The sequence below is a fragment of the Mytilus edulis genome, chromosome 4, assembly GCF_963676685.1.
Source record: "Mytilus edulis chromosome 4, xbMytEdul2.2, whole genome shotgun sequence".
Classification (NCBI taxonomy): Eukaryota; Metazoa; Mollusca; class Bivalvia; order Mytilida; family Mytilidae; genus Mytilus; species Mytilus edulis.
Window position 1 is genome coordinate 22165768 of NC_092347.1, and position 107024 is coordinate 22272791.

Sequence of the window (107024 nt, forward strand, 5' to 3'; positions counted from 1 at the left end):
TTTACGATATTCATAAATAAAGGGGTCAAGTAGGGTTCATCCGATTTATATTATTTTAAAAGAGGACAATATTGAAGTATAACCATAAAGTATTTTACAAGTCTTTGTTTTTACTTACTAGTATCATAAACTTTATAATCACCACAAGTGAAGAAAATGATCGAAGTTATCGTATAAAAAGCAGAATGATCATGAATCAAACATAACTTCCCGATCATGTCATCTTCACAAACATATAGCCTGCCTCCAGTCTCTGAAAAGGTGAGGATATCTAGATAGCATGGGTTCTTAGAACCTATATTACAGTCTCTTATAAATGACCAATAAGTAATTTATTTCAAATTAATACTATTTGTGTTCACTCTGTTTTTTCTTCTTTATTGCAAAATGTTTGATGATTGCTCAGTTGTTAAATTTTACAAGTCATCTTGATTGTTTGTTTATTTTGAATAAGAACTGTACTTTCTGATTAACTTATTCATATCAACTAATATTGATATAATTTTGATATAAGCTAATTGATTATGGTTGTTTCAGAATGTGATAAAAAATGGTACAAAATTCATACAATTTGATACTTTAACGAAAGCATTGGAAATCGAGATTCCTGTAACAGACGATATACCAACTAAGGATGATATTTCAAAGGCCGAGGATGATGATCCTTACAAACTACCAGATCTACCTGATAATAGCGTAAAATGGGAAGGTATTTATTTCTTGTATTTAGTGCTATTTGTATTTATTCGTATTTATTCATTTACATTCATATCATAAATAAAGCCAATAAAATATATTATGATATATAATAGTGTTAAAGTAGAATACCTCCAAAGTTTCATCTTTTTTGTTTCTTTCTTTTTACAAATAAAATATGTTTAAACTAAAATCACTTAATTCTGGTTGCTTATGAAATTATGATTTGTTTTGTGATATTTTAAAAATGACAGTTTTTATTAAAATATTTTAAAATTAAAGGGGCACTAGCTGTCAAATTCATGTTCACAAATTTGACTCAAATTCTCATATTTTATATATAACAATGTAAAACATTTTCCCAAACTATCAAAAGTATAAAATAAACAATTTACAGGTCATGGTCTCAATAAGATTTAGCTTCGTTTCGTGTGAATTTTAGCAATGACGCCATCTAATCAAATTTCGAGTTAACCTTCTATGACCATATAAGCGATGTAAAAACAAACATAGATATAATTAGATTAAGTAACTCGTGCAGTTGGATTTTTATAGGTCTACTAAATTTTGTATTATAGATTAAAAGTTTATGTTTATCGTTGTTTTTTCCTAAATAAGAATGATTTTTTGTGGATCGAATCAGTCAATTAAATATTTACGTTTGTTTCACTTTCATTGTTGACATTCTTCTCCTAAAAATACCGTACACGGACTATGCATGCGTTATTCTATCTCTTTCTACGGGGTTAAATTGGAGTTCAAATGAATACAGGTTTAATGAGGTCGAGTTATTTATTCACTTGCAAGTGAATAATTCATTATCAATTATTATTAGCTTAATTTGACAAAATTGAACCATTTTAGCTGCTAAAAGTGAATTATTATTTCACTATTTCACTTTCATTAATGATTGAACGAAAAAAAAATCATACTTTAGATTTTTTATATATCTCGTAGCTAGTGCCCCTTTAAAACTGCGTGTTTAGCAGACATTAATTTGTTTAATAATAATAATGTTCCATCACCGAAGGTGGACAAGTGATGTAATGATTTTCCATAGAGTTGTTTATGCATCTGGTGATAAAGGGTTTGAAATTATATTATTTTTTTATTTTAGACTGGCTTCTTATTTGAAATATTTGCAACTGGACGTTAAACATCTAACAATCAAAGAATCAATCTTTTTATTTAAAATTCCAGTTTCTGTATATATGCTTTGCATGTCTTTTTTTTTTTTTTTAGATATGTCAAACAAAGAAAGGATTAAATGGTTTATCACATCATTTGGGAAAGCAATTGGATTACTGGCTCTGCTTTATACCTTTGTGTGTACCCTGGATTTTCTAAGTTCTGCTTTCCGTCTCCTAGGAGGTAAATATTTAAATCGTGTAGCTATATTTGTCATAAACGTCATTTCCTCAATTTCCATTTTCGTTCTACAGCAAACAATTCTTTTATAATTTTGGATACATTTATATATACCATTGAACATTCTATTCAGGTAAAAATATATTTACTCTGCCACACAAGAACTTTTATTTTCATTTTTGTAAAACTTCTTCATACCAATCATAAATGTTTATTTCAATAACTGTCAATAAATAAGTACTTGTTTTATAGGTAAAGCAGTAGGAGAAGCCCTTAGCAGCAGTGTTTTAGCTTCTAATCCAATAGCAGGATTAATGATCGGAGTTCTGTCAACAGTCCTTGTTCAGAGCTCATCTACCTCCACTACAGTCGTGGTGTCTATGATCTCAGCAGATAGTAAGTACTAGGTCTTGATCCACTTACTTAAAAGCTATAACTTGCACATCAACTTTTTAATGTGATTTAAAAGTCAATTGAAATACACTATTTTGTAAAGAGGAACACAAATGGAACGCCACTTTTATTCAAGTTCTTCGTCTTGATGTTACATAAAGGTCGTTTGAGAAGAACAAATTAATATCTCGCAAAATGATCAGAACTTTACTGTTATATCAGCTATTTCATTAGTTCAGTAATTTTAGATAACATAAAGTAAAAAAGACGACATATAAACCTAACCATAGTTTGAGGAAATTTTTCTCAAATTTATTTAATAATGACGCATGTTTAAACATTGAATAGATTGTCAGAAAAAATACCCGTCACTTTTCTTCTTATCCAATGTCATTGTCATTGTATTTACATATATCAATATATCCACAGTTATAACGGTCAAGTTAGCCATCCCAATTATTATGGGAGCGAACATTGGAACAACTGTCACTAACTATATCGTTGCTATGGGACAAACTGGTGACCGGAACCACTTCAGAAGATCGTATGCTGCAGCAACTGTTCACGATATGTTTAATTGGTTGAATGTGTTACTACTGCTTCCGATAGAAGTGGCAACTGGGTACTTATACCGCCTTTCAAAAGCCATAATAGACAGTCTACCTCAAAGTAATGGAACTGTTAGTGAACCAGAGTTTTTGAAGGCGATCACAAAACCTTTTACGTCTTTTATTGTATCAGTAAGTACTATAATTTTTAGGCCCTTTATGATCTTTTATTACATTAATGACATTTAAAACCATAAAAAAGTTTGATTGTCTATCTTATTAAAGAAATACAATTACAGAGCAATTTCATTGTTGTTAATTGTCTCTATCTTGCAGTGAGTTATTTAACGATGATTCCACTTATATACACAGATAATAGCGGATATGCTCCCTATGTCGTTACTACAATCACGTTCCCTTTTCACGAATTTGACGTACCGAATTAGATTTAATACTGGGTTTGTACTAATACGAGCAACACACACGACGTTTGCCACATGTCGAGCAGGATCTGCCTACCCTTCCGGAGCACCTATGATAACCCCTTTTTTATGTGGAGTTCGTGCTGCTCAGTCTTCATTTTTCTATGTTGTGTCTTGTGTATTATTGATTTTTAAAATTAGCCATGGCTTTATTTTTTAATTTGTGAGTTTGAATGTCCCTCTGGTATCTTTTGCCCCTCTTTTATTTCATATCTTCAGTACGGACTCGATGTGCCTCTGCTTGGAAATGTTGAAATGGAATAATTCATTATATCCCTTTTTACCCTTATATCGGTTTTTTTAATGTCATAATAACATATGATAATGTCAACTGTGAAAGTGAAAATGGTAATAGATATACTAAAAGATGTTTTTATTGGATAACCTCTATCTAAGACACTCAAATTATAAAATTAAAACACACAGATGTATTTATACTTGAGGGGCATTATAACCAGAAGTAACGTAAAAAGTTAAGCAAAACCCACACAAGGTCAACATTGCAAGAGGTAGTTAAAGTCTTAGTTTCTAATAATTTATCAACGGGGAATATAAAAAAGCAGAGTACAATCATGTATGAATATTAATGGCTGCGTAGCTGATGATGACGATATTTGATTGCAGCCTTCCTAAAATAGGATGCACAAAAATGACAATTTGTCATTTGGTCTCTGGCGGATGTTTTTCTTATCTTTTTGATAATCATACCGCATCTCCTTATTTTTATATTAACTAAATGAAATTGACAAATGCAAGCCAATGTTAACACCTCAAGCTTACATGAGACTCCGACCGATATTTTATCTATTAAAAAGTCAACTCTTTTGTTTCTTTTTAGAAACCTACTTTTTTTCTTTACAGATAGACTCAGGAGTAATAGCTAAAATAGCACAGGGTAAAGATGAAAACGTAACAACTATGATGAAAGGAGGTATGTTTTGTTTTTCTTAGGAAAGAAAATAAGAAAACTTTATGCTAATTTGTCATCAATGTTATACAGTAAAGGCATACCAGTTTACTAAGTAAGGTCTACAGTAGAATCCTAAGATGAACCCCTTGTCTGACAACATGGACGTTATCCACAAAAGAACGAATCGTTTGGTCATATAGCTCAACTGTAGATCTGGTATATCTTTGGTTTTTAAATATACGATCTTGATGAAGGAAAATCCCTTACAGAGCAGGGCTTTGGACGAATGACATAAGAATTTTCTTTTATTTAAAATCGCATTAAATTGACAATTTACAAACTTTTGACAAAAAAACAAAACAGTAATACCTTAATTAAAAGGTGGATGTAAATATGAAAAATACCAGATTGTCGCACAGATATTATACGTCATAATATACGTATTAGATATATGCTAAATGCCTTGATTTTTATATTTCAGGAGTGATGAAAGATATAGGATGGAATGACACAAACACTGGAATACTGTTACTGGTATTGTCTTTAATTATTCTGTGTATTTGTTTAGTCCTCATTGTTAAACTCTTACACTCTGTTTTGAGTGGTAAAATTGCGAAGATTATCAGAAGAATCGTCAATGCCAACTCTACAGGATGTTTAGGGTTTCTGACAGGACTTCTGGCAATACTGATTGGAGCAGGGTTAACCTTCTTGGTGCAAAGCAGTTCTATTTTTACATCTGCATGTACCCCGTTAGTTGGACTAGGGATAATACACATAGACAGAATGTATCCTATGACCCTTGGTGCTAATATTGGAACAACCGGAACTAGTTTATTAGCAGCATTTGCTTCCGCCGGAAGTGGTAATTTTGACAATACTTTACAGATTGCTTTGTGTCATTTGTTTTTTAATTTAACCGGGGTCTTTGCTTTTTACATTATATATCCAATGCGAAAACTTCCGATCGGTGCAGCTAAGTTTATGGGTAATGTTACTGCAAATTACCGATGGTTTGCCCTTGTTTATCTTATTTCCATGTATTTCCTGTTTCCTGGTATAGTTTTTGGGTTGTCATTAGCTGGGTGGAAAGTTTTGCTTGGTATTGGAGTGCCCGTAATAATTTTAATACTCTTTATCGTTATCATAAACATTATCCAGTGGAAGGCACCTGGAATTCTACCGAGAAGATTACGAACATGGGATTTTCTACCAATTGCTCTCCGTTCACTTGAACCATACGATGCATTTTTTGTTTCAATCAATGACAAATTGCCATGCAAAAAGAAAAATATTGACTCTTATAACGAAGAAGATGACAAACCTCCTGTTTATGTTAAGACAATTTCTTGAAACGGTTAATTAGGTTTCAGCTATTCAAGTCTAAGACGCATTTATCTTAAATAGAAGGTAACTGACGCATTTATCGTAAATATAAAGTAAATATAACATAAAAACCAAAATGAATTAAATGATAATCGATTTAAAAAAAGAATAATTAAAAAAGAGAAAAGAATATTTTTACAAAAAAATCAATAAAAATAATATAAGAATATGAAAAAATATGCCCCAAAAAAAAATATATTTAGTATAATGTACAAAATAGATACGTTTTAGAAAAAAGACAATAATCGACCAATTATATACATTAATAATGTTTAAAAAAAAGTTTGACTGTAGCAGTGGCAACCACGACATATTTCGAAACTAAATTTGAAAGGTTATAAAAGAAAATAATTGTTGTTTGTGGAAAAAAAAATACCCTGACAGAAATCAGACTTAAGATTATTATATGGTTTAGGGAAAATGCAATATAATACCTCTATCAGATCTTATGCTGTCCACTACAAAGAAAACAGTGGTAAGACTAAACGATTACTTTTCAGTATGATATTTTTACAGGGTATATAAAATTCATGTTTTTATACAAAACAGAAACAGTTTTAAATATACGGGTCCGTTTTCATGGCTCTATCAAATCTATTTTCAGTGAAAATTTGCCATTTCTGAATTACTGTATTTTTAATGTTCGACTATGTATGCACAGGGATATTCGTTGACTGTGTTAAACAATACAGGTTTACAACAATACGGTACTCTATGATTTTTGCATTAATATTTGTGAATAATTTTTGTTTGTATTGCACGCACCTGCGAGTGCAATTTTTCATTAACGTGGGATGATATTGACACAAACAAAATAAACAATAATCTTTTGTTTGTATAGCAAAACATGAACAAATTAAAAAAAAATATTATTTGTTCCTGATGCAGTAGCTTATTTGAAGCTATATTTACACTAATGTGAATAGTGCACTTTACATTTTCGTTAAATTTTGTTGGAACCATTATGTGGCTATACAAAAAGGATACGTTTGTTGTTATTGCAATAATAAAGACAAAATAATAATGATCAGGCTATTGTTTTTTTGTGTGTTAATAGAAAACAGCAAACACGTCATAACTAGTATTCAATACCTGACTACATGTACAACATCAAAAACAGGCGTACACGACTTTTGGAAGAAATAATTAATTGTGAAACAAGATAAGTCGTATTAAGTTTAAATATATTTATTGATAGTGGATTGGGAAACACGTTATTACAACTTATATTAATCCCATTCCACTTTGCTGGTGCGAGTGTTGCCTTGTAGCGGCATTAGCCTGTTCTTTTTCGAAATCTACAATATTTCTTATTTGTTTGATGCTCTTCATCATGATCATTTTCTTTAAAGTCACAATGTAACTTTGATCTTTGAACTCCTGCTTGATAAGCTCTATGTAAGGGTGATTCAATGGCTTGGTTCTTTTTCTTTTACGGAATTTGTTTATATCTTTTTTGTTAAATCTCTGAGCTACTTAAGGCAACAGTACCATACCGGTGTTCAAAAGTCATAAATCGATTGAGAAAAAAAAACAAATCCGGGTAACAAACTAAAACCGAGGGAAACACATCAGAGTAAATCGTGTTTATTTATCATTTGCATGGTTTGTTAGTATATTGGAAATAATGATAATAATTCCCTTGAAATCACATGTAGAATGAGGCACACGATATATGATACTTATTAGTACCCCTATTCATACTATGAGTTATTACTCTCGAATAAAATGTCCATTATGGACTCAAAACAACATCTTCATACGTACACGCGTTATTCACATTTCAAGGGAGGATTTGATTCGCTGCTACCAATTATCAGCAGTTTGTATCATAAACTAGCATATGATGATTTATTTGTATACAAAGTAAAATCATAAATATACTGAGCTCCGAGGAAAATTCAATACGGAAAATCCCAAATTAAAAGGCAAAATCAAATGATAAAACACATCACACTAATGGACAACAACTGTCATATTTCTGACTTTGTACAGGCATTTTCAAATGTCCATTATGGACAAAGCCGTAATATCTGTGGCTCCACATTTTTAGAAGAATTAATTTATCGTAGCGGAGAACTCATGCAGCGTCTTTACACTAAATCCATTGTATGTTGGATGTGTACGGATTGATAGTTTAGTCTTAGTTGCATGATTTTTTTATTAGTTGTTAGTGGCTTTGAACTAGCTGTCAGATAACTTCGAGTACTCTCAGATCTGTTCATTGTGTCTTTTTGTGTCGGGATGTATATAAATACCGGGCCACGTCCACTTGTATGTTTGTCCATCTGATGAGTTAAGCCTTTTTCAACTGATTTTTATAGTTCGTTGTTATGTTGTACTGTTATACCACTGTCCCAGGTTAGGGGGAGGATTGGGATCCCACTAATATGTTTAACCCCGCCACATTATTTATGTATGTACCTGTCCCAATTAAGGAGCCTGTAATTCAGTGGTTGTCGTTTGTTTATGTGTTACACATTTGCTTTTCGTTCGTTCGTTCGTTCGTTCGTTCGTTCGTTCGTTCTTTCTTCTTTTTTTTTTTACATTAATAAGGCCGTTAGTTTTCTCGTTTGAATTGTTTTACATTGTCTTATTGGGGCCTTTTATAGCTGACTATGCGGTATGGGCTTTGCTTATTGTTGAAGGCCGTACGGTGACCTATAGTTGTTAATTTCTGTGTAATTTTGGTCTTTTGTGGATAGTTGTCTCATTAGCAATCGTACCACATCTTCTTTTTTATATTACCTGCCACCACTGTCGGCCCTCAATTTCCAGTGACACCCCAAACTAAGTTATGTTTTTCTCTGACTGTTTATGACATCTTTACACTAAATCCATTGTATGTTGGATGTGTACGGATTGATAGTTTAGTCTTAATTGCATGATTTTTTTTATTATTTGTTAGTGGCTTTGAACTAGCTGTCAGATAACTGCGAGTACTCTCAGATCTGTTCATTGTGTCTTTTTGTGTCGGGATGTATATAAATACCGGGCCACGTCCACTTGTATGTTTGTCCATCTGATGAGTTAAGCCTTTTTCAACTCATTTTTATAGGTCGTTGTTATGTTGTACTGTTATACCACTGTCCCAGGTTAGGGGAGGATTGGGATCCCACTAACATGTTTAACCCCGCCACATTATTTATGTATGTACCTGTCCCAAGTCAGGAGCCTGTAATTCAGTGGTTGTCGTTTGTTTATGTATTAAACATTTGTTTTTCGTTCGTTCTTTTTTTTTTTTACATTAATAAGGCAGTTAGTTTTCTCGTTTGAATTGTTTTACATTGTCTTATCGGGGCCTTTTATAGCTGACTATGCGGTATGGGCTTTGCTCATTGTTGAAGGCCGTACGGTGACCTATAGTTATTAATTTCTGTGTAATTTTGGTCTTTTGTGGATAGTTGTCTCATTGGCAATCGTACCACATCTTCTTTTTTTATATAAAATGTCACCACTGTCGGTGGATACATTTTCCAATACTTTCCTAAGGAGTTTCGTTCCGACAAGGCGTGAAATTTGTCAATTAGCATTTAAACATTTTGTAAAAAAATAAACTATGGGGAAAGCGTATCTTTCGCCCCTTTTTTTTTTTTTTTATCTAACTACATGAAGTAAATGTGAAAATCTTGAAATGAAATTGCCGTAAAGGGAACAACTGCAAACCTAGAAATACTCTTTTATAAAACATCAGAAAGTAAATTCATAAAGATGAACTTATTTATGTGTAATAATGAAGACGGACTGTCCGAGCGATTAAATTGATGGTACCTTTGATAACCATCAATACACTCAATTGATAATTTGTTTTAACGTTTTATTGTATTTACGCAAAAAGATTATATCAATTTCACATTTTTAAGATCTTTGATACAGCTTCTTACCAATTGAAAAAGAGTAATTGAAGCATTACTCTCCAATACATTGCTATTTCTAATATTACAAATTTAATTCATCCCTTTATTGTTGTAGAGTTATTCATTTGTGACAATAAAATCACTTAATTATTTTTCCCGAGTGCAATCGAGTTTCTGACATTTTTCATTTTTATTTCGGTAAGGTCTTTTTTATTCATTTTAAAGTTTATTCTAAAATCATAAAAGATAGAAAAAAGAAACAGTCACCGGTAGACTGAGTGTACTTGTTTGAGAGAGACCGAGATAGAGAGATTCTAAAGTAATTTTCATAAAAACAATCTTATGAGAAACAAACTTGAAACTTTGATCAACTTAGCTCTATACGACTTGTTATCAGATGATTTGTAAATGAAGGCGGAGCTATCATATCAATAGAGGTACACAACATTTTTTTAACAATTATATAACATTTTAAAACAGGTATGTTACACTGTCTATGGGTTGTTTTGTCACTCATGCATGCATAGTGGTAAACGTATATGACTGTTTAAAAAACCTCTATAACCGTAATCAATCTTTAAGTTCATATATTTTATCGAACACCCTTATCAAAATATACGATTGATATCAATTCTACTTGAATCTTTGTGAGAGTACTTCATATTTATATGAGCATTAAAGTGGTGCTTAACGTATTTTTAAAAAGATATTGTTTCATTTCAGCCTATTGGCTATCAACAGAAAAAGGAGTAGGGTGGATCAAGATTACATCCATGGACCACGGGGGGCTATAACAGGCGTGCAGTTTAATTGGTCTGATTTTTCCGAATTTGTATTTTTAGTACTTATAATTTATAATCTTTAAATGTACAAAAGTTTTACCAGTATTCGTCTATAGAATATGATTCACCCATCGTTGAAAGCTGTACGGGGACCTATAATGGTTTACCTCTATATCATGTTTATTGTTATAAATCCTGGAACGTGTTGTTGATAACACTAATAGACATATATTTTGTAGATTATCTCCTTTCACGTCTAGTGGAAGAGATTAGCAAGCAAAATCGAGGGAATTGTGCAAATGATGATACAAGCATTAAAATTAGCACAAAGAATCATTATTATAAACTATTTAAGAAAAAACTGCTGGCCATTAGAAAATAAGAATTCAAGATAGTCACGGCCTTTTTCTGAAACGGCTGGTTTTTTTTTCAGTTTGGGAATACTGATTTTTCATGAAAACCTTTCTTTGATCTTCTTTTTGTAAAAAACCGGTTTGGTGGCTACCTTCCTTACATGTGCCGTATTTACTAAAAATGAATATTAAAAATATCAAGGGTTGGCGCATTTGTGAAATGTAACAAAATTCATTCAAAAACATTTGAACTATTTACTATATATTTAGTGTTTTTAGAATTCTAATGATATTACGAATTGGTTTGAAAACATTTCTTATGGTTATAATACAAATGCATTAAACAATTTTGCGCAAGCGCAAACTATTTTTAGACATAAAAAGCGATTTGCATGCACTGCTCTGACACACTGGCATAAATCGTAGTTAATATCATTATAAAAAATCCTCGTGTCAGGAATTTTTGAAATGCGGATGCCAAAATATAACTATGTTGGTAACTGTAAATGCTACCGTTCTGACCTTCCTTGTACGGGTTTTGGTATTGAGAGTTGTCAGATAATAATAAGATAAGCAACTTGATAATAATAAGATAATAATAATAATATTGATAATACGATAATAATAATAAGATAATAATAATGATAATGATAATAAGATAATAATAAGATAAGCAACCTGTCTTTCTTACCAAGCTAGGCATTTAAACTTAACAAAGAAAGTGTTATCATTTGTTAAGTGGATGGAAATTATAAAAAACAACAACATTTTCAACGTTTTTGTCGCCATTTAGGAACTGGAAGTCACTATTTTTTCTTTATTTATGTGTTGTTTTGTCGTTCTTTAGGAATTGTTACATATGTTTTATCAAAACTTACACTGGATTTTACCTATAACACAGCTTTCAATGATGTCTCTTGTTAAGTTGATGGAAATTAAAAAAAAATACATTTTCAACTTTTTTGCCGCCGTTTTGGAACCGGAAGTCACTCTTTTTCTTCATTTATGTGTTGTTTTGTGGTACTTTAGGAACTGTTTTATCAAAACTAATATTGGATTATACTTAGAAAACAGCTTTCAATGATTTACGAAATGCAGCCAATTGAATATGACGCCGTTTTCAAAATGAGCGGTGGCAATCTTGAAAAAAATGGATTTTTTTTATGGCCAGCTGCTAATTTTTTTTATTATCATTTAGTCAACCTTTATACCAAATTTTATGCTTGTAACACGATTTGCACAATTATGTTCATAATATCTCCTATCCTTTATGTCTGATTTAAAATTTTATTTATCATTAGAATATAATTATAAAGTGGTTATTTAGGTAGTCATCCAATTTGTTCAAAAAAGTAGTTTAGAGATATTCAAATCTCGTAAATCGATTAAAAAAGGACATTTCAAGGTTATAAACGAAACCTGTAAGAATCCCATAAATTCCTAAAGAAGAGTGACCAGGGGACTGAAGCTGTGCAAGGATCTGTCCTAAGTAGATATAATAAGATGTGGTATGAGTGCAAATAAGAAAACTCTTTATCCAAGTCACAAGTTGAAATAGTAAACCATTGAAACCTATTTAAGGGAGCTGGCCTCTCAGTTTCAAAGTAATTAACTTTTCAAAACACTAGCATATATTGATAGGGGATTAATAAAGGAATCAAAAGAGCAAAAAAAATATATAGGTCACTGTGCTTGTAAACGAGATATTAGCCATTGAAATTTTGGCGGGAAAATGTTTTCTCTTGACTTTTCATAGCTTTATCATAGACAAGTTTAAGTCTTCAAAAACTATTAAAAGGTAATTAAAATTTTAGAAGACTTTAACAGACAGCTTATCATTATACATGTTAAAGAATTATAAAAAGAAAAATGGGGGTCACCGGGCAAATTTTATTAAGGCATTCAAATGGATAAAACCAGAGGATTCCGAAAATCTGACCAAAATTCCAAAACATGACAAGCAAGCTTCCTTAAGGAATTATATTAGGTAATGTTAGGATCAACTTACGCAATGTCTAAATTAGCATGCACTTACAAGCTATCTTGCCACTATCTGAGCCAGGACGCCCTTACCGCTGTCCTGAGTGTATGTGTGAAGTAAAATAGGATATTCAAAGGTTAAGATATACAAAAATGCCTCAAATTTCACATGTATTGAACAAATAGATTAAAATTTAGACTTTTCTTCAGTAGTATTATAAAGATCATAAATAATTGTACATCAAACATTCCGAAACAAGAACACATACATTAAAAATGTAAATACAGTGAACTCCTATTTCTGAATCTTTTTTGCTAATGTTTCAATTTTTTCTTAAAATAGATAAAACATTTATAACAGATATAGGAATATGTGGTGTGAGTGCCAATGCGACAACTCTCCATCCAAATCACAATTTATAAAAGTAAACCATTATAGGTCAATGTACGGCCTGCAACACGGAGCCTTGGCTCACACCGAACAAAAAGCTATAAAGGCCCCCAAAATTATTTGTGTAAAACCATTCAAACGGGAAAACCAACGGTCTAAGAAGCATTATTTTTGATATTTTAGCGATTTGTGCCGAAAAAAAAATAGCATCGAAAAATTTCTGAAATGTATGTTGCCAAATATCAAAGCTATATTTGTCATGACAAAACTATTAAACATAAATAATTTTATGTTATACAACTTAAACGTTTTAATCTAAAAAAAAAAAAGAAGTGATAAATGAATGCTATATAAATAGATATAGAAGTGAAACATTTTCATTTGTTAGTTCTGTAAGTACTACACCACATGTTACATGGCATTGACAAATCAATTAGGTTTCGGAGGGACAACAATGTTTAAACGATATTACTGTAGGCAATCGAACGTGGCATGTGTTTATCGAAGCTGTCCTGGGATCTGTTTTAGGAATAAATTTAAAAAATGTTATGACCGAATAACGAAATGTCTCAGCATGTATATCGAAGCTATCTAAGTACTATCTCATCAAGGATGTCCGAACCGGTGTCCCAAGTGTTAGAACACAGAAAAGAGGATTCAAAAAAGGAGATGTCTTAGAAAGCATCGTATTTCATCAGAAGTAAATTAATATGAGGCAGGTATTACCTGTGAAAGGGGACGAAGTCTCTGATTTTTTTTATTAATTCAAACATATATTAATTTCAAAACGGAAATACCGTAACGTTTCCGATTTTGGTTCTGTTATTAGGGATTTTAGTTGTGACGTTATTTAAGTTATGACGTCATATGCAATATATACAAAGAAACGCTATCATTAGGTAACGTTTTTTCATATCAAGGACTTATTAAAAATTAAATTGATATTGCGTTCCTTCCTATTTTATACTAGACTGATAAATATATAGTTTACTCAAAATTTCATGCAAACGAGACCGGAAAAAGGAAGTACATTTTAGATTTCTGCGCAGATGCGGGAATTCAAAACATGATATAAAAAAAAATGAACGATTTTGAGTTCATTAGTACAATGAAAATATCGGGAAAATTTTCCCGATTTTTTTTTTTTTTTTTTTATTGAACTTTCTACTGTTATTGGAGACTTCGTCCCCATACTATAAGATTCAAAATGTGAAATATTTTAGTTAACTAAGATATTATTATAAACATAAAATATATGTATCTTATAATAATGCATTCAAACTTTATGAACAAAAGCAAAAACAAAAACGATCAAATGTAACAACGTTTTATATAGAATATGATAATAATTGAACAAATTATTTGAAAATAGTGAAAACTATTGAAAAATTTTGTCAATAACAATGATCACACATATACTTCTGTTTTCGTAATATCTTTTGGATTAGAGCGAGTTCTTAAATAGAAATAGATTAAAATATGAAAGAATGTTGCTTTTATAGTTAAAACCAAAATATACAAAACAAAAAGCAAACAAATATAAAAAGAAAGGGGTATATATATATATATTGCCAAACCATCTGTGTTACGGTCGTAATAATCTATACCGGGTTTAATAATAATTATGTCACCAAAATGTTGAATGGAGTATAATTGTCCCTATTGTTATTTAGAATAATGCCCCCTTAAAAGTAAAATCACAAAAATACTGAACTCCGAGGAAAACTCAAAAAAGGAAAGTCCCCAATCAAATGGCAAAATCAAAAGTTCAAACACATCAAACGAATGGAGAACAACTGTCATATTCCTGACTTGGTACAGGCATTTTCTTACGTAGAAAATGGTGGATTGAACCTGGTTTTATAGCTAGCTTAACCTCTCACGTACTTGTATGACAGTCGCATCAAATTTCATTATATTGTCAACGATGCGTGAACAAAACAAACAGACACAATAGGTAAAAATGTCAAAAATAGAGGTACAGCCGTCAACATTGTGTTATCATCTTAATCACTATAAAACAACAAAAGAAACACAAAAAGGCATACATCAAATTTAACATCCTCATTTTGCTTATATTATGCGATTTTATTTATCTATGTAAAATCCAACTATAAAGGATAGAAGGTTTTAAGTACTCGTGTAAAATTGCGCGTTTGAAATTCGCGCAGGTAGACAAAGAATAATTTTGTCGTTCAAAGTATGACAGGATACATAAATACAGAGTCATGTAAAATAGATATCACAAAAAACAGACTTAACAGTAAAAGTAATATTAATAAATAAAATAATTTTGTCATTCAAAGTATTCTAAATAAACATATATAGATGGTGGTCATGACATATATAATCCTAATGCTACAACCAGTGTCTCGGTCTTAAGAGCGATTCGATAAATATGCTCCTTGCTTGTTGGTTATTGTTAATATTTCAAATATAGTTTTTAATTAGATACAATGATTTTTCTATAACACCCCCTCCCACGGAAATAAGAAATTATAACAGTACTGTCCTAATAATTTAAGTTCATGTATTTCATACCTGAATATTTTTTGTTATTGTAGCGGTCTATAGATACAATCGAGCGTTTGGTTCTGCCAGGTAAGCAGATTTTGTTTTAATTTATTTTGGAATGCGCGATAATTTTGTTTTACACTTTTTTATTGACTCAAATTACTCCTGATATATGATATCGATGACTTAATATAGATATAAGATATCAAGACATAAAAAACGTGGATTGTATTGTGAATATTGAAGGAAGTTACATATTTCGAATAAATATGATTTAAATGATACTATGAACTTAAGTTGCTCCTCTATCTATATGTGAAAAACTATAAAACTGCTCTGTTAAAACATGATTCCTTAGTGGACCATTTGATATTTAGTGGGAGAAGGATTTTTGGCTAATAGAAGATCAATTTGGATGATGAATCCTGATGACATATTTCTTAGCAATTTAGTCCATGGGATTATGATTTGAAAAATCATTACTTTTTTTTCTTAAAAACATTCAATGCATATTATTTTTTCCCCGTCATTTCTATTATCAAATCACCAAATGATGAAAACTTTTTTTGACCATTACTAACGTTTTGTCCATGAATAATTATATTATTAGATTTTAATCATTTATTTTAAAGTCGCACTTGTATTATGCTTTAAGGGTTTATGTCAATGTGATGTATATCGCTATGGCCAACATGTTGTACAGTAATTATAGATTGCTTCAGGAAAAATCAGATATACTAGTATAGAGCGGTTAAAACATCATTGACAATCAGAAGTATCAAAAATGTTTGGAAGCATTACATCGTACGTGTCGTACGTGCTGTTTTGTATGATAGGTTTGACTTTTGCATGGCCCCCTGCCTTCAGAGTGCCAGTTGGTAAATATAATTTTTCATAACTTACATTCTAATTTTATTTGAATTAATCAACAGATTGTTTCATTAGTAAGGTTGAAACAATTTTATTAAACAATAGAAAAAATATGAATACGTATTATTATTTGCATCTGCAACCATTCATCATTTGTTCATATAGCAATCATATTCAGAGCGAGAACTGTACGTGTAGTCGTGTATCGTTATGGATCTTTCGATGGCACCGAATTTCAAAAAAAGAACTGAAAATAAACTCATCATAGATACCAGGACTAAATTTTGTATATACGCCAGACGCGCGTTTCGTCTACAAAAGACTAATCAGTGACGCTCGAATCCAAAAAAGTTAAAAAGGTCAAATAAAGTACGAAGTTGAAGAGCATTGAGGACCAAAATTCCTAAAAGTTTTGCCAAATCCAGTTAAGGTAATCCATGCCTGAGGTAGAAAAGCCTTAGTATTTCAAAAATCAAAATTTTGTAAACAGTTAATTAATAAATATAATCCTATCAATGATAATTCATGTCAGCACAAAAAGTGCTGACTACTGGGCTGGTGGTACCCTCGGGTAAATAAATCTCCACCAGCAGTGGCATAAAAGACCCAAAGCAAAAACGTTATGACTGCGTTTATTCACATTCATGTGAAAATTATGCCTTCAAAGTTTAAGTATAAATTAAGGCTCACATATCAATACAAATTCATGATTAACGCAACCGCCGGTTTCTGTATAATTCTTTACCATATATTTATATTGCCACATGAGTGTATATAAGTTACAAAGTTGACGGGTCGAGTAAAATAAACAACAAACTATATATTACGGACAAAGAAATCTGATCTCACTGTAAAATACAGGATTAAATGCAGAGACAGTCACATCAAGATAATCATTAGATTAGTGGCTGAAAAAGAGAACAAAAGGCAAATACTATGAATTGACTGCATATAAAGTATTTTGATAAAAATAAAAACACAAATGTAAATTCAACACCTTTATTCAAATACAAATACGCTGTAACCATTCAAATATGAAAACGCACGCCTCAAGTACTCGCGAAAACTCTCAACGAAATCACCTCAGCACAAAAGAAAAACTCTCTCATTGTTATGTATAAGAATGTATATAATGTATAACGTGACAAAAATCTCTACACAAATCGCACTAAATGTACACATACTTGATTAAATTATTTCACATATATTTCTAAATCTGAAGTTATATTGCTTGTCTTCATCTTAGAGCAACAATAAGTCCACATTGTAATACGAGACGGTTCCATACTCAGATTGATGATGCCATGCCTTCATTATGAAATCGATTGATATATTAAATTGAGTGAATAATTGGACAACACTCTGAACATATCTAAGCTTTATTAAAATTCAGGGGACTACAGTAAAACTGTTTATAGAAATAAATGTACTTTTCTCTTTTCAGATCCACGTAAGTATTGAATCTATAATAGGTAAGGACTACAAAAAAAGGGAAAAATGTTCACAACATTGTGAACTAAGGTAGGTAACTCTTCTATATTTAGATTTGAAAGACATTGTCAAATTGTTCCATTATATTCCTTTCAAAGAAATTTTTAAGGGTTTAAGTTTCTTATTTGTTTCAACTTTTTAATATAAATTTTATGTATTGAATCAGTAATTTGTATTTTATAAATTTATTCATAATGGTCTTTCTTTGTTTTTTAATCACTCCTAACCATTCTCTTGTTATTTTGAAATGATAAATTGTAGTGGCTTTTTAATATATAGTTTCATTATAAACCAACATAGTATGCGTTATTACCTGTGAAATTGTAACTGAGAGAGATGTGAGAACATATTATTTCATGCTTAGCTTCAAGTTAAGATTAATGAATGTGAAGGTTAGAAAATTTAATTGAAAAACACTGTGTTCAAATAAATATGATACCCTATATGAAATTGTAAAGCAAAAAAACCTTCTTGACGATACAGCAGTTTAGAAAATAGATGTTTGTTAAAAATGTTCTATTCTACAATTATTATAATTATCCTGTTTACGTCTATTGTTAAAAAAATCCAATATCCCAATTATGAGATTAAGCTAGTATATTGATGCTCCATCTAAAATGTATTCTGTTTTCTACATATAGAGCTTGGTAAATCAAACAACAAGTGATGACAATATATTTTGCCGTATTTGCGAAAATTGAAAATTTAACAATTAACGTCGTACATCAGTCATTTTTCATTGTGTTTTCAAAAGTAAAATAACGCAAATACGGAACTCCGTGGAAAATTCTACACAGAAAGCCCCTACGCAAATGGCAAAACAAAACGCTCAAACATATCAAACGAATGGATAACAACTCTCATATTCCTGACTTGGTACAGGCATAGCACAAAACTATTCTTAGCCAAGTTATAGAAAAACCTGTGATTTTCAATAATAGTACACCATAGCAATAATGTGAAGAGTGTCAATCTGGTGTAACTTGTATTATCTGCTTCGAATTTTACCTTAACGCTTGTAAAACTCGTTTTATTTGTGTCGATCGGAGTTCATGTTATTATTTTCACTTGAATTTATAATTTTTAAACTTTTATACTTGAGTACTACATGATATATTATTTAATAATAAATGGTCTGAAGGACTACAGTAGTGGTTGGATTGGTAAAAATAGAATTCACGGAAAATTCAAAACGAAAGTTCCTAATCGAATGTCAGCATCAAAAGCCCAAACACATCAAACGATGTATAATCAACTGTCTTATTCCTGACTCGGTACATACATTTTCTATGTAGCTCAATCTCTCACTTGTATGACTTTCGGTAATAAAATTTCATTATATTGACAACAATATGTGAACATAACAAAAAGACATAAGAGGGTAACATGTCAAAATACGTAATACGTTAATAACAGTCAGCATGGTATTATAATCTTTAACACTAAAAACAAACAAATATGTAAAAAAGAAACAAAAAAGCATATACATAGGTTGTCTAATTTTTAATGAAAACAGACGACAATTTAAGGCGTTTAAGTGTTTTGCTTTATCAGAAAAAAGTTAATAGCAAAACATCCAAACAATCCAAGTACCGTATATCAGGTTATTTTTGGCAGGTGTAAAACTTCACAATTTTTCTTGAATAACGTATACGAAATATTTTGGCGGTTATTATTTTGACAAATCAAAACTTTTATCAATACCTTTGCATGGACACTTTTAAATTGGCGGAATTTATTATGGCGATTTTGTTCAATCCATGAAAATAAGCGAAAATTTACACCCCGCGAAAATAACCCGCTGAACGATATATGATTAATACATTTTGCAGTCAAGTTTGTTTAGAACCTTCAGAAATACTGACGACTAGCTATTTCCAAGGAGAGTTATTACAAAGTAATGCATATGATATGTGATATTTATATTTCAGTTTGTTTAGAACCCCCAGAGATACTGACGAATAGCTGTTTCGAGGGAGAGTTATTACACAGTTATACATTTGATCGTTTCTCCATGTCATGTAAGAGATTTTTCCATCATGGTGGATGTAAAACTACTCCTAATCTGTTTAAATCATTGGCGGCATGCGAAGATGCTTGTAAAACTTTGTAACAAAATATTATTCTATATGCTATATGCTATAAAATGTTTCCTATTCCGTATTACTCCATAGAGTTTTGAAGTGTCTGATATCATTAAAACTTTTTACAAGTAGAAAACTTTTTAATAGTATTTGTATTTGAGTTCACAGACATAAGTAACACATATTATGAACATATACATCGAGACAGTAAACTTTAATGATACTACAGCTACAACAATACTCCTCACCCAAAAAAAGGCAACAGTAGTATACCGCTGCTCGAAATTTATAAATCGATTGAGAAAAAAAAAAACAAATCCGGATAACAAACTAAAACTGAGGGAAACACATCAAACATAAGAGGAGAACTACGACACAACAGAAACACAACACTAAAAACCAACACACACAGAAACGAACTATAATAAAACAATGGCTATTTTCCTGACTTGGTACAGGACATTAAAGAAAATAAATGGCTGGTTGAACCTAGTTTTGTGGCTAGTCTAACCTCGCACTTTTATGGCAATGTTAAATATAACACTAGAATGACACAATTAAATGGTAGGAATACAGAATAAATGAATGCAGCAACAAAAATACATACGAAATAACTTTATTTTAACCAAAAATCCTCCATCATTGGATACATACACAAAAAACTATAGAACTATAACCAATAACTTTAACCAACAAAAGTTAAAACAAATCTTATTATCCTCAACCAAAATCATCAACAAAGACACTCTAAAATTATAAATAATTACTTCAACCAACAAATATTAGAAAAAAAATCTTTTATTATCAACAAAAGGCAAAAACAAAGATTCCATATAACTATGAAAAACAACTTCATAAAATACAGTAAAAACCACTAAACATAATAAATACAGTACTAACTTTCTTACTGTCATGAATGTGAAAATGATAAGATGTGGTACAATTACCAATGAGACAACAGAGACCAAGTGACTATTAAAATAATAATTGAACGAAATACAATGTGATATAAAGCAAAAACGACAACCACTAAGCTACAGGATCATGACTTAGGACAAGCACACAAAGAATGCGGCAGGATTACAAATTGTTTGCCGGCGCCACAACCTCTAACCTGGGACAGTGCTGTGACAGTACTTAACATGAAGAAACTAAAAAACAGTTAAAATGATTTACTCAGAAGATCGATAGAAAGCAGAAAAACAAGTACCAAACACACAAAATTAACGTGACAAGGTTTTGATGCACCCATACAACAAAAAGGATACCAAGTACCGATCTAAGAGTACTCTCATTTACTGTCAGCTAGTTCAAAGCCAATAAAAGTAAAACAAGAATCGCGTATATAAAACCAAGGTATCAAATCAAAGTATAAATTATGAATAGTGTTGCAACTTGCAGATCATATTATAAAAACAATCTTTAGATCATATAAGAGCAATAATAGTTGTGACCGACGTAATTGCTATGACGAAAGTTCCTAGACTGGAGTTATTATTTTTTTACTTCCCAGGCCTTGCACTCCATGGATATTTGAATTAAAAGTAGAAAATCGTATCAATACCAAATATCAGCTTGGAGTCTTTTCTGAACATTTTAGGGTCCATGCCATAAGCAGCATAGTTAAAACATAGATAAAAGATACCAAAGAAACAATAAAAAATCTTACGTTTACATAACAGTCTACAAAACATTACATGGAAAACTTAAGAATTAACAACACTCTTGTCCAACAAAAACATGAGGTAATTTGAAGTGACCTGGAAGATTAAGTTGATCCTGTTCCACTATTGGTACCCGTAATGTCGCTCATGACTGGTAAATTATAGGTGAAAGTTTGCATACGGTGAGGTTGTATTCGAAAAACTTTGAAATCAAAATGAGGTTGTGACTACGAAACCCGTTTAAAAAGAGAGGCGAAAGATAACATATGGATATTCAATCTCATAAATTGAAAACAAATTGACAATCCAATGACAAAAAACATTGGAAAAAACGAGGAAAAGGCAAACAACAGTACACAAATATTAACAAAAAATTTAACAGTTCGACAACTTACATGTAAAGCTTCCGGTAAGGGTTTATTTCGGCCAAAAATTCGAAGTACATCTGATGACAGATTTTTGACTTTTTAAACACTTTACTTCTCCGATTCAATTGGTTATTATAAAAGCTTTTGACTGACTTGCTCATTAAAAAACTGCTCAAATTCAAGCTTAAATATGAAAAATCTATCAAATATACCATTAAACGTCTCTTTTCAGGTGATTTTTATCTAAACGGAAGTGGCCGCATTCGTGTTCACTTACAATATTTATAATGAGTTATCATTGAATACAACACATATTTAAATATCGAGAATGAATATAAGTGCAGCCATTTTCTTTTTAGACATTAACCGTCTTAAAATTTCCACAAATGTTTAAAGTGTAAAGATATCAGTATATTTGCATGAAATAATGATGATAATGCCTGATACATGTCCATTGTTTTTCTTAATCCAAAACAACCCACATTTATGTAACATAAGCATCTTTCTTTCCAATAAATAAGGAAAAGTTAACAATTTAACAAATTTGTCAAAACCCTATATCTTTTGGCCAAAAATGTGTCTTATCGGGCATACTCCTGTGTGAAATATCATAAAGGAAAGTCAGAGAGATGGTCATCGTTAACTTACTAAGTTAATATTAAATACGAGGAAAACTGTTAGTTATTTACTACTCCCTTGCTGCTTATCTTTAAACAGAAGAGAAAAGTAAAAGAAAAACATCGATGATTTAGTTCAATAGTCAGAAAGAAGTCAGATTGAGGAGGGTGAAGATCGAACAAGGTATTGTCTTTTTAAAACCACTCTAGATCTCCACATGTAGATCAATTAAGTATCGAGTATCGAGAATTTTTAAAAATACACATAGAGAACTCATCAAAATATAAAGACACAAAATGTCATGAAGATGGAAGTGAAAGTGGTAGAATCATCTATAATTCACATCAGTGCCATATTCGAAATGCCTTCATATCGTAACAAAAAGTAAAATCACAAAAGTACTAAACAATTCTGAAAGTCCATAATCACATGGCAAAATCATATAACAATACGCATCAAAAACGAACGGACAAGAACTGTCATATTCCTGACTTGGTACAGGCATTTTCAAATGTAGAAAATGGTGGATTAAACCTGGTTTTATAGCGCTAACCCTCTAACTTTGATGACAGTCTCATCAAATTCTGTTACATTTACATTGATGCGTTAACTAAACAGACACTATAAATAAAATAGTCAAAATATGGGTACATCAGTCATCATCGTATAACAAATTTAAAAGGAACAATTTAACAGAATACAAAAACATCTATTTAAACACATTCATTGATTTGTGTGTCTGACGTCAGAAATGTTATGCGTCACATAGATTTGTCGTTCAATGTGCATACACACAATTTAAAATTTACACAGGCAATGTTAGTATACAGGGTTAAGAAGATCAAAAGTATGTAAGAATAAATTTCAAAAATAGACGGAGATCCAAAATAGTCCAAAATTTATATATCCCTTTGTCAGATATGATAAGAGTATGTAAGAATAAATTTCAGAAATAGACCGAGATCCAAAATAGTTCAAAAGTTATATATCCCTATATTAGATATGATAAGAGTACTTACCAACATGACTTAAATGAGTAAAGTGCTACTAGTATATTTATTTATATCAACAAATAGACAATTTTGATATAAAACATCACAAGGAAAATATGATCACTCATTGTACGTCAAACTGTGTTTGATTTTACTTTGGTCGGCCGCCGTGTATCTTGAGGTATCTATTTAATCAAACAACACTTTACAAAGTACTTTGTACTTTTAATTACACAGGTGATGATGTTCGGCTACTTTGGCACTTATATAATTACTTTTTTTATAAGTTGATTCAGCGCTTCAAACGAAGGACAAGGTTATCCTAATATTGAACCTTTTATTTGGCTTTTTTATGTTAATATTCCGTTATCATAATTATTATTAAATGATCGAAACGTGGGACCAATGGGATGTCAAATTATTTAGGTGCCGGAAGATTGCGATATGGGACTATCATAGTTTCATTTTCACTTGTGATCCTATCATTCTTATCGGTCAACATATTCATACAAAGACCACTTCCTTGGTATGGGCATATGTCAGTACAGCAGAGGTTTTGCTCAAAGCGGACACAATTAAGATCTACTACAGATTGATTTTAAAATTGAGAATGGCCCCTTAACAAAAATGTAAACTAGTTTGAAGTGATAATGTACGTCATACTAAACTCCGAAATATACACAAGAAATTAAAATAAAAAAACATACAAGACTAACAAAGGCTCTTGACTTGGGACAGGCGCAAAAATGCGGCGGGGTTAAACATGTTTTTTGAGATCTCAACCTTCCCCCTATACCTATACCTTTGCATGAACAGATCAAATGAACCGATGTTGCCTTTGAGCCAACCAAAATCATACGGAGAAATTTTATTGTTTCTGTAGTAAGGACGACGTTGTCTTGGATAAGGTTTGACCCCCAGAAGAAGAAATAATACCATGTAGAATGTATACCCCATCTTCAGTTTGTTTTAATCTCATGATCTGCCAAACTTGTTAATAGTTATCAAAGGTGTGTCCATATTTACGGTGCATTTGTAATGATAAACCTAAATGAAAATGAGTTAAAAAATGTCTTTTTATAGACAATATGCATTCTGCTTAAGCCATACATCTAATTACTTTGTCAATAGGTAGGTATATCGTACTTAACTGCCGCATATACACCATCATCCAAAAGATAATACAGAAATGTTTTTAAAGCAGGTGGCATAATTTAAATTGAATGATCCAGTGAAATGTTAGAAAAGCTGTTTCATGTTCTGCATTAAATAGCTCCTTACTTTCTGATTTCAAATTGTGAAGTAAATATTTAGTGATGCAAGCTCGATAGTATAAAGCTTTACAAGTAAAATTCTCATGAGTCTAATCCTCAGAGGATACCTTATGAAGAACTTGCTTATACGCTTTATACATTTGCAAAATATACAAACAGACAAATCAGAATGAGTTGTAGATCTACTGCCTCGTTGATATATGAGAAGAGACTGGCTCGGTAAAATTGGTAATTGTAGTACAAAGTCTTTGTACAGACAAAACAGAAGATTATAAGTTGTGCTTACTTGTGAAATATTTATAGCAACTCTTACGATATTTTGTACTTTCAAATGGGATGTTTTCTTTTTAGTTTGTTCATACTTCTGTAAACTTCGTCTTGCCATTTTTCCACTGCGGCAATACAACTGTATCTTCATTTAAGTGTTAAACTACATAGTTTCTATGTAGTGAATACCTGACAGACTATGCATCTGTGCCAACCAATTGATAGTTTTTGCATTTTACGAAGGAAGGATTTTATATTAACTGAACTTTAAAAATTCAACACGACTCGGAAGATTTTCTACAATTTTCCGATACGACTCCTTAATTAGAAAGGGCTGAATTCGACAGAACTAAAAAACTATGTTTTATTTGATTTGATCTTAATTTCGGACGATTTTATATCTATTTAAGCTACACTGAAGTTGAAGATAGAAATAAAACCGTTTACATATGATTTATCGTACTCTACTAGCACTATAAGAACACGGAAATCGACTTACATATTCAATCAAAAACCGATAACGACGTATATAAGGAATTCTGGAAACTATAGTATTCTTACCCAACATTAAAAAAAATAACAGAAATTTGTGATTTTAAAAAATGTTGAGATAAAGTCTTAGTCTTGAATGAAAAAACGATAACTGACGAGTAATTTTGTGTGTTCTTAAACTAGTAGAGTCCAAAAACATTTCATAAAAATTAAATTGTAGATCCGAAAAGGTCAGGATTATGAAAATTTTCTTATAAAATGACAAATATTTAGAAGGAATGCAAATGTATGCGGACTTACAATTGAAAATATTGTTTTTCAATATTTTAAGAATCTAATTCTAATTATGCCTAAAATAGATACGTCTAATTTTTTTTTTTGCTTGAAAAACATGCCGTAATTCTATAATTTTCAAGTGATTTCTGAAATAAACGTCAATTTTATAAAAACTACACGGTACGATTTTGTGACGACCGGGCAAAAATCAAAGTTAAATCATTATTCTTTCATTTAAAAAAGAAATTAACCGTATGTTAGGTGGTAGTATTAAAGTCTTTAACTAGACGTCTTTTTCAAATATTACACTCGCTTATGTCGTTCAGTGGAAATGTACAGGTACATAACAAAGGAAATTAAACTTGACCGTGAAATACTAACAGCCAATCAAATACAACAACACAAATAAATTCCTTTTGCCTTTTTGTGCTTCTTTGGTACATGATTGTTTGTTTATATAGTGATTAAGATTATAACACAATGGTGACTGCTGTATCCCTATTTTTTGACATTTTTACCTATCATGTCTGTTTGGTTTGTTCATACATAGTTATTAATATAATGGAATTTTATATAGTCATACAAGTGAGAGGTTTAGCTAGCTTAAAACCAGGTTTAATCTAGCATTTTATACATAAGATAATGCCTGTATCATGTCAGGAATATGACAATTGTTATCCATTCGTTTGATGTGTTTGAGCTTTTGATTTTGCAATTTAATTAGGGACTTGCCGTTTTGACTTTTCTAAGGAATTCATATTTTTGTGATTCTTACATTTTCTTATGTTTTGTTATCAGCAAGCTTTTTATATCAGTTCTTGTCTTATATATCAAACGATCAAATGGTCAATTTTTAGACCATTTCTTTGTTTGTTGGCGTTTGTTTTTGTTGCAGTTTAGTGTTTCTTTGGTTTTATAATTGATGTGTTTCCCTCAGTTATGGTTAATGACTAGGTTTATAGATTTATGACTATTCAACAGCGGTATACCACTTTTCCCTTAAATTTCGAATTCAGCATTTTTTGGTATTCTTTTAACCTTTATTTGTTACATTGAAAGCTTCATTTTGCTGTGTTAACTTAACATAGTTAATGCAATAAATCCAATTAAATACTTTTATTTAAAGAGTTGATTTCTTGATAAAATAGTTATCCAATGTAATCTACCATGATACACATAAAATGTCACGAAATAACATTATATTTCCATCATATAAAACAACAACTAAGATAAAAAAATATCTATAAACGTGAAATGTCATTTGTGAAATAATCATGACTTATTCAATTCAAGTACATTATTATTTGTTTTATTTAAAACGATTAAATCCGATCATATCTTTTCTGAAATTTTCCAAAATAACTGATTCGTCTAGCTGTTCTGAACATATATGTACATTTCCCGTATAATGTCCTATGCCTATGACATGTTTGAAGATGACTGATTTTGCAACGAACAAAAATAGAACAGCACATTAGACATAAAAAATTGTTATACTACTTTCGATTAATTTATAGTTTGTGTTAAATGACACTGTAAGCACTGTTCGCTATTTCGCATTGGCAAGCTTTTTTTTAGTGGAGAAAGCCGGAAAAAACCAACTATCATAAGCTTAAAAACTGGCATTCCAAGTTATTTCAAATCGAGGTCGAATAAATCCGCCACGTACGGGGTTTGTACTCACAACCTCAATATATATAAACCAGTTAGACCATTCGGCCATTGATGCTCCTTACTACATGTTTAAATAGTGAGTCAATTCTACGTGCACTGCTAATAGAATTTCGTATACCCTGCATTTCCTTATTAGTTCATGACATGTGATAGTAAGAATTTAGGAGGTGTTGGTGCTTTGGTGTGCTCCAGAATTTATAATAAATATTTCAGTACAAAATCGAATAAAAGTTTTAAAAAACTTCAATTTCGACGATTTTACTTTAATCAAATATTCAAACTGTGAAAGGTAAGATTTTTAGCGTGCACAATTCAAGTGATTTTTATGAAAATTGAATTTGACTCAACGTTTTGCACACCACATACATACATAATATAATTCATACATAATATAATTAGTAAATACCATCCACAGTTGTCATTTTGTTACTTTAGGCGAACAATCGGTTTTGCGACCTTATTTTATACATCTGATGACAACATGGGTCTACAACTTATATCAACCTTTTGTTTTTGGTAATACACATTGTTTGGTTATGTCCCTAGGAATTGTCATTTTTTTTTAAAATACGAAACAGCTTTATCTTACTGGCCTTAAGGTTTTTTTTATTTACTTTTTTTCTATATATATCACACATAATGTATACGATTACGGCGCTTATATATTAAAAAGGATTTTAGGTTTTAGGCAATCCCCTCCGTACCGAAAAAACATCAAACTCACCACTGTGAGTTTTCTCAATTGAGAGTTTAAAAATAGTTTGTTAAAAATAATATCAGTACTGAATCGATGATAATTGAGTCGTTAATACGAACAAGTGCTTTTATTTAAAAGTGTTTTAAAGAAAGAAATATATAATATATATACATATATATAAGTAAATATGATATATATAAGTAAATATGATATAAGTGCCAATGAGACAACTCCCCATCCAAGTCACAATCTATAAAAACAAACCTTTATAGGTCAAATATGTCATTGAAACTAGAAAGCTAAATTGGAATATGTATGTATTATAAACAATGTTGTCTATTATAAACCATATTGTCTATTATAAACCATGTTGTCTATTATAAACCATGTTGTCTATTTGATTTTGCATTATATATTCTGTTTTGTCAGTACACACTCTGACACATATACATGACATTGTTTTGTCAGTCCACACTCTGACACATATACATGACATTTAAGCATTGCCCATATTAATGTCGGAAATAAGTATTCCAAGTCGATAAAATTAAAACATTCGTAAGTATAATAAAAAAAAGCTATACATATGATAACGTTTTATTTTAATGAAAATTAACTGATTTAATCTAATAGGATGTTTTTATTATCTGGTACTTATGGATGTTTACCAAAAAAAGAAGTTTAAATTTGAAGTTAATGGTTTTGACATTTTCCTATCAAAAAGCATATATAGGAACAAGAAAAACATGATTAAGAACACAACACACATCAGAGGTAAGTTATTGTAACTTTATAAGTCTTACTTTTAAAAGTCAGGATTCACAATAACTGAGAAAGGAAGCAGCACAATAAGTATATATAAATATTCTTCCATTTGTGTGATCATGAGGATGAAAAATAAAGCATGCCAATCTATTCTGATTTAACTGAACAATATACGAAATTGTCACTGTCTGAAATATATAGGACCGCATATCTTTAAAAACAAAGGGCTTAATATCTAACCATATGCATTTGCGTTTTATAAAAGAGTAGTTCATTGCTTCAAAATACGACAGAAATTTTCTACTTATTCGGATGCTTAACACATAGAATCAATGCACAAAGTAATAGAATAGTATACAAAATGAAAATTAAATAAAATTCCGCGAACGTTTAATAATTCTTAGTCATTTAGTCATTTCGAAACATGACTTAGTTTTTAATGAAGGAAAATGTGTATATTGTAACTAAATGTTAACTTATATGACATCTTTTTGCTTAGATACTTACTTTTTCGATTTTAAACATTTTTCTTTATCAAAAATACATACACACACGATCTTCATTCTGTATTCATTAACAGATGTAAAACAAACACTTTCCATCAATTTTTCCCGTAGAATCTTTTCAATATTGACACAGAATAAAAATTAGAGTTTTGAATATGCAAAAAATATTTAAACAATTGAACAATTGCTAAACTAATCCCATTCGACCAAAATGACATCGAGATCGTTTCCGATTTGTACATTTACTGAACATAATCTATAAAAGAGGGACGAAAGATACCAGAGGGACAGTCAAACTCATAAATCGGAAATAAACTGACGACGACATGGCTAAAAATGAAAACACAAACAGACAAACAATAGTACACATGACACAACATAGAAAATTAAAGAATAAGCAACACGAACCCCACCAAAACTAGGGGTAGTCTCAGGTTCTCATGAAGGGTAAGCAGATTCTGCTCAACATGTGGCACCCGTCGTGTTGCTTATGCAATAACAAATCCGGTAAATAGTCTAATTCCGTAGGTCATATTCATGAAAGGGAAGGGGATTATAGTTACGACGTAAGGAACATATCCGATATCATTTGTGAAACGGTTATTCCATAACGGTCAACCAACTTGTGATGGCGTCCGTAAAATTTTCGAAGGGATGATTTCAACTTCACCCTTTGGAACTCTTGGTTCAATAGCTTCCTTGTGAGTAGCAACCCTCTATCAAGAAAATCATGTTAGGAAATGCAAGTACGGGAATATCGTATCAATTGAGAGATATATACCCCGTATGCAGGTGCTGCTGGAATGTTGCTATTTAGAAATGGAAATTTCCATAAAGGGGCATATAAAGACTCTTAACAATAAGGGAAAAAAAATGATCTTAAGCAATGCTTTTTTTACTTTGTTTTAGCTAAAGAATGATGATCAACATGTATATCCAAATAGCCAAAGGAATATTGTATTTATCAGTTGTCTCAGCAGGTGCTAATACGAATGGAAGCAGATCTAAAGAAGGTAACCAATGTTATATATAATTGTTGTCCATTCTAGTTTTGCATTCTAGTTTCTTTTTAAACATTGTTATCTTATATAATTAAAAAATACCTTATATCAATTGAAAACTGAAATAGTTAAAAATTCTAACACGGGTTTTTTCAAGTTTAAGTTCATATGATTCAGATGATTTTCTCTCTATTTTATTGGTTTATTAACTTGAACTCATCACTTCATTGGAAAAGTGAGTTTTGTTTTGTTCAGTTAACTCATTTTCGTATATATATCTTATATTTTTTTTTATATTGTCCTGTTTTGTAATAATGAAAGTGCTTTCTAACGGTTTGTATATTTTCACTACAGATTGCATCCTATGGCAAGCAGACGACATCTTTTCCATCTGTCATCTACGTTTGTCGTGTTCAGATGGTTCAGGTATCCAAGGCCACATTTGCCGCGAATCACTATGTGACGGAAAGAATGATTGCGACAATGGTGAAGATGAGGAAGAAGCTTTATGTCGAAGTAGGTTAACGAGTAATAAATTTGCCAATGTTAAAACAAAATAACGTATAAAACACCCTGATTGATTTTATAATATTTTATGGACCTCCTCCTTTTTGAATTTACCTTGGAGCTTGGTATTTTTGTTGAGACTGTTTTGTAATTGCATTTATATAATATATAGTATCAGAACATAAATTTTCAAAACCTCCCCAAAAAAATCAAGAAGATTCAATATTTTATAAAAAAAAATAACAACAATTGTCACAATAATGGAATGTCTTTTATTAGCGGAACGTTGTTCGACGGACCTTTGGCGTTGTAGCGATAACAAACAATGTATTGACAATGACGGACAGTGTGATGGATACGTACATTGTTTGGACGGATCGGATGAGTATCCTGACACATGTATAGGTAAACAAGTATTTATTTTTTTAAAGTATTTAGTATAAAAAAGAAGATGTGGTAAGATTGCCAAAGAGACAACTCTCCACAAGAGATCCAAATGACACAGAAATTAACGACTATAGATCACCGAACGGCCTTCAACAATCAGCAAATCCCATACCGCAAAAACATTATACATACATATATATTCAGTAGACAGCATTCTACATCGTCAAAACTAACCATTACCTTTCAAATGATATAAAGACTGTTTTGTCTAATATGTCTACTCGCTGATAATAACAGTTGCTGTGGATTGGTCGTGATAAAATTATTAGGTTAGTTTACAGTTTACAGTTGACATGCGTTGAATTCATCGCGTGCTGATGTGAATTTTTAGAGGAACTCCCCAAAAAATTTACTAGCCATCGGGTCGTTTTGCTTTTAAGCTTACCATCCAACATCAAGGTCGTTAAAAATTACCATTAAGGCATAGTTTGTGTCTGATAGATAATGGGCATGCTTTGATTCTGGTATAATTGCTTTTTTTAGAAGCTCGACGTTCTTTGTCAGAGATAATCAAATTTATTTAGATGTTTTTTTTTATCTTAAGATGACTTTTTTTTTTAAATGGGCGGTAATTTTAATTCCATGAAACCTATTCCACGGAGTAATTGAACAGGATGCAGTACGAGAGATAGTTTAAATAGCACAAAGTACAATCAAGATGTAAAGATAATTGACTAGATCAAACCTCCCTATGTTGAAGTGAAGAAACCTTCTAATACGTTGATGTTTGTATTTAAAAGCAAAACCATGTTCGGAAAGAGAAACAAAATGTGCTGATAAAATGATGTGTTTCGCTGAGACAAGTCGTTGTGATGGTTTCCCTACATGTAGCGATAAATCAGACGAGGATAATTGTACAGGTATGACTTTTGCCGTTATATATGATTCGTTCAAGCTAAGTCTGCCTCATATCATAAATCAAATAATAAATTGACAATATGGTCGGTTGAATACAGACTTTACGACAAAAAAAAGATGACTCCAGCTTCCAAATTGTGAAGTTTCCGCTCTATGCAGCAGCTTTCCAGCATCGCTAGAATATTTCGATCTGAGCGTCACTGATGAGTGTTATGTAAACGAAACGCGCGACTGGCGTTTTAAATTATAATCCTGGTACCTTTGAATTTTTCGGAAAAAACTAAGGATTTTGTTATTCCAGGAAAAGATTACCTTAGCCGTATTTGGCACACCTTTTTGGAATTTTGGGCCCTCAATGCTCTTCAACTTTGAACTTGTTTGGCTTTATAACTATTTTGATCTGAGCGTCATTGATGAGTCTTATGAAGACGGAATGCGCGTCGGGCGTTTTAAATTATAATACTGGTACCTTTGATAACTATTTACACCACTGGGTCGATGCCATTGCTGTTGGAAGTTTCGTCTCCGAGGGTATCACCAGCCCAGTAGTCAACACATCGGTGTTGACATGAATATCAATTATATGGTCATTTTTATAAATTCAATGTTGATAAAACTTTAAATTTTTGGAAAAAACTAAGGATTTTCTTATTCAAGGAAGAGATTACCTTAGCCGTATTTGGCACAACTTTTTGGAATTTTGGGTCTTCAATGCTCTTCAACTTTGAACTTGTTTGCCTTTATAACTATTTCGATCTGAGCGTCATTGATGAGTCTTATGAAGACGAAACGCGCGTCTGGTTTTTGAATTATAATCCTGGTACCTTTGATAACTATTTAAACCACTGGGTAGATGCCACTGCTGGTGGACGTTTCGTGTCCGAGGGTATCATCAGCCCGGTAGACAGCACTTCGGTGTTGACATGATAATCAATTATATGGTAATTTTTATAAATTTTCTGTTGATAAAACTTAGAATTTTTGGAAAAACTAAGGATTTTCTTATTCCAGGAATAGATTACCTTAGCCGTATTTGCCACAACTTTTTGGATTTTAGTGTCCTCAATGCCCTTCAACATTGTACTTGTTTGCCTTTATAACTATTTCGATCTGAGCGTCACTGATGAGTCTTATGTAGAAGAAACGCGCGTCTGGCGTATTAAATAATAATCCTGGTACCTTTGATAACCATATTTCAGGTCTTGCATTTCCTATCATGATCACTTGATTGAAGATTACTGGTTTCAAGGAAGTTATTAAACCAATCGTTTTAATTGTGATGTTAAAAATCATTAATTCGAATGTTTAACGGGTGCCTTCAGTTTTTATTTCACTGCAACTGTCATACAAGTGAGAGGTTTAGCCACTGCTGGTGGACTTTTCGTTCGCGAGGGTATCACCAGCCCAGTAGCCAACATTTCAATGTTGACATGCATATCAATAATGTGGTCATTTTAATAAATTTCCTGTTACAAAACTTTGAATTTTTCGAAAAACTAAGGATTTTCCTATCCCAGGCATATATTAATTACCTTAGCCGTATTTGGCACAACTTTTTGGAATTGTGGATCCTCAATGCTCTTCAACTTTGTACTTGTTTGGCTTTATGAATAGTTTGATATGAGCGTCACTGATGAGTCTTATGAAGACGAAACGCGCGTCTGGCGTACTAAATTATAATCCTGGTACCTTTGACAACTATTAGCGCTATAAAATCAGATTCAATCCACCTATATCTAAAAATTTAAAAATGCCTCTACCAAGTCATATATTACAGTTACTGTTTATTCGTTTGATGTGTTTTATCATTTGATTAGGGACTTTCCGTTTTGAATTGTCCTCGGACTTTTTGGAAACGTGATAATTCGTTGTTATAATGATACTACATTTTGTGCAGATGATATGCATGAAAAAGAGGGTGTATATATCAGGTCCTTAATCATATATAGGTTACGGTGTTTTACCGATGTTCAAAGGTAATAAGTCGATTAAGAAGGAATTAAACAAAAACATAAGAAATCGAAAGAACTCAAAACATAGCGATACAGAATGGATTAAATTGTCATTTGTCTCCTGTTTTTCCTAGCATACATTTTATTTGTAAGATAAAATGGATGAACACGCAGAACCATGAGTCTATGAAAACAGGACAACATCATTGCCATAAAGCAAAATTACAAAGAGATAATATGATAAATGACATTACACACAACATGACAAGGTAGAGATAACGGCTTTAGACATCAAGTTCTATGCTTCAGAATTTCAGTGTCTCTGGTACATGTGGAAGTGTGGCGACAAGCAACAGTGTATTCATAGACTACGTGTTTTAATGGTGTAGCCGATTGCCTGGATGGCTCAGACGAGAACCCGGAAACATGTCAAGGTAAAAACTTGAAGCCAATATGTAATAACCTTTCAAGATCAGTTTCTGGCTAGGAATATTTACAATACTTTTAATAAAACTTTCAGACCTTAAATTCTGAAACCAGTCTTATGTGATGGCTTTTTAAAAAAAAATATTTCTGCAATCCAATGGTTATTGCAGTCTAATATTTGCAGAATAAAATGTTGAGATATATAGCCAGAGTCGCTATAATATCAAGTTACTCTTAATGCAATTTTCAAAAGTAATGGTTTTATTTTCAAAATTATTCAGTGAGTTCCCCCAAATTACCTGGTTTTTTTTCTGTGATGAAGGTTCGTCTGTTCAACGCCTGATATTACCCAACATTTAAATACTTCTATATAAAATTCAGAAATGTGTTTGGTTTATTCTAGAATTTTCTCCTTCTCAAAATTTATCTTAAAAATCAACCAAATAATACCAACAACACAGAGATTTTTTAATGGAATGAACTTCCAGTTTGAAATATCATTACTAATGAGTTTACTTACCCAATCTGATTTGAGAGACATAAATTAATTTTGTATGTCGATCATTTGTAATCCCCCTTCCTCGTATGACTTTATCATGATATTTATTTAAACCTTATCTGGTTTTCCATCCCAGATGTATTTATAACATTTACTTTATAAATCTTTTCTAAATTTCCCTGGCACTGTACAGGCAATTGCCAAAAATGTAAAAAGTGGTAAAACTAATGTTTTTATAATAAGAATTTTCCCGATTAAAGTTTCCCCAATAAATGAAATCATCTGTCCATTTTCTAAATTTTATTCTCCCAGTTAAATTTTGTCCATTCTTCTTTGTTCTGACCACAGTATATTCCTAATGCTTTGACTGGTTTATTTGTCCAATTAATTCTTTACCATTTTTTAATTTTCCTATCCATATACCCTATATTTTATTTTTATTCAAAGTTAACCCAGAAAATGATCTAAAATATCTATTTCATTCATAGCAACTTTAATTTCTTTCTTATTACTGAGAAATAAAGACGTATTATCAGCTAACTGAGAACTCTTTTAGTTGTTCAATGGTAATGATGCCAGAGTTGCCAGTAATCACATGACCAGTTGGACATAGTTGTGTTTTAACGATATACATGAGCAATCCGGGGGTTTGTATTTCACATCTTTGAGGTTTACGGCAGGAAATCGCGCTTGCTTATATACGATTTTGATAGCCATACCATTAATGACGGACGAGAGTTCTTCTTAAGTCCCTCATTCCTCATGTTTGAGTTTCCTCCAGATAACCCTTTTCATTTCACCTAATCTGAAATCTATACCTAAAATATCGAACATAAACATTAAAACTTATGGATGTCGACCGATTTAGTAATAGAAGTCTAATCATCAAATGGAATAATAATCTATTGTTTCGATTATATCAAAGACTACCAGTGTTTCTTTGGAGGTATGAAGTGTTCAAACGGACTAGGATGTGTCTACGAAGAATACTTATGTGATGGATATGTAAATTGTAAGGACACATCAGACGAATCGACACAAATTTGCAAAGGTAAAGTATATCTATGATAATTAAGAAACTAATTTGCCGGACTTTCAGGAAAACATGTGATTCCATCTGTAAGAAATAGTTAAATATACACAAATGTTCTAGATTTGTCATTTAAAATATTACTAGAGTGCAACTTTTTTAATTAATGAATTACTGTATTTTGTATCCACTTTTTTATATTAACTTCTAACAATATAAAAGGATCTGCTTGATGTCACACATATTCATACTAGATACTTATATATAGTTGTAAGGACGTATCCAGTTATGATTAAACGTTGTTTATTCTGTTAACTTCAAATTCATCTATCTGCATCAGTCCCAGCTGCTGCATCCGTTCTGTTTCTTATAAAAAAAAAAGTAGCCTTTGTCTTCCAATCATGGTTCATCTCTTTTAATTTGTTAAACATAGTTTTTCTATGAGTGGAATATTTTCAGATACTTTTAGTATGTGTATTGAAAGAAACGTCTGTGCTAATAAAGGTTGCATTTCTGTAAATATTGACAATTTAGTTATTTCCATAAAGAACATTACATACTTGCATTTTTGTGATGTCATAAATTGGGTTCATACATGTACACTATTTAAGTTTGAGTGAATATAGCATATGCAACAGCCTTTTTATACAACATTAGAAGAAGCCCGTTTAAGGTTTTCACAAATTGATTAACTGATACAATGTGTTTATGTCACAACTCACTAGCGACACGTTTCGTCATCGGATGTTAAGATACTTGTAGAGTCGTCTGATCTTTAATTTTACAGATTGTGTCCTACTCCCGATTGTGAGATTTTGGCTGAGTGTGGATTTGTTTTGATGCATGCGTAGTAAATAACCAGTTTACTGTTGATGACCCCAGTGTCTCATTTACAATCGCTGGGTTTATGGCACTGCTGTTGGAGTTTGAATTCCTAAAGGGTATAACCAGTCCAGTAGTCAGCACTTCTGTGCTGACATGGAATAGCATTGATATGGTCACATTAATACAAAAATTTAGAATTTTTTAAAGACTAAGACTTTTTTACCTCAGAAACAGATTACCTTAGCTGTATTTTGCAAATCAGCGGTATTTGGCAAAACTTTTATTAATTTTGGTTTTCAATGATCTTCAACTTCGTACTATATTTGACCTTTACAACTTTTTTTAATTGGATCGTCACTGATGAGCATTTAGTAGACGAAATACAAAATTAAATCCTTGTATCTAAGAGGTTATTTAAGGAATCATGTAATTTCCACAGCTTTTGTTTGTTATTTCGATATATCTATAAGTTATCGATTTGGAAGATCTGAACAAGAACCCTGTTCTAGTTGAAGATATTAATTAACTAAAAAGTAGCAACTAGCAAGGAAACGACCATTAAACTTCAAGGGGCAGGGGATATGATTTTTCTTAAACAATATATATTCGAATCCCCAATTTGATGGAAATAGTATTCTAGCTATGCAGATAAAATGACGAAATTGTTCTGAATCCATATTTTTCACCATACTCTTTAATGTTAAATTTTGAAAAAAAATAACCATTTGATTAATAGCGTCAAAAAACTAAATAAAAATGTTCTCTCCATAGACGTTAAATGGTTGCTGTCACTCTAAATAATTAAGAATAAAGTTATTTTTTACAAATAAGTCAGGACATTCTACCATGTCCAGTGTAAAAATCAAGATTGCGAAGTGGTGTAATACCATTTTTTTCAGATTACCCCTGTCCACCAGGTAAATGGAAATGTAGAGACAATAGACTGTGGATAAATGAGGAACTGGTTTGCGACGGCCAAAGCGACTGCTCGGACGAGTCTGATGAAAATGAAGCTCATTGCAGAGGTAAATTTTTCAACAGTTTGTTTGACTAAAGAAAATATTGCATTATTTGCTATCCGATTTACGAACTTTTTATAAATTAAACGTGAAATAATAAATCGTCTTTGCTTGAAAATGTCTTCAACGGCCTTGATCATATTTTCTTATGTTTATATTAATGAAAATTTACTATAATACAATATAGTAGAAACTCATCAATGTAGGTTTAGGTGGCAGTTAAATCAAATGCAGAGAAATGTTCACATCTGTATTCGAGTTATATAAACATCATAACGTTGTATCTTAAAAAAATCAGTACTGGGTTTGAGTAGCTGTCAACAAATTTGTAATTTCATTTCGCAGTAAAAGGAAAGAATTTAAGTCATACTGTTTAAAATGACTTTCCTTTTTAACTAAAAATCCGGACCTTTTAATAAAAGATAGATAAAAGTTAAAAATTAGTTTGTCATTGTATTCAACTATGGATTCTGTGAGACAAAATTTCTGTTAAAAAATTAATGCAACAATAGTATACCGCTGTTCAAAAGTCATAAATCGATTGAGAGAAAACATATCTGGGTTGCCAACTTAAACCGAGGATAACACATCAACAATAAGAGGGAAACATACATAACAATAAACTATAAGATAACAACTGCCATATTTCTGACTTGGTACAGGACATTTTAAGAAAATATTTTTTTGGACCTGGTTTTATGGCTAGCCAAATGACACTTCACAGTGAATGGCAATGTTAAATATACCACTTAAATGACAAAACTACAGGATGGGAATACAGTACAAATAAACAGGATTAATGCAAGAACACCCAGGACAGAAAAATGCACAAATAAATAACATGATAGTACATTTGTCAAACTTACTCACAATGGTCTCATATATCTGCGATAATTTACATAAACTGAGTAAATGAACCCTAGTTTGATTATTTAACTGCGAGATGTAAACATTTAAATATTTAAAATACCGTATGCCTTGATAGTATAAAAAAATGCGCCAATATGTCAACAAATCGTACAAAAAAGTAAAGCTTGTACACAGGGATTGTTAAAAAAAACATGAGTTGATTGTTTTGTTAATATGATTATTTCTGTGGAATAATGAATGAATATTACTATTTTGTAAGAGTACCAATGTAACGAAGACAAAACTAAATGTAGCGATGGATTACAATGCGTTTCACAAAATGATGCATGTAGTTGTAAAGCGCCCGGATGTAAAGATGGCAGTGGATGTAATGGCTTACCGTGTGAGTATACAAATAAAACTAAGAGGGGAAAAAAGATTAAATAACGAAAGCAACACATATATGGCTGAAAAGAAAATTAGAAAAAAAACATACGTAGATAAAAGATAGTTGACACAAGACAAACACAACGAAATGCGTCTTTATAAACAACAATTTACTTTGAACATTAAGGCATGTGATGATAATGTTTGATTTTAGCCAGATTCTAGATTCTTCAACCACAATTATCTGAGTATGTTATAAACATTAATATAATGTATTTAAAACAAAATGATCACTTCACCACTACTTCATTTTTTATATAAAATAAAGTAGCATAATATATTGATTGTTCATATGTTTTGTTATCTTGTAAATGGTACACTAACACGAAACATGTGTTATTTTCTGTTAATACGTAAAAATAAGAAAAATATTTTAGGGGTCAAGTGTTATTATACGAAAACCATTTAGTAGAATTTTGATTTGAAGGTTTTTCATTCAATGATTAACTTTAGAATTGGATATTAAAACAATATTTCTCTTTTTATAAATCCGTGTGCTCATAGAGATTGTCATATATATATGCCTTCATGGTTTGCAATGAGTAGTGGACGGGGTCCACCGAAGCTTAGTTCAGTTGGTTATCCAGGATATAAGCCATCATATTGCCCTTGACTTCAAACCTAAATATTATATCATAGAATAGCTTGACAGAAAATTATATTACTTAAAACTGTATATAACTTCTTATATCCTAGATAAAGGAATAGTATTGATAAAAAGCGAGCACGTGATAACAGTGTTATTCTGATACACATGACGTGGGTGTTTTATTGTAAATACACGGCCAGTCGGCTTGTTTTCGTGTTTGATTTGCTGTCGATATGTGATTTCGGTGTCATATATACATGATGGGCTTTGCTCATTGTTGATATCTCTACTGTGTTATGTAGTCTCATGTAAAATGTTGTCTCAATTGCTAATATAACTTCTTTTTATGTCGTTTTATTTCAATATACGTTTAGTAGTATTGTCAGGTAGAATTTACCTCAAATTAACATATATTTCAAACTTACAGAACAATAATTTGTTTAGCTTTTATGAACAAGAAACATGACTTAGAGACACTGACTTTTACTCAAATTAATTACTTAAGCAACAACTAAATAAAGGCAACAGTAGTATACCGCTGTTCAAAACTCATAAATCCATGGACAAAAAACAAAATCGGGGTAACAAACTAAAACCGAGGGAAACGCATTAAATATAAGAGGAGAACAACGACATAACACTAAAATATAACACACATAGACAAAATCCTACGAGAATAACAAATATAACATATATATATAACATCAAAACCAAATACATGAATTTGGGATAGACAAGTACCGTGACACGTCTTATCGCAATGTGAATTTACACTCAAAAATAAGAGAAAACAAACAACACAACGTTATAATGTAATACACACAGAAACGGACTATAATATAACAATGGCCATATTCCTGACTTGGTACAGGGCATTAAAACACATATTAAATTATTCGCTCTCGACCACAGGGAAATTACTGAACACGTGTACACCGTGTAAGGTCACAATCACATTGTTAAACTTATAAAATCTGCTATCAATTTAAACGGTTCAGATAAGTATGCATTCCAAAAAGGCTTTTTGTCATTCAGTAAAGTTTGTAGAACATTTTAAGTGTGAAATGTTCCCATAATACAACTATTTACATTTAAAACAGAGGCGAAAATGGACATTTAAACTCATAGTTCGAAAATAAACTGACAACGTCATTACAAAAAAGAAAAGGATCAACAGTACATTGTACAAAACATAGAAAAAATTAAGACTGAACACAACGAACTCCACCAAATCTGGGGAAGATGTCAGGTGCTACGCAAGAGAAAGCGAATCCTGCTCCACATGTGACACACATAATGTGGAACTTAATCATTTCCATTTCCTCGCTAGAAAAGGAGGAGGGAAATAAAGCACACTGATGGTCTTTGATACTATACACAAATAAAAGCGTATCACGGATAAGTATTTCCATTGTATTTGACTTCATATGGTTAAAGACAGGAGTGTCCAGAAAATTAAAAAGAACCAATTTATTGTTTAGATGAATATCGTGGCTATACAACTTCCCCGAAGTAGCAATACTAGTTAACAAAACTTATTTATACTGTCATTCTTTGTTTTGTTGCAACTTTTGCAGTGAAAAGTATAACCTAAAAAAAGAAACAATTTTATATTTTGTTTTAGGTTCTGTAATTATTTTTCAAGAATTCGACTGCATACTATGATTCAACCAACTAGGAATTGATAGAACATCTGCATAACATCTAACATCAATATTTCAACTCGGTTTTGTTAAATTTGCAAATATATAATGACCTTCTTACAGAATAAAAAACCGTTGTCATCTTATTTATTAATTGTTTACACTTTCCTTTACTTTGAGCGCATTCGAAGTTTAGAATCATTTTCCTCCAAATTACGATGATAGTGCCACTTTTGCTTTGTCGTGTTTGAAGCCAAAAGTATAAGCAGTTAAATGAATTGAATAAAGTTTCTTTAGCCTAAGGGTTTAATGTGACCATTGTTTCGCATTTGACCGCATACTAGTTTGATGGTATAATATATCAAGAAACAAATATTTATAGAAATAGTTAATAAAATGAATATGGCCTTTCAACTGATCTGATTGAAATCTGCTAATGGATTAAACATGCATCTGATATACCCAAATCAGACGTCTTAAACCTTTCTAAAAACTAGAATTGCAATGTTATTGTACTGGACGATACAATCAAGAATTGTAATGAACAATGATATGGTATTGAACGATCTTATCTTGAAATACCATCAGAAGTGGTATGGTACTGAACAATGTTATCTGGTATTACCATGAGAAGTGGTTTTGTACTGTACAATGCTATATGGTATTACCATGACAAGTGATATTGTACTGGACATTAAATATTGTTATCTGGTATTACCATGAGAAGTGGTTTTGTACTGTACAATGTTATATTGTGTTACCATGACAAGTGATATTGTACTGGACATTAAATATTGTTATCTTGTATAACCATGAGAAGTGGTATTGTACTGTACAATGTTATCTGGTATTACAATGAGAAGTGGTATGGTACTCGACAATTAAATCTTCAATTCAGGGTTCGAATATACTGGAGACCAGTAGAATTTGCGTCGGACCAGTAGTCAATTGAAATGAACATTTATATGGTATAGAAAACATGGTAGAGTACTGGACGATACAATTTACCATCCCCGATAGTTTCGCGCATTCTTCTGCTAAAAAGAGACATATTTGTTTTACATTGGTGGACACTTCTATGATGGTTACTTCTGTGTATTTCTTATCTAAACTACATTGCAACACTGCACATATCGTTTCCTCTAGGCATCTAGAACATTTTCTAATATTAATATCATTTTTTCAGATAGTTTCTGGACTACAGTTGAAAAAAATAATTTCAATTGTTATTAAACCATACATGTATGTAAATACTATATATAATTATTTTTGTGATGTAAAAAACTATTTGAATTGCCTACCTCCATAACAAATATATTGTCCACGAAGATAAAGCCTCAAACAACACCGTTTTAGTATGTAAATCTCATTACATAAACTACTTGATAAATAAATTAGGTATTGACAATTCACTTGGAAACTCAACATATATCCTTACGACACTTAATGAAGAGGAAATCCTTGATAATCATAGGGCTGTTCTATGTTCCTTTGAATTTCAACCAAAGATATAGAACTAGACCTTCCATCACTATATTGGATACTTAAGCTACATACGTGTTCTTACAAACAACAGTATATGGCTGGGTCTTCGAAGCTCCACAAAAGCTCTTTCTTAATTATTAACATCTATTTTAAGCAGCAATCACAGCCGGGCATCAAACATATTGTGAATCTGCCTTTTCTAGAGGTGGCGAGAATCAGATGTGGATACTAAAAAATTCAAAAGATCATATAGAGTACATACAATCTAAGACTCTTTATTTTCCAATTTAAACATTTGACTTTTCTTTTTACACAATTATGCCACATTCCAAAATAAAAGTCAAATTGAAAGAGTTAGTAATGCTTTGTTTCATATCGCTCTCAAGTTATCGACGTCGTCAGTGAATACTTTGAATGCTTTTATTAGTTGTGTGTTGATGTGTATGTAATATTGGGAATTATGTGTAAGTGGTTAAACAATAAAGATCTATGTTATATCAATCATGAATTTCGTGAAAAAGGGTAAGAACCTGGTACACTCAATAGAAGATAGATATTGTTTGATACCGTTTGTTAATCTCAGATTGTTGCTTTTTGTTTTTGTGTTGTTGTATACTTAAACTCTCCGTTTACTCAAATTATGTGTAATGTATTTTGTAATGAATGATAAACAGTTGATTGATGGCAACTTAATATCAAACGGCAAATTTAATATGCATATTCCTTACGAGAGCATAATAATGCATGTTAAATAAATATGTTTTACATCAGATACTATAACTGAATTATCTGCCATTGCTGTGATTTTCTTTAAGTTCATAAACGATTGCTATTTCATAAGTGAGCAAAAACTATCAAATTTGTGATGAACACGGAAAAGATGTGCAAAGTGTATTGTCTTTTTTGACTCGGTATTCAATCATCTTAATTCATCGACCAAAGTGAAAATTTAGTGCAAAAATTGGAATACTTGATTTCCGTTATAGTTCACTAGATGCATCCATTATATAGCATTACTTCCATGTTATGTTTACAATGCTATCCAATCCGAGTTTACCGAGTTTATCACGTTAACATTTTAACATTTGAAATTACTTTACCTTATAATTCTGCTGTGCACGTGATGAAGATCATAAAACAAAACGGTTAGCGTATAGCGGTCATTATTTCTAACCGACCTTAAACGAAATAGAGAATGTTTAGCAAACACATTGTTTATTTTTTTTTTCTCTCCAACTGTTTTTGATTTGGTTAGTAGTCAGATTTTAAGAAATCAGGCCGATGTAGGTGACTTTCTTCTGCAATGTGACACCAATAGCTCGCTACGGCAATGCACATTAGCCATTAAAGATCTGAAGAATCATAACAATGTAAAATTAGCTATGAATCTTTTTATTTATGCATAATATTGATTGCGTTGGATTTGACAGCCTCTACAGCATAAATCTTCATCCTTTGGTTCACATCCATTGCAGGGAACATCAGTATACGGATTTGTGATATGACAATCCTTTGGGACATTACAACCTATAGCTGTTATAAAAATTGAAATAAATGTATATCAAGAACATAATAAGACAGCACTACAAACATACACAAAAAAAAACAAAAAACGTGTTAAAACATCTAACCTGGCGCAATTGGAACATTAAGGTAGCCATATCCTGCTATTACAACATGCAGTACCTTACCACATAAAGAAGAATAACAAACAAATAAATATACAAAGTGTCTTGGGCTGATTAAGGGTCGAAGATAAGGGGACGCATGTGTCAAGTTGCTTCTTATTACAGAACTGATCAGCGAGTTGTTATTTGAAGGATTTTAAGCAGCTAATATATGTTTCTCGATCATATCCTGATTTTCACATAATTATGTAACAATGCATGCACTATCTTATCACATCGGGTGCTGACATGAGTATGTTATATATATATGTTAGACTTTTGATGTAAATATAGAAAATTATGTGTTTTATCACAATTACGGTTGTCTCAAAAACACCATCTTTGTGTTTGATTTGAAAAAAAAACTTTGCCAAATAAGGGCAGAAAACTAAGATGAAGTTATTTTCATAATAGAAAGTGTTGTGAATTTACCTATTTTAAAATGTAGCAAAAAAATAAATGTTGGGTGATCCCATTTTTTCTTTTTCTTATTTGAAAGCATTTTATAAGAGCTATGTTCGCAAGTTTTATCTTTAAATTCTATCATGTAGTTTTCTATTTATCACACAAACTTGATTTTTCATGCTTAATCTATACAAAATCTGACAATATTGCTCAACCTGTAGCGTGAAAAATAGTTCTGTGACCCATACTTTTCATTACATTTCTGAAAAAAAGCATGATAAAAACTTCATTTTGACAAATTATTATAAAATTATATCAATTTTAATTCAGACGCCCCAGCCACTTCAACACTGATCAAAAGTTAAATCGATAGTAGTTTACCGATGATTTCTTTTTGTAAATCGATAATCAACTGCAAGGTAACAAACACACACAGAGGGAATAGTACGAACACAAAAAATAGCGAGACCAGAATCACCGAGTTATTTTAGTTACAAGGAGATGTTGTTTGATTGCTGATGAGACACATATCGACAAGAGTTAATAGGTCATGCATGCACCTATGTACGTAAAAATGCCACAGTCACACAAACACAACATGCAAAAGTTAGCTAATGTGTATGTTGATTCTGTATTCTGAAAAAACAGAACTTAAAATATTTGTTTTTAAATTGTAAGTTGTCATAGTATTAACTTGAAGTTACTTACGTGGCACTTTTACTGCAAACAAATCAGACAAAATGTTACTATTAATTACAATCTATATAATAGTTATCTTTTCGACAAGTATTCATTTAATGATACGATTTTGATAAATTGTTTACCACCTTCTTCTTTACTACGCTGTGTAAATATCTATCCAATGTATAAACCGAGAAATGTGATACAAACATTACAGTAATTATGTAATAATTGTTCAAAAACAAACGGCGGTTAATTAAAATTCTATTTAAATATATGTGTTCGACTTCAATTTGTCTGGTGGATAACGCTTCAGTTTTATCATAACTATATAGCTACCGATCATTCAGGACTCACATCAGTGTAGTTAAAAAGAAGAAGAAGAAAAAACGGCGGTTCGCAATAGTAGAACAGACACTTATGACTTCCGTAAAGAACATGAGTTCCCTTTCGGTTGTTGTTGTGTTCATGTTGCTACTGTTCTTTTATTGTTATGATATGTATGATTTTTGCTGTTTGTCTTTACTTCATTTTTTGTTTTGGTCATGCTATTGTCTGCTTGAATGTGAATTAATTGTTTCCCTATTTATCTTCTCCCAGGTTTGTTCACTGGGTTATAACAAAATAAAATGAACTTCTTTCCTATATTAACTTTATTTCAATACAGTAATACATTATGCCATACCTCTTAGTGCTCTGTGTCCTACAATAATGTAATGAACATCACGGTTATACACAAATAATTTATAATAAGTAATAAGTAGGATTATATAAACAGATTCTATAAAAATATTCTAGTCATTGTATAATAATTAATAAAAAAAAAGTTAAAGTTAAATCTAATGATTTGGAACATTTATGTGTTTGATTTAAGATCGTTGCATTGGCATTTTTTGTATTTTATCTATTTCTGTTCGTGTGAATGAATTACGCATATATAAATTAAATTGAGACCAAAGATATGTTGTTTTACATTTGAAGAAAATACCATCCGATTTGAAGTTAAAAGCAACTTATATTACAAGAAACTGTAGGGCATTTCGTTACTCACTTGAAAAGCCTTGTGCTGAAAAAAAGAAATGTCAGATTATACAATATGTTTTTGATTAACCTTTATAACATAACGACACACTTAACAATTGATGACGCTGGCGTCTACCGACTAATATATTTGCAAATTCTGACGCTGACGCAAGAACTACACATCATAGTCTCGTTTTTACAACAAGTGCTGACGGCTTGAAACAACATTTTACAATGCGGTGACCTATAATAAATTACATCATTTAGAGTGTTCTGTTTCAATTTATATTCTCTTGCTTCTAAGTCATTGACATTGAAAGCTTTAATCGGAACAGGAAATTATAAACATTTGCAGAAAAAAAATAACAGTTGTTTGCAGGAGTGCTGACTGGTACAACGAACAGAGGTTTAGAGTCATAAATGTATCCTGGTTGCTGTTGGTTTTTTATTTCTTATTTTTTTACTCGTCCATCGTGTAGAAGGTTGTCAACATGGCTCAACTAATATTTTCACCACAAGACTGACCAAAAGACAAGTGTTATGTTTTTCTATTCCAACAAGTACATATTATAACTGAAACCTGGACAACTTCCTACAAAAAATCCTTACCTTCTTTCAAACACCAGCGCTCAATATTATTATTTACTGTATACACTCTCCTAAACCATTCTGGGTGTTATATTTACCAGCTATGTTTGGTTTTCTCTTTTAAATTTATCACAATATAAAGGTGTGGTATGATTGCGAATGAGACAACTCTTCGAAAGGGACCAAATGACAGAGCAATTAGCAACTTTAGGTCACCGTACGACCTACAACAGTGACCATTGTCCACACATCGCTTTATGAAAGGAAAACATTATATATGTAATTTGTATCTATCAACTTTTTTTCAAAAAATTAGCAGTCTGGAGCACCATACACTTACCTGCAAATATAGCTACTGACCAGCGATCTGGAGCACCACATACTTCACATAATGTAGGGGTCTTGTAATAAGTTCCTGAAGTATAGATACAAAAATAATGGATGTCTTTTTTCTTTCCAAAGTATTGAAAAAGAAAAAATAAATCAGTTTTTTTCGACTACTATTTTATTGTCTAGCTCTTTAGGCATACTAATAATTAAACCATGTACATGCAAATGATACTTACAACAAAAACCAATGATAGAAAGACATTTTGTACTGACTTCCATCACATTGTTAAAATCTATCTATCTATCTATCTATCTATCTATCTATCTATCTATCTATCTATCTATCTATCTATCTATCTATCTATCTATCTATCTATCTATCTATCTATCTATCTATCTATCTATCTATCTATCTATCTATCTATCTATCTATCTATCTATCTATCTATCTATCTATCTATCTATCTATCTATCTATCTATCTATCTATCTATCTATCTATCTAATCTATCTTACTTAATGTATGGTATTGAAATATTACAGAGGTGTATTTGTTCATTCGTTTCTTTATCACATTCAATTTATGTGGAAAACAACTCTGTCGTTTTAAGTTGAAAGTTCAATACTATATGTATACCGTTGTACACAATCAATGGTTGTTTACGTGTCAAATTGAATTTCAGACAATATATTTTAAATGCTGAAATGACAATTTGTTAAACCGTCAATCTAACCCTTTCTATGTGATTAATAAGTTCTTATTGTTTAAATGCTTGTTTGTAATGTTTGAAACAACCTTGACGATAATAAGTTATTTCGTTAGACACCAATTCTGTTGTATAGGTATATACTTTTTATATACTTTTGTATGTTATTTCGAAGTCAGTTAAGGTTTTATGTCTGTTAATGTCCGAACCTTGCAAATTAAGTTTAAAGTATTGATAATACTAAGGATTTTCTTATCCAAGTCAGATATAACCTTAGCCGTATTTGGCATAATATTTTGGAATTTTAGGTCATAAATGCTCCTCAACTCTGTATTTGATTGACTTTCTAACATTTTTGATCTGAGCCTCACTGGTGAGTCTTACATAGACAAAACGCGCATCTCGAGTATTAAATTATAAGCCTGGTATCTTTGATAACTAATTTGATTTATCAAAGACGGAAGATCTACCATTTCCGGTCTAAGATTCCGGAGTACTTATATTGTATTAATAATTGTAGGTAACAAAATACTTACTAAAGGGTTTTGTATAGGTAACACTCATTGTGCCTGATGGATCAAATGCCATATTTTTCACACATCTAAACTTATTTCCTTGGAAACTAAAAACAGACAAAAGCAAAAAAAAAAAAAAAAAAAAAAGAATTAAATATAAGGGAATCACTTGACTTTCAACGAGATTAGACAGGAAGTTATAGGTGTACTGCTTGGTATGCCACAACAATCATGCCAATCTATACTACGTCTGTCATTCACATTTTAAAGCTGAATCAGAAGAAAAGTTGAATTTCCTCGAATTAGAATGTAAAACGGACATTTATTTCATATCACAATCAAATCAATAAACCATTATCATATAACCGACTTTTGACTCCGGTGTTTACAATTTTACGACAAGTAACATACTCTATGGAAGTGAAATCTAATATATTATCTGTGCAATTTTGGGGGAAAGTTTACAGGTTTCCAATGATTTAGTCATGTTCAGAACGCATTAAACAGTTGACTTTCTCTTGAAATTGTATCCGTTAAAATCTTGAATTTACTTATTTAAGTTGCTCTTGCTTGTCAGAGTACCATGAAGTCCTACAAAATAGTAGGTAATCTGTTGAAAAAAATAAATTCCGGAGTCAAAAATCGGTAATTTAAAAATGGACTATTCATTCGTGAACTTATTCGTATGATTCTTCAGGGAGCTAGTGCTTCAGTTCTCGAATATTGCAATGTTACATCCTGATTGTTAATTTGAAGTCAAACCAATTATCTTACTTCAGAGATAAACAGGAATAACATCAAGTTTAAATTGAAAATACAATAACTACAATGCCATTGTAAGATATAACAGATCTCGGATGATAAGGTAAGTGATAATATGACAGGAAACAATACCGGTATATGTTAAAATTAATTGTAATACCACATTCTTGTAAATGAAAGCTGTAAACACATCGGCTTTAAAATGATAATAACTGACGAAAAAAAAAAACCTTTTTCTTTTTCTTTGCCAATATTATTTCCAATAGTTTCAGGAAATGTAAATGTTTTAAGTTGAGGTATCACATTTTGCATTTTCTTTAGTATAGCCTTTCTAATAATGGTAATTATAAATTACCGTTGAACTCTAAACGGTCCATTCTGTTCGAAACACTCCCTCGTTTCGCCCCTTTCAGGTGTGAATACCAAAGAAGGATGTTTGCAGTTGAACTGAGAAATTCTATTCTTTCCAGGATTGTTAACTTTGTAATATATACCGACCTCTAGTCTGTTACAAGGGAAGAAACACAGACTTTCAACTACAAAAAAAATATAAGAATGTAACTTTTTTTAAATTTCATAAATAAAAGTATCTTAATCATTATCTTTGTAACTAAGTACAATTACATGATCTATAGGATATTTCAAAGTGAGAAAATGTAAATTATGAAGAAAGCAAGTTATTTAGTAAAACTTTATTTAGATTTGACATATTTCCTATGGAAATATTATGAGACGAACACACATAACCTTTACACTTTAAATAGTCGCCAATATTTCTCGAGACAATATGCAACGGGGACCTAGATCTTAATGGTAATTCTTATTTGTCATTGTTCCTATTGAGCTGCTTTGCAATTCTGTTATAAGTATTACTTTTGTTGTTAATTTTTTTCTTGCTTTGAACGGTGCTCCCAATTTAAAGGCAGTGAAATTGTGTATAATTAATACACGATTTGCCTCCCTTGATTAATAGCTTGCCGCTTTGCTTTTAGAGTTTAGTATATTCCGATTATTGTTTAACCATCACAACAAATTTTGCTGCATTCAAATATGAAATATTACATAATAAAAAAAAAAACGAAAAAGAAACGTAAAACCAACTACAAATTTTGATGCATTCAAATATGAAATATCACATAATAAAAAGAAACGAAAAAGAAACGTAAAAATAAAATAACAATCTTTTGAAACAGGTAGACTTATGTTTGATATTCTGTTACATTTAACGATGTTTAAAATCTAAATTAAAAAATGAACATATAAATGGCCTTACCTGCTAATACGAATTTCATGGCAAACATTAAAACGTTCATCAACATGCTGATAAAATAAACTTATGAGTTCCTTTTGGTTGTAGAATGAAAAACTGATGTTAGGATAATATGATCTAATGTGATAAATGTGCAGTAATTCAGGATGACTCTCATTTAGATTTACATGATAAAAACTAGAATCTGTCGTTTTGAACATCCATATTAAAAATTGTTTTACAGTCGTTCACAAATGATTGATATAGAAATTTAGATAAATTGTAAGGAAAACGAAATTTTTTAATTAATGTCATTGTCGTCATCAAACAACTGAAAAAGTTTGATTCATGAGGTAATTTTTTTATTCTTCAACTTTATTGAAATTTCGTGTACTAATATTGAAATGTGAATTCTTTTAGTCTTTAACGGGGCTGATGTTTAATTTTGGTGAAAGGTTCTTAATTGTAAAGGTTGCTATCTCTGGAACATTTTTCGGATTCTATCAAGATTTTTGTATGTATATTTTTAGGAATGAAATTGATCGGGTAAGATTTACGGAATAACACATTGACACTGTTGTTTATTGTTTATATTATTAGAAAGAGGAGTAAAAGTCTGATTAAATTATCTACAGAGTTTTTTTTCTCTTATTGTTGTCATGGATCAAAGATAGAATTAATGGTAAACACAGAATAACATTTAGACAGCTTGCCATTATCGCATTCATAAGTAAAAAAACGTAATAATGAAAACAAAGTTTTAATATCGAGGAAATATATGATATCTCTGTTGACAAACCGAAACCACAAACAAAAAACAATCACGAAAATGTGTAACATTCCATTAAAGAGTATCAAAAGTTTAATTATGTACAATGAAGGATAGAAACATTATAAATGAAAATGTATTTAGCCTGTTATTCACTGGTTGTCGTCTGTTGATGTGTTACATATTTTTTATACATAAATTATGCCATTAGTTTTCTCGTGTGAATGTGTCATTTCGGTGCCTTTTATGGCTGACTATGCGGTATGGGCTTTTCTCATTGTTGAAGACCGTACGGTGAGATATAGTACGCACATTTTTTTCATTGTGTTTCGACCATTTAACACTCCAATAAAACAATAAAAAGATGCATTCCGTTCTTAAAACATGCCAAAAATTATTTTCCCTTTTGTTTTAATCTCCTAACAATGTGACGTTTACATTTATATACAACATTGTTCAGAATGCGAGGTGTAATGAGCAAAAAAAAGCTGCCCAAATAGCAAAAACCCGTAAAAACCTTCACATAACAAAAATATTTAGCAAGAAGAAGTAGTATCCTTTTGGCATGGCTGGGTATCTATACTTCCAATCATTATGTATTGTGCTATGGTAAAACAATTTGTATAGCTGTCTTTCATTTTTGCGAATGTGCTTTCTCTATTACAATAAAAATACAACGAAAATACTTTATTCTCAAAAAACTTATACAATCAAAAGTAAAATAATATAAATACTGAACTTTGAGGAAAATGGCAAAACAAAAAGCTCACACACATCAAACGAAACAAAACAACTGTCATCTTCTTGACTTGGTACATATATTTTCTAATGTAGACAATGGTTGATTAAACTTGGTTTTATGGCTATCTACTTATATAAAATTATATTGACAACGATGTGTGTGAAGACAAAAATAGGGATACAGTAGACAATGATGTGGTATAATCGAGATCGCTATAAAACAAACAAATATGTAACAAAGAAACACAAAAAGGCATATAGACAAAGCACATTATCAAAAAATAAAGACAAAAATACAAATAGTTTACCAAACAGAGAATGTACATGCAAAAATAATACTAGTATACAAATAATACATAAAAAGGTACCGGTAATATAACATAAATAAAGAGTATCGATACGCCATTTTACTTTTCTATTTTTGCGTTGATGTTAATTTAAAACGATTAAGATCATAAAACTATGATGGCTAATGTCTGTTTGTTCTGCTCACACAAATTTTTTTGTAAAAAATATAATTGAATTCTATGCGACTGGTAGCAGTTGCTATTCAGACTTTATAAAACGTCACCAGTGTCTGAGCAGAAATTTGATGAACCATGATTATGTCAAAGAACGTCCCCAGTATTTGGTGTGGTTCGTGTAGGACAGTATTTGTTTTCTATGTGTTTTGTGTACACTGGTTTGTTTATGGATCTTTTTCGTTTAAACCTTGGAATTGCCAGTGTATTTTTTAACTTATGCACTTGAATGTCACTTTCGTATCTTTTAAATTTGTCTATTCAGTCCTTTTTTGTAATATAATTTCACTTGACTCAGAATTTATACATCTATTTTGTTATTGAGGCATGGACATTTTTGTATTTTCGTCTTTCAGTTTTGCTGATATACTTTTTCTAAATGGTATATCTTTATTTCTCTTAGTTGATACATATCTATATACTTATAGCAAGTAAGATTATAACACAAGGAGCCTCGGTAATCAAGTGGTCTAAGAAGTTCTTCTACTGTAAGCACTAACCAGTTAGCACTGAGGTTGCGAGATCGAACCCTGTTCGTGAGGAGGTTGCACAAGATCTTAAGGATAATATACCCTTGTGTTGATTTAATGCTAAACATATGGAAATTTTATAGAAAATCTACAGCATTTATCCTTGTGCCCTCATATTTGGCAATTTCATGACTGATAGATATAAGTGTATTCCATGCAATGCTAGCATTGATTTCCTTAAAACGAGTTTATTAATGTAGCTATTGGTTAAAATTGTTTTTAAATATGAACCAAATCAAGTACACCTTTTAGGGTGCGCTCGACTTTAGTGACTCAGCACGAGGTATTTTGGAATTTACAGGTTGCCTAGAACTTTTTGTAAAAAATAAACACTAGCACATCATAGAAAAGCAAGTGAGTAATCTATGTTTCAAATTTCATAACAAAAATGTCTGTATTAAAGGCTGTGGATTTTCTATAAAAATCTTGATTTATTTGCCACAAAGTACTCTTTTTCTATTCAATACAATGAAACAATAAATAATAATGCTTTGCATCAAGTTTCTCCTTAGTATATGTACAAAATGGCTTATCACTATTATTCATTACATCTGTAGTTTTGATACAATTGAAGTTTGAAAAATTCGTACAAAAATGGCTACAGAAGGGGTCATAAACCTTAATCTTAATTGGCTATGATTGTAAGTTTCAAATCGTAAGTCGGTGTTTTTTTCGGCCACTCCGGCTTCATCCACCAAATAAAAATGGTCGCCAAGAAAAATCTCAAAAGTGATGCTTTAAAGTGGCGTTAAAACACCAACAATCAATCAATCAATTATAACAAAATGTTGACTGCTGTACCCCAATTTGTGACATTTTTACCTATTATGCCTGTATTGTTTACTCATAAATATATTATTGATAAATAGGATTTTTCTATTCGACTGCCTTTCAAAACGGAAAGTTCTAAGTAAAAGTCAAAACCAAAAGCTCAAACACTTCAAACGAATGGATAACAATTGTCATATTGCTGACCTGGTACAGACATTTTCTTATGTTGAAAAGAGGGGATAAATGCCTGATTGTATAGCTAGCTGAACCTCTCATTTGCATGACAGTCGCATAAAATTCCATTATATTGGGATCACAATGTGGGAACAAAACAAGCAGATATAAAAGATAAAAGTGTCAAAAATATGGGTACAGCAGTCAACATTGGATTATATTCTTAATAACTATAAAAATATGCAAATATGTCTACAAAAACAAACCAAAGGGAATATAAAGAAAGCACATGGGTACTTATTGTGCAACCCTACTGGCCGATTTGATTTTGTACTCGTATGAAGTAGAATTCATTCAAAACTTTCTAAAAGACAAAAAGAAAAAGCGTTTTGCGAAATTCTTTAATTTTACTTTCCGATATATTGATGATGTCCTATCGTTGAATAATCCTTATTTCAGCAAATACTTACATCTCATATATCCCAGTAAACTTGAAATTAAGGTACTGCTTCATACCTTGATCTTTTCCTCAATATTGATACAGATTGACGACTTCACACGAAAATATATGATAAACGGGACGATTTCAACTTCCCAATCATCAATTTCCCATTTCTCAGCAGTAATATACCATCTGTCCCTTCGTATGGGGTCTACATAATTCAATTGATACGTTATGCCCGTGTCATATTCACACTTTAAGGACTTCATATACAGGAATGTGCTCCTAACGCAGGAACTGTACAAAAAAAAAGTTACGAGGAGGACAGATTGAAAATGACACTCCGTAAATTTTACGGACACCATAACGAATTGTTTGATCCATACGGTGTGTCTTTGTCCAAACTAACTAAGGACATTTTTACCACGTGTTGATCGTGGTTTGTCATTACGTTGTCTGATCTTTTAATTACCGAACGTGACTTATTCCCGATTGTTGCTGAGTGTGAATTCGCATTGTAATAAGACGTGTCACGGTACTTTTCTATCCGAAATTCTTGTGTTTATTTTTTGATGTTGTGTGTGTTATTCACATCGGATTTTGTCTAATGTCTTAGACGGAACGCGCGTCTGGCGTAATAAATTATAATACTGGTACCTTTGATAACTATTTACACTACTGGGTCGATGCCATTGCTGGTGGACGTTTCGTCCCCGAGGGTATCACCAGCCCAGTAGTCAGCACTTCGGTGTTGACATAAATATCAATTATGTGATCATTTTTATAAATTTTCTGTTACAAAACTTTGATTTTTTTGAAAAACTTAGGATTTTCTTATCCTACGGATAGATTACCTTAGCCGTATTTGGTACAACTTTTTAGAATTTTGGGTCCTCGATGCTCTTCAACTTTGTACTTGTTTGGCTTTACAACTTTTTTGATCTGAGCGTCTCTGATGAGTCTTATGTAGACGAAACGCGCGTATGGCGTAATAAATTATAACCCTGATACTATTATCGTTTGTAGTTGTTAATCTTATTTCTGTTGTATTCGTGTGTTATGGTAAACATAATTAAACATCCAGATCATTTATTAGATTTCAGTTTGGTTCAACTAAATTTATACGATATATTTGGTGTACAGTTTGTACTTGTTTTGGCTTTCGATCTTTTTTCATCAGAGCGTCACTAGTGTGGACGAAACGCCCATATGGCGTATTAAATTTTAAACTTGGTACCTTTTGTAAGCTATTATTCGTATAGTTTATCTGTACTATATGTTTTCCTATTTATTTGTATTGTAGTCCTATCATGTAATGTTGTCATTTTAATGTTAAATTTAACATTGCCATAAAAGTAGGAGGTTTGGAATGCCGCAAGACCAGGTACATCTCAACATTTTGTGTCGTAGTTCTCCTCTTACATTTGATGTGTTCCCTTAGTTTTAGTTTGTAACCCGGATTTTTTTTCTCAATCGATTTATGAATTTCGAACAGTTTAAAACTACTGTTGCCTTTATTTATTTAACATCGGATATTTCGAAAAACTTTTTGTAAGCTTCAGAATATATAAAAGGTTGACAAAAAGAAAATGTGCAGGAGCATAAATTTGACCCTAACCTTAAAGTTATTGCAACAGAAGATTTTAAAGTTTTAATCTTTAGCATTATACCCCATATGTACAGAAAAAAGTCCCATAAAATATTACTTGAGGAAAACTAAATATCACGATTTTAAATTCCTATGGAGATTTGCATTGAAAAAGGGAAACAACTCTGAAAAAAAGACAGAAATATCAATAAAAATTAATACAAAATTATAACTTTATCGCTTCTATTCAACAGAATGAATTGATTCTTGATATTTAAGCCGTCTTTAGAGTATAACAAACATCTCTAAAGGTGTTTTCATATCTTTTATCGAGCTACAATCTAGATTTAGTAATTCATTAGTTGACCATGTATTGAATTTTTCAAAATGTCAAGGTAAAGAATCTCAAATTTAATAAAACATAATTAAGCATATATTCTTCTTTTTGTGGTTTAAAGTTTCTTTCAAAGAGGTAGATGCAGAACAAATATATTATACAGATATAAGCAATACCAAATTGTCACATTATCGTTTCAAAATAGTCACAAAGCCACAAATTTGCAATCTCTCCAATGAAAAATGCCCTTTTTTTAAATATGCCAATAAAACTTTTGTTTTGTACATTTCATGAGCAGAAGACGCTATAATATAGTCAATATGAACTTATAGCCCCGTCAAAGTATCATACTTTACATAAATTTTAAGAAAATCAAGAAAAAAAAGACAAAAATAGACTCATTTTCTCCCCTTCCAATGTTAATTTCCATAGGAAATTGAAAATGCCGATTTCGAGTTTTCTTCAAGTTGGATTTTATGGGACTTTTTTCTGTGTATATTTAGGGTTTAATGCTATAGATTTTCTGTTGCAATTAGTTTAAGGTTAAAACTTAGTTTGACTGGACTAAACATATTTCCAAATAATAGTAGCGATATGGTGTATTCTTTATCAGCATTAATTGGAAATGTAATACTTAATTTCGTTTAATATTTACAATTCTGAGAATTAATATATTTATTGTTAATTATTTGTTAAACTTTTCACAAACCTTTGTCACTTACTGTGATACGAACTTCGTTATCTCACTGTGATACATTTTTAAATTTTTTTCTCGTTAAATGTTTTTTTTGAATTTTTGTTGAAAATATCAAACATAATTTGGTATATGCTATCTTTTTTCTCTTGCTTGAAAATATGTGATAAATAGATTATTACGTGTCATTTTCAATATGGTCCGTGCAATCAGCCCCAGACCCATATCAAGCCCTCGGGCTAAAGCATCTGGCTTGATATGGGAGTCTAGGGTTGATACCAGGGCCAATATGGAAAATGCTGTGTGATAATCTATAATTATCTTTCATTGCAAGAAATAGATAACAGGTCAGAACAATAAGTGAAAGAATGTTTAATCAATATCTCATTACATCAGATACTTGTAGTAAGGTATTTGCTTTAATTGTATTCATTTCCAGAATTTCTCCGCCCCTAACTGCTTCTTGATAAAAGAGAAGCAAAAATTACTAAAGGGATAGTTAAACACAGAATCAAAACATAAAACAAACAACACCATGGCAAAAAAAGACAGATGACAGTAACAAAAGATTAAGACAAAATGACAAAGGACTACCATCAGTACTTCAGAGGTGTAAGCATATTCTGTTCCACAAGTGGCACCAATCGTGTTGTTATTTTAAGTACAAACACGGGGATAAGACTATTTCGGTAGTTCATATTTGAGGAGAAGAGGACAGAAAATTCGTTATGACAATTTATGAACACATTTGTCGTAATAAGTAAAATATTGTTACAGAAGGATGAATATGAACAAAAAGTAATTCATTTAAAAAAAATGGTTGAACATGACAGTACAATAGCTTTTTCTGATTGAGTGTTCAACGATCAAAGGTAAGGGTCAAAGAGGAAACATGATTTTTTTTTATAATGGATCTTTATGCATTAAATTGCTATATGTTGTAAGGCGCCTAGGGTAGTTTTCATATCATATAATGCGCTGTAAGATAAAAATGGATAATAATAGTTACATTAAAACCATCACATATATGATCTGATCAGAGTAAAACGAGTCATTAATTTGTATGTCTCTAAATAGTTTTTCCTTTATAAACATGATCATACGTTACTTTGTAGATACGTCAAAGATTTGAATAAGATAATCCGAAATTGCAAGATTATTGCAGCTAAATTTCCAATCCGATCAAAATCGTAAAAGAAAATTATTCAGCAAAATAAACATATACTAATTTCGGCAACTGTTTTGAATTTTCTTAGTTTTTTCAGATATCTTATTGAAATAGGCGACACAGTCCTACAGTATGATATCAATAGCTCACATTGGCAATTCACATAAATAAAGGCAACAGTAGTATACCGCTGTTCAAAACTCATAAATCTATGGACAAAAAACAAACTCGGGGTAACAAACTAAAACTGAGGGAAACGCATTAAATATTAAAGGAGAACAACGACACAACATTAAATGTAACACACATAGCAACGGACTAAGCATGGGACAACATCCGATAAGAATACCCAATATAACATCAAAACCAATTACATGAATTTGGGATAGAAAAGTACCTTGACACGTCTCATAGTAATGTGAATTCACACTCAAAAATAGGAGAAAACAAACGACACAACGGAAACACAACGTAAAAATGTTACACACACAGAAACGAACTAAGATATAACAATGGCCATTTTCCTGACTTGGTACAGGACATTTTTAAAGAAAAAAATGGTGGGTTGAACCTGGTTTTGTGGCATGCCAAACCTCGCACTTTGATTGCACCGTTAAATACAACATTAAAATTTCAACTTAATAATACAGGACTACAATACAAATAAATAGCAGAAAGTATTAGGCATAGAAACACATGAATAATAGATAACAAAAGGCATCAGGTTTAAAATTCATTACGTCAAAAACGCGCCTCGTCCAAACAAGACTTACCAGTGACGCCCAGATATAAAAGTTCGAAAGTCAAAAAAGGGGGACAAAGTTGTACAGCTCTGAGGATCAAAAGTTGAAAAAGGTTGTGCCAAATACGGCAAGGGTTTTTTTGCTTGTGATAAGAAAATCCTTATTATATAGAACAATTTATGCTATTGCAAACAGTAAATTTTATCAAATGAATATAAAAGATTTACATGATCAAACTGACGTTAACTAATTACAGAAAACAAAACCATAATACATAATGCATTGAAGACCAACACAGAAAATAGACACACCCGACTCAGTGACATACCAGGCCTGAACCCCAAAAGTCATAACCATGACGTCACATATGAAGTGTTGAAAAGGTACAATATTACGCCATGCAGACATTTGAATTTCTGAAACAGCACAAATATGACGTCATATTTGAAAAATTATTTCTAAAAAATAAGATAGAAATAGGATTGAATTAAGATTATAATAGAACTAAATACTGATATTACATTTAAACACAATGCATATTGCAACACTCGGTCAAGGTATGTAGAACATTATAACAACAGATACATAGCTTTAAATATTTTTTATATACCCAAAAAAATTATTGCCGTTTTTCTGGCATCCTCTACAACACAGGCCATCTCCCTCAGTTGGTTCACATCCAGTACAAGGAACATCTTTATACGGATTTTTGATTGGACAGTTCTTTGGAACGTTACAACCTATAGCTGTTATAAAAAATGAAATATTTTAATAACAGTGAAAATTATAAAAAAAAGAAGTGGACAGAAATGTGTTAGAGTAACAAAAACAATTAAAAACATTCAACTTTAATTCTAGGCGAGTTGTCAACAGCGGCGAAGCCGCGGATAACAATGAGTTTTCGAGGGGTACCTATCTACTCTATCACCCTCTCAGCTATGTGTTATTTAATTTATTATACTGAATGTCCTGGACATGACTCCTATCATCATTGTCTTTTACAGATACATTATATTAAAAAGTATTTTCTAGGGACGTCACGTTCATAACAACGTTACGGGTATTAGAACAATCAACATAAGTGAAGCAACACTATCGTGTTAGCCAATCAAAATATGGCATTTTAACGTGAAGTATAATAATGTGATATAATATATTAACTTTTTTCAACAATTTAAACTTTTGTGTATTGAAATACAACCTGTCTAAACAAACAATCAAAACGTTCTCATACTTCAATGTGTATATACTTATAAAATACTACCAAATCACAATGGAAAAATAATTAACAAAAATTATGCACTATAAAACATACAAGACTTAAAAAGTCTTTTATATTGTTTTCAAAGAAATACCAAAAGAGGGACGAAAGTTACCAAAGGGACAGTCAAACTCATGAATCTAAAACAAATTGCAAATGTTTAGCTTCTCTCTTTTGCAAAAATACCTCTTGACAGTAGAAAATCCGACTATCAAAGAATCCGTTTTAAAAACTATACTTTACTTATCTTCCTCGAATAAGTCATTGTTAAGTATTTGCATTAATCATTGTTTTAATCTTGCATCTGGATAACGAAGACACAAAACAAGAACATTAACAGAAACCGAAGGAATCGTTTGAACTCTAAAAAAGAGTGAAACTGGATGTATTGTCAGTTATGAACGCATAACTGCAGTTTTAATTCACATTCACTACATTTTTTAAAATCTGTAACATGTAACACAACATTTGAAATTTAGTTTATTTACACGTTAAATCTGTAATCTGATATAAAAGAGCTGAAAACTTTTATTTTATCAAATAAACCTAATGATACTTACGTGGAATGTTTACTACAAACAAATCAAACAAAATATTATTAGTATTCACAATTGGTATAAGATTCATGTTTACCACAATTATCCATTTAGGAACGTTTACTACAAACAAATTAAACAAACTGTTATTAGTATTCACAATTGGTATAAGATTTCTTCAAAAATCAAATTCAATTTACCGCTATTGAGAATGGAAAGTATTATCTATCATAACTGTATGCCTAATTTTCATACAAGACTCATCACTAGTGAAACAAAAGATAGTAAACTCATAATAAGGTCTTGTGTCTAACTTTGTTTTTTGTAAGGTTCGTGTTGCTATTGTTTCTAGTTTAAAGGTTACTAATTACTGTTTAGCTAGCAAAGCAACCAGATTCAATCCACCATTTTCTACATAAGAAAATTCCTAGTCCAAGGTAGGAATATGACATTTTTCATCCATTCGTTTGATGTGTTTGAGCTTTTGATTTTGCCATTTGATAAGGAACTTTCCGTTTTGGATTTCAACGGAGTTAATTTTTTTTGTGATTTTCCTCTTTTCGTATTTTGTTCTTTTTCACCATACTATTGTCTACTGTAATATGAATAATGTATATAATGTACATACCTCTCTGTCTATGTGTTTTTCACGGTAATTCCTATCTCAATAAAATGGCATTATTTCATATTTTACTTTTACAGATAATTGATACATTCATGACATACCTTTCATACTTGTTTGTCCTACAATAGACATCAAAAATATATCTAAATAATTGCAAGTTATAAGTAAGATTCAGTGTACATTTCATATCAAAATATGTATGATAATCCAATCTAAGAAGTAAATTTTAATCTAGTTATATGAAAAGGAAAAATAAATTGCCTGCCCTGTGATCGTTACACTGACGGTTTTGTTAATTTTATGTAAAGATCCATTACATTTTGTGCGAAAAAAACCCCATTTGGAGTGAAATTAGAATTAATAAAGAACAGAAGAAGTTAAAAGAGTATTTCTTAAACTCACTTGACACGCCTTGGGCTGAAAAAGAAGAGATGTCAGATTATAAGATGTAATTTTGATGTTTTACCCGTTAAAATACATGTAGTTATGAACAGTTACAATTGACTACCCTGGCGTCCATGTCTCTTCATTTAAAGCCAACGCTAACACATGAGACAATATGCCAACGTCCCGCTTTTACAACTATCGCCGCGGGAAACAAAACGATGATATTAGTTAAAGAAAAATCAAAAAAATCAAGAGTATTCTTTTATTTTTCTTATTAATAATTGAATTTATCGTTGCAGTTATACTCGAATAGAAAATTATAACCAGCTGTAGAGAAAAACTAAAATACAAACAATTGTCAATCTCTAAATTTTAATTAAAATTTTATCTTCTGCCATCTTTGATACCTGCATATGTTATTTGATATGCTGACTACAAGAAACAAACAGTTACCAGCGTTTTGCACTTTTTTCCTACTAAACAAACTATCTTACACATTGTAAATGTAGTACAAACTAGATCGTTTGATATCTTTTTTATACAATACATAACTTATCCATCCCACCATAGCATTTTTGACTAGTTATTGAATTGTACCTTCGCAATTTCATAGGTCTTCAGTTTTGCAAATACATAGTCTAGACCTGTAATTCTGTGTAAAATTAACTGAAAACAAAAACAATTGCTTTCTTGTCAGGTTTTTTTTTGTGAAGTGTATTATGTATTTGATTATTAGAATTGTTTGTCTCGAGCTGACATCATTGTATTTTCATGCGCAATGATTTTGATATCATTCACGCATATTACTTTTAGTTGGTCGATGGAGGTTACCATTAACCTACAAGGTTGTATTCAGCCAAACTCATAAATCGAAAATAAACTGACAACGCCATGGCTAACAATGAAAAAGAAAAGCAGACAAACAATAGTTTACCTGACATAAAATAGAAAACTAAAGAATAAACAACACGAACCCCACCAAAAACTGTGGGTGAACTCATTTACATGTAGATTGTAGATTTATAGACCATTATTCTTGATTGAATCATCTCTTTCGTTAAAACAGACTTACCTGCAAACATAGCTAATGACCAGCAGTCTTGAGCACCACACACTTCGCACAATGAGGGGGTACGCAAATAACTTCCTGAAATTTTAACGAGATTTGAAAATAGTCATTATGACATTTTTGTTACTATTGTTATATTCATAAATAACAATTTAAAATGTTTATTAAGGATTTCTTTTACATTGTTGCAATGTTTGACGGATACAAATGTTCAAATATACCATAATATATCATAAAATCTAAATTAACAAAAAAACCGAATTCCAAGGACTACATTTGTCAGGGTTTATATGGTATTGATATAAAGATTTTTCTACATTTGTAAATCTTTATAACAAGAGAATACATGTGTCTTTTTGTTTCATTTTTAAAAATTCGATACTTGATTGTGCCGTCGTGCACATCAGCTATTATCAACGTGTTTTTTTGGAACCCATATTTGTTAACATCCTTTGGTCCCTGGTGTATACTTATCTCACCCCAAATAACATGTTATTGTAAATGTGTATAAAGAAGTTGCATTTGACCTGTTTTTCGAATTTACCTTTCAGAATCTGAATGACTATGGGTAATTTCATTATTTGTACACAAAAATGAAAATAGCCTTACGTCATTGGTTGAATTTCAATTGTTTGATACGTTTTCAACCAATCACAACGTGTTGATGACGCTTTTGAAAATATTACCCAGAATGCATTAGATTATGATACGACCAATTACTTGCTGCATTTATGTCCTCATTCCTTAGTTTTTCCTTGGTCATGGTAATGTTCATCCTGTTGGTAATTGTATCGGACAGATTTGGGTGCAAATAATTTTATGACAAATTATATGCATTTGGGAGATTTTTACCATGTGTTGCTCATTGTTTTTTATTTGTCTTTGTTGTCTTTTTTCAGTGAGTCGACTGATAGAGGTTGGCGAGTGTAATTTACTGTCCAATATTATTGGTTATTTTTTTCATTTTATGGATCATGTTAAATTTTATGTATTATGTTAAATTATGTTTAGTATCGTTAGTATAGTATAGTTTTTTAAGGGGCCAGCTGAAGGACGCCTCCGGATGTGGGAGTTTCTATCTACATTGAATACCCATTATTGGCCTTCAGCTGTTCTCTGCTTTATAGTCGGGTGGTTGTCTCTTTGACACATTCCCCATTTCCTTTCCTAATTATATATATATATATATATTTCATGTGTACTTATGTATTTATTATTAGTCATAAATTACTTACTAAAGGGTTTTGTATACAGAACCACATTTTGACCTGATAGATCAACAGCCATCTCTTTTAGACATCTAAACCTGAATCCAGAACTGAAAATAAATCAAATCAAAATACAGAAGAATCGAGCGAATTATGTGGTCTTCAAACGCATTTACACCGTTAGTGTTTAAGGAATTCCGCTGAATATGTGTCACCACCATGTGAATTCATACTACGTCAGATATTCATATTTTGAAGCTGAATCGCATGAAAAGCTGAATCTTCCCGAATAAGAATGTACAACGGGAATAAATTTTTATTCTGCGTTATTTAAACGACGAAGTCAGTTGGATCATGACCTTTAAGCAGCTAGTGTTTCAGTTCAGGCATATTGAAAGAAATGTACATAACAACAAATATAAAATTAAATAAGATTTAGATAACAAATTTGGATAATTTTAAACATGTATGGGTGAACAATACAAGCAGGACACGAAACAATAAATGTTACAGCTAATGATAATTAATTGTAATTCCTTATTCTTGCAAATATTAACTTATATTCAGAACAGAATCATCTCGGCTCTTGAATGATAAAAAATAAGATAAAGAACTATTTCCCTTTTCCAAAAATATTTTCGGAAAGTTTAAAAAAAATCCTGACTTGTAAGTTGAAGAACAAAGTCTTATTCATTTCAATTAATAAAGTATTTTAAATGGTCATAATAATAGATTACCGTTGAACGATAAACGGTCCATTCTTTTCAAAACACTCCCTCGTTTCACCTGTTCCATGTGAAATTGCCAAAGTAGGATGTTTGCAATGGAATTGAAAAATTACATTTTCCCCTGGATCGTTAATTTTGATATATCTCCCTACCTCCTGCCTTCGACATGCATAATTGCACAGACCTTCAGCTACAAACAAATTTAGAGTTTAAGTCTTATTTTGATATTTTAAGATATTATCCGTTAAAGTATATACCTACGTGCAGACATTATACGTTCAACTATTCTGGATAACCATATGTTATGGTAATTTTCTGTACAAAGCTAAAACAATATTGTCATTTACCTCAAAAGCTTACCAAATCTTTGAATAGACTTATTCGCAAGTAAAATATGTTTCGATACTGTTGTTAAGTCACTAAAGATGGCATTGTTTGGAAATGCTATTGATTCAACCATAGGTTAGTTGCATTGGAAATAAAATCATTTATTATATAACAAGTTGTTAGCATTATACGGATTTTGTTTATCTCTTTTGATTTATTAATGCATGATACTTAATCCGTAACGGGAGATATTTAAGTTGATTTTCGAATAATGAAGATATATATCTTTCAACTTGATAAATTTAATTGAGGTCTGGAACTGGCAACGTCAGTAACTGATTGTAGTACATTGTTAATTTATGTTAGTTTCTTCTGTAACATATTAAAACGTGAGACTAGGACTTTTGTATAACAGAATGTTACTTTCCATTTATCTGTAGTCACACCTGATTGATGCAGACATATATAGCTTCCTGTTAAGACATATTATAGAATTGGTACTTCTAATCAGGATTTCCTTAATAGAGGGGTTGTGCTTACAATGCAGCTTTCAAGCGGATATAACATGGTTAGACCGTTCGTCATATGGTCGTTTAATGTCTTTTCAAAGAATCTATCTAGATGGGGTTTTTTGTTTGTTTTTGAGAAACATCTGTATGAATTCGGATTCATATGAGTACCCCAAAAAATCAAGTCGAACAGTATGAAAAAACAAACGATTTGTGAGCAAGGTCAATATTAACATGAAACCATTTAAACCATGACGATTTCAAAATGTAAAGTGTTGGATTCTGGAAAAATATCTTATTCCGACAAATGCAATGCAAGCGAAGTTTAAAAATATTTCAAACATTAAACATTTGCATGATATAGGTTTAGTAAAATATATTTAATAATAATTATCACCCCTTCAAATTCAAAATAAAACATGTTGAATGAAGATTTTTTGCCCTTATACAGTTTACCTATATTGTGTTGATTTGCCCTTTTAATTTAGTTAAAATAATTCTCTATTAACAGCCATATTGGTTTAATTTTGTCAAAATAAGCTAAGAAACATCGATGATGAATTATTCACTTGCACGTGAATAATTCGACCTGATTAAATTCGTATGCATGTGAACTCCAATTAAACCTCTTAGCTAGAGATGAATTATGCATGACTGATGCGTGTTATGCAATTTATAGAAAAGTGTGTCAACACTAAATTTGAAACAAATGTAAATCATTGAATTGACTTACTCGATAAAAAAAAGATAATTGTTATACAGGTAAAATTAACTTAATGTTTTTTCCCTTACAATTGAAATCAAACAGACTTGGAAAAATCATTAGCATGAGGTCCATATATCTATATATATATTTAGATTTATGTTAATATAGTGTAATTTGAATATCTGTTGTTTTCGGGGCCATGTTAAGAGGAGAACAATGACACAACAGAAACACAACATTAAAATGTAATACACATAGAAACGTAAAGTTTCCCATGTTTTCCTGTGCAAAACAAGATTTTGAGGTACAACACGCTACAACTATATGTTAGGTTTTGTATCCCTTCGATTCATTTTGCATATGACGTGTTATAACGTTTGTCATTGCGTTGTTTTGTAAATTAGAATATTTACAAACGAAATACATATATCCATAAAAATATTGCGCGGCATATTGGCTTACTATCAAAACTTCCAAATCAGTACAGAGTGTTTCCAGAACAATATACATTAAAGGGGCATTTATGGAACGCCAACACTGTCTTGTTATGACCATTTTCAGTATATTATGTGCATTTTACCTTAATATGGTGTGCAGTTGTCATCATATGATGTGCAAACACCTTTATATGATGTGCAAATATCCTTATATGATGTGCAAACATCCTTATATGATGTGCAAACCTCATTATATGATGTGCAAACATACTTATATGATGTGCAAACATACTTATATGATGTGCATATATACTTATATGATGTGCATATATACTTATAAGATGTGCTTATATACTTATATGATGTGCAAATGTATTTATATGATGTGCAAATGAACCTATATGATGTGCGAATGTACTTTAATGATGTGCAAAGATCCTTATATGATGTGCAAACATTCTTATATCATGTGCAAATATACGTATATGATGTGTACATATCACATTATAAGATGTGCAGTTACCATTATATTATGTGCAAATATCTTTATATGATGTGGTTGTGTCATTATATTATGTGGTTTGGTTTACTTCATTATATGATGTCTGTCGAAACGTCATTATATGATGTGCTTTCATCGTCCTTAAGGTCAATGAACATGATTACGATCTGCTTCTGGAAACTATAAACCTCGCTAAAATATGTGTCTATCGCTAACGAGAGTGCAATTAATAGGAAAAATGAGACAATGCAATTAAACAAAACATTCAAACATTTCGGAGGAAGATTAAGATCAATGAATACAAGAGCTAATTGGAGAAATTTGAAGCCGTGACGAAAATATGATAAAACACATTTTGAGGCTCTTTATAGGTTGCTATTTGGGTTAAGCAAAGGCTACGTGTTGCAGGTCGTACTTTGATCTATGAGTGTTTACTCTTACAAATTATGACTTGGATGAAGAGTTTTCTCATTGGCTCTCATGCCACATCTTCTTATTCCTATTCATTGCAAAATACATCATTGAACTCACAGTCAGTTTTAAAAATAGTTCACAACAATAGCTATAAAATAATATAATCATGCATAATATGGCGAGATGGTTTGTTTTATAAAATGTTATTAAATAATATAAATGGTGAGATGTATAATGTAGTGTTACTCCTCCAAACAATCAAAGTCGGAAATATTTGTGTTAGGAAGTGTACATGTAGTGTTTTGTACTTCCTTAATTTGTCTTTGAAACAATCTTTTTTCCACAGAAAAAGCCAAAATATCCAAATTCGGAGACTGCATGCTTAATCCACGTACTGCCCGCAAAATGCAAAATGGTCAGGTTTGGTAATGTTCACATATTTGTATATACAGATTGTTTATTTTCAACTTATTTAAATGGAGATTTTTTTAATTGCTAATAAAATTCTGTAACTTGAGTATGTCAACAGATTTGGAGTGACGTCATCGGCTTCTGAGATACAGAGGGGTTGATTCCTGTTGAAATTTTTTGGATTTTATTTTTCATCCGATTAGATGGTATTCTTTTCCTTGTGAACTCATTTTGATCCTTTTCGGTAATGTCAAAGGATTTTATGTAGTTCATACGGTTATTTAGTTGAAAGGGGAAAAAAAAAAAAAAAAAAAAAAACACTGAAAATCAAACTTTGCCAAACTTTTCAATTTAGGGTATTTGATATTTTTATTTTCCAACAAAGATTTATTAAGTGATGCCTGTCTTTTGCATTATGTTCCTGGTTTCCGTCTCTTTAAATCCTAACTGTGTCCACCTTATTACTGTGTCTACACTCTTTGTTTCAACACATGCCCAATTGTTACGTGATTTCACTTGCATCTTCTAGAAATTATAATTCGGAATACTTTGCTTGCTTGTGACAATGGTGTTCGACAAGGAGAAAACTTATCACCTTTTCTATTTTCTTTACTGTTGATTGACTAAAAAAAATTCTTAGTGAGTAAAAAGTTTACAGGACTTAACAGAACTATATCAGAAGATCTGGAAAGAGAATTAGAAAAATATCTTAAGGTGTTTAATATATTGTGTCGAGTACTCGAAAACCAGTCCCGAAGAAGCTTTGTTCATTAAAAAAAAACCTGACTAAAGACTTTTGAAACCTCTCTCTCTTGTTTTGTATATATTGTAAAGTTATTATTGTTATCTCTGTACTGATGTCACTTCAACTCGGTGTATTTCATTTGATTTCAGCTTTATTTTTATTATGTTTTTGTGCATATATTTCACAACTTCAATATAGATGGTTATTGATGTATGCTTGATGTGCAGTGGCAAATTGATATGCATATTCGTAAAAGAACATGTTACAGCTATCTTCCTTATGTATGTAGTTTAAAGGTTTGGTTGATTTGCTTGCTTTGTTTGTATAATATCTATTCCTGTTGGAACAAATATTCTATACCATTTATTCCGTTAGGAACATATTCTATACCATTTATTCCGTTAGGAACATATTCTGTAATATTTATTCCTGTGGAAATAGTATTGCAGAATATATTTTCCTTTCGGAACTTATATTATGAAGGAAATTCTATTCCGTGACAGACAAACGCATTTGTTTATTTTTTATTTTTTTTTAAATGAACAAAGCTTCTACATGTATACGTCATATTACAAATATTTCCGAATTTGTATGGTTTTGGAGGAGTAACACTACATTATACATCTCACCATTTATATTCTTTAATAACATTTTATAAAACAAACCATCTCGCCATATTATGCATGAGTAGATAATTTTATAGCTGTTGTTGTGAAATATTTTTTAAACTGACTGTGAGTTCAATGATGTATTTTGCAATGAATAGAAATAAGAAGATGTGGTATGAGAGCCAATGAGAAAATTCTCCAACCAAGTCATAATTTGTAAGAGTAAACACTCATAGGTCAAATTTTAGTACGACCTTCAATACGAAGCCTTTGCTTAACCCAAATAGCAACCTATAAAGAGCCTCAAAATTTGTTTTACTATATTTTCGTCACAGCTTCAAATTTCTCCAATTAGCTCTGGTATTAATTGATCTTAAACTCCCTCCGAAATGGTTGAATGTTTTGTTTAATAGCATTTTCTCATTTTTCCTATTAATTGCACTCTCGTTAGCGATAGACACATATTTTAGCGAGGTTTATAGTTTCCAGAAGCAGATCGGAATCAGTTATGACATAGACAGTAATTTCTAATCGTAATCATGTTCATTGACCATAAGGACGATGAAAGCACATCTTATAATGACGTTTCGACATCATATAATGAACTCAACCAAACTACATAATATAAGATTACAAGCACATAATATAACGACACAACCACATCATATAAAAATATTTGCACATAATATAATGGTAACTGCACATCATATAATGATATGTACACATCATATAATGATATGTACACATCATATAATGATATGTAAACATCATATAATGATATGTACACATCATATAATGATATGTACACATCATATAAGTATATTTGCAAATAATATAAGTATATTTGCATATGATATAAGGATATTTGCACATAATATAAATACATTTGATCATCATACAAGAATGTTTGAACATCATATACGAATGTTTGCACATCATATAAGTACATTCGCACATCATATAAGTACATTCGCACATCATATAAGTACAAATGCACATCATATAAGTATATTTGCACTTCATATAAGTATGTAAGCACATCATATAAGTATATATGCACATCATATAATGATGTTTGCACATCATATAATGATGTTTGCACATCATATAATGATGTTTGCACATCATATAAGGATATGAGCACATCATGTAAAGGTGTTTGCACATTATATAATGACAATTGCACATCATATAATGAAAATGGTCATAACAAGACAGTGTTGGCGTTCCAATGGCACTAGCTGTCAAATTCATGTTCACCGATTTGACTCAAATTCCTATATTTTAGTGATAACTATGTTAAACATGTATCCTTATTATTAAAAGTCTATTTTTTTTTACAGGGAATGGGCTCGATAATATGTAGCTCCGATTCGTGTGTATAAAAAGTACAATCACAAAATTACAGAACTACGAAGAAATTTCAAAACGGAAAGTCCCTTATTGAACGGAAAATCAAATGATAAAACACATGAAACGAATGGACAACAACTGTCATATTCCTGACATGGTACAGGCATTTTCAAATGTAGAAAATGGTGGATTAAACCTGGATTGATAGCGCTAAACCTCTCAGTTGTATGACAGTTGCAAATTCAATTATGTTTACAACGATGAGTGAACAAAACAGACTTTGTAGGTAGAATTGACAAAATAAGGGTACAATATTTAAGTATAGACTCCATCTTATCAATTATCGAGTTGATTTTGGAAGACCTACGATGACCGTAAAGGGATATAAACATACATAAAGATACATTTATGTATAAATAGATTAAGCAAACTCGTGCAATTTGAATTATCTAAGTCTCTTTGATTTGATATGATAGATTTAAAATAAATATCTATCATCGTTTTTACCTGTATAAGAATGATTTTTGTTGATTAAATCAGTCAATCAAATGAATTACTTTTGTTTCACTTTCAATGTTGACATTCTTTTCCTTTAAATAACGATTCTGTGTTATCCATCTCTATCTAAGGGGTTAAATTGAAGTTCACATGTATACAGATTCAGTGAGGTCGAATTTTTCACTTGCATATGAAAAAATTCATACCCAATATTTCTTAGCTTATTTTTACAAAATTGAACCATACTTGCTGCTTAAAAGGAATTATTATTTCACTATTTCATTTTCATTAATGATTGAACAAAAAAAATAATATTTTAGATTTTTTTATATATCACGTAGCTAGTGCCCCTTTAAATTATAGTTTCCTACTACAAATTTCGTATGACAACTTATATACCATCTTCCCAAGTCCACGGATTTAATGAAAATGTGTTTTATAAGATTTGCTTAATAACATTCTAACTTTGAAAATTTATATTTACACATCTTACTCAAAATTTCCCCTATAAATATTTTGAGAGTAACATGAAAAAGCTTTACTTTGCAATTTATTTGGTTGTCGTCATTTCTCGTGACAATATACATCATGTACCTTAATCCTGTTGGAAAGCTTCTAGATTGAAGACATCAGAATGGTGTATAAGTATACAAGGATATGCTTGTAGTAATAAATGGCCTCTTTTCATTTGGAATTTTATTCGATACATTTGCGATTTATTTTGATGCATTTTATTATGAATTATTAAAAAATAAAAGAGACAAAAATTTAAACATCCTTTTTTTTTAAATCACTCTAAAACTATTTTTGTTTCTCTTTCAAGCTGATACTAGGTGGGCTTATATCTCAGTACTCAGATAAAGATGTGCAAAAGTAATAGAATAAATATGCATTAAAACGGCCTTACCTGCATATACAAACGTTATGATTAAAATTAAAACGTTCATCAACATGATGATAAAATAACCTTATCAGTTCCTTTTGGTTGTAGACTGGAAAATAACTGATGTTACATAATAAAGTGTGTCAATATGATTAATGTTATTCATGCATGCATGTTTTTGTTGATAAATTATTCTTTTTATAAGAATGATCATAATAGCTTGATATATTCTACCTTTCTTTTGTTGACGTGTCAAAGTAACTGATTTAGATTTATTTATATGCACAAACTAGAATGCATTGTTTCTTAATTGATCATGATCATCAATACAAGTTATTATTACACTCGTTCACACATGATTGACATTAAAATCAACCTTTATTATTAGCGAACATAGAATTTTAAATAACTCGTAGCATATTCCTTGTCAACTATATAGACTTTCTGGTGTATTGCAGGTTTACGATGGCAGAAACAACAATATTATGTTTAGATATGAACTTTCAGCCTATTACAATGTTGGCGGTTTTTTTTTTATTTCCATGATATACAAAGCCGCTCCTAAAATCAAGGATTCTTTATATGACTCAGACTTACTACTAGGTGTTTCGTTACGTTATTAATACGGCGGATAACACATGTGGAGTAAAATCTGCTTACCCTTCTCGAGCACCTGGGATCACGTTAAGTTTTAGGTGTTCGTGCTGCTCAGCCTTAAGTTTTATTTGTTGTGTCTTGTTTACTATTGTTTGTCTTTTTTAGCCATGGCGTTGTCATTTCATTTCCGACTTATGAGTTTGTATGACACTTAGTATCTTTTGCTTCTCTTTTAAGTTATTAATCTCTTAGCACATTTTTTGGATTACATCATGATTTTGATTCGTTAATCATATACACGTTATATATAGTCTTTTCGAAGATTGAGACACATACAGCGGGTTAAATTGGTCTAATGTTACAAAATGAACGCTTTGTTATGAAAATTTCATATAACAAAGCATTGTGGACGCACCAAATGTATAAAGTATTATTTTGTTTGTTTCACAGAAAATAAATGCATGTTTGACAGATCATCGTTTGATACGACTAGTGGTTGCTTATTCACCTTAAAATTCAAAAAATTGTGACGCTTGTAAAATTAGGAGCAATAGCTATCATAACAGGTAAATGCTCTTTTTGTAATTTATATGATACGACTATACACTGTAATGTACTGACACGAATTACCATTGATATGGTCACATTTATAAAATTAAGGTGGTTTGGGAGTCTAAGATAAAAATGATAGAATTTGTTCATACTTTGTCAAAACGTAGTATCTATTGATATATTGTCAAAAATATAATTAAAATAAAAGGTCACCGCGCATTTTCGCAATCTACAGGTTGTGACAGATTGACACATTTTGAATGGATTATACAGGAAAAAAACACCAATTTGTGATTAGAAATTAAACAAAATGATAGAATTGTAAAATAAATCAGGAAAAGATAGCTTTCAGACAATGCTTTGAGAATATCAAAAGAAAAGATGGGGTCACCGTACGTTTTTTGGGGCTAAATGCAAAATAGGAAAATTCCATGTAGATTACTTCAGAAAATTCACTGTTTTAGAGTTACCTCCCCTTAAATTACCAATTCAAAAATATTTAAAAACAACCTAAAATGATCTATACTTTTAAATATATTAATATTTATAAGTTACATTCTTATAAATTGGTTCTTTTAATTGAAAATTCACATTAGATATCTGCATTCCTGCATCAAATCTTGCTAACTTGATAGAAAATTTAGACCTTAACTTCTTTGTTTTTTACAATCCAAGATGGCGAAAGACACTCATACCACCCACCTTAATGTTAACAAAACTTTTGAAGTTTTGAAACACTAAGGCGTTTCTACTTCAGGAATACAAAAAAGGGACGAACGATACCAGAGGAACAGTCAAACTCATAAATCGAAAATAAACTGACAACGCCCAGCTAAAAATGAAAGAAGACAAATAGACAAACAATAGAACACATCACACAACATAGAAAACTAAAGAATAAGCAACACGAAGCCCACCAAAAACTAGGGGTGTTCTCAGGTGCTCCGGAAGGGTAAGTAGATCCTGCTCCACATATGGCACCCGTCGTATTGCTTATGTTATAACACATCCGGTAAATAGTCTAATTCGGAGGTCACATTCAAGAATTGGAAGGGGGTTGTAGTTACAACGTAAGGAAACTATCCGATATCATTTGTGAAACGGTTATTCCATAATGGTCAACCAACTCGTGATGGCGTCCGTAAAATTTATGAACGGATGATTCAACTTCACCATTTGGAACTCTTGGTTTAATAGCTTCCTTGTGAGCAGCAACCCTCTATCAAGAAAATAATGATAGGAAATGCAAGCACGGGAATATCGTATCAATTGGGAGATACATACCCCGTATGCAGGAGGTGCTGGAATGTTGCTACTTAGACATAAAAAATTCACAATTGGAAAGCTGAAATCATCTCTTTTGTCGTAAAGTTTTGTTTTCAACCGACCCTCATTGTCAATTTCTAGATGTAAATCAAGATATGAGGCCGACTTAACTGTATCTGTTGTATCCTTTATCTGTAGATCGATGGGATAGATGCGTTCAACATAGTCACTAAATTTTGAATTAATTAGTGAAAGAACGTCATCTATATAGCGGAAAGTAGTGTTAAAGGGTATTGCTAACTTCTAATCTTTCTTCCTAAGAATAGATTACTTTAGCTGTATTTTTAGGAATTTTGATCCTCAATGCTCTTCAACTTCATACTTTATTTGGCCTTTTTAACTTTTTTGGATTCAAGCGTCACTGATGAGTCTTTTGTAGACGAATCGCGCGTCTGGCGTAAATACAAAATTTAAACCTGGTATCATCTATGATGAGTTTTCTGTACATTCCTTTTACAATTCTAACAAAAATGGTCTACACATTAGTTGATATTCTTGACTTGATGAGGACGAAATTGTAAGTCGTTTCATGGAAGTATGAACCATACCATTCAATCTCTAAATGCTGATTTATAGAGCCTCTTGAGGTGCCACATTGCAAATTATATGTTTTAAAAATATCGACCTGATTATAATCATAATTATAAATAGAGTTGTAATCTTTATAGTCACATAAATGATATAAATTAGTGGTGATTAGTGTTGTTTTTGTGTTAAAATTGTTGTAGAATTAATTTTTTCTCTATTGTATTTCCAAAAATGAAATAACTATATATATATATATATCAATGTTTGATTGTTGTTTTACTAAGATGTTGCTGAACATATGTTAATATGCTTGTGTAATTTTTTTTTTAATGTTGTTCGTCTTATATAAATAGTAAAACCGTAAAATAAGCAATATAAATAATCAACAGTCCAATGAGTGTATAATATAAAGGTTCTTTAAAATCAAAATAGCAAAATACCTAACTCCAAGTAAAAGTTTTAACAATATGTTAGCTCATTTCTAAACAGTTCTCCAAATTATTTCTTCCTACAGAATACCCGCAGCCGCCATTTTTATGGATTTCCGCCATGTTTAGATATTTACCCATAAAATAAGTAAGAATTACAAAACTAAACATATGTTGGAAATAAAGCTATGTATTGTTTTTCGAACGCATACATAAATCATTTCATTTGCATTGCAAATTTAGACAAAATGCTCCCAACACCAGCATGTACCAACTCTTTTTGATTTTATGGTCACTTGTAAAATTTTTAAACATTATTTTTATGCCCCACCTACGATATTTGAGGGGCATTTTGTTTTCTGGTCTGTGCGTCCATTCGTTCGTCCGTCTGTCTGTCCGTCCGTCTGTACCGTTTCGGGTTAAAGTTTTTGGTCAAGGTAGTTTTTGATTAAGTTGAAGTCCAACTAACTTGAAACTTAGTACACATGTTCCTAATGATATAATCTTTCTTATTTTAATGTCAAATTAGAGTTTTTACCCAAATTTCACGGTCCATTGAACATAGAAAATGATAGTGTGAGTGGGGCATACGTGTACTGGGGACACATTCTTGTAAGTCTATGATTAATATATTATATTAAATTTTGAACTTATACAATACAGAAAAAACTGATTCTATTACTTTCATAAAAAGCGTTATACTCCAAAAATGCAATATTCTGTCTCTTTTGGCGTACAAAATTTTTATTCTATGATAAGTTGTTTTACAACCACAGGATTTATAACACCTCCGGTTAAAATATCCTCCTCGAGGGTATCCTTAGTCTAGTAGTCTGTGTTGACTTGCATTATCATTGATTTGGTGTACAGGTAATAACAGTAATAACCTGTATGATGGCTTCATACAAGTAATTACTTGTATAAAATGTTTGTACAAGTAATAACCTGTACAAAATAATAAAATGTACACGACATATATAGTTATCAAAAGTACCAGGATTATAATTTAGTACGTCAGACGCGCGTTTCGCCTATATAAGACTCATCAGTGACGCTCATATCAAAATATTTATAAAGCCAAACGAATGGAAAGTTGAAGAGCATTGGGGATCCAAAATTCCAAAATGTTGTGCCAAATACGGCTAAGGTAATCTATGCCTTGGAGAAGAAAATCCTTAGTTTTTCGAAAAATTCATAGTTTTGTAAACAGGAAATTTATAAAATGACCACACTATTGATATTCATGCCAACACCGAAGTGTTGACTACTGGGCTGTTTACAAAACTTTGTTTTGAAATTATATAAAGAATATTCTACCCCTTTTCGATTACCTTAGCTGTATTTGGAAAAACGGCACAGAATGTTGGGTCTTTAATGATCTTTAACTCAGTATTTTATTTGGCCTTTTGCATTTTGTATTTGAATCTTTAGTAGACGAAACGTGCTCTTGGCATATTCAGGTATAGTTGATGATTTTTCCCTATCATATACACTTTTGTTTTGAAAACAATTTTATCATTGACATTGCATAACTGGATTTGTACATAGAAAATAGCGTTGTCTCCCTTCTGGCGGTTTTGTTCAGTATCAAATTTACAAATGGTTTCCCTTTCACTTCATATGAACATGTATTATAGCCTTTTATGAAAAAATCACATAATGTAACTGTTCAAATCAGTGTTTTGAACGAGGGGCGAAAGATACCAGAGGGACATTCAAACTCACAGTTAAATGATCTGTATAATTTAGTTGGAATGAATTTAACGAATCAGATTCTATGTGCTAAACTTTTTAATCACAGGACATAATTACAGGTTTAATGCAGTCTGTACGATTTCAAACCGGGTTAGATCAAACACAACAAACATCGTTATACATGTTAAAATCCGTTTTGTGATGACTGAAATCTAGATTAAAACACACATAGGTTTTCGATATCACAAACTAGTCAAAACATTTACTAAATTTTATCATCGGTATAAAGACATCATTCGTAAATATAGCTCAACATGCAGACTTCTAATACGTTCAGGTATTTCACATCCAATTTTTTATGGAAATATTCTTTATTAAGCACAAAGGTGTCAGTATTCACCTCAGAAACTTACAAAACCTTTGAATAGACTTATTAAGAAGGGATATAATTACGATACTGTTGTCAAGTCATTAAAGATTGCATATTTTGGCGTTAGTATTGAGTCACTGATAAGGTCTTTGCATCGGAACTAAACACATTTATTCTAAAAACAGTTGTTGGCATGACACGGGTTATGTTCTTCTGATATATGTTATGATGGTATGATACTAAACCCCTAACGGGAAGGATTGTGCCTGATGTTCATATGATGAAATCATAATCATTCAGTCAGTTTAGTTGAAGTCTGGAGCTGGCATGTCAGTTAACTGCTAGTTGTCTGTTGTTATTTATGTATTATTGTCATTTTGTTTATTTTCTTTGGTTACATCTTCTGACATCAGACTCGGACTTCTCTTGAACTGAATTTAATGTGCGTATTGTTATACGTTTACTTTTCTACATTGGTTAGAGGTATAGGGGGAGGGTTGAGATCTCACAAACAGGTTTAACCCCGCCGCATTTTTGCGCCTGTCCCAAGTCAGGAGCCTCTGGCCTTTGTTAGTCTTGGCGTTCATTATCACTGGACTAGTATATATTTGTTTAGGGGCCAGCTGAAGGACGCCTCCGGGTGCGGGAATTTCTCGCTACATTGAAGACCTGTTGGTGACCCTCTGCTGTTGTTTTTTATTTGGTCGGGTTGTTGTCTCTTTGACACATTCCCCATTTCCATTCTCAATTTTATTCATAGACGTTGATATTAACATTACAAGATCGTTTTAAGTAATGATATTTAGCTATCAAAGGTACCAGGATTATAATTTAGTACGCCAGACGCGTGTTTCGTCTACATAAGACTCATCAGTGACGCTCAAATTCTAGTACAAAGTTGAAGAGCATTGAGGATCCAAAATTCCAAAAAAAGTTGTGCCAAATACGGCTAAGGTAATTTATGCCTGAACCTGGAATAAATCATTGTTGAGTACATTATTTTGCAAGATTTTTTTATGTATAACATGTTTAAAGTATTGAATTGTTATTATCTACATTGACAATTCAAGTTGTATTGCGTAATAATGCACATTATGAATAATCGTCGTCAGAAACCAACTGAGGTAGAAATATTTGACAAAAACAAATGATTGAAATGAAAGTTTAATTTACATGTTGCAACGACTATTATATTATTTATTCGTGCGTTCGACAGTAATCGATAATGATCTAAAATTGAAAAACATGGCATTACAAAATTCGTTCATAGTTCATCTTAATGATTGATTGCTATGTTAACCCAAAGATAAATGTCGTCTTAACACAACATTTATCTATCAATCACCTCGAAGTTTTATTCTTTAATTTTCCTTAGAGGCAAATCTGTGTTACCGAATTCCTAAACATTGTTTTCATTTCCAATAATCTTCAAAAAAGACATTTCCAGTATCTATAAACTTTGTGTTTTATTATTCCAAGCATTATTTACTTCGTTAAAAAGTAGATATTTTATTTAATTAAAAACTCGACGACGCTGTTCAAACATAAATATAAGATTTGAATGTTGTCAATTGATTGAGTTAATTTTACGGAAGTATATTAGGGATAATCCCATGTATTTCATCTTTAACTTTTTAAATTATCGACTTTAATTTTGAATAATATATGTATATTAGATGTGTAGAACGTATTCTAAATTAATATTAAGTAATGAAAGAACAAAGCATATCAATATAGAAAGTCATTCAGAGTATAATCATATAAATAAAATCCTATTTCAATGTATCCAACATAAAATTTGATAAGGTTGATGCTACATTGTTACTTAAGCTTGAAAACAAGAAAAATGCACTGAAATATTATGTGAAATTGTGTCTGTAATACTGAACAAGATAAAACTTTACACATGTCAAGCATTCCTTTATTTGAAACATAGATAAATTCTGCACAATGTTTGTAACGTTTTTTTCAGCTAATGTAATATTTTCCCGAGTAAAAAATCCTAATTTTTAGACCGATTTAATGTTTTGTAAGATTGGGTTTAATTCATTTTCGAACAAACATTAAACACATTCAAACATTGTCGAACCTGTCATATTCTTCATGTACCTGTTCCAAGTCAATTGCCTGTATTTCATTGGTTGTCAATGGTTCGTCTCAGTCCTATTTATTTTTCGTTCTTTTTTGTGTTATACAATAGGCAGTCAGTGTTCTTAAGTGAATTGTTTTATATTTTTAACGTCGAAGGTTTTTTATAGTCGATTATACAGTATGTAATTTTCTCATTGATGAAGACCGTATGGTTGCATATACACATATTTGCTGCTTTTGTTTGCACCTGTCCTAAGTCAAGAACCTGATTTTCAGTGGATGTCGTTTGTTGATGTGGTTCATAAGTGTATCTCGTTTATCGATTTTTTTTATATAGATTTGATATATGTTTTCCCGTTTGAATGGTTTTACACTAGTCATTTGCTTGGACCTTTATAGCTTGCTGTTCGGTGTGAGCTAAGGCTCAATGTTGAAGACCGTTTTATTTTGACCTATAAAAGAGGAGCGAAAGATACCAGAGGGGCATATGTTACAAATGTATGTACATACATATATGCATAAATGTATGTTATTATACATTTGTCACTGAAATACTTATATTCTACCTACCTTTTGAAGGACTGCATCTATTTCAAAAAATAATTATGACTACTCACAGTAACAATGATGCAAATATATAAACTTGTGAAACTATATTTAAAACTATTTCATTACGCAGTAATTATGTTTATGCAACGATCTTGGGATATAGGGGTTGACTTTCGCAATATGAACATAAATATTATAAAATTTGGAACCTTCGAACTTGTTTTCTGGACTTATCTTGAATGATCTTGAATAGTAAAATTGAGAATGGAAATGGGGAATGTGTCAAAGAGACAACAACCCGACCATAGAAAAAACAACAGCAGAAGGTTATCAACAGGTCTTCAATGTAGCGAGAAATTCCCGCACCAGAATGCTTAAGTATGAAATATTTTATAGTAATGCAAAACAAATGATTCAATAAAATGTATTTTACCAAAGTTTAGAAATAGTTCTGTAAGTATTTTTCTGTTGAAGTTTGATGAAAAGATTTAACTTCTACACGAGAACTACTTAAGAGGATTCATATATTAAACTGTTATTTCGCTCCATTTTGAAGCATTAGATGAAAGCATCATAACATTTGATTTTTTTTTTATTTCTTTTATCAGCCATTGGTAAACTTTTGGCTGATAATACATTTAATATAGGAAATGCCATGTAATATTTTCATAGTATATTTGGTCTTTACATCTACACAGATCCTTCTTCAATTTTTTTTATTATTCTAAACAGAGCTAGGACATGGCACTATTCTAGCAGTAATTTGTCATGATGAAAATAATAAATTTGCACAAACAGATGTAATGATGAAAACTTACACACAAACGTGTCAACATAAGTTTATCTGGAAATTGTATTTCCCTTATCTATTGACAAGTCATGTAACTACCGAAATACGATTTACAGATTGTACAAATACCTTTAATTTCATTTCCGACGTCTGGTAACAATAATCAATTTCTGTGAATCATGGTAAATTTGTCAAATGTCATTTTGCTGTGCCTGTTACAACGCCTGTCCAGATTTGTCACGTTTCCTTTTACGAAACAACAAACAGCTATCACTTTATCAACAATAGAACGTTGGACAGACTCTTCAGGAAGGAAGCGGAATTATAAAGACATCATTCACAATAATGATCCTTCTACGGAAAACATTAAATTTACTTCTTATCTAAAGACCAACCAATACGTTTATGTGGGAAATAAAAATTATTCTTAACTCCAAGGCAATGACAAGAGTCCTGGTCGAGATGTTTGATAATTTTCTTATTTATTTCAGATAATCAATTATGGTATTAAATCAATACCCAGAGAGGACAGATTAAAAAGCTTATAATAAAAGTAAGAGTTTGCAAAATGACATCACAAAAACATAGTGCGTTTTTACTTTTTCCATTTGACATCTGTTTAATACATTTAATACCAATATGACATGTTAGTGGTGATTTATATATTTGTTAATTGAATTAAACGTTAAACAACACTAGAGATTTAAATAATAATAAAAAAAAATCAATCCTATGTATTCGGTAATAAAGTTGCGACTGACTTATTAAGTTTTTCATGCGGTTTTACCAGTTATATTTGCGTGTTAAGTATAATAATGTTAAACTAGCTGGAGCATCTGAATTAGAATCAATAGACTTTTTTAGTAATTTGTAAAATGTAGTTTTTATCATGCTTATTTTAATAATATAATGACCATTTTCACGCTACAGGTTGTGTTTTTCTTTTTTGTCCACTATTAACAAAATAGACCGTACGGTATCTGAAAGTAATAAAATTATATTATAACATATGCTTCTAAATACATATCGAGAAGCATTGTGGATTATTTTTTTAAGACGATTTTTCGATATTATATGGGCAAAATTGCATTGGTATACGGGATTAAAAATTCAAAAGTTTTATAGAACTAATATAAGTGGAAGATCGAGATTGAAATCTATCTAGAAGGTCTAATGAATTTTTTAGAATCCTCATACGGTTAAAACCACTACGCAAGATAACAGCTTCAAAGTATTTCTGAGTTACATACAAAGACAATATTATTTTACCCTTTTCCGCAGAACCAACATCATTTTAGATCGATTGAATTACCACTAGACAGCATGTTTAAGTTCTTTCGGACATTCAAAAGTATACTTGTCGCTCAACGTTTGCTAAATTCTCGTTATTCAGAAATAAAGTATAATGAAATAATATGTCATCAATGCAAACATCTCTAAAAAGACTCTTTTTCGAAATGTGTATGTAGTGCAGTATAATTGATATCGTTTATTGTTATAATAATATATTTTCAAGTTTTTGGTTTGACTCAGCAAGGTATTGCTCTCTAGACGAACACGCCTTTTTATACCCCCGCTTTAAAAAAGGGGGGGGGGGTATACTGTTTTACCTCTGTCTGTCAGTCCGTCCGTCCATCAGTCCGTCCGTCAGTCAGTCCGTCCCGTGAAACTTTCGTCACATTTTTCTCAGGAACTACACATCCACCCTTTCTGTAATTTGGTATCAACATTTATATATGTCAGCCATACCGTGTGATGCGTTTTCAGATTCATCACTTGACAACTTCCTGTTTACCGAACACTTGTCTGATTTTACACATGATAGCCAAGTTGAAAATTTTCGTCACATTTACTCAGGAACTACAATACAAGGATTTCTGAAATTTGGTTTCAGGATTTATATAAGTCAGCTATACCGTGTGATGCGTTTTCAGATTCATCACTAGACAACTTCCTGTTTACCGAACACTTGTATGATTTTACACATGATAGCCAAGTTGAAAATTTTCGTCACATTTTTCTCAGGAACTACAATACAAGGATTTCTGAAATTTGGTTTCAGGATTTATATAAGTCAGCTATACCGTGTGATGCGTTTTCAGATTCATCACTCGACAACTTCCTGTTTACCGAACACTTGTATGATTTTACACATGATAACCAAGTTAAAAATTTTCGTCACATTTTTCTCAGGAACTACAATACAAGGATTTCTGAAATTTGGTTTCAGGATTTTTAAAAGTCAGCTATACCGTGTGATGCGTTTTCAGATTCATCACTCGACAACTTCCTGTTTACCGAACACTTCCATATTTTTACACTATTAATATTATCCACTTGCGGCGGGGGTATCATCAGTGAGCAGTAGCTCGCAGTTTCACTTGTTTGTCTTGTTTTTAAGCGTAAGTTGTGACAGTATCTCCAAAAACATTTGTCATCCACATTAAAAATGAACACATATTTCTACATGAAAGACAGCGAGAGTTATTAAAAAATATAATTTTTATGTATGTTTTAGTAAAAGGTAATAGATTGTTTTTAAAACGCGACTTTCAATAATTGTCAAAATGAAAGATTATCCTTTGAAAACTGTTTAACTTCATGTAAAGAAGCATAAATCAAGCATGTTAATTTGATACAATTTCATCATAACTTAAACAATTTATTTTTGTTTGTATGTTTACAACCCTTGGATGAACTTCACTTGCCATACTTATACTTAATTGGATGGAAATCCGTTAGGTAATTAATGCCTACTGTAATACAATAAACAGTAAATAATGTATTTCCTGTTCACACTACATGGGTTTCTGAAATAACCTTCATCAACAGTTATATCGCTAAGAAGGAAATCTTACATTTAATTGATTTTGGAAACCTGCTATGTTTCAATCCTTTCGTTACCTCTGATAAATCAAAACTTTTTTTCTACTTTAATACAAAAAAAAGACGATGATCTTTAAAGGACGAATATACTTTGATAAGGAAATTCTTACATGGAAGGATCAAATGAAGTATGTTTTGACACTATTAAAGTTTCTGGCAAATTGTGTATGATCATTGATAATCGCCTCTTGGTGATATCATTTTTTTTTCTAATTGTTTTACAACTTCTCTGGTTGATCTGGGTTTAGAATGATTCAATGTGCTTAATGAAGAAAAAAAATCAGTGATAAATCACCAATACAGTATACAGAATCGACTTGTACTTTTAAACGGTATATGGTATTTTAGTAGGTTTTGTGTTGCTTAATGTCTAGTTTTCTATCTTGTTTGTTGTAAATTGATTTTTGTCTTTTTGTCATGACGTTGTCAGATTGTTTTCGACTTGTTAGTTTAAATTTGCCTTAGGTAAATTCCGCCTCCCTAAAAAATAAGTATTATGGTTTAGAACTATTTTTCAGTAACTGAGTGTCATTATGTTATTTACAGTGTTCTAATGTTTCGGGGAATGCAGCTGAGTTCACACTCAAATCTCCTTAAACGAATAAAAAGAGACAAATTAAGATTATCAAATAATGTGGGTTTCGCATAAAGTTCAAAACAGCGAGCGGTATGCATCGTCATTTAGGTGACTTCTACTAAGCATGCATCACCTGTCATGCAAATCTACATTCAATCGTGTGTCACAGTCGATATTACAGATTATACTATTTCACTGGTATCTAACGATCAAATATATGTTTGAGAGTCAATACTCTCCTATTCTGAGACAGTGGTTCGACGTGACTACATTTGAACAAATTGTTAAAATCATCTGGTAAATAATTTTACTCATCAGATCGGCATGATAGAAACTAAAAAATGATAAAAGACCCAACATATAAATAGCAATGAATGTATAGCTATTGAAAGTCAGCCAACATATGTGGTCATCGAATTTACAATAACGCTATAGGAAGAACAGGCGAGTATACTTTTTTCCAAAAAGTATTGCAGATAAAACGTAAAAGTCACTTACGTATCAGACGATTAAATTCATATACTACTCGCACCTGTCTTTTCTTATTCAGCCATAATCTACAATTTTCTTTGAATCATAATAAAAAATGATCAACTATCAATTTTTGTAAGATAACTCAAAATGTGTGGTTTTACTTGGATCGAATACAATATATGCAGTTGTTTGTTCAGCTTTTTATAATCTAAAATGTATGTAAAATAAAATACAATTTACAGTACACGGTTTAATCTAGAAGAATTCAATTATTTATAAATAATTTTTATGATTTTTTTTTCAGGCTTTAAAACCAAGACCTTTAATTTCTCTGAAGATTTTTATTACAAAAAAATATTAACTAAAGCCGAAAGATTTTCGAACTGGATGTTTTAACTTATATTAAAAAAAAACCAATACCCCGCCAATAAAGATAATCGTGATTGTAGTTAATACATGATACCAATGCTTTCCTATTATTTGATAATGGATTCCATATTGTTTGTGGTGAATTTTACCATTTTAATTAGAATTTTATAAATTGCTAAGATTTATTTCAAGATACGCCATTAATTTATCATACAATTTGTATGATATGTGACTGTTTAATCTTTCTAGAGGTTTTCTTCATTTTGATGAATTATTATATGTAAGATTAATGATACCTAGAATAATGAGAAATTTCTTCACCTTTAACCTTCGTTCGACATAAATTATGCATTCTAACATAATGTCCTTCAAACGCTTTCAGTACACACCCGTGGTAAAATATGAAAATATTGTTAGGGCTGTTCTTATTGTACTCCCACGTCATATGTGTTTTTATGAATGAGCTACCAAAAGCCATAGAGCAATGCCGTCAGAATATAAGCACTTTAGGTAAAAATACACGCTTATGAAACCTAAAATCATCACAACAATGAAACGTAAACAAATGATCCTAAATAAAGGTAACAGTAGTATATTCAAGCCCCAATGAATTATTTCTTAAGTATATATTCTCAAAGATGAACCCCAAAAAAATACACAAACGATATCCTCCAATTACATAAGATATAAAAGGAAAATAACGAAGCAATTTTTGTACCTTTTTCCAATAAAAACTAAAATCACAAACATGCTGATATAGGCCTTCAATTACATAAGAAATTAAAGGAAAACAACGAAGCAATTTTTGTACCTTTGTTCAATAAAAAGTAAAATAATAAATATACTGAACTCCGAGGAAAATTCAATCGGAAAGTCCCTAATCACATGGCAAAATCAAATGACAAAACACATTAAACGAATGGACAACAACTGTCATATTCCGGGCTTTTTTTTATATATTATTTTTATTCTTCTATCATTGTGAAAAGCTGATTAAAGAGACTAATGATATTCATTTATATTTATTTTCTAATCTGAAAGACGCAATTAACGCATATGAGAAGGAACAACAAAGTAGGCAACATCCGATCCGAAATAATTGACTTTATAAAAGCATTAAAGGACAAGCATTAGAAAATGATTATAGTTAATACATGATACCAATGGTTTCCTATTATTTGATAATGGATTCTATATGGTTTGTGGTGAATTACACCATTTTAATTAGAATTTTATAAATTGCTAAGATTTATTTCAAGATACGCCATTAATTTATCATACAATTTGTATGATATGTGACTGTTTAATCTTTCTAGAGGTTTTCTTCATTTTGATGAATTATTATATGTAAGATTAATGATACCTAGAAAAATGAGAAATTTCTTCATCTTTAACCTTGGTTCGACATAAAATATGCATTCTAACATGATGTCCTTCAAACGCTTTCAGTACAAACCCGTGGTAAAATATGAATATATTGTTAGGGCTGTTCCAATTGTACTCCCACGGCATATGTGTTTTTATGAATGAGCTACCAAAAGACATAGAGCAATGACGTCAGAATATAAGCACTTTAGGTGAAAATACACGCTTATGAAACCTAAAATCATCACAACAACGAAACGTAAACAAATGATGTTAAAATGTGTTATATTAGCCATTTTTGTATACAGATGAGACATATAAGTACAATAATCATTTAGATTCATCCAAACTTATCTAAATATGTTATTGTAAATAGTTTAAGCATCATCATTAATTCAGTTTTCTCCGTTATTTACGCCAATCTAATAGTGCGTTTATTTACAGGAACGGCAAAAATGCCATCACCTAGAGCGCTATGATCCAAAACAATTGCCGTATTCTTCCTATTACAATCGAAATGATTAAAGGGGGCTTGAATATATCATGATTTTATGCCGATATTGTACCCCTCGCTATCGCTAAGGGTAAAATATTTGTCTTAAAGGGCAAACCCGTGGTAAAATCACGATATATTCAAGCTCCAATGAATTATTTCTTAAGTATATATTCTCATAGATGAACCCCAAAAACATACACAAACGATATAGGCCTTCCATTACATAAGATATAAAAGGAAAATAACGAAGCAATTTTTGTACCTTTTTCCAATAAAAACTAAAATCACAAACATGCTGATATAGGCCTTCAATTACATAAGATATAAAAGGGAAAAAACGAAGCAATATTTGTACCTTTGTTCAATAAAAAGTAAAATCATAAAAATACTGAACTCCGAGGAAAATTCAATCGGAAAGTCCCTAATCACATGGCAAAATCAAATGACAAAACACATTAAACGAATGGACAACAACTGTCATATTTCCTGCTTGGTTTCAAATGTAGAAATGGTGGATTGAACCTGGTTTTATAGCGCTAAACCTCTCTTTTGAACGACAGTTGCATCAAATTTAATAATATTGATAATGATGCGTGAACAAAACAAACAGACACAATAGGTAATAATGTCTAACATAAAAGGTAAAAAGTATAATTTGGTAGGTGAGGGCCCTCATGGGGTTTTTGATTATGTGATTACTTGGCCGTTTTTTTAATGATTATTTGATTATTAAGCCAAATATTTCATGATTATTTGATTACCTAGGACTGTATTTTTAGTTTATGATTATTTGATTACTAAAGATAAGCAAATATTTAATGATTATGTGATTATATTGGCAAAAAAATGGTGATTATGTGATTACTAGGACCTCAGTATTTCTGAACGACGTGCGAGCGATTTATGTCTTCCATCGATGTCATATATATCATTTAATTGATTGGTTTTTTTTATATTATTTTTATTTTTCTATCATTGTGAAAAGCTGATTGAAGAGACTAATTAATTTCATTTATATTTATTTTCTAATCTGAAAGACTCAATTAACGCATATAAGAAGGAACAACAAAGTAGGCAACATCCGATCCGAAATAAATGACTTTTTAAAAGCATCAAAGGACAAGCATAAGAAAATGACAATAAGACAACCACCGACATCATATTACATATATTGACATATTAGTGAAAAAAGTTTATCCCCTCGATCTATCTTGTTTTTTCTCTTTCACATGTATTAAATGAATGACATTTTGATATAAGACAATGAGACAAAACCCCAAATATAAAGATAATCGAAAGAGATCTACGGTCAATATACAGTCTCAAACAGTATTTAGAATAAAGGAGTACGGTTAATTTTTGAGAAGTATATCATTGTTTTCTGCATGTCATTTTTATCTACGTTTCGAGTTTTTAGATGAAATCAACAATTTGTATTAGGACAACGTCTTGATCAAATGATACGCATGACATTTGTTATCTTTCTATAAAGTTGTGACGTCTCGGCTGCAAGTCCGTAAAAAAGATTAGAGGACTACAAAAACGTCGATTAGAAGTTCATATGATTAGGCGTTGATTTGGAATCTTATTTCATTATAAAGTCAGATTTGGACGTCGAAATATATATTACATATAAAACCACCATACGGTTTATTTAAATTACTCGCGTCCATACTTTACGCAATAGTTAATGTCTGTTCGTAGACATCCGATGAAGAGCATCATTTCCGTGTAATATTTTTTATATCAAAAAAAGGCAACAGTAGTATACCGCTGTTCGAAGCTCATAAATCAATAGGTAAAAACCAAATGCGGGTTACAAACTAAAACTGAGGAAAACGCATTAAATATAAGAGAAGAACAACGGCACAACATGAAAATATAAAACACACAGAAACAAACTAAACAAATTACTGAATGACACAATTTTATTCTCATCATATCTCATGTATAATATTCTGTGAGCAACACAATTATTTTAATATTGCAATCAGCCTGTAAAATGTATTCTACAACATCAAGTGAACCTTAGTTTAATGAACGTTCAATTACCCCTATTCAATATTTTCCACATACATGATGAATAGTAAGTCAATCGAAAATAATGAAGATGAACAACTACTAATTGTGTCTTTAAGATATTCATCAATAAAATTCATCACAATTTTAACGTATTAATGAAGGTTATTCATCCTAAGAGGACGGACTTGTCAATGCGAACCATGTTAAGTGTACATTCAAACTCATAAATAGAAGATAAACTGACAACGCAATGTAAAGAAGAAAAACGATAGATAGGCAAACAAGAATACACATGACACAACATAGAAAATTAAAGACAAAGCAACTCAGACCCCCCAACAACTGGTTGTTATTAAATAAATGTTAAAAAACATGCTAAAAAGTTGTTCGATGTTTAAATATATATATAAAAAAAACAATGATATACTTCTTTACAAAAAATATGATATACTTTTTCACAAGTAAATACAATAGCATCAAGTAAAGCTGTAAAAACGTAAATCATATATTTATTACAGACAAATATTGAAAGTTAACTCAATATAACTGAAGCTTGATTTTTGGTATATTTACTCATCAAAGGTAATGGGCTAAATATATTGTATGACATTGTGTCTACATAAGACGCATCAATGGAATTCCGAACGTTGAAATCAAAATTGTAACATTGATGAACGTTGCAAATAAGACATTTTAAAGTGTTATGCCAACATAGCTCAAGGCTATTTATGCATGTTGGTGAAAATAAAACCTGTACGTTCCAAAATTCTACTTTTTATAAAAAGTCACTTGAAATAACCATGTAAATAATATTTTATAGCACCACATCGATAATAACTACTAGCCGGGTGATATCATTTGATCAAAACGTCCAACAGCGATGGTATCGACAAGGTGGTTGTAAAACCTCATCATAAATATCTTGCCAAGATTTAGTACGTCAGGCGCGGGTTTCATATGAGACCCTTCATAGTGGCATTCGAATCAAAACTGTTGGACGGTCAAATTAATTACTAATTAAAAACATTAAAAAGCAAAATTTCAAAACATTCAGCAAAAACTAAAAATTATCGTTTATGTATGTCTTAGGATAGAACAAACATTGCGATGTGTCACATTTCATGAACAGTGAATTTACATCAAAAGAAATTACAATGTTTATCTATGGCTATGCAAACACAGGCTCATTGAACGAATCCAGGGTGTCAAACACGTGTACCAAGTTTCATCAATTAAGCTCGAAACATGGTTTAAATTTTTTTTTTGAATAAAACTACATCTGGTAGTATCATCACAAATATTTCAACTCTTCTTTAAGACGCTGTAACTTTTGTAAGGTTACTTTAGTCAGTAAAACGCAACGTGTGTGTACATGTACTAAAGGTTTTGAAAGTTATCACATTACGTACTGTATTAAACCATACAGATCGCAGGTATCAAAATGTTAAATAGCAATTTAATACAAGCAATATAATAAAGGAGCCAACGGTCAAATCAGAAAATAAATATGTAGGAACTTGTTTAAAATCCTAAAATAATCGTTCCATTTATCAATGAAATTTAAAAAAAACAACAACAAAAAAACCGGGAAGTCTGTAATCAAAAGGCGGCAGTAAAAGCTAAAACACATCAAAAGCAATGATAACATCTTTCATATCCTGACTTGGTACAGTTTTTTTAATGGTGGATTAAACATGGTTTTTAGCGAGTAATTACACCTTATGTAAGAATGCTGCATTTTGATTGGTTGAAAACCAGTGTATTTTTTTCATATTCTAACTTTTTTTCCTCACTGCCGATGAATTTGCCTCAAATACCCTGGTATTTAGCATTTTAGCTATTCCTTTTTTACCCTCGCGAGCATGTTCCCGCCAAAATTATTCGGAATCTTTCTCATTTATCCCGATTGTTAACTAAGACAACGTCATCATGGTTAAACACTATTGATAGAGTTAAACCGAAAACTGTAAGAGATAGATACATATAAAGGAGAAACAATACGTCTGTACAAATGAACGATTTAATGATGGAATAACAATGACGTTTACACATATAGATACCTTGACGTTACAATATAACACAGTATCAATCAAAATCTATTCGGTGTAATTAAACAGATACTGCATATCATGTTATGGAGGGGTATTTGCGAAAAATACCAGTCTTGGGACCAAATTTCACTCGCTTAGCGGCTTGGGAAATTTCACAGTCCCTTGTCTGGTATTTTTCGCAAATACCCCTCCATAACATGATATATGTGTCCACTAAACCTCTCACTTCTACGAAAGTTGCATAAAATTCCATTATATTGACAACAATGCGTGAACAGAACAAACAGACACAATAGGTGAAAGTGTTCAACACAGCAATACAGCAGTCAAAAATGTGTTATCTTACAGCAGTAAAAAAAATGTTATCTTCTTTGCGAGCAACTTTATGACGTGTCCCTTTCTGCTTTATGTTTCACTTTATTGCGTTAATGACCCATACTCTGCCAAATACCGTAGCTTACTGTACTGGAAATGACATATAAATGATAAATGATGTATTTGTTTGTTTTGAAATTTTGACACAGTGATGTACCCATATTTTGACTATATTTTGACTATTTTACCTTTTATGTCTGCTTTGTTCACGCACCGTTGTAATTATAATGGAATAGACGCGACCCTCATACAAGTGAGAGGTTTAGCGCTAAAAAAAACCAGGTTCAATCCACCATATTCTACATTCGAAAATGCCTGTACCAAATCAGGAGTATGACAGTTGCTGTCCATTCGTTTGATGTGTTTTATCATTTGATTTTGCCATTTTATTAGGAACTTTCCGTTTTGAATTTGTCCTCGGATTTTAGTATTTTTGTGATTTTACTTTATACCAATGTGATGATTTTAAGTCTTTAAACCAGTTTTGGTTATTATGGTTTTACATGTATTCATGTTTTATAATATATGTAGGCCAATATCACAGAGAGTAGTTTCTTTTTATCTTATAATGCGTTTTATCACATTCGTTCTTGATTAGACAAGACAGAACGCAGAATTGTTTAAAACAAACAAAATGCAGTAAAATGTTGCAATTCTTTATAAATTCCTGTTTCTTTTAATGTATCTAATAGTGTTTGCAGTCAATAGGTCTGATCGTAGATCGGTTGTGGTCTATTGTTCAATTGTTCATAGCTGGTTTGTAAGAATGATGATGGCACACGCATTTCGTTGGAATATTACTGATGTACAGTTACAACATAATCTAAGACAGAGGCGTCAGATACCGAAGGAACATGTAAACTAATACGTCGAATATAAACTGACAACGAAAAGGTTACAAAATGAAAAGACAAACAGACAAACAATAGTACACAAAACACAACATAGCACTTAAACTAAAACTAACATCTCGAAGCCCAGAAATATATATTGGGATCATCTCAGACCATCTGGAATGATTCGCGGCTACTCCTCTACATGTAGTATCTATTATGCTCCTCATTTTACTAGTAGTACAAACCAGGTAGGTCATACTCAGGGAATATTGGACAGGTTTGCAAAACTTATGATAGGAGAAATACGCCCTGAAATATGGCATTAACTGGGAGATATGTACTCTGTATGCAGAGGCTGCTGGAATGTTGTAACATAAAAATATAAAGTTCACTTTTAGACAGATCAAATCATCTGCTTTTATTTTGTTTAATTAGTTATCAAAGGTACCAGGATTATAATTTTGTACGCCAGACGCGCGTTTCGTCTACATAAGACTCATCAGTGACGCTCATATCAAAATATTTATAAAGCCAAACAAGTACAAAGTTGAAGAGCATTGAAGATCCAAAATTCCAAAAAGTTGTTCCAAATACGGCTAAGGTAATCTATGCCTGGTATAAGAAAATCCTTAGTTTTTTAAAAAAATTTAAAGTTTGGGAAACAGGAAATTTATGAAAATGACCACATTATTGATATTCATGTCAACACCGAAGTGTTGACTACTGGGCTGGTGATACCCTCGGGGACGACACGTCCACCAGCAGTGGCATCGACCCAGTGGTGTAAATAGTTATCAAAGGTATCAGGATTATAATTTTGTACGCCAGACGCGCGTTTCGTCTACATAAGACTCATCAGTGACGCTCATATCAAAATATTTATAAAGCCAAACAAGTACAAAGTTGAAGAGCATTGAAGATCCAAAATTCCAAAAAGTTGTTCCAAATACGGCTAAGGTAATCTATGCCTGGTATAAGAAAATCCTTAGTTTTTTTTCAAAAATTTTAAGTTTGGGAAACAGGAAATTTATAAAAATGACCACATTATTGATATTCATGTCAACACCGAAGTGTTGACTACTGGGCTGGTGATACCCTCGGGGACGACACGTCCACCAGCAGTGGCATCGACCCAGTGGTGTAAATAGTTATCAAAGGTATCAGGATTATAATTTTGTACGCCAGACGCGCGTTTCGTCTACATAAGACTCATCAGTGACGCTCATATCAAAATATTTATAAAGCCAAACAAGTACGAAGTTGAAGAGCATTGAAGATCCAAAATTCCAAATTTAAAAAAATTCCAAAAATTCAAAATTTAAAACCGAATTTCATTGTCAATTTCTAGTTGTGAGTCACGATATGAAACAGACTTTATCTGTTGTTTTCCTTTATCTCAAGTTCAATAGGATATAGTCACCAAATTTTGAACTATTAAGTGAGAAAATATCATCTATATAGCGGGGAGTAAGTTAAAGGTTACTGTTAACATCTTTTTCTTCTGTATGAAGTCATCCTTATAAGAATTAAGGACCAAATCAGGAAGAAGAGAGGCCTTCGTAATAAAAGGGAATATAAATACATGTACAATAATCGGGAATTAAAACTGAACAAAAATAGATGTGTAGAAGGACCAGTTATGTAGACAATGTTACTGTTTTCCCACTTACAAGTCTTTTAAGGATTTTTGAATTGCCAAATACCTTAAATTTTGTGTTGTATCTGTGCATGGTATGGACAATAGTTATTGGTGTTGTATCTGTGCATGGTATGGACAATAGTTATTGGTCTTGTGACACAGTGTCATTGGTTATCTTCCTCCTCATAGTTTTCAAATACTTTTCAAGTTGTTATTTCGTTTGGTAAATAAAAAGATCTTAAAACCTTCGTTTTAAAAAATACAATAACGGAATTTGATGCGACTGTCATACAAGTGAGAGGTTAAGCGCTATAAAACCAGGTTCCAAAAAAGTAAAATCACAAAAATACGGAACTCAGAGGACAATCCAATCGTAAAGTTCATAATAACATGGCAAAATCAAATGACAAAACACATAAAAAATGAATCGACAAGAACTGTCATATTCCTGACTTGGTACAGGCATTTTCAAATGTAGAAAATGGTGGATTAAACCTGGTTTTATAGCGCTAAACCTCTTTTCTACATTTGAAAATGCCTGTACGAAATCAGGAATATGACAGTTTTTGTCCATTCGTATGATGTGTTTTATCATTTGATTTTGTCATTTGATTAGAGACTTTCTGTTTTGAATTTTCCCCGGAGTTCAGTATTTTTGTGATTTTACTTTTTATGCATACCTCGTTTACTAACAGAAATGAGATGATAGCAAGGTGAAGTTTATCGTACTTTTACAAAGTTCAATATGTAAGTCATTACCTATTTAAGAATTCACGCTATAAAAATAAATAAAGGATAATTTCGATATACGCTGATAAGGTCAATTTGACATCTGTATATATAATATGCGAGTGTCCGTCCCACATGTCAGATTTATATCTCCCTGTTTATACATGCTGTGAATAAATTCAACAGCGAATATTAAAGACTTTTTAATGCATTGTGATTGTAGCTGGATGAATAAAAGTATTGAGGGCTATTTGACTTTCTTGATCTTACTTTTCCTGGATACAATAACATATGACTGCCAATTTTCGTTACATTATACATATTTACAATGATGGATAATAGAATTCTATATTGATGTTATAGTTGTTCTATATACATGACTTTCGTCAAAACGATTGAAGAAAAACTCGGAGTATTGCTACCAACAATTTGGAGGCTTCATTTATGCAAAAAGCTATTTTTGTATGAATTCGAAGTCCTTTTATTGATTAATAATAATTAAGCTTTATCTAAGTATCTCTGGTGAATCGTTTTGCAACCACTGTTTCGAAAAAAGCTATGGTTGAGGTTTCCTACTATACGGTATCACCAGCATAGCAGTCAGCTCTGATTTTTTTGCTCACATATTAAAATTCTCTACGCTTGTCATGCAAACAATAGATTTAGCAAGGTTTAAAACTAGGTTTAATCCACTGTTTTCCACATGATATAATGCATGTACCAAGTCAAGGACAAGACCGTTATTTTCAATTCGTTTTTGATGGCTTAGAGCTTTGAAAATTACCATTCGATAATAGACTTTCCGTATTTAATTTACCTGTTATTTTACATTTTTCTTTTAACTGTTAATTTAAGGTAGCACAATACAAAGATTTTTCATCCCCAATCAGACATCTTTAAACTGATATAATTCCACTTATCTTTCTTTATATTTTATAAAAGAGGTACCAAAAGAAAGAAGAAGGATTAATCTTTCAAATTGTGATAATTTCATTATGACATAATTATTACATCATTAATTGTTATGTAATTAGTTGCCATATTGTGATGTCTATACTTGAATGAATTTAGCTTCTTTGTTATTCATAGCATCCCAAAATATTTTATAGATTCTTCCACAACACAGTTTGACCTCCAAAACTGTGTCTCAGATTTTTCCTATTGTATTTCATTCTCTCATCAATCTTCAATGAAGTTTGCAAAATCAATTCATAAGAGTCCACTAAATTCAATTGGGTATAAAATTTGTTCTATTGATGTTTTTGGAAATCTGAGACACAGTTTTGGAGGTCAAGCTGTGTTGTACAAGAATATATAAAATATTTTGGGATGCTATGAAGAACGAAGAAGCTAAATTCATTCAAGTGTGGACATCACAATATAGCTTCTAATTACATAATAATTAATTATGTAATAATTATGTCATAATGAAATTATCACAACTTGAAAGATTAATCTTTCTTCTTTCTTTTGGTATCTCATTTATAAAATATAAAGAAGGATGAAATGAATTACATCAGTTTAAAGTTGTCTGATTGGGAGTGACAAAATCTTTGTATTGTGCTACCTTAACTATTCATTTTTCAAATTACTATGGATTGTCCACCCTAGGAAGTAAAAAACAATAACAGTACTTAGCACAATTTTCGAAATTTTGGGTCCTTTATGCTTTTAAACTGTGTACTTTATTTGGCCTTGTTATCGTTTTCGATTAGGGCGTCACTGGTGAGTCTTTATTTATAATTAGACAAAACGAATGTTTGGCGTACACAATTTAAATACTGGAATATTTGGTAAATTTATGCCAATTTGCATGATACGTGATGCTGGAATTGCCTTCATTGCACACTAATGAAACGATAAAACATTAAAGCTAAACAAAATAATGCTTTCATTTACGCACGCATGCAAACGTGTCATACTAAATTATAATCCTGGTACCTTTGATAACTATTTACACCACTGGGTCGATGCCACTGCTGCTGGACGTTTCGTCCCCGGGGGGTATTACCAGCCCAGTAGTCAACACTTCGGTGTTGACATGAATATCAATAAAGGGGTCATTTTTATGAATTTCCTGTATACAAAACTTTGAATTTTTCGAAAAACTAAGGATTTTTTTTATCCCAGGCATAGCTATAGATTATTACCTTAGCCGTATTTGGCACAACTTTTTTGGAATTTTGGATCCTCAATGCTCTTCAACTTTGTACTTGTTTGGCTTTATAAATATTTTGATATGAGCGTCACTGATGAGTCTTATGTAGACGAAACGCGCGTCTGGCGTACTAAATTATAATCCTGGTACCTTTGATAACTATTTACACCACTGGGTCGATGCCAATGCTGCTGGACGTTTCGTCCCCGAGGGTATCACCAGCCCAGTAGTCAATACTTCGGTGTTGACATGAATATCAATAAAGTGGTCATTTTATGAATTTCCTGTTTACAAAACTTCGAATTTTTCGAAAAACTAAGAATTTTTTTTTATCCCCGGCATAGATTATTACCGTAGCCGTATTTGGCACAACTTTTTGGAATTTTGGATCTTCAATGCTCTTCAACTTTGTACTTGTATGGCTTTATAAATATTTTGATATGAGCGTCACTGATGAGTCTTATGTAGACGAAACGCGCGTCTGGCGTACTAAATTATAATCCTGGTACCTTTGATAACTATAATCATACAGTTACTTCACTAGATTTAAATGGAAATTTAATTACTTTTTATCAAAGAATCTTTAATATAATTGGAGATTTTAAAAAACGATTACTTACATCAAAATTAAAAAAAAATGTTCCTTTCTTGATAATTCATTCTACACAGTAAGAACATTTTGTCTATTTGACTTGACAGTGTTTCAATTGTATGGCTTTATTTTTGCTCTTATCTACTCAATCAAAATTTTAAAAAGTTCGGCCTTATAATTAAAATATGCCAATAACATATCTATTTTCTTGTTAAATTATGCTGATCCCTTATTCCTTTGCATATTTATTATAATGATTTGGCCGTGTATTAATGGTTCTTTTCTTATCCAAAATCACGACCGAAATTTAATGACAGACGGATATATATGCAAAACTAAATGAATAATTGAAATCAAGCGTTAGGTTTGCGTTTTATCGTTATATCGCAAAAGGATATGAAAGATAGGAAGAAAACTGCACAAAAAAATGTGTGGCGCTAATACTCTTCTGTACATCTCTATTTGTAAGTAGCAAAATACTTGAGGTGCCTGTATATCGTGTTTAATGATGTTTCTGTTTGTCACTGTTTTACCTTTATGTTGCGATTTGAAGGTTAATTTATTCTACTTATTTTTCTTATTTTTGTCAATTTTAGTTCTTTTTTATTTGGGTTTTTATTTGACTTTTGAGTTCTGATTATCAATTTGGTATCTTGACACTTTTCCGAAGGGCAAGATTAGTTCTGATGCTGATTTAATTCAAGAAAACAGCTTTAAAAGAGGTAAATGAATTTGTTTCATTTATTGGTTTTATATATTTTTAGTTTGAGTATGAATATCCGGCTCTGAAAGGAGAAATCGGGATATCTGCATTAACTAAAATACAACACAACACAACTTAAATTGTCTTCTAGATGACATTCATAACAATTGCAAAAGCTTCTTCAATAAATAGTTTTCAGAAGATAGGATATTTCTCTTGACTAAATAACATATTAATTTATTTTATTTAACATACTCCTGATTTTGGTTACACATGGTAATTGTGCGGCATCCATCAAGATACATCACATGTGATGAATAGTAAGTCTGGAGACATCAGTAATGAAAGACGTTTTCTCAAGTATTGTCAACAATCATTAATCTTCCAACTCAGCTTGCTAGATTTTTGACACTATAGGCCTTCATCATATGCAATCAATAAAAATAATTTTTCATATGATTCCTACCGAGAACACGCACTGGAAAGGACAAACTATGTAATCAAAACCAATAATAGTCTATATTGGATGTTAAAAATGAGTTTATCTCAATTTTAGATTTGAACTGTGTGTGACATTTCAAGCTGTTAATTCTCATTCTTTGCACAGTGGACAGTAACATATTTTATCCATTATATAAAGTTATAACTCAGCTTATAAAAACAATTGAACCAAGGCCTTTTCATTTTTTTTTTTTAAATCTATCTTTTGAATATCTACCCAATTACTTATTAATATTTTTTTTGCTATGAGTTTCCCTAATAAAAATCATCCGCAAAACTGTTTCGGAAATAGTAAAATATAATTTTGTATGAGTTTGGCTCATTAATGATGGTTATAATATGGCCTTTATTTGCCTATTTTTTTCCTCATTATTTTGACTTTAGGAAAACATTGTAAAATTGAGAATGGAAATTGTAGTTGTTTTCTTTTTGATTATCATACAAGATATCCTTATTTTATATTGATTTACATGTAGATATGTTCGGTTAGACCTTGCAAACGAATCCCTCAATACTCGCATTGCTATACGACGTGTCTTTGTTTTTATACACCCAATATTCATGTATTTAGGATGATGTTTCTCTTGTAGTACGGGTTGGATACGTTTTATCATTCGTAGTTTGCATTTTGTTTGTATTTAGGAATATCTTAATTGTCAAAATATTCGAGTTAATTTTCTTGTATTGTGTCTAAGTCCAAATAATTATGACGTCGGTACAGAACTAATTTTAAAATAGCCTTCCAAGACCTTCATAAGCATAACAATCATTTGGACAAGGTTTGTCGAAACAAACTGTGAATTTTGTTCCATTTCATTGTATGAATTGCAAGATTATATATTATTCACAAAAATTCTTAACGTTTTATGGCGTTAATCTATTCATGTGACTTGCAGTTTGTAGTGACCTGTGCTGTTGTTAATGGGAGATTTCCGATTTTTTTTGGCGGTTTGCATGTTGTTATGTACTATTATATTAAAGCTGAGCGTTCTTGTGTTTGATTGGACTGTATTCCTGTCACGTAACATAAATCTACCATGTTACCGTTTCTATGTATATATTTAGCTCGTGTATTTGTTGCAGTTTCTGTTGTTCCGTTGTTTCCCTCTTATAGTTGAAGTGTTTTTCTTAGTTTCATTTTGTAATCCGGTTTCGTTTTCTTTAAAATCGATTAACGACTTTTGAACAATGATATATATATATATATTTATATATATAAAAAAATGCGTTTTTTATCAAACGCAATCACAGGTTTGAACGTTGTTTTCAATTTAGAGGTGTTTAAATTTATTTCGTTTGGGCTTGTATTATATTTCCCTTCGGTTTATATAATTTGTTCATCCTATTTGACTATATTCTAAATTGAGGTAAATAATATGGCCTTCAAAATACTATTTCGACCCTTAAAATCATTAATTGTTGAAATCCGGATATGTTATGAAAAAAAAAATATTAAAAAAAACCCAACAATTAAGCACCTCATGTTTGTGATTTACCATCTTTGCCGCAAGATTTTTGTTTTTTGTTTGGTATAAAATAAATATAAGATCCATTTTGTTTTTAGACTTGCATAAACATATACTACTGATGGCATTTTTAATACTACGTATTATTTGGGTATCGTTTTTGCATATCTTCCTCTGATTGTTTCGGTTGAAATAAAATATAGAAATGCATAACAACAGCACTGATTGATTAAATTAGACTTAGCATCTAAACGGAAAACAGTGTGGTAGTTGATTATGACATTTAATTATTTATATGGTCTTTACCAAGTCATAAAGAGAAAACTGAAGATATATTAATTTATTGAAAAACGTTATTGAAAACATCATTGTTTTAAGGCTCTTTGAGTTTTGCTTTCAAAACACACAAATTAAGACATCTACATTTCTTTTTTTTTGCTATTCTTAAAACATGTATGACTTTTCAGCTTTTGTATTTACATCCGAAAATGAGACAATGGAGGGAGATTTCTTAGCAAACGATCGAGTTCACTAATATTTGTATGATATCAAGTTGATAAACAACAATTGATATATATCCCTTGTGTCCCTCCTAAAATATTGATTTAAATAATGTCCTCCTCCACAATATCAATTTCCATCAATAAGGTATTGCTTTTTCTCAAGAGAAGAGAATTATTTTTGAAATGAATTATTAACCTTAGAAACCCCAATTTCGAGACAATTAATCTTACGACCTATATAATTTAAACATTCTAAGGGTTCGTTTTGAAAGTTTTAAATATTAATGATAAAAAGTAAAATCACAAAAATACTGAACTTAGAGGAAAATCAATTCGGAAAGTCCATAATCACATGGCAAAATCAAATAACAAAACACATCAAAAACGAATGGAAAAGAACTGTCATATTCCTGACTTAGTACAGGCATTTTCAAATGTAGAAAATGGTGGATTAAACCTGGTTTTATAGCGCTAACCCTCTCACTTTGATGACAGTCTTATCAAATTCCGTTATATTTACATTGATGCGATAACTAAACAGACACAATAAATAAAATAGCCAAAATATGGGTACATCAGTCATCATCATATAACAATTTTAAAAGGAACAATTTAACAGAACACAAAAACATCTATCTACAAACACATTCATTGATTCATAAATCAAACAAAAAAGGTATATAAACAGAAAAGTCGATATTTGCAATTTGAGAAATTTGGTGTCCTGTCATTGCTTTACTATAGAATGTTTTAACTGGTTATAACTTGTCAAGTCACCGTTTGTGTTTCCTGATATCTTTTAATTTATACATGGTTTTAAGGGGGTTGCTTTTTGATGGATATTTTATCGATTAATGTTTTGACTTATATCAAGTAATCATAAAAACATTAGAAGTTTACTTGTAAGGATGTATTAATAATATAAACGGTAACAATTTTACTACACGATAAATTACTCTTCTGTGATGCATGAGAACACAATATTTTAAAATATCAAAACCTATACAAACGTTGGAGTACTGCTGTAGAATGTAGAAATGTGGAATCTTCAAACTGATCTACGAAACAACATTATGCTGAAATGTAATATAAACGGCTGATGACTATTTATAAGACATGTCGTTTATATAGCGTTATACACCTATCGGAGGCCAACTGCATAAAGTATAATACAGCAATGCAAACCTATGTTAATTTACACATACGTTTCTTTTTAATTGATTTACAGAATTTTCAGGTTTAGCATTTTTATTGATTATAAAATCTTCAAAGATACCAGGCTTAAGTAAGATAAACGCGCATTTTATCTATTCGACTTATATATGGCCTTTGAAACAAAACAATTTAAAGGCCAAAGGTCATAGCGAAAACGTATACCATTACAATTTTAATAACATTGAAAACCAACATTTTCCCAAAAATTGTATGAAAAATGGATATTCCTGACTAGGTGCAAGCATTTTTTTATGTAGAAAAAGGTGGTTTAAAACTGTTTTTAAGCAAGCTATACCTCTCATTTGTACGACACTCGTTTAAAATTCAATTATATTGAAAAACAGACATAATAGATAAAAATGTCAAAAATTGGGGTACAGCAGTCAACATGATATTATAAACTTAATCACTATAAAAAGCAAAAAAGTATGTTACAAAAAATCACAAAAGACATATAGACAAAGCACATTAGCAAAAATGAAAAACAAGAATACAAAAATATACCATAGCACAATAACACAATGACGGTATGTATATTACAGAGCCACGTCATAATAAAAGAAAAAGGATTTCGTTTCGATAACATTTTCGCCCCTGTTTGTTTGTTAACATGGTTTTGGTTTTGCTGTAGATTGGTCTAGTCACCATAACGGACCTAATTTCAACTGATTTATCATAGTTGTGTATCATTTGAATGTAGTTTGTCAGAAATATATAAATATGGACAAACTGTTGTATTCCATGTTTTTTGGTTGGAAAATGTAAGTTCTGTAAGTAAATTAAGATTTTAAGTTTTGTTTTTGTTTATGTTAAAACAACATGTCAGTCCCAAAATAAGAAAACAATACAATAAAAAGACAAGCTAAACGCTTAAATAACAAAAATACCGAACTCGAATTCCAATCGGAATAACAAATGACAAAATCAAAAGCTCAAACACATCAAGAGTTGAACAACTGTCGTATTCCTGACTTGGTACAGGCATACTAACAAAGTATGTTTTGCCTGAGAGATACCATCAACACGCGGTAGGTCAAACTTAATCTATTTACTTCAATCAACTAAATAATATTATAACAAATCAGACAAAAATGTCAACACTAACAATTTTTTAAATTATTTAATCCTAACAAGTTATTAAGAACAGTGGTAACAACAGTCCTCTTACATTCCAATTATTTTTTTATATTTATTTGTTATAGATTAATTTATCTCATTTTAAATTTGTATAACGTTTTTACATGCATGTGAATAAGAAAAAAGAATATGGTATCAATCGACAACTCTTTTCATTATGTAAACGTTATTTTCTCTAGAATTAAGACTTAAACAAATGTATTTATAGATTAGTTCATTTCCAAATGAAACAAATAATAGAAATTGTCAGCAAAAGATAATACTTCCATTAGTTTCTCACATAATCTCATCCCTTGATATTACGATATTCTACCTAATATCTGCCACATTTTATTTCAAAATATTATTTCCTTTTTTAATTGGCAGAGTTTATTCACCTTTAACATTTCATTCATTTTTTATCACAATTCTTAATCCAAGATATTTGAATTAAAAAGGTAGGATTTAACTGGTGCATATGTTATGGAATTTCCTTTTCTAAAGTGTCATGCGTCCACCATTGCCCATATGCAATTTTGAACGCGTTTGTGAAGGTTTTAAGTATTTACATACCAAATTACATCACGCTTCAATATATGTAATCCTTATATAAAAAAATCTTTTATAATGCCAAACTAATGAAAAAAATGTAATTAAAAAAAAGGAATCTATATTGACGCTGCATAAGAGCATACGTCGATAAACCAAAAGCAGTATGACAGAATGATAAAGCGAACTTATGGGCTGTAACTTGGATATTTGTTTTATGCAAATGGCTTCCATTTGTTTTGATCGAGGACCAATGATGAGTCTTGTGTAGACGAAACTCGTGTTTGGCGAACCAAATTATTTTAAGATTTTTATATATTTGATGAGTTTTTGTATCCTCATTCTCTTCTTACGTATAGCATTGACTAGCATGTAACTTGTGTGTTGTTTTTTTAATTTTTAATAAAGCAATATAAATTATGAGCTGAAGGAAGAGGTTAAATGAAACGTTTTACTATCTTATCCGACAATGAATGGACTAGATGACTGGATATTGTTCGGTTATTGGTTGAACAGCACTTCAAAAACTGCCCTAGATGTTCCATATTTAGCACTTAAATGTAACAGTGACTGTCATTAATCTGTTTGCGTCAAATTGCATGCAATCCCATGATTAAAATCATGCATTCATGCTTAGTCAAATGCTGTTTTTAAAAACTGGCGTTCTGATTTTTTGTCAGTTGATACTGAAATTTTTTTTTTTTTTCTTCAAGCTTTGTTTCAGTTTTATACTAGACCCGTTTCTACTCATTGTATTATTCTGCTATGACCAAAGAGTTTTTAATATTCAATTTTGTTTCATAAACCAACATTGCCAGGACTACTGATAGTAACTACGTATTAAGCAAAATTTAGCTAGTTCTCGTGTCCGCCAATAGCTTTAATCCTGCGGATATAAACGATTACTTAGTCAGAGAAAACAGAATGTTCATAAATTGCATTGGAAATTAAAGTAGCTTTCAGCCACTACATATTGTGCAGATACACCACTGACCTAGGTTTGGAAAAGCACTTCCAAACATGTTTAACCTCGACCCACCCAATATGGACAATTGAGAAGATATATTTTACATTTTGTGCCCTCGTATCTGTTATAGCTTCTTATACAATATGGTTTTGTTTATTGTTGAAGACCTGGTAATGCTCAGTACTGTTGAAATTGATTCAAAAGTGTTTATTTACACCAAATGATTTGTTTTTCTTTTTATATGATGTCGCGCTAACAACATCCTCGGTATGAATAATAAAAGCATATTGAATGTACAAAAACTTATCTTAATAAATCCTGAGCTATACCATTGAAAAAAGTGTTTTATTATTACTGTTAGAGTACTGAGGTCAAATGTACCAGATGGAGATTCAAACTCAAAAGTCGAAAATAAATTGACATGGCTAAAAAAGAAGAAAAAAGCGAACAAACAATAATAAATAGTCCAGACAACTAAAGACTGAAATTCGGACGGTCACATTCGATTGAAAAAGAGTCTTAGATTGCATGTTTTCTAAAAGTGTTTTGAATTGTGTTTTCGTATCCAGATCTGATCAGGCATGGGGTTATCGTAATCAGTAATCGTAATCAGCTGTAATCGATTACATTTTGCAGTGTAATCTTATGTAATCAGTAATCATGGCATTTCGTATTACAAGTAATCGCAGGCTCAACAAAAATGAGTTAAAAACATCAACATAAATATTCCCCTTGATACTATCTTTTGTTTGCAAGAAGCTTCTGTCCAAGTTTGGTAAAAATCCAGGATAGTTTAAGAAAGTTATTAGAATTTTAAAAAGTTTAACCACAGAGTGAATGTATTGTTTTCTGGGAACAACAACTAAGTCCATTTACAAGTAAAATACGGAAAAACAGCAATTTTATTTTTATAAAATTTACTTCTGGGTACTATCATATGATCATAAACAAGTTTCTGTCCATGTTTGGTAGAACTCCAGCATAGTTTAAGAAAATGATTATAATTTCAAAAATTTTAACCACAGAACGAATATTTGTGGACGCCGACGTCAACGACGACAACGCCGCCGTCGTAATGTTGAATTGACATGTCTCGTTTTTTCGACTAAAATCGAAGGCTCGAAAAAAATAAATAAACAAATAAATACGAGAACACAGTTAAAGAAAAATAATACTCCACAATTGAGAACATACAAGTTCAATATATTGTGTTTTACAAGTTATTATCTTTTTCTCAACAAAAATTGTACAAGTAATTACTGGTACAATTATATTTGTACAGGTAATAACTTGTATGATGGCATCATACAAGTAATTACTCATACAAAGTTTTTGTACAAGTAATAACCTGTACAAAATAATAAAATGTACACGACATATATATATATAGTGTCTAAAAATAGCAACAATCAACATTCAATCTATCTAGGTGTGGATCAGTCTATAAATAAACTAATGCAGTTACTAAATTAAATTATATAAGTGTCTAAGAATGTAACTTTAACACACTAATGAGTGTTATAAAATTAGTTGTTATATTTTATATATTATTCACGCAATATTTCGCAATATTAAGTTTAGATTCCGAGGAGCAAATTCGCTTTAGTCTGATGGCTTGACTGT

The 107024-nt window shown here is 31.1% G+C and overlaps 2 protein-coding genes across 3 annotated transcripts; one reads left to right on the top strand and one right to left on the bottom strand.

Annotated features, from left to right (window-relative positions):
• Nucleotides 1-217: 217 nt before the first annotated feature.
• Nucleotides 218-6779, top strand: LOC139519219 (sodium-dependent phosphate transport protein 2B-like). Its single transcript, XM_071311163.1, has 7 exons — nucleotides 218-261; nucleotides 538-709; nucleotides 1939-2067; nucleotides 2317-2460; nucleotides 2887-3197; nucleotides 4349-4418; nucleotides 4879-6779. Exons 3-7 carry the CDS (start codon nucleotides 1941-1943, stop codon nucleotides 5748-5750), a joined length of 1524 nt encoding a protein of 507 aa, XP_071167264.1. The 5' UTR covers nucleotides 218-261; nucleotides 538-709; nucleotides 1939-1940; the 3' UTR covers nucleotides 5751-6779.
• A 37872-nt stretch (nucleotides 6780-44651) lies between these two features.
• On the bottom strand, nucleotides 44652-73047 carry LOC139519228 (uncharacterized). Of its 2 annotated transcripts, none has more exons than XM_071311171.1 (8): nucleotides 72911-73047; nucleotides 50308-50488; nucleotides 49212-49297; nucleotides 47980-48054; nucleotides 47080-47094; nucleotides 46714-46731; nucleotides 46056-46067; nucleotides 44652-44808 (listed from the first exon to the last, which is right to left on the bottom strand). In XM_071311171.1, the coding sequence occupies exons 1-8, from the start codon at nucleotides 72954-72956 to the stop codon at nucleotides 44672-44674; spliced, it is 570 nt and encodes a 189-aa protein (XP_071167272.1). In that variant the 5' UTR covers nucleotides 72957-73047; the 3' UTR covers nucleotides 44652-44671. The 2 variants fall into 2 exon arrangements, with proteins under 2 accessions (XP_071167272.1, XP_071167271.1); XM_071311170.1 differs by lacking the exon at nucleotides 72911-73047 and adding an exon at nucleotides 51226-51390.
• Nucleotides 73048-107024: the final 33977 nt, after the last annotated feature.

Excerpts from the sequence above, each read along its gene's own strand:
- LOC139519219 (XM_071311163.1), top strand. The coding sequence starts at position 1,941 with ATGTCAAACAAAGAAAGGATTAAATGGTTTATCACATCATTTGGGAAA. Across the intron at positions 2,068-2,316 it reads TGCTTTCCGTCTCCTAGGAG|GTAAAGCAGTAGGAGAAGCC; the intron begins GTAAATATTTAA and ends CTTGTTTTATAG. Across the intron at positions 4,419-4,878 it reads AACAACTATGATGAAAGGAG|GAGTGATGAAAGATATAGGA; the intron begins GTATGTTTTGTT and ends TTTATATTTCAG.
- LOC139519228 (XM_071311171.1), bottom strand. The coding sequence starts at position 72,956 with ATGTTGATGAACGTTTTAATTTTAATCATAACGTTTGTATATGCAG. Across the intron at positions 50,489-72,910 it reads CATAACGTTTGTATATGCAG|TTGAAAGTCTGTGTTTCTTC; the intron begins GTAAGGCCGTTT and ends TTTTTTTTGTAG. Across the intron at positions 48,055-49,211 it reads TACCTATACAAAACCCTTTA|GAACTTATTACAAGACCCCT; the intron begins GTAAGTATTTTG and ends TCTATACTTCAG.